A 110,153-nucleotide genomic window follows, 5' to 3' on the forward strand; every position below is an offset into this window, starting at 1 on the left:
TTTTATATATAAATAAATTTTTATTAATTTTAATGGGGTGACATCAATAAATCAGGGTACATATATTCAAAGAAACTTGAGAGTCTTAATGTTTCTGTGTATCCCTTAGACCTGTGATGGCGAACCTTTTTATAAAAACCGCCCACTTTTTAAGTGCTGGTCAACCTGGTCCCTCCTGTCCACTAGTGGGTGTTCCAGCTTTCATGGTGGGCCAATCGCAGCGCCGTTTGGTTGCTCCACTACCACCCATCATGAAAGCTGGAACGCCCACTAGTGGGCGGGAGGGACCAGGTTGACCAGCACTGCAAAAGTGGGTGGTTTTTATAAAAAGGTTCGCCATCCCGGCCCTAGACAACTGTTATAATCTTGTTAATGATTGTGCCATGATGTCATGCTCTCCCCCGCCCATGTGTGATCAAGGGTATATAAACAGCCCCTAAACTATTTTTGGACCTGCACAATTTGGGCCTGCAGATGCCCTGTATCAGCCATATGTGGCCAACATATTTAAAATTTCCTCCTTTATTAAAACTCTTCAAAATTTATCTGGATTGGGTGTCTCTACGTGAACTCGATGAAATGAGGTACAGTGCCTTTCAGAATCTGGGGTACAGTACTTTATAACAGAGCATGGAAGGATTAAACAACTTGCCCAATGAAACCATATGTAAGCAGCACCCCCTCTCCATGCTGACTCATAGAGTTGGAGGGCTCTGTGGGAGCTGGCATGTCCATTTCACAAGGTGACTGTCTCACGAGCCCATACTGGGGACTGGACATTGTGTAGTCCCTCTACACCATTATCCATGTTGGTACCCAGCTAGGTCTCTGAAGGTGCCAGGAGAGGGAGGCACAGCCCCCAGGAGTCCATCCAGGGGCTCCATCCTGGCCATGCTGCTCTCCAGGATAGCTGCCCTGCTGAGCCTCCACCATGCCATGATCGATCCTGCAAGGGACCACACCCTGGTATCTGCCCTGAGCACAGGATCCACACAGGAAGCAACCAGACATCCCATTCACATCTCTGTGTCTCCTTGAGTTCATCATGATTCTGGTTCTGGGCCCAGCATTGCCACAGAGCCAGCCACTGTCTAGCCACCATGGAGCAGTCACAATAGAACCTAGAAGGGATGTGTCTGAAAGCCCACTGGTATACTCAGGGATTCTACCTCTTGATGTCCTGCCTGGACTTATTCAACTTTGAGATTTCTCCCTAGAGAAGGAGGAGAAATCCTAATGGGACCCTAATGAGCCTGAGTTGATCCTAGTAATGCACATGACTTAGGAAGAGAAGGGACATATGAAATGGGGAAGGCCACCAACCACATTTTCTCTCTAATGGTTCTTGTTTCCTTGCACTTGCACGTGGAGTTACAGAAAAATGGTTATCAATTGTTCCTGCTAGTTCAGGAGTGAGCTGCCTGATGATGGGAGTTAATTTCTTTGACTCATAAGACTTCCCCTTCTGTTGGAAGTGCCCACACTTGCTCTGCACTGGAAGCTGCCGACTGAGTTATCTGAGTAAAACTCCATTTCTGGTTTCTGGACTGTTGGGCAGATAAAATAGATTATGCTCTCTTTGTTAAAGATGGTGCTGCCCACGTGAAAGCCTGTCACCCAGGTGATCATATTGGTTGCCCTTTCTGCTTGGGATGGGTGTGATTATATTAATGTGTGTTGGGGGCAGGCTGTGGGAAGGAAGGATCCTTGTAGCCTGGGCCTTGGTTTTGGGACTAAGCCTTTCCCACCCTTTCTGATGTAGGGTGGTGCACTCTCATGAGGAATCCCATTATGCCTCAGATAAGTGACTTTGTATCAGAGACTTCCTTGTTTGTATATTGGATTAAAGGTTTTGGTTTCTGCATTATAAAGTGGGGCAGACTGGGAGCTTACTCTCTCTCTGTTCCTGAGATTAGCATTAGAGGAGAGAGCAGAGAGAGGCCACGTGGAGGAGGAGAGGAGAATCAGCCAAGATGGTGGAGTGTTGAAGGAGAAGCCAGTTTGTGCAGAGTTTGTGCAGAGAGAAGGGGATGGGGAACAGAGGTGAAGAAGGCTAGTGAGCTAGAAACCTTGATTCTAGGAAACTTGGATAAGTCAGTGGCTTTGGGAGCCCTGAATGGAAAGGGAAGTGTTTTCCCATTGTGTTTATTTCTTGCAAATCAATCAATGTGATTCATCACATAAACAAAAAAAAGGAGAAAAACCTACATGATAATTTCAATAGATGCAGAAAATGCATTTGATAAAATCCAGCACCCATTCATGATCAAAACTCTCAGCAAAGTGGGAATACAGGGAACATACTTCAACATGATAAAGGCCATCTATGACAAACCCACAGCCACCATCATACTCAATGGGCAAAAATTAAAAGCAATCCCCTTAAGATCAGGAACAAGACAGGGGTGTCCCCTTTCACCATTCGTATTCAACATAGTTCTGGAAGTCCTAGACACAGCAATCAGACAAGAAAAACAAATAAAAGGCATCCAAATTGGAAAAAGAAGAAGTAAAACTATCATTATTTGCAGATGATATGATATTATATATAGAAAATCCTAAAGTATCAGTCAAAAAACTACTAGACCTGATAAAGGAATTCAGCAAGTTGGCAGGATATAAAATTAATACTCAGAAATCAGAGGCATTTTTATACACTAATAATGAACTGTCAGAAAGAGAAATTAAGGAAGCAATCTCCTTTACCATTGGAACCAAAAAAATAAAGCACCTAGGAATAAATTTAACCAGGGAGATTAAAGACTTGTACTCAGAAAATTATAAAACATTGATAAAAGAAATCAGGGAAGATACAAACAAGTGGAAGCATATGCCGTGATCATGGTTAGGAAGAATAAACATCATTAAAATATCTATATTACCCAAAGCAATTCATAAATTCAATGCAATACCGATTAAAATACCAATGACTGACTTCAAAGATATAGAACACATATTCCAAAAATTTATATGGAACCAAAAGAGAACACGAATAGCCTCAGCAATCTTGAAAAGGAAGAATAAAGTAAGAGGTGTCACACTTCCAGATATCAAGTTATACTACAAGGCCATTGTACTCAAAACAGCCTGGTACTGGCATAAGAACAGGCATATGGGTCAACAGAACAGAACTAAGAACCCAGAAATAAACCCACACTTTTATGGACAACTGATATTTGACAAAGGAGATAAGAGCGTACATTGGAGTAAAGACAGCCTCTTCAACAAATGGTGTTGGGAAAATTGGACATCTACTTGCAAAAAAGTGAAACTAGACCACCACCTTACACCATTCACAAAATAAACTCAAAATGGATAAAAGACTTAAATGTAAGCCGTAAAACCATAAGCATCTTAGAAGAAAACATAGGCTGTAAACTCTCTGACATCTCTCGCAGCAATATATTTACCAATTTATCTCCACGAGCAAGTGAAATAAAAGACAAGATAAACAAATGGGATTATATCAGACTAAAAAGCTTTTGCACAGCTGAAGACAATAAGAACAGAATAAAAAGACAAACTACACAATGGGAGAATATATTTGACAATATGTCTGATAAGGGGTTAATAACCAAAATTTATAAAGAACTTGTAAAACTCAATACCAGGAAGACAAACATTCCAATCAAAAAATGGGCGAAAGACATGAATAGACACTTCTCCAAAGAGGACATTCAGATGGCCAATAGGCATATGAAAAATGCTCAACATCACTAATCATTAGAGAAATGCAATGAGATATCACCTCACACTAGTCAGAATGGCGCTCATCAACAAAACAACACAGAATAAGTGCTGGCAAGGATGTGGAGAAAAGGGAACCTTCCTGCACTGCTGATGGGAATGCAGACTGGTGCAGCCAGTGTGGAAAACAGTATGGAGATTCCTCAAAAAATTAAAAATCGAACTGCCTTTTGATCCAGCTATCCCACTTTTAGGAATATACCCCAAGAACACCATAGCACTGTTGCAAAAGGAGAAATGCACCCCCATGTTTATGGCAGCATTGTTCACAATAGCTAAGATCTGGAAACAGCCCAAGTGTCCGTCAGTGGACGAGTGGATTAAAAAGCTTTGGTACATATATACTATCGAATACTACTCAGCCATAAGAAATGATGACATCGGATCATTTACAACAACATGGATGGACCTTGATAACATTATACTGAGCGAAATATGTAAATCAGAAAAAACTAAGAACTATATCAGGCGTCCCCAAACTACGGCCCCACGGGCCGCATGCAGCCCCCTGAGGCCATTGATCCAGCCCCCGCTGCACTTCTGGAAGGGGCACCTCTTTCATTGGTGGTCAGTGAGAGGAGCACTGTATGTGGCGGCCCTCCAACGGTCTGAGGGACAGTGAACTGGCCCCCTGTGTAAAAAGTTTGGGAACTCCTGATTACTATATGATTCCATACATAGGTGGGACATAAAAATGAGACTCAGAGACTTGGACAAGAGTGTGGGGGTTATGGGGTGGGGGGAGAGTGTGGGGGTTGGGGGAAGGGTGGGGCACAAAGAAAACCAGTTAGAGGTGATAGAAGACAGTTGGACTTTGGGTGATGGAAATGCAGCATAATCAAATGTCAAAATAACCTAGAGATGTTTTCTCTGAATATATGTACCCTGATTTATCAATGTCACCCCATTAAAATTAATTTTAAAAAAAAGAAAAGGAAGAACAGAGAACAAAATGAATAGAACAGAGGTGTTCAGCCATGGTGAAGGTAGTATTTTATCATATATTCAAATAAGTTATATATGTGTTTATATGTGGAAATACATTTTTACCAATTTTTAAATTAACATTTAATTTACAAATACAGTACAGTAGTAAAATTTATCCTATATACTATACAACTCTATAAATTCTGGCAAATGTTACTATGTCAAAAAAAAGAGAGAGAGAAATAACCACTAAAAGCAAGGGTCCACTTAAATAACTGGAGAAATTCATGAAAGATAAGATTCTTTTAAGATCTTTGGAGGCAACGGCAGTTGTCTTACCTAAGAAGATAATTTTATACACCTCAAATTTTAAAGTCAAAACAGAAACTTGCAAGGACCCAGTTGGTTTTCAAAATGTTCTTTTTACAATGACATTTTTATAAACCAAATCTAACATGGAATCCAACAGGTCAAAGTGCAGTTGCTGTGCATAGAGACTAGAAAACATAATTTGAATCTGCCAATGGGGTCTACTCCTCTTTCCCAAAATAGGAAACTGAGGCCAGAAAGGCTGAGCGACCATGTGAGGCTGGGCACTGTCACTGGCAGGGGTGGAGCTCAGAATCAAGCTGCTGGCTGTTGTTAGGTGTTTCCATGCTGCCTCCCCGGCCTTGAGAGAATTACAACCATGTAAGCCCACCAAAGGACTGGGTGCCTTCCTGGAGAAGTTCGGCAGGCTCAAGACGTTCACATGTCAGGTCAGAGGGAAGACTCGATCAGGGACCACCGTGAATGGCAGAAGTGTGTGTCAACCAGAAAGGCCGCAACAGGTTGCTTGGGCAACACAGGTTATTTAGAGACGCTAAATGCTGACTGAGGCCCTGGCTGGTTGGCTCAGTGGTAGAGCGTCGGCCTGGCGTGCAAGGGGTCCCGGGTTCAATTCCCGGCCAGGGCACACAGGAGAAGCACCCATCTGCTTCTCCACCCCTCCCCCTCTCCTTCCTCTCTGTCTCTCTCTTCCCCTCCCGCAGCCAAGGCTCCATTGGAGCAAAGATGGCCCGGGAGCTGGGGATGGCTCCTTGGCCTCTGCCCCAGGCGCTAGAGTGGCTCTGGTAGCGGCAGAGCGACCCCCCGGAGGGGCAGAGCACCCCCCCCCCCGGTGGGCAGAGCGTCGCCCCCTGGTGGGTGTGCCAGGTGGATCCCGGTCGGGCGCATGCAGGAGTCTGTCTGACTGTCTCTCCCCGTTTCCAGCTTCGGAAAAATACAAAAAAAAAAAAAAGAAAGACCGACCAAGAGCTGAGGACCAACCAGGCAGGACATAGACACCTCTTCTTGATGATTCACCCCAGGCTTGTCTGCCTTTCTCTTCCTAAAGGGCTGTGGCTGTGCCCTACCTGTGGGTTGCAAGTGAAATATAGCCCTTGGTGGAGGAAGGAGCTTGTTGTTTCATTGCCTTTCTCACTCGGGACCTCTCTCCCACCTCCTCTCTCCTGGTGTGGGAGTAGGAGTGGGGAAAGGGACGGGGAGGCACGGAGGCAGCTGGGGCTATGGAGAGTGTAACACACCTGTGGTCTGTAAGTTTTGCATCAGAGGCTGTTACTCTCTGTATCTATTCAAGGAACTTACTTCAGTGTTTGGACTTTTAATGCTAAGAACACAAAACACAGCTGTTCTTTATGAGTGTGGGCATCCCTAAGTTAGGTCATGATAGCTAACTCCAGCATAGAGTTTTAAATTCTTGGAATTCTCAAAATACTAGTGTGTACTTGTACACCAGTACAGAGTTCACTTTATAGAATAATATAAAGTGAGTTTTTTTAATTCAATAAAAATAAATTTATTATTAATTTTAATGGGGTGACATTGATAAATCAGGGTATATATGTACAGAGAAAACATCTCCAGGTTATTTAGTCATTTGATTATGTTGCATACCCATCACTCAAAGTCAAATTGTCTTCCATCACCTTCTATATGGTTTTCTTTGTGCCACTCCCCTCCCCCCTTGCCTTTCCCCCTCCAACTACCACCCTCTTGTCCATGTCTTTGAGTCTCATTTTTATGTCCCACCTATGTATGGAATCATACAGTTCTTAGTTTTTTCTGATTTACTTATTTCACTCAGTATAATGTTATTAAGGTCCATCCATGTTGTTGTAAATGATCCGATGTCATCATTTCTTATGGCTGAGTAGTATTCGATAGTATATATGTACCAAAGCTTTTTAATCCACTCGTCCACTGACGGACACTTGGGCTGTTTCCAGATCTTAGCTATTGTGAACAATGCTGCCATAAACATGGGGGTGCATTTCTCCTTTTGCAACAGTGCTATGGTGTTCTTGGGGTATATTCCTAAAAGTGGGATAGCTGGATCAAAAGGCAGTTCGATTTTTAATTTTTTGAGGAATCTCCATACTGTTTTCCACAGTGGCTGCACCAGTCTGCATTCCTACCAGCAGTGCAGGAAGGTTCCCTTTTCTCCACATCCTCGCTAGCACTTATTCTGTGTTGTTTTGTTGATGAGCGCCATTCGGACTGGTGTGAGGTGATATCTCATTGTGGTTTTAATTTGCATTTCTCTAATGATTAGTGATGTTGAGCATTTTTTCATATGCCTATTGGCCATCTGAATGTCCTCTTTGGAGAAGTGTCTATTCATTTGTTTTGCCTAATTTTTGATTGGATTATTTGTCTTCCTGGTATTGAGTTTTACAAGTTCTTTATAAATTTTGGTTAGTAACCGCTTATCAGATGTATTGTCGAATATGTTCTACCATTGTGTAGTTTGTCTTTTTATTCTGTTCTTATTGTCTTTAGCTGTGCAAAAGCTTTTTAGTTTGATATAGTCCCATTTGTTTATCCTGTACTTTATTTCACTTGCCCGTGGAGATAAATTGACAAATATATTGCTGCAATAGATGTCAGAGAGCTTACAGCCTATGTTTTCTTCTAAGATACTTATGGATTCACGCTTGAATTTAAGTCTTTTATCCATTTTGAGTTTATTTTTGTGAATGGTGTAAGTTGGTGGTCTACTTTCATTTTTTTGCAGGTAGATGTCCAATTTACCCAACACCATTTGTTGAAGAGACTGTCTTTACTCCATTGTATGCTTTTACCTTCTTTGTCAAACATCAGTTGTTCATAAAGATGTGGGTTTATTTCTGGGTTCTCTGTTCTGTTCCACAGATCTATATGCCTGTTCTTATGTCAGTACCAGGCTGTTTTGAGTACAGTGGACTTATAGTATAACTTGATATCAGGAAGTGTGATACCTCCCACTTTATTCTTCCTTTTCAAGATTGCTGAGGCTATTTGTGTTCTTTTTTGGTTCCATATAAATTTTTGGAATATGTGTTCTATATCTTTGAAGTATGTCATTGGTATTTTAATTGGTATTGCATGGAATTTATAAATTGCTTTGGGTAATATAGATATTTTAATGATGTTTATTCTTCCTAACCATGAGCACGGTACATGTTTCCACTTGTTTGTATCTTCCCTGATTTCTTTTATCAATGTTTTATAACTTTCTGAGTACAAGTCTGTAATTTCCTTGATTAAATTTACTTCTAGGTACTTTTTTTGTTGTTGCAGTAGTGAAGGGGATTGCTTCCTTAATTTCCCTTTCTGACAGTTCATTGCTGATGTATAAAAATGTCTCTGATTTTTTAGTATTAATTTTATATTCTGCCACCTTGCTGAATTCATTTATCAGGTCCAGTAGTTTTTTTACTGAGATTTTAGAGTTCTCTATATACATTATCATATAATCTGCAAATAATGATAGTTTTACTTCTTCTTTTCCAATTTGGATTCCTTTTATTTCTTCTTCTTGTCTGATTGCTGTGGCTACGACTTCCAGAACTATGTTGAATAAGAGTGGTGAAAAGGGGCACCCCTGCCTTGTTCCTGATCTTAGGGGATTGCTTTCAATTTTTGCCCATTGAGTATGATGTTGGCTGTGGGTTTGTCATAGACGGCCTTTATCATGTTGAGGTATGTTCCTTGTATTCCCACTTTGCTGAGAGTTTTGATCATGAATGGGTGCTGGATTTCATCAAATGCATTTTCTGCATCTATTGAAATTATCCTGTGGTTTTTCTCCTTCCTTTTGTTTATGCAATGAATCACATTGATTGATTTACAAATATTGTACCAGCCTTGCCTCCCCAGAATAAATCGCACTTGATCATGATATATGATTTTTTTCATATATTGCTGGATCTGGTTTGCTAATATGACATTTTGTTGAGGATTTTAGCATTTAATTCATCAGGGATATTGACCTATAATTTTCTTTCTTTGTGTTGTCTTTGCCTGGTTTTAGAATCAGAATTATGCTCGCCTCATAAAAGAAGACTGGAAGTTTTCCTTCCTCTTGAATTTTTTTAAATAGCTTGAGAAGGATAGGAGTTAGTTCTTCTTTGAATATTTGGCAGAATTCACTTGTGAAGCCATCAGGCCCAGGGCTTTTCTTTGTTGAGAGTTTTTTGATAACTGTTTCAATCTCATTTGTTGTATTTGGTCTGTTTAGGTTTTCTGATTTTTCCAGATTAATTTTTGGAAGATTGTATGTTTCAGGGAATCTGTCCATTTCACCTAGGTTGTCTAGTTTTTTGGTGTATAGTTCTTCATAGTATTTTCTTACAATATTTTGTATTTCTGTTGTGTCAGTTGTTATTTCTCCACTCTCATTTCTAATTTTATTTATTTGAGTCCTCTCGCTTTTTTTCTTGGTGAGTCTGGTTAAAGGTTCATGTATCTTCTTTACCTTTTTGAAGAACCAGCTCCTGGTTTTATTGATCCTCTGTATTATTTCTTTAGCCTCTGTGTCATTTATTTCTGCTCTGATCTCTATTATTTCCTGCCTTCTACTACCTCTGGGCTTTACTTGCTGTTCTTTTTTTAGTTCTTTTAGATGCAGGGTCAAGTTGTTTACTTGAGCTTTTTCTAGCTTCTTGAGGTATGCCTGTAATGCTATGAACTTCCCTCTCAGTACTGCTTTTTCTGTGTCCCATAAATTTTGAGTTGATGTATGCTCATTATTTGTTTCTAGAAATTATTTTATTTCTTCTTTGATCCCATTGTTAACCCATTCATTATTTAGTAACATGCTATTTAGTTTCTAAGTGTTTGAGTATTTTTCAGTTTTTCTGTTGTGGTTGATTTCTAGTTTCATGCCATTGTGATCAGAGAAAATGCTTGATATGATTTCAGTCTTCTTAAATTTGTTGAGAGCACTTTTGTGCCCTAACATGTGGTTTATCCTAGAGAATGTACCATGAGCACTTGAAAAGAATGTATATTCTGCTGCTTTAGGGTAAAAGGTTCTGAAGATATCTATTAAATACAGGTGATCTAGTGTGTCCTTTATGTCTGTTGTTTCTTTGTTAATTTTCTTTATGAGGATCTATCTAGTGATGTTAGTAGGGTATTGAAATTTCATACTATTATAATATTGCTGTTGATCTTGCCCTTTATATCCATCAAAGTCTACTTTATATATTTAGGTGCTCCTATATTAGGTGCATAGATATTTATAATGGTTATATCTTCCTGTTTGATTGCTCCCTTTATCATTATATAGTGACCTTCTTTATCTCTTACTATAGTCTTTGTTTTAAAGTCCATTTTGTCTGACATAAGTATTGCTACCCCAGCTTTTTTTTTCATTTCCATTTGCATGAAATATTTTTTTTCCATTCTTTTACCTTCAGTCTATGTGCATCTTTTGTTTTAAGGTGTGTCTCTTGTAGACAGTATATGTATGGGTCCTGTTTTCTTAGCCACACAGCTACCCTATGTCTTTTGATTGGATCATTTAATCCATTTACATTTAAGGTTATTATTGATATGTAGTTGTTTATTGCCATTTTATTCTTTAAAGCTGTATTCCTCTTTTGCTATATTTCTTTCCCCGTTTGATCTGTTTACAGCAGGCCCCTTAGCATTTCTTGCAGTATTGATTTGGTTGTAGTGAATTCCTTGTATTTTTTTTTTTTTTGGTCTGGTAAGTGTTTTATTTCTCCTTCAATTTTAAACGATAGCCTTGCTGGATAAAGTAGTCTTGATTATAGGCTCTTGTTCTGCATTACTTTGAATATTTCTTGCCATTCCCTTCTAGCCTCAAGTGTCTGATGAGGCCAGGCATTTCTGTTGAAAAGTCTGATGTCATCCTTATGGGGGTTCCTTTGTAGGTAATAATCTTTTTTTCTCTAGCAGCTTTTTAATATTTTCTCTTTATCACTTAACTTCAGTATTTTAATTATGATGTGTCTTGGTGTAGATTTCTTTGGGTTTCTCTTTAATGGAGTTCTCTGTGCTCCTTGAACTTGTGAGACATTTTTCTGCATTAATTTAGGGAAGTTTTCAGCTATGATATGGTTGAACAAAATCTCTATCCCTTGTTCTTTCTCTTCTTCTTCAGGAACCTCTATGATATGGATGTTATTTCTCTTCATGTTGTCACAGAACTCTCTTAGAGTTTCCTCAGACTTTATGAGTCTCTTTTCTTTTTTCTGCTCTGCTTCTGTGCCTTAATTTATCTTGTTCTCTAACTCGCTGATTTGATCCTCAGCTTTATCCATCCTGCTTTTAATTCTTTACATTGTGATCTTCATTTTGTTTAATGTATTTGTCATTTCTGACTGATTCTTTTTTATTATTTCAATGTCCTTTTTATATTTGCTATGTCTTTATCTAGGTGTTCATAATGACCATCTATTGTTGTTCTAAATCTTTGAGCATTCTAACAATCATTATTTTAAACTCTGTATCTGGTAATTTGGTTATATCTGACTCATTCAGGTCCTTTTTTGGTGATTTATCTTGATTCATTTGTGTTGAAGTTCTCTGCCTTCACATTTTGTCTGTGTATAAGAAGGCTGTGGCCACTGGAGTCCAATGGGTGTGGCCTCTGTGATCCCTAGGTGTGGTCTGTCTGCAGGACCACCACCCCCTCTACTGCTGCTGCCTAGGGCATTCAGGTATGGGCATTGCTGGTGCCAGCCCGCTGGGGCTGTCACTGTGGTTTCCACCTCTATTCTATGGGGGAGCTCTGATCACATGGCTGGGTCTACAGGTCTCGGCAGCCTCGGCCTTTGCCTCACCCTTGCGGATGGGGTTATGTGCCGTGCCAGAACTGCAAGCCTCAGCACTGCATGCAGGGGTGAGCACCTTTTTAAGTGAGTTTTTAAATATGCACCTCCACTCCTAAAAAGGGTGTGTGTGCACTGAAGAGAATCTGTACTCAGAGAGCCAAGCAGTAGGAACTCCTGGTTTACAAAGGACTGTAAAAAGGTGGTGGGTTTTTTTAGGGGTATGGGGGAAGGGTTAAAACTTTTTGAATGAAACATAAAGGGAGAGAGCACACAGTCTGAGTGAATTGAGTACAGAAAAAAAGAAACATCACTGAGCACTTGAATCAGGGGCGGAAGAGGAGATGACAAGCGGTACCTCTTCTTTGATAAACAGAAGATGACAGACAAGAGGAGGTGATGGCCTTTCAGATAGAGGAGGTGATGGCCTTTCAGATATCAAAAGGTTCTGTGGGTGGGTTGGGGAGGGGGCGGGGAGGAAGGTTTAGGTCACAGTTATTTAATGAGTGAGGATAGGCAGGAATATTTTATAATATTCAATTGTTATCTATTTGATTTGCACATAACATCACTGTAAAGCCAGTAGCCACGGCCACCATCACAGCCGCCTGGCCTATGCAGGTTCGCAATTGATTCGGATAGTCGGTAATGAAACAACAGAGCCAAGAACTGGTGGGCCATTAGCTTTAATCCTAGCTTGCACCTGGCGGGCAATACACACAGTGAGAAAACACTTCTCTTTCCATTCAGGGCTCCCAAAGCCACTGACTTATCTGAGTTTCCTAGGATCAAAGGTTTCTACCTCACCAGCCTTATTCACCTCTGTTCCCCATCTCCTTCTCCCTGCACAAACTCTGCACAAACTGGCTTCTCCCTCAGCATTCCACCATCTTGGCTGCTTCTCCTCTCCTCCATGTGGCCTTTCTCTGCTCTCCTACAGCCTGGGCTCCCGCTAGAACGTAATCACTCTTCCTTTTCTGCTCTCTCCTCTAATGCTAATCTCAGGAACCGAGAGAGAGAGAGAGAGAGAGAGAGAGCGAGCTCCTGGTCTGCCCCACTTTATAGTATAGAAATCAAAACCTTTAATCCAATATACAAACAAGGAAGTCTCTGATACAAAGTCACTTATCTGAGGTATAATTGTGCACCACCCACATCATGCAATCAGTCAAGGGTGTGGGGAAAAACTTAGTCTTAAAACTAAGCCTCAGGCTATAACGACCCAGCCGCTTACAGCCTGTCCCCACACACACACAATGCAAACTATAAGTAAGCAAACAAAAATATCATATTTACAAACTTATTTGACCAACAATTACAAAAATGGAAAGTCAATGCCTTGAAGAGCAAACATATATTTATTGGGTACCCCCATTGTGACCTGCCCAGTAGGATGAGTGTGGACAGCCCAGTTTGAGGTGCTGCGGGTGCATGCTTTGGCAGCACATACACTGAAAATGGAAGTCCCGGGGGAGACCCCGGCTGGGCTAGGTTCTCCAGGATGTGTTTGAGCACGATGAAATCTATTAAAGCCATACTCCAGTGAAAGGAAATTACTTGACATGGATCTCCCTCCTGAACTGGAATAGTTAGGTGGAATATTTGCATTTTACATTTATAACAGCACTCCCCACTTACAACAGGGGATATGTTCTAAGACCCCCAGTGGCTGCCTGATATCACAGATAGTTCTAAATCCTGTGAATACTATCCTTTTTTTATACATACACACACATGATAAAGCTTAATTTCTAAATCAGGCACAATAAGAGATTAACAACAATAACCAGTACTAGAATAGAACAGTTATAACAATACACTGTCCTAGAAGTCATGTGAGTATGGTCTCTCTTGTCTCATTTTGGGATGATGTGGGACAGAATAACACCTACCTGATAAGATGAAGTCAGGTGAATAAATAGGCATTGTTTGTTTCTGGAATTTTCCATTTAATATTTTCAGACCGGTGTCAACTGCCGGTAACAAAACCATAGCAAGCACAGCCTCAGAGGGGGCACGACTGTCTGAGAGAACAACAGCACAGTAGTTATATGTACAGGGCTCTGACTGTCAGACCCTGAGTTCAATCACTGCTCAGCCAACTGCATACTCCATGACCCAGGACATTTTCTTTAACCCCTCTTAAGCTTCAGTTCACCCAGATGAAAAACAAGGTGACAACAATCCGATGGAGCTTTTGTGAGTAAGAAATGAAATGATTAATGTAAAACATTTAATGCAGTACTTGATACATAGTAAGTGCTCAAAACATGGGCCCTGGGAGGCAATACTTATTCTATTTACCATGTATATAATAAATGGTGATTGATGAACTTTGTGAAGCAACACATAAGAATATTATGTTGTAACAAAAGGTCCTCTTTAATATAGGAGATTCTTTTGCTTTAAGCTTATTTTGCTTAATTTTCACAAAGAAAGGGATGACTTAATGACTAACTATAGTGTCATCCATAGGGGTCTTGGGACCAGTTCCCTGTAAGAGGTGCATGGAATGAAGGCTACCACTAGAGGACTCTGCAGAGACCTTCAAAACCCTTTCTGGGATATAACCATAAGAAATAACCCCGAAATCTCTGGATTTGGGGGATGTGGGACTCACCTGCCATTCTGTTTATCACAGCTGTTCAAGAAGGCAAGTGATAACAAGAACCCTACGAAAGAAACTTCTAGGAACCACTTTTGCCAGAGACCTGGGCGTATGCTGCAGACATCACCAGAAACAGCTGGTAGGTGCCAGGCTTAGGAAATCTGGGCAGGCTTTAGCTCAGTAGTTCCTTTGAGTCAAGTTCACTTGCCAAGGAAACCCTGTTGCTCTAATGTCACTCTCCACTCCACCACTCCACTGAGTTACCCTTTTAGAGGACAAGAATAACATCATGCCATAGAATACCGACTTTGAGACAGTGAACTGAGTAGTGGAAGGCTCAAACCTCTGGGTAAGAACTTAACAGTAACTACAAAATCTACCCTGAATTACCAGGGATCCTTCAGATTCCCAATGGAGGTTGGGGCAAAAACAGGTGGTTGGACGTGTGTGACTGACATGCACACAGGTCCTTGGAGTCCTGGGGCTACACAAGCCCTGCATATTCCAGCTGCAGGGACAATGGCAGGGCATCTCTGAGGGTGCACTATTATGGCATAAATGCACCTGGGGACTTATGGTCATTCAGGGATCACCCGGCCAGCGATGCAATAGATATGTCATTGCTTTTTAACCAGCTTAATCGGCAGGTAGTTTATAGCTGGTCTGCAAGCACCCGACCAGGCAGACATGAAGTTTTCTCTGCCCCCTCCCTGGGAAGTGGGGCCTCTCCCTACTGGGGCAGTGAGGCAGGAGCAGAAATCTCCTGGAACCTTTGTTTCTTGTAGCTGCTTTATTTCTGTGGGCTTTGTATCTCTTCCCCCGGAAAGGAGCTGTCCCCAGGGGTTACACAAAATAATGTGCCCCTAGACTTTCATAGAAGTTAATGAAGACGTGGGGAACTTTCCTTTTCTGACTCTTCCTATAAACCAATAATTCAGGATTGAGTGCAGGGAGGAGTCCCCTCTCCATCTAGAGTCAAACACCCCCTATTCTAAACTTGTAGAACCCTGAGGTCTAGTTCTCGGGGTCCCCTCCAGTGCACCGGTTCTATTCAGGGCTGATCCAGGAGCTGGTAGTCTGGCTCAGAGGCTGCAACCATGACCAGGCGCCGAGGGAGGAACAGGCTGCAGGCTGGGCGTCCCGGGCGCGGGCGGGGCAGGTGAGTCGGGCTGGGCGTGGGGAGCGCACTTGGCCGTGACGTTGGAGTTCGCAGCAGGCCAGGCGGGAGGCTGTGCGCGCGTGTGGAGTAGCTGCGCGGCCGGCCGGGAAGATGTGCTCCACCGGGCAGCCGCCGCAGTGAGCTCGGCAACAGGAGCGCGCTGGCAGCGGGGCAGGGCCTGAGCGGCGACCTCGCGCTCCTGCACGGGGAGGCCGCCGGCACTGAGGGCGTTCAGCCTGCCCCAGGATGTAGGCGATCGTGGCTCCTGCAGGCGGACGGCTCACCATGAAGAAACACTCGGCTAGGGTGGCCCCACTCAGCGCCTGCAATAGTCCGGTCCTGACCCTCACCAAAGTGGAAGGTAACGCCTGGGGCGGAGGCGCGGGCTGGTACCCCAGCGGGGTGGTCCTCTTACCGGCTGCCTGGTCACGAATTTGCCAGGTCTGGGGATTGCTGGCTCCCCAGGAAGCGTCCCTGCAGTGCAGCTGCCTGCGGGGGCGGCAGCTCCCTGGCTGCCCTGAGCTGCTGCGGGTCCGCGGGCCACTCCTTCCTGCGCGACTGGTACATCTGGCTGCAGCAGTAGCAGCCGTGGCCTCAGCTCCTGCCTGCCCTGGCCGGTGAGTAGCACTGGCCAGCTGGGTAGAAGGGGCCCGCCAGACACTGGCCTGTGCCCCCCACACTCACACACACTCCCCCCGTTTGAAGCATCCCTCTGCCCCCCCTCCCCCCCCCTCTCAGGCAGATCCAGGTGCTACTCTGCTGGTGGAGGCAGGAGCAGCTGCCACAGCCTTTGACCTCTCCCTGCACCCTGAGCCTTCCAGCCCGCCAGCCAAATGACTGGCCAGCCCCAGCTCAGTGGAAACAAACAGGGCAAGCAGAGGGGAGAAAAGTCACTAGCAATCTGTAAACACATTCTTGCTCCCACTCAGGGGATGTGAGGCAGAAAACCCAAGAAGTAGCCCACCTACCTCCCTGGAGAGTGTGCCTCACTCAGACACCACTGTCATCTGGCTTGAGTGGAGGGACCTTGCTTTCCATGTAGGAGGCAGGGGGGAGTAGAAGGAGAATCATCTCAGCCCTTAACTCCTCCTCCCAGGAGGCGGAATGACGAAGTATCCTAGAGCTGGCCAAGTTGGCCAGGTGAGGGCTGGGGAGGGCCAGTCAGTGAGTGGGAGAGGAAACAGACCCCTTGGTCCTACGCCCTAACCTACCTCAAGCTAACAACCCAAGGCGAGCAGTGCCTGCAGGCTCCTGCATGCCTGGGACTGCAGCCTGGAGCCAGGACCTCTGTGTGATGGCTTGTAAGGACCCTGTTTCCCTGTGTGTGTTCTCACTTGTTAGAGTGAAACTGAGGACCAGTGAGAGCAAGATGGAGGCCAACAGGCCAGGCATATACCCCTCTGTCCACAGGGATGCAACCCTGGCGGCACTATGTCTCTAGCCTACAGACGAGAACTGCAAGGCCCAGAAGGGCTGGTAGACTTGTCTGAGAGCTACAGCTAAGTGGGTAGTGAAGCAGGATTGGAAACCTAGGATGGCTAATCCCAAACCCATGCTTTCCAGAACATCATTTTGCACCAACTTACAACTACTTACCTATTTCTCATCATTTTCTGTCTTCAGGAGATTGATTTCTTTTCCATCTTAAAGCTGTCTCCTCCTCTCCCCCAACCCAATCTTAAGAAAGACTTGGTATCAGTCATCTACATCTGAATTTAGGTCTCCTGGGAGGGGTGCTGCATTTCCAAGGCTTCCCAAGGAGTCTGCCCAGGCATCCCTGTGAGTTGGGGAGGGGAAGGGTAGGCTGTTTATTTCCCTTCAGGAAACTGCAAGTCGCTCATCCCCACTTGAGTAAGGCATGTTGAATCTTCTGTCCAACAACAGGATGTCTCCTCAGGCAACCCCCAGCCCACCTTGAGCAGAACAGGTCCAAGCTGCACCCACCTGGGCAGGGATGGTGAGGCCTCCCAAGCTTCACGCTGTGACCTCAGATGGTTGCAGGAGGCAGTGAGTGACAGGCCAGACACAGGTAGGGGACCCCCTCCCCCGTCCTGGGGCTAATGCCAGGTGAACTTTGAACCTCGTGTTCACACCAACAACTGTAGCAAACTGTGGACTTGGCTTTTTAACCAACTTTGTCACATAAATGTCTGTGTTGATGGAGAATGTATAACTGAGTAAGCCAGGGGTTCTCTTCCCCAAAACAGTTTGACTTGTATAAACACTACGCTTCAGTTTCCTGAGGTAAAGCAGAAGTAACAGCCTTCCTCAACAGACTTCACACTGAGAGAGGGCAGGTGACAGTGCCTAGCATGTGCCTGGTAAGCAGTAAGTGCTTAATAAATGTTGGGCAGTCCTCTAGTCCCAGGATGTCTCACACCTGCAGCACCTCCTTGCTGCTCTCAAAGAGTAGGTGTGTGGGGACATTATCTAGAAGCATCTGCAGGGTTCCATGACACTAGACATCCATCAGGCCCCTTTTTGTATTGGAAACCTATGTGCCCATGAACCAAGTCTGTTGGTCAGGGCCTGAGAAGACCTGCCTCCCCTAAGCCTGGTCTGAGATACAGCTCTGTCTCTCTGCCTGGTTTTTTCCTTGTTTTTGTTTACTTAGGCTTTTGGCTCAATTTTTTGAAACCATTTGCATCTTGTGTTCTTGTTTTGGAAGTGTTATATCATTTTGTTTTGCCTTGGATGTGTAGGGCACGGTGGTCCCCGCACTGTGGCTGTCTCTGTGTGGAAAGGCAGACAAGCACAGTGACAGAACGCAGTCAGCAAGAAATGTTTATTAGCTGTGGAGTGTGTCTTCTAAAGGGAGGCAAGAATCCACCAACATGTGGTACATATAAAACCAAAATAGAAAATGCACAGTTGGACTCAAACGCAGGAGGTTGGGCAGGATGATTTCATTTACCCAACAAATACTTCATCTGACTCTGCCCTGTGTCCTCTGTGTTTAGCAAGGTTCTAGAATTGCAAGAATGGGTAACACCAGGAAGTTTCAATGTAGTGGGAAAGAGCCATATAGATAGGTAAGTTATCTACTACAAGGTAGTGAGTTCTGGTTTAGAACTAAGAACAGAGTGTCACAGAGACAATTGAGTAAGCCTAGGAGGCCTTCCCAATGAGGCAGCCTTCTGAGATAAAGGTATTGTAACTGGAATAAGGAAGCTTGTTGGGCAGAGTGGAGGGCAAGAGGCTATTTCAGGCAGAGGCATGGTGGGTGGGTGTGGCTGGCCAGGAGGCATTTGAAGGAGACTGAGGTTGAGCCTCCAATGGGACTGGAGGCTTGAAAAGTGGTTTCCAGCCCAGGCAATGGCATCTGTCCTGTCTGATGCGAATCTTGTCTTCATATCCTTTTCCTAGCTTTACCATCAAACGCAGACACTGAATATTGGTCTGTAACACATTTTTGTAGAGTAGTATTCACTGGAATCATCCATATTCACGTGGTCAATAAAATTACATTCCATAGGAGTTGGTAGCTGAGAGCAGTGTGATAAATCCTCCCAGAGGCTGGCAGCTGCAGCATACGGGAAGAGTGAGGGTTTGAGGTCAGATGCAGTGCCTGCATCTCATGCCAAAACCAAGTAACTTTGGCTAATGATCAAAGCTCTAGGAATCAGTTCTCTCAGGTAGAAATGGGTGACTATGTGTCCCTCTTAATAATGAGAAAAACAAGAGTTTTTGCTAACGTGCCTATCATGTTTCAGGCAGCTTATTAGAGGAGACTGCTATATTACACCTATTCCTCCCAAAGGAAAGATGAACCTGTTGTCCCACCTTATTGATGGGGAAACTGAGGCTCAGCAGTGTCATTCATGGAAGGCCATGCAGTTGGAAAGCAAGGGTGCCAGCCTTCATACCCATATCTGCCTGACTCCAAACGCTGTACAACCTTTGCACAACTGTTTCATTGGAGCAGCAATGAGAAAGACACTAGCTCCTGACATTTGGTAAATGGTCAGGAAGCATTTGAACCCTAAAGCTCCCACTACAAGTGTCACTTGGAGGTCTGGACAACCACTTGTACTCACAGGGCCACTGCTGTGGGGGACATTCCTAATGCCTCTTCCCCTAGACTCAAGTGTCCTCAGTGTAGATCAGGCTACTTTGTTTCCATCAATGGGCTAAGACTGTCTTCCTGGGAAGTTCATTTATTGTGTATGGATCCCCAGCCCTGTAGGCCCAATCTGAAAGGTGTCCTGAGAAGTAGAGTGCCAAAGGGTTCCCATGCTCAAAAATACTTCCCAGGTTGACTTGCCCTGGGCCTGAAACCTCAGTGATAAAAGTCATTTGTGCATTGATCAAATACGTTACCTAATGTGTGCATGAGAATAAACCAGATGTCCTATGATGTGAAGAGAAGGTAAATATAACCTTGACCCCATAGAGCTTCCAAGCAAGTAAGGGATGTCACAAAGGCACAGAAAGATGATTACATGTTGGAATGTAATTTTGAAAAATTCCATAAAGGAGCATAAAACAAATGATGCATTTCAGCAAATGATGCATTTGGCTGGGACACAGACTGCCATTATGTAGGACTCTGCCACCATTACCCCCTGCTTTGCCAAAATGACATAATTTAACAGAACACTCTTTCCTGCTGAGTATGAATGTGGCCTCAATCCTTCTCATCACCCCACTCAATGGCACACTGCTCGATGATGACACACTGCTTGATGATGACACACTGGCAGGGGTTCTCCTGGGAATATGACCAGGGCACCATACTACAGGATATCTCTCCACCCTCTGCTGTCAGTGGCTGTCAGGACTCAGCGTCTGGCACGGGGAGCACTATTGATAAAGGTGCAGGGTTAGGAAAGGGGTCTATGGGGAGTTCTTCTTTAGGTTCTCTAAAGAAGTGTGGAGGAGGGCCTGACCAGGCAGTGGTGCAGTGGATAGAGCATTAGACTGGGATGCCTAGGACCCAGGTTCAAGACCCTGAGGTTGCCAGCTTCAGCATGGGCTTATCTGGTTTGAGCAAAAGCTCACCAGTTTGGACCCAAGGTCACTGGCTCGAGCAAGGGGTTACTCAGTCTGCTGAAGGCCCGCGGTCAAGGCACATATGAGAAAGCAATCAATGAACAACTAAGGTGTCACAACAAAAAAACTGATGATTGATGCTTCTCACCTCTCTCTGTTCCTGTCTGTCTGTCCCTATTTATCCCTCTCTCTGACTCTGTCTCTCTGTCTCTGTAAAAAAAAAAAAAAAAAAAAAAAAAAGTGTGGGGGAGGGCAGAGCCAAGGTCAAGGCTAACCATGGGCAAATGTTGAGGTTGCAGGATTGAAAGTCAGGAAGTGGGAGCAATAGAAGACCATCACACAGCTGCAGTTCAAACTGGGTCATGAAATAGATTTCATCAAGCATAATGTGGTTTTTTTTAAGTGAGAGGAGGGGAGATAGAGAGACAGACTCCCACATGCGCCCTGACCAGGATCCACCTGGCAACCCCCATCTGGGACTGATGCTTGAATCAACTGAGCTATTTTTAGCACCTAAGGCCGATGTTTAGACTAACCGAGGTACCCCCAGTGCACGGGGCCACTTCTCAAACCAGTTGAGCAACTGGCTGAGGAAAGGGAAGAGGAAGAGAAGGAGAAGAGGGAGGGAGAGAGAAGCAGATGGTCACTTCTCCTGTGTGCCCTGACCAGGAATCAAACCCAGGATGTCTGTATGTCAGGCCAACACTCTATCCACTGAGCCGGCCGGCCAGGGCCTCTCAAGCACAATATTTTTAATAAAGGAAACTAGGATAGAATAAAAAATAGCAAAATGTATCATATGAACTAAGACTTTTATTTCAGAGGTTTTGTGTATGCACACACACATTGAAGGCAAAAGTGAAAAAAAAGGTTGGAAAACTGCAAGGGTGTCCCATGGAGACAGGAAGCCATGTCGGGAGGTGACTGCAGTGCCTGGGCCTAAGCCAATGGTCATAATCATGTGATAACATTTGCTACACACTTGTCATGAGCCCTTGACCTGCATTGCCTGGTTCTGTCCTCAGACACCACTGTGCATTGGTGCTAGTAATACACTCACCTTACAGGTGAGGAGCTAGAGTACAGAGCAATTAGGCAAACCATTTGTAAGTTAACTGCTATGTGCTGTGCCCATATCTTTTTTTTTTTTTTTTTTCATTTTTCTGAAGCTGGAAACAGGGAGAGACAGTCAGACAGACTCCCACATGCGCCCGACCGGGATCCACCCGGCACACCCACCATGGGGCGACGCTCTGCCCACCAGGGGGGCGATGCTCTGCCCATCGTGGGCGTCGCCATGTTGCGACCAGAGCCACTCTAGCACCTGAGGCAGAGGCCACAGAGCCATGCCCAGCGCCCGGGCCATGTTTGTTCCAGTGGAGCCTTGGCTGCGGGAGGGGAAGAGAGAGACAGAGAGGAAAGCGCGGCGGAGGGGTGGAGAAGCAAATGTGCGCTTCTCCTGTGTGCCCTGGCCGGGAATCGAACCCGGGTCCTCCGCACGCTAGGCCGATGCTCTACCGCTGAGCCAACCGGCCAGGTGTGCCCATATCTTAACCACTACACCTCCCATGGCGAGGCCAAGAACAGGAGAGGGGATGGCAGGTTGTGGTGGCAGAGTGTAAGTAGGAGGACTTGAAAGGAGCCATCAAGACACTCTGAAAATCGAGTCTGAATACGGCAGGAATGGGGACCCATTAGTAATGTCAGCAGTGGCTGGAGGGGACATTCTGAGAGACAGATGTGGAAATCAACCTAGGCAAGATGAGTGTGAGGCCTTGGTGGTGTCTTCAGGGGCAGATGTGGAGCAGACACGAAGGTGGAGAAGGAGGTGGTGAAGGCTGGATGTTAGGTTAGGGGGATCAATGGGCGAGCGCTTAATCCTGATGGCCACCTGCACAGGGACACTGAAAGTGGAAGAGAAGTCTGAGGGCTAAAGCAGAGAACCTCCATCATAGGCATCATGGAAGCTGCAGGAAGAGCCCCCAGAGAGAGGCAGTGGGACATGGTAGCGAATACAGCCGGGGGAGGGGGGGCAGGGTGTAGAGACAGTTGTAAGCACGTGCTGGTCCATACGCTGAATTACAAGGGCTGAGTATTTGGTGAGGGAGGAGGAGAGCCATTGCAGGAGCCCAGGTCAGAGAGGTGGGTGGGTGTGCTGACTTTGAGGAAAGGGCCAGGCATTTCTGTAAATAGAGGATGGAGGCAGGTTCCAGGACAGGTCCAAAAGGAGGCTGATTACACATCCATGGCCCAGAGGAGTCAGAGGCACAGGAGGAAGGAGAGGGAAGGTTGGCTTTGCAAAGGAGGGAACCAGTGGTGGGCAGGGACACAGAAGTGTGGAGATGTGGGAGAGAAGCCACAGACCTGAGCCCTGACTGAGGTTTTCTTTGTGAGGGAGAAAGTGGAACCGTTGTGGGGATGACAGATGAGATTGGAGGCCGGCGGAGGGGCAGAGGGTTCAGAAGACCGTTAGTGGAAGAACTAAGAGAGATGCATTTTTTAAAAACCTTTCTGGTGAGTGATTGGTTTTCACCTTTTAAGATGTCCTGTAACTTGGGGGACGTCCTGTAACTTGGGGGAACACATGCAGGGAAAAACGCTGGCTGAGGGTCAGGACACGAGTGTCATTCTCTGCTCCCCACTAGCTAATTAACAATTGAACATGTGACCTCACCTCCAGAGCCCAGTCTTCTCTCCTTGAAAAGGAAAGGGGATCAGAATTGGTCTGGCATTGACTCTGCCAGCAGGAACATGTGATGAGTGTTAAGTCACTTACTCGTTAACAGCAGTTGGTTTCTCTGCAGAGCTCTGAGGGAGGGAAAACTTGGACAAATAAGAAATGGGTGTGTTTGTGCATGTCTTGTACATGTGTATGCATGGGTCTGTGCATGCCTGTGCATGTGAGTATACATGTGTATGTGTGGGCATGTGCATGTGTGAGTGTCTAGCAGAGGCATGCGCTTGCAGGGGTGGTGTTTGGTATTTGCGCGGGAGGGGAAAGCTGGCTGTGTAAGTGCTTGCTTCATGAATCTTCAGCAGCAGGAAGCCGCTGGACCTCAGGTGACAGGGTGATGGAGACAGAGGTACAGAAAGACCCAAAGAGAGCTGTGCTACTTCCAACCTTGCCTGGGGCTGGTCTGGTGTTTTCACAGAGGAGCGTCAGTGATTGGATTTAGCGTCACCAAGTCATCTCAGTGGGTACAGAAGGCTTGGCCCTGGGTCAGCGGAGAACCATGGAGGACAGTTTAACATCTTAAAGAAAGGACCCTTTGGTCCTTGACCAAGCAAGTTTAGTCCTGCCTCAGGTGCACAAGTCTGCTGAGCACTGAAGTATATTCTGGAAAACAGTGCTTTGTTCTTCAAGATAAATTGTGCAATAGCCCATTGCCATCAGTTAAAATATTGCTCTGTTCTCCTGCTCCCCTCCAGGGAGAAGGCTCCCGCTTATTCCCCGTCACCCCTTCAGGGAGAAGGCTTCCGCTTAGCCTCCCCCCCCCCCAGAGCCCAGATTGCAGACTGCATGAGGAGCCAATCCGCACACAATCTGCCTTCCTGTAACACCCCCGACTCCCCTCGAGCACCAACAGCTGAACTCCAGTCCGCATAAAAGTTGAAGGAATCCTCAGACAAGGAAAAACATCAGGCAAGAAGAGCATGCATTCATTTGTCTGTGCTTGTGTGCACCCATCAGCAGCTTCAGGACTCTGTCCACAGTGCGCGCCCAGGTGTGCAATGAATGGTCCAATTCCCCGAGGCTGCACGAGCTCTGACGAGCAGGTCCAGGATCGAAACTGAGCCCTCAAGCGCAAATGTTTTCAGACCAGGTATGGAAACAGAGTCCTTGCTCCAGAGACACCACTCTTTGTCCCCCAGGCACAGACGGCAGTGTTGAAAGCTTACCCATATCCAGGCATTTCTCACAAGTCAGGGTTGCCCAAGGTTGCAAACACCCAGGCTTGCCTTAAATCCACTGCAGACTTGGTGTTATTTGGACATTTGCTGTTGTCTCGGGACCCTGAAGGACATGGGGAGTGGGAGGAAGTGACAACACCAAGTCTTTGTCCTGAGGTGGTGATGATGGCCCAACATAGGCCAGGTCCAGACCTAACTGTTGAGGTCTGGAGATACCGCCCAGCACTTCACCTCATTCCTGGATCGGCAGCCAGTCCTGTGCCCACACCAGGGACACAATTCTGGTTTTTACAAACAACGTTTTGGCAGCCACGTCTCCTATCTCACCACTTACAACAAAGGCTTAAACAGCTCATGGTAGGTAGACAGCTGCAAGGTGGTCTCTAATGATTTTTTTAATTCTTTTTATTTTAATTTATTGTGTTTACATAGATTCTAGTGTCCCCCCGAATATATCCTCCTCTCCCTCGTGTTCCCCAGTACATCCCCCGTGTCCCTCTCCCCGTAACTCCCTCCTACCTTCCCTCCAGGATTTGTTTTTCTGCTCTCATCCCATCCTATCAGCCTATCATCCCCTTTCCCTCTGGTCCCTTTGACCCCGCCTCTGTCTCTATTCTGTTCCTAGTTCACATTGTTCATTGGATTCCTCAAATGAGTGAGGTCATATGATATTTTTATTTCTCTGCCTGGCTTATTTCACTTAACATAATAGTTTCTAGGTCCATCCATGTTGTCGCAAAAAAGTAATACTACCTTCTTTTTCAAGGCCCCATAGTATTCCATTGTGTATATGTACCACTGCTTTTTAATCCACTCGTCCACTGACAGACACTTGGGCTGTTTCAAGATCTTGCTTATTGTAAACAATGCTGCCATAAACATAGGGGTGCATTTCTCCTTTTGAATCATTGATGTGGTGTTCTAGGGTATATTCCTAAAAGTGGGATAGCTGGGTCAAAAGGCAATTCTATTTTAAATTTTTTAAGGAATCTCCGTACTGTTCTTCACAATGGCTGCACCAGTCTGCATTCTCATCAGCAGTATAGGAGGGTTCCCCTTTCTCCACATCCTCGCCAGTGCTTATTCTGTGTTGTTTTGTTGATGACCGCCATTCTGACTGGTGTGCGGTGATATCTCATTGTGGTTTTAATTTGCATTTCTCTAATAATTAGTGATGTTGAGCATTTTTTAATCTGCCTATTGGCCATCTGTATGCCTCTCTGAAGAAGTGTCTATTCATTTCTTTTGCTCATTTTTTGATTGGATTGTTTCTCTTCCTGGTTCTTTATACATTTTGGTTATTAACCCCTTATCAGACGTATTGTTGAATATGTTCTCCCATTGTGCAGTTTGTCTTTTTATTTTGTTCATATTGTCTTTAGCTGTACCAAAGCTTTTTTATTTTTTTTTTTATTTTTTTTTTTTTTTCATCTTTCTGAAGCTGGAAACAGGGAGAGACAGTCAGACAGACTCCCGCATGCGCCCGACCAGGATCCACCCGGCACGCCCACCATGGGGCGACGCTCTGCCCACCAGGGGGCGATGCTCTGCCCATCCTGGGCGTCGCCATGTTGCGACCAGAGCCACTCTAGTGCCTGAGGCAGAGGCCACAGAGCCATCCCCAGCGTCCGGGCCATGTTTGCTCCAATGGAGCCTTGGCTGCGGGAGGGGAAGAGAGAGACAGAGAGGAAAGCGCGGCGGAGGGGTGGAGAAGCAAATGTGCGCTTCTCCTGTGTGCCCTGGCCGGGAATCGAACCCGGGTCCTCCGCACGCTAGGCCGACGCTCTACCGCTGAGCCAACCGGCCAGGGCAAGCTTTTTAGTTTGATATAGTCCCATTTTTTTATCCTGTCTTTTATTTCACTTGCTCGTGGAGATAAATCAGCAAATATATTGCTGCGAGAGATGTTAGAGAGCTTACTGCCTATGTTTTCTTCTAAGATGCTTATCGATTCATGGCTTACATTTAAGTCTTTTATCCATTTTGAGGGTTTTTTTTGTGAATAGTGTAAGTTGGTGGTCTAGTTTCATTTTTTTGCATGTACTGTCCAATTTTCCCAGCACCATTTGTTAAAAAAACCTGTCTTTACTCCATTGTATGCTATGACCACCCTTACAAATATCAATTGTCCATAAAAGTGTGGGTTTATTTCTGGGTTCTCTGTTCTGTTCCATTGATCTATATGCCTGTTCTTATGCCAGTACCAGGCTGTTTTGAATACAGTGGCCTTGTAGTATAACTTGACATCAGGAAGTGTGATACCACCCACTTTATTTTTCTTTTTCAAGATTGCTGAGACTATTCATGTTCTTTTTTGGGGACATATGAATTTTTGGATATTTGTTCTATATCTTTGAAGTATGTCATTGGTATTTTAATAGGAATTGCATGGAATTTATACATTGATTTGGGTAATATGGACATTTTAATGACGATTATTCTTCCTAACCATGAGCACGGTATATGCTTCCACTTGTTTGTATCTTCCTTGATTTCTTTTATCAATATTTTATAATTTTCCGAGTACAAGTCTTTAATATCCTTGGTTAAATTTACTCCTAGGTACTTTATATTTTTGGTGTTGCAATAGTGAAGGGGATTGTTTCCTTAATTTCTCTTTCAGACAGATCATTGTTGGTGTATAAAAATGCCTGATTTCTGAGTATTAATTTTATATCCTGCTACCTTGCTGAATTCATTTATAAGGTCCAGTAATTTTTTGACTAAAACTTTAGGGTTTTCTATGTATAGTATCATATCATCAGCAAATAATGATAGTTTTACTTCTTTTCCAATTTGGATGCCTTTTATTTCTTCTTCTTGTCTGATTGCTGTGGCTAGGTCTTCCAGAACTATGTTGAATAAGAGTGGTGAAAGGGGACACCCCTGCCTTGTTCCTGATATTAAGGGGATTGGTTTTAACTTTTGCTCATTGAGTATGATGTTGGCTGTGGGTTTGTCATAGATGGTCTTTATCATGTTGAGGTATGTTCCCTATTCCCACTTTGCTGAGAGTTTTGATCATAAATGGGTACTGGATCTTATCAAATGCTTTTTCTGCATCTATTGAAGTTATCATGTGGTTTTTATCCTTCTTTTTGTTTATGTGATGAATCACATTGATTGATTTGCAAATATTGCACCAGCCTTGCCTCCCCAGAATAAATCCCACTTGATCATGGTGTATGATTTTTTTTCATGTATTGCTGGATCTGGTTTGCTAATATTTTGTTGAGAATTTTAGCATCTAAATTCATCAGGGATATAACTGTTTTCAGTCTCATTTGTTGTAATTGGTCTATTTAGGGTTTCTGATTCTTCTTCATTGATTTTTGAAAGATTATATTTTTCAAGGAATTTGTCCATTTCACCTAGGTTGTCTAATTTTTGGCATACAGTTCTTCATAGTATTTTCTTAAAATTCTTTGTATTTCTGCTGTGTCTGTTGTTACTTCTTCACTCTCATTTCTAATTTTATTTATTTGAGTCCTCTCTTTTTTTTTCTTTGTGAGTCTGGCTAAGGGTTCATCAATCTTGTTTACCTTCTCAAAGAACCAGCTCTTGGTTTCATTGATCCTCTGTATTGTATTTTAGTCTCTATGTCATTTATTTCCACTCTGATTTTTATTATTTCCTTCCTTCTACTTCCTCTAGGCTTTACTTGCTGTTCGTTTTCTAGTTCTTTTAGATGCAGGGTCAGGTTGTTTATTTGAGCTTTTCTAGCTTCTTAAGGTATGCCTGTAATGCTATAAACTTCCCTCTCAGGACTGCTTTTGCTGTGTCCCACAAATTTTGAGTTGGTGTATGCTCATTTTTATTTGTTTCAAGGAAATTTTTTATTTCCTTCTTGATCTTATTGTTGACCCGACCCATTCATTATTTAATAACATGCTTTTTAGTTTCCTAGTGTTTGAATGTTTTTCAGTTTTTCTATTTTAGTTGATTTTTAGTTTTATGCCATTGTGGTCAGAGAAGATGCTTGATATGATTTCAATCTTCTTAAATTTGTTGAGTTGTTTTATGCCCTGATATGTGGTCTATCCTATAGAATGTACCATGTGTACTTGAAAAGAATGTATATCCTGCTGTTTTAGGGTGAAAGGTTCTGAAGATATGTATTAAATCTAGTTGATCTAGTATGTCCCTTAATTCTGCTGTTTCTTTGTTAATTTTGTTTCTTGAGGATCTACCCAGTGATGTTAGAGGGGTATTGAATCCCCTACTAGTATAGTATTGCTGTTGATCTCACCCTTTATGTCCATCAATGTCTGCTTCATATATTTAGGTGCTCCTATATTAGGTGCATAGATATTTATAGTGGTTATCTCTTCCTGTTGGATTGCTCCCTTTCTCATTATGTAGTGACTTTTTTTTTTCCCTTACTATACTCTTTGTTTTAAAGCCTATTTTGTCAGATATAAGTATTGCTACCCCAGCTTTTTATTCATTTCCATTTGCATGAAATAATTTTTTTCATCCTTTTACTTTCAGTGTATGTGTATCTTTTGTTTTGAGGTGGGTCTCTTGTAGGCAGCATATTTATGTATCCTGTTTTCTTATCCATTCAGCTACCCTATGTCTTTTGATTGGAGCATTTAATCCATTTACATTTAAGGTTATTATTGATATGTAGTTTTTTATTGTCAGTTTTTTCTTTAAATCTACATTCCTCTTTTACTAGATTTTTTCCCCCACTTTGTTCTGTCTACAGCAGGCCCCTTAATATCTCTTGCAGCATTGGTTTGGTTGTGATGAATTCCTTGAGTTTTGGTTGTTGTGTTTTTTTTTTTGGTCTGGGAAGTTTTTTGTTTCTCCTCCAATTTTAATTTTTTTTTTAATTTTATTCATTTTTAGGAAGGAGGGAGAGGGGGAGAGAGAGAGAGAGAGAGAGAGAGAGAGGAGAGAGACAGAGAGAGAAGGAGGGAGGAGCAGGAAGCATCAACTCCCATATGTGCCTTGACCAGGCAAGCCCACGGTTTTGAACCGGCGACCTCGGCATTTCCAGGTCGACGCTTTACCCACTGCACCACCACAGGTCAGGCTCTCCTCCAATTTTAAACGATAGCCTTGCTGGATAAACAAGTCTTGGTTGTAGGTTCTTGTTCTGCATTATTTTGAATATTTCTTGCCATTCCCTTCTGGCCTCAAGTGTTTCTGTTGAAAAGTCAGATGTCATCCTTATGGGGGGTCTTTTGTAGGTGGTTGATTGTTTTTCTTTTACAGCTTTTAGTATTCTTTCTTTATCTCTTAGCTTTGGTATTTTGATTATGATGTATCTTGGTGTGGGTCTCTTTAGGTTCTTTTTTAATGGAGTTCTCTCTGCTTCTTGAACCTGTGTGACTCTTTCTTGCATCAATTTAGGAAATTTTTCAGCTATAATTTCTTCAATCAGGTTCTCTATTCCTTGTTCTTTCTCTTCTCCTTCAGGAACCCTATTATGCGGATATTGCTTCTCTTCATGTTGTCACAGAGCTCTCTTAGAGTTTCCTCAGACTTTTTGATCCTATTTTCTTTTTGCTGTTCTGCTTCTGTGCTTTCGCTTATCTTGTCCTCTAAGTTGCTGATTCAATCCTCTGCTTCAGCCAGCCTGCTTTTAATTCTTCTAGTGTAGTCTTCATTTGTGATATTGTGTTTGTCATTTCTGTCTGGTTCTTCTTTATGATTTCCGTGTCCTTTTTGATGCTTACAGTTTATTTATTGAGGTGTTCATTAAGTCCATCCACTGTAGCTTTGAGATCCTTAAGCATCCTAACAATCATTATTTTATACTCTGCATCCGGTAATTTGATTACTTTGAGGTTTCATCCAGATCTTTTTTTTTTTTTTTTTTTGTATTTTTCTGAAGCTCGAAACGGGGAGAGACAGTCAGACAGACTCCCGCATGCGCCCAACCGGGATCCACCCGGCATGCCCACCAGGGGCGACGCTCTGCCCACCAGGGGGCGATGCTCTGCCCCTCTGGGGCGTTGCTCTGCCGTGACCAGAGCCACTCTAGCACCTGGGGCAGAGGCCAAGGAGCCATCCCCAGCACCCAGGCCATCTTTGCTCCAGTGGAGCCTTAGCTGCGGGAGGGGAAGAGAGAGACAGAGAGGAAGGAGGGGGGTGGAGAAGCAAATGGGTGCTTCTCCTATGTGCCCTGGCCGGGAATCAAACCCAGGTCCCCCGCACGCCAGGCCTACGCTCTACCGCTGAGCCAACCAGCCAGGGCCTCATCCAGATCTTTTTTGAGGATTTGTCTTGCTGATTCATATGACTGAAGTTTCTCTGTCTTTCCATTGTTTCTGTGTGTGGCTTGCAGGCTTGTTCCAGTTATGGTCTCTTTATCTAGTAGAGCCACTTTGAAGTCGTGATTTGTTTTTTTTCAGTTTACTTAACTCATTGGTAGGCTTGTTTGCTGATCTCAGCAGAGGGCTTATTTGAAACAGTATCTAGGAACTGGTGGGTGTGACCTCTGAGAATCTAAAGGCGGGTTCTGCCAGGGGTGGGGTGCGTTCTCAGCTTTAGTAGGGGGAGGTATATCTCAGATCTCTCTGGAGACCTGAGGTACTGCCCCTCCACCCGACTTCCTGCTTTCAGGTGTGTCTTTCATGCTGATTGGAGCTGGAGTGCTTTCTGGAGATGGGTCACCCAGAATCAGTTTAGGCTTGTGCTGTGTGGAGGGAGCAACCCCTCCCCCAGGTATGGCTGCGTCCACACTGGATGAGTTAGCTTCTCAAGTCATCCCAGGCATTCCTCTGCCCATCACCATCTGTCTCGCTCTCCCCACTTTTCTTGTGGAAGATAAGCCAGTCCTCTCAGTCCTCCTAGCTCCTGGGGCCCCAGGCAAATGACTGTGAGCAATATTTTCTGCTCTGACCCTTTAAGTCACCCCAGCCACTTTCCACATACAGAACTTTGCTCTTCTCCCCTCTCAATGCTTTCTGTCCGTCTCCTCCAGTCCCTGGGTTTCTCGGCTGGGTCTCTGGTTCTGAGACTGAGGTCTCCCATCACTCAGGGTCTCTCTCCTTGTAATGAGAGCCCTTCTGGACTCTCAGCCTCAGCCTCCCCTTGCTCCTTGAAGCAGGGGAGCCCCCACTATGCCCCCACACTCCCTACCAGGATCAATGTGGCTTCTTCTTTGCTCCTTGGTTTTTGAGACCTGTTCTGTTAGTCCAAAGTTTGTTTTTCATGATGATTGTTCCTAAATTAATTTGTAATCCACTTTGGTAGTATAAGCTAGGAGTCTGTACGTCTGCCTACTCCACTGCCATCTTCAGTTCCTCCATCCTATAACATGAGAAAAGAGGATGGGATCAGGAAGCCTCTGCAATGCATAGAATTTTAGTTGGCAAATGGACTTTAGTTGGGAAATCTCCGACAGTGATTTCTCATCACCACACCAGAGCATGTGAGGTTTCACCTCTTCTGCTCTAAATGAATCTCTAATGTTTTTTTTTTTTATTTAATGCACTATATATTAAGTTCATCAAGGTTTTGGGTGCATGTCTCTATGATACATGAGCTGTGTATTGCATGGTGCGCCCTAATATTTCTAATCTGAGAATCCAGCACAGGGACTCCTTCTCCTCCAAAGCTTCAGAGCAAACTCTCTGTCATCCTGCAGTTACCACAGGCTGCTGGTGGCAGTCCCGGGACTGTCCCTCACACCTACACAAGTACCACACCTCTCCACGCCACACCCTCAGGTCAGTATCTCAGCCATGGTGACAGAATACCACGGACAGCTGACTTACTTTCTCACAGATCCAACAGCTGCAAGTCCAAGCTCAAGATGCCAGCTCAAGGGGTTTCTGGTGCAGATACTCCTCTCTCCTGTCGATGGTCCCCCTTTACATGTGGGGTCCTCATGTGGCCTGCCTTCCATGTGCTTATGGAGAGCACAAAAGCATGACCTCCTTGCAGCTGTCTATTCCTGTAAGGCTGCCATACCTTTCAGACAGGGCCTCCCCTTGATGACCTCACTGAACCCCAGTTATTTCCTTAGAGGCTCCACCTTCAAGTACAGACACATGAGGATCAGGGACTCCACATATGAATAGGGGGGGGGGGGCAAAAACATTCAGTCCATGACATTGCAAGGTGGCAAGTCCCAGCCAGAGTCTCCACACACTATAGTGGTCCCAGATTTAAAGATGAGTCTGTGCTCTGGGAACCTCAAGTCCCTCTTGAGTGATGGACAGTTCTAACCATGACTCTGATTTACTTCAAAGAGGAGATTAATGATGCTCCCCATTCCTGCTGCTGCTTTGGAGCCAGACGGATGCTGGCAGGTGCCCCTCAGCCACTCGCTCTCTGTGACCTTGAGTGACACCTCCTCAGGCCTCTCTTATCCAGCCTGAAAAACAAGAACAGTCACACTGTGCGCCAGCATTGTGACAAGTGAAAAAAAGATACCTAAAGCCTCAAGGCAGAAAGCACAACATAGACTGTGTGTATAACTGCCACTTGTCTTTTACCTTGCTTACTCAGGGTCAGCATACAACCCATGTGGATTATCTGTGGGTTTCATTCTTTCCCTGGGGCCAGTGCTGAGCATGACTGGGGCCTCAGCCATCTGTGCATAGTGGGTGTATTTTCTGACCCAAAGTCCAGGAATCCCAACGGATGGCCCTGGCAGGTGCAGGTGGGGACATGGGTCAGGACATGTGGAATGAGGATTGCCATGTGACAGTCAGGACCTGTATTGGCCTTTTACATGTGACAGCCTTTTTTCCCCCCATCCTCTAAACCACTGCTTAAAAGAAATCATACCTAATTCATTGAGCAAAAATTTATTGAGTAAATGAGTTAAACAAAACCTGAACTGCATTTTGGGGAGATGAATTACATTTGCAAATGGCCATAGACAAAAGCTTTCTTCCAAGCTCCTCATTTTACAGAAACTAGTTGGGTGGCCAAGTCCAGCACTGGTATATGCATCAGTGAGTAATAAATGGGAAATTGTTTATCTGGACCTCTTCCCCTGGGCAGCCCTGGAATAAAAGGGCAGGGGCTCTCATTCTCAGACCAGCTCTCAGCAGTGTCCTGTTTGGTGCAATTAGAGGCACAAAGACCCTGACACTTGGACTGAGCAAGCCCTACTATGGGAGGCTGTGTCTGCCGTGTGTCCCACAGGAGGGTGCCAAGAAATGTTTGTTGGATGAGTGGCCTAAAAATTTAACCACTCTACCCAAGAGAAATGAAAACATGCAAGTCATGCGAAGACTTAAATGTGACTGTTCATAGCAGCATTATTTACAGCAGCCAAAATCTGGAAAATATACATGTCCATCAGCTGAAGAGCAGGTGAACTCAATGTAGACTATCCCTAGTGGAGTACGATGCAGCCGTAAAGAGAAGCAAGTGGCCTGTGGGCACCTGCTGTGACATGGATGGGCTGCAAAGACTTGTGACAAATGGAAGAAGTCAGATGCCAGGTCTACGTGTTTTGTGAAATAACAAGACAGCCAAATCAGTAGCGAGAAAAAGATTTGTGGTGGCCAGAGGTTGGGGAAATAATCAGCCAAGATTACAGATCGGCACAAAGACTCACTATGAAGTGATAGGAATGTTCACAGGTGGTGTTGGCTTCACAGTTCTGTAAATTAACTAAAAATCATGAATGGTACTCCTTAAACAGGTGAATTTTATGGTTATGAAAATTATGGCCTGACCTGTGGTGGCGCAGTGGATAAAGCGTCGACCTGGAAATGCTGAGGTCGCCAGTTCGAAACCCTGGGCTTGCCTGGTCAAGGCACATATGGGAGTTGATGCTTCCAGCTCCTCCCCCCCTTCTCTCTCTCTGTCTCTCCTCTCTCTCTCTCTCTCTCTGTTTCTCCCTCTCCTCTCTAAAATGAATAAATAAATAAATAAAATAAAAAAGAAAATTATGCCTTGAAAAAAGCTATAACAATAACTATACAGATCTTATTGATTGGAAGGTATCTTCTAATCAATGGAAGGTGATGTCATTGGAAGGTATCTCTCTGTTATCTGTGCAATGATAATCTCCTTTGCTCTCGGGAGGGTGGGACCATGCCAGCCCATGGGTAGTCTTTGATTTTAGCTCCGGTCCCCTACCTCTAAGACATGAGTTAGGCACTTTCTAAATGCAAACTTCCCAGACACTATTTCACAGAGTCAACATAGGTCCACTTATTCTCTGGCAACCTCAAAAAAACAAAATATATGTGTTCTCTTGAAAGTTGGAAAGAGTTGTTTTATGAGAACTTTAAGTTGAGAGTAAACGATTTACCAATTTTTTTTGCTTTCTGATTTAAATGACTTTAAATAAATAAACATAAAAGCAGAGGCAAATTTAACGATGGGCACACTGGGCAGGTGCCCAGGGCCCCGACTTCTGAAGGGCCTCACAAAACCCCAACTTTACAATTTTTTTAATGTAAGGGGCCCAATATTTTCTGCGCCCAGGGCCTCAGCTGACCTTAATCCATGTCTGCATAAAAGGCACCCAATTCATCATCTTCTCAGGGGAAAGCAGTGGACAGCTCATGGGACAGAACTTACCTTGGTCCCAGATTGAATTGGCTCCTAAACCAAAGCTTCAGCTCACCCATCATGACCTAGAGCAGGGGTCTCAAACTCGCGGCCCGTGGGCCGCATGCGGCCCGCCAAACAATTTTGTGCGGCCTGCAGACTAATCCACGAAGTTCAAAATATTTTGGATAAAATTAAGTAAGCCTAGGGGCCTACTTGTATTTTTCATTTCTCTAGCATCCTAGCTAGATAATAGCTTAGTTAACAGCAGTTGTGATGCGAACTACAGTTTCTGGTCGTTTTGTGACACTGAGTAAACTGCATGTACGATTGTGCTTGTTGTACTGATTTTTTTTTGTTTTCAACTGCAGTGAGAAAAGTGTTGCGTAACAGTTGCCTTTTGTAGACCTAGTGCGGCCCGCCGAACGGCTGTGATCTTGCTCTGTGGCCCACATGCTGAGTTGAGTTTGAGACCCCTGACCTAGAGTTTCCTTCTCCTGTGCAGATGTGACCTGCAGGTACTGCTTATGTCTGAGCATCAGTCTGAAGGCTTTCTAACTCCCTGGCAGGAGACAGGCATCGTGTGTGGTTTTGCAGGAGGTGGGACTGATACATGGTTTTAGGAAATTGCCTGACACAGAGTTCAGGATGAACATTCGTGCACAGGTGTGGTTACATCTCACTGAGCCACGGAGTATGCTCTGTGTAGAAGAGGATGCTTTTCCTTCACATGCACTTGTGTGCGCGTGTACACGTGCATGCGCGCACACACACATGCACACACACACACCTATCTCAATGATGCTCAGTGAGAGCAACTGAGCCAACAGAGCTGGAAAGAGCCCACCTGTACCCTAGTGCTTCTGAGTGACTATGTGACATAAACAGAGGGAGATGATGGACTCCACAGCTACAGTACCTGTCAGCACAACCGTTGATCCATGTTTAATCTGCTTTGCATTGCTCCCAGAACTGTTGGTTGGAGTGCCAGGTTAGAATGGAAGGTACAAGGTCATAAATAGAGGGGCTATGAGCGGGGAGGGGTACTGGGAGTGAGGGTGACACATGGCATTTCTGGTCATGCAGTAGTGGTCAGAGGGGCTGGGGCAGGTAGCCGACTGAGGCTGTCTGCAGCCATAAAGGGTGACATCAACAGAGGAATCATGGAACCTGCAATGTAGGAGGGGAGGGAAGATAAACAAAGTTTCTTGCACTTGGAGATTTGACAGGCTTTCAAGAAGAGTCACTGCCTGTTCAAAATTTGTTCTCTCTAAAATCTAAGCACAAATTGGACATCTCATCACAAATGACCCTGAGAACAGTACTGCATTTCATCCAGTGAGAGGAGGGAAGGCATAGACAGACTCCCACATACCCAGACCGGATCCACTCGGCAAGCCCACTAAGGGGCGATGCTCTGCCCATCTCAGGCATCATTCTGTTGCTCAGCAACTGAGCTTCTCTTTAGTGCCTGATGGCTGCCCATCATCAGCCATCCTCAGTGCATGATGTCAACTTGCTCCAATTGAGCTATAACTTCAGGAGGGGAAGAGAGAGAGAGAAGCTAGAGGGGGAAGGGTGGAGAAGCAGATGGGCGCTCTCCTATGTGCCCTGACTGGGAATAGAACCCAGGACATCCACATGCCAGGATGACATTCTACCACTGAGCCAACTGGCTAGGACCAATGCTGCATTTCAAATAGTAGAGAATAAATGCACCTGCTAACTGCATTTACTATGTCACTCTACCTGTATTCTTTGATTTTATCTTTTTGTTACAGACAGGGGCGTATGCTTTAGGCTTGACATCAGAATTTGCTCTAGTCCCTTCAGCCAGCCTAGCTGAGCATCCAACCTGCTTCATATTTGAGCAGAGCAAGATGGTGGGTCACAGTGGGGCAAGGGGTCTCTGTCTTCCTCACAGTCCCTGAGCAGACCATGTGTCTCCCTGACCCTGACCTTTGCTTCTCTTCTCATTCAGAACCATCTGTCCTTCCTGGCCAGGCCAGCTCCTACCTTTGCTGTGCTTTTCACTGTCCTCACAGCCCACATGATTGCACTATCTCCAGAATCCCCATCACAGATCTCTCCATCATTGTTCTGTATTCTTTCTGCTTTGTGGCTCCCAGATAGACTGTGTTCTGAAGAATGGAAGTCATGTTTTATATTTATTTATTGACTGCCCAACTCCTGATACAGGGCACAGACTTCCTAGACGATTGAAATGCCCAAGGGTGCAGTTCCCTGTTCGTAGGGTTACAGAATCGCTGCTGTTCTGCAGTAGGATACATGAACGTGGGGTGAAACTAGGATGTGATCCCTATGTGTTTGCATGCATATGCATGTGTGTGTGTGCAGTTTCTGGGGAAAATGCAGCAGAAGGTCAACAGCACTATCTCTGGGTACAAAGATTACTATAGGTTGTTTTTTAGTTATGCTATTTAATATTTTGGGAAGTATTTGTAAAGAATATTTTTTACTTAATGAGGTTGATCTCTAGTTTAACAGAATTATTAGGAATGAGTAGAGTAATGAAATTGATAAGTGATTGTTATTATTAAAGGCTCAGTACAGTGAAATAGAAAGTTTGCCATGAATTAGGTTTGGGTGTTTATGATTCTTTATGGGTCTATTTCAGCATTTCCCAAAGTGTGTTCCAAGGGACACCAGCCCTACCACAGGTGTTACATTTAAGTAATAGGGGAAGCACCCACTTTATCGTTGCTTATTTGAAAATTCACAAGGTCCATTAACCCTGAGTATTCCTGCAGCAAAGGACCCTGTCTCTGATATACCTCACATTTTCCAAACTTTTCTGATCTTGGAATTCTTTTTTTACATAATGCCTATTAATTGCATGTTGTGCAAACAAGTGTGTTAGGCTTGCTCACTTGTTCTTTGCCTGACTGGTGCATGAACACAGGCAGCACCACATGTGTACAGTCTATGTAAGGCTGCAGGTGCTTGCCCTCAGGGGCAGCAGATTGTAGATTGTGGATTGCCTGCTGCCATTGGGAGAGGTCATTTTTTGTTACTGTTTGCTGGAGAAGAGGTTTGTTCCCCCAGCCTATTTGCTTGTCAGCCCTGAGAGAGGTAAGAGTTTTCCCTGCCTGCTTGTTCGTCTGCCTACCATCACAAAACTCTAGTAAATGGAGTAGCCCACCATTTTCTGGCTCCACGATTCCTCTACCATCTGCCTGAATCCAATGTGGACCTGCCTGGCCACAGCCACTGGCCTTACATCTGGCACAGCTGGCAGGATTCGGATCAGATTAGGATGGAGCTGCCAACACCCTTGAAGGGTGGAAAAGAGGAGTGGCTGTTTCTGGTAGCTCTCCTGTTGGGGACCATGGGCTGGCTGTTTTTTATAACCTTGTGAGAGGAAACCAAGAGCTCTGTGTGAGAAGCTGCCTACGGTCAAAAGCTCTAGGATGAGATGCAGACTGAGTGGCAACAAATGCTTGAACTAAAGCCAGTGCTGGAGAAGGAGGTCGACCATTCTCAAAAGCTGCAGTGTGAGATGTAAGCTGAACACCAATGACGCCTGGAACTGGACTGGTCTCTGGAGAAGGAGTTACGGGTTTGTGAGCTCCAGTTTGCCCTGGAAGTGGAATGCTGTCGCTGATAGTTGATGAAGAAACAACTGCAGGTTCAATAGCTGGAATCTCAGCTTCAGGCTGAGAGCTGGCAGCCACAGGAGCCAAAGCAGGCACTGAAGACAGAGCTGCATTCAAGCCAGCAGAGTGGCCAGCAGGAGCAGATGTTTCTGACTCTTCACAGGAAGAGGAGGTTCAGGCTGAAGCTGCTGTCTTCAGACTGAGATCCTGGCCAGTGGTTGCCCCAAAGGTAAAAACCCAGCAGCCAAGAGTCTTTCAGGGACAGGCACAGCCCCCTCCACAGGTGATGGAGCACTCTGTGATCCAGCCCTACACCCGGGCAGAGCTGATGGAGTTGGGGAGGCAATTCAGGCAGAAACCCACTGAGCCACTGGCAGCCTGGTTGCTGCAGCTGTGGAACACAGGGATGGATGGCATCATGCTCTCTGGAACAGAGATAGAGAAATTGGCCACCATTACCACACACTCCTCCTTGAGGCAGTGTCTTCAGAACTGCCATGACAACCCAGGAAACCATATTCTATTAGAATGGGTGATGGCTGGTATTTGTACAGTCTGGCAGAATGCTGGAGACTTGCTGTGGGCACTGAGGTCTGTTAATAAAGAGCTGTATGCCTAGTTGCCTGTAATGGACCTTTACCTTGGTGATTTGCACAGGCAGCTGGGCTATTGTAAATTGATCATGAGTGGTGTAGTGGACTCTTGGACTACAACCAGAGGGGGGCACCAGCTCCTTTGTTGGATGGACATGCCACTTTTGGACAGTATGAGATACCCTGATTGGGGGGGGGGAGCTCTGGTGGAGACCCTCTTGTATCAGGAAGCTGCTCTCATCCAGTTGCATAAACACATCAAGGACACTTTATGGTTTCCATGGACGCAGCCCTGGACTATACAGACCCTCTCACCTATCATGAGGTAGGGGGCTAGAGATGGGCCTCAGTTCCTTGGGCAGAATGCTCAGGGAGACATTGTGAAGGGCACCTTTGTAATTATTGTAACCATATAACTTGTGCTGTTGCTGTAGTCTGTTTATGTAATGTACCTCACTCCTCATACAGGGACCATCCCAGAAGTTACTATCATGTAGATTGTGAAGTGAGCAAACCTAAAGGGGTGGAATGTTGAGCAAACAAGTGTGTTAGGTTTGCTTGCTTGTACTTTGCCTGACTTGTGCATGAGCACGGGCAGAGCCATGTGTGTAAAGCCCATGTAAGGTTTCAGGTACTTGCCCTCAGGGTGGCAAATTGTAGATTGCAGACTGCCTGCTGCCATTGGGAGGAGCCATTTTTTCCTATTGTTTGCTGAAAAAGGGGTTTTTCCCCCAGCCTTTTTGCTTGTCAGCCCTGAGGAGAGAAGCGTTATCCCTGCCTGCTTGCTCGTTGGCTGTTTCAAGACTCTAATTGACGGAATGGCCCACCATCTTCTGGCTCCACAGTTCTCTGCCTGAATCCAGTGTGAACCTGCATGGCCACAGCCATTGGCCTTACACTGTGTTACACTTGGGAAATGTTCTATCTTATTTTTAATAATGGTGTACATTTTAGTTTTGAACGTCTTCATGTTACTTAGGTATTATTAGTAGTCCCTTGGTTAAGTCATCCAGAGAGAGTAGAGAATTAGAGAATAACTTCTTTAACCCAAATGGATAGGAGCCTTTCGACAAGATAATGCCACACAATTTGGTGCTTTTCTCTTTCATCGTAACAGCTACAAATCAACAGTCATCACTTATTCTTTAATTTTAAAACATTATTTGCCAATATGAAAAACCAAGTGAGAAAACATGCCATGGGCCAGAATTTACTCAACCTTCTCTGGAGTCCATTCTTAAGTGGGACGTTAGTTCTGTGAAACTGCATTTTATTTCTACATGGACTTTTTCTTCATCTCCATAATTATCTTTTCAGCATGAGCTTTTGACGGGGATATGATAGTCATCGTCGAGAAATCTTCCTAACCCTTCCAAGCTCCAGAGTGGTGCAGCCAGAGGCTGTCCCGGGCTGTGGTTAAGCACCACTCCAAAGTGGGCTGGAAGCCAGTTAGAGCAAAGAAAGAGATAGGAGGGAAAGATCAACTTTTGCCATGGACACAAAATAGGAGGAGAACGTTGGCATCCATGTCTTTAAATGACAGACAGGGAGGGGCTTCTGGCCTGGACCTGGGAGCTTTCAGAGGTCAAGGCCTGTGGCCAACACTGCTGGAAAATTATCTCTATAATGAAGGGCTACCGAGACTAACCCAAAATGTCAGGTCATTGGTGTATAAACTGAAAGTGAATTTGAGTCAGGGGGATTCTGTGAACAAAGTTAAGACGTCCTGGGGCAGAGCATAGGCAGGTGGGACTCTGCCTGCTTTGTCCTCCTGGTTTCCCCTGCACCGTTGCCCACATCACAGACAGACACTGGGTTGGAAGCCCAGAGGGTGGTTAAGTTTTTGGTTTGCCAAGGGCTTTCTAACTAGGATCTACATACACATGAAAAACAACACAGAAAAAGGAGGTTAACTATTAACAAAGGTAATAAAGTACAGTAGAGATGGTGCCCATCAGGACCTGGGCCAGTAAACATGATTCTTCTTGTTAGCCAAGTCAGGCTTGTGATTAACCTTAGCTAAAACAGAGGCAGCCAGGACTGGTGATTACTGATAAGATTCTATAACACCTGTACAGTAGATAATCTTCAGGCAAGATTTTGCCTCATAGAATTACATATTATGTTCCAGAAAGCATGATATGTGAAACTTGGTTTAAAGTTGTTAAAGCTAAAAAATATATATATAAATAAATAAAATAAATAAAGTTGTTAAAGCTACTTCAAATATTACTAACTTTAAACAAAATATATGTAGTATATCTGAGCCCAGTATGTTCTGTGCTTCCTGCCCTGCACCCTGCAGTGGAGGCGGCCTCAGCACCGGGTGCCCCACGCTGGGTGCCATGCCGGATGTGAGAGGCCGACAAGCTGTCTCCTGGGAATTCACATCTGTCCATGGTTCCACCCTCCACAAGTTACAGCTCTGTTTAAGTTTCCTACTGACTAACACACACACACAGCCATGAATGAAAACCAAACAGGGAAAAGTAATGCCTTTTCCATCTCCTTGGGGTCTTGGGGCTGCAGACTGCTTTCCCGAAGTCCCAGGCTCCAGAGTGGTGCAGCCAGAGGCTGTCCCGGGCTGTGGTTAAGCACCACTCCAAAGTGGGCTGGAAGCCAGTTAGAGCAAAGAAAGAGATAGGAGGGAAAGATCAACTTTTGCCATGGACACAAAATAGGAGGAGAACGTTGGCATCCATGTCTTTAAATGACAGACAGGGAGGGGCTTCTGGCCTGGACCTGGGAGCTTTCAGAGGTCAAGGCCTGTGGCCAACTCAGGTAGGAATTGGCCCCTAGCACTGTACCAGGGCCCAGGAGGATGGTAGCGCACGGAGCTGGCACAGACTACATGACCGTGCGTCCTGGAGGAGTGCACACACAGGTCACCTGCTGAAATGCTGAGTCTGATCCCGAGGTCCTGGGATGGGGCCCAAGGTTGTGAATTTCCAACAAACTGGGGGGGTAAGGGCTGCTGCTGCTGCCAGTGGCGGGCCACACTTTGGGGCTTTGGAGGATAAAAAAATAAACAAAGAAAATGTCTTCTATTTAGGTTTTCTTTCAGGAATCTTCAAAAGTCCCATCCCATCCCCATCCCCTCCCTGTCAGTGGGGTGGGTGCCTGGTCTGTTTTGTTTCATGGAGCTGCCCCCCCCACACCCTCCTCCCTAGGTTACCTGGCCTTGGACATGGCAGTGGCTATGGGGTGGGTGCCCCTTGGCGGGGAAGGTGAGGAGCCCTCTAACCTGAGCGCCTTCTCTCTGCAGGGGAGGAGCGCCTCCGGGATGGCCCGGGCCCCGCAGAGGCCCCGGTAGTGGGGACCGGGGCGGAGGCCGGGCGCAGGAGCCGCCGCTGCTGCAGGTGCTCGGGGCCACAGCTGCGCAAGCTGAGCTGGGGCCTGGCGGTGGTGCTGTGCGTGTGCGCCTCGTGGGCCAGCTCCACGCAGCTCGCCAAGCTCACCTTCCACACGTTTGACGCACCTTTCACCCTGACCTGGTTTGCCACCGCCTGGAACTGCTTGTTCTTCCCTCTGTACTATGTGGGCCACATCTGCAAGGCGGCGGAGAGGCAGTCGGTGCTGCAGCGGTACAGGTAGGCCTCCCGCAGGCACCCCCACCCCGTCCCTATGGTGCTGCTCCCCCAGGGCTGGTGGTCCCTCCCGGTTTCAGTCGCTGGGACAGGCCAGGGGCAGAGCTGACAAGTCACAGGGTCATCTGATGTCTGAGTGCGTTAGGATCTGAATTTTCCCTCCCCAGAGTGGAGAACACCTATTCCACTGCCTGGAGCTTAGGCCCTAGGAGCTCCTTCATGAGATAGGAGAAGGTGGCATCTCCTACGATAGCCTGGGGTGAGTCCCCAGAGCTCTGGGTGGCTGTCACCCTCCTCAGGCTGGGGAGGGGTGGAGCCAGGTGACTCACTGCTTCCTCGGGCTCAGCTTCCCTCAGGAACTTCTCTGCTTGCGGACCTGATTTCTTGTTCCCCATCTAACCCAGGACGCCTCTCCTTTGGTTACCTGACTGCACAGGTCTGAACACCTGGCAGTGTTGCTGTCAAAACCAAAGCAGCTGCTGGATTTCACTGAATTTATTTTCTCATGTGAAGCCCAATGGTTTGATGTCCCTTTCAAAAAGAGGCTGGAAAGTTGGCCCCAACCTTTCACCTCCCCCAGCTCTCCTCCAGAGTCACACTGTCGGTGCTGACCCTGCTCTTCACCTGTGCTGGTGGCTGGAGCTCACAGTGGACCAAAGCAGAGGCTCCCAGGGGCTGTGTCAGCCCTGCTGGCCCAAATGATTGACTCAGAAAACAAAACCAACAGGAAAGAATGCTGGCCAAGGTAGGGCCTGGACACTTATCTTCTGTCATTCCCAGAGGTGGAAGAAAATGGAAAAGTTGAAGGCTCTCTACCTCCTCCCCACTTTACCAACAAACAGGGCCCCCTAAAATTGCCTTGTCCCCTCAACTTTCTGCTTCAAATGTCAACCCCGTTCTGAAGTTGCCTTTAGAAATCACAGGATAACTGGGAACATCACTGGGTCCAAGGAGCAAAGAAGTCTGGGAACAGAGTCCTCCAAAAGCCACCATCTTGTCACTGTTCATTACAGTGGGAGGTGTGAGTGCCGAACTTGTTTAATGTCAAGAGGCTGTCTGGACTGGCTCCTTTGAAAGACTGAGTTGTGAGTCAGAGCACCACTCCTAGAGGAAGGGCTTTGAGGGAGCTCAGTTGAGCACAGGTCAGCCTCACATGTCCCCTCAGTGAAAAGGATTTGGAGTGACTTTTGGAGACAAGGCATGCAGGGGCCCAGGACCGGAACCAGAACCCAGGCCTGGGCAGTCTCAATGTTGACTTAGTCAGAAATTGCTAAAGAGACACTTAATGTACCTCCTCTGAACAGCAGCCAAACACAGACTCAAACTGATAGGTTTAGAAACTTTGATAGGGCCCAAGATTGTCTTAAAGGCAAGAGAAAAACAGTGGCCTGCTCTTAGTCACAGAGAAGAGCAAATGTGAAGTAACTGGGGTATCTAACAGTTGAGCAGCCCTAAGCAAATTTGATATGTAAGTAGGAGTTTTGTCTTTCTCTAATCTGATGCTGCTTCCTCTAACAAGGGCAAACAGTGAGCTTATGTGCCCTTTCTGGACAGAAATTTACTGGGAAAGAAGGTGAAATATTCTTTCTTTGCCCCTGCAACCATGCTGGCTGCAAGAAGGCCTCCCCAAGGGGCAGTGCCATGACTGTCCCAAACATGTCTCCTAAACATGACCATCATTTACTTTAGGACAAGACAGCCCTGCTGGCCACTCAGGGCTGGCCCAGAGCACTGTGCTGAAAATAATGCAGAAGAAATCTATCTTGGTGTTTAAGGTCAAGGAAGGGAAAAAATGAAAAGTCCCTGAAGTGGATGAGTTAAACATAGGAAGACATCAACATCTGACTTCAGCACATGGTCTTCCTGTAAAAATTATCTGAACCAGGAAAACTCGAGAAAGGATTATAGGGATGGCTGAAGGACAGTGGAGGGGAGGGTCGTAATCATAACTTGACTAGGGAAGCCAGCTGAGACCTTGCCCAGTTTCTATGGTAAAGCCTAGCTTCGCCTCCTAAACAAATCCTTGTGACAGGAAGCTGTGTTAGGCTGAGCAGAGCAGCGGATGTGCCAGCTATTTGATGGATACGTAAGTTAAGTCCTGAGCACCTTTGGAGTGGAAAGAGAAATTCCTACCAAAAAAGAGAGAGAACAACTTTCACATCACAGATTCGGTAAGTCATGACTCTGTCAATGATCAAATTGAGAGTTCTTTAAATAGACGTTAGGAGTCTCAGAAACCAAGGAAACCTGAAATCACATCTTCCATTTTTGAGCTTTGTCAAAATTAATGCCAGAGAGGAGACAATCAAGAGTCAGCTGAGGAGATGTGTCTCTGGCTAAAAGTGTTCCAGCAGGGAGCCAGGTGGTGGAGCAGAGGAGAAAGGTGGATACCTTCTCAGAGATGGAGGCTGGGCAGATGCACCAGTGTTCTTTGTGGTCCTCAGGAAGCAATCGGACAGACATTTCTTTTCTCCGCACCTTCTCCCCCAGGTGACTTTTTCAGGGAAAGCTAGAAAAAGCCAAAGTGGAGAGGAAGGTTTATAGTGCCTAGCACCCAGCTCTTCACACTGCATGCGCTTCTGTACCTGGAGCTTGTTGAAGGGCTGATACTGATTCAGTAGGTCTGAGTGGACCTGAGATTCTGCTTTTTAAATGAGCATCTGAGGGTGCTGCTGTTCCCTGCCACCCCACCCCACCCGCGCTGCTCTTGGCTACAAGTTTTTAAAAATGCTGCCAATCTGACCAAATGTAGGAAGCCCCACTCACGGTACCAGGTACCAGGTGGAAGTGACAAGTGACTTGCTGGGGTTGTTTGAGCCCTAGTCCTCTGCCCCTTGTGAGGTGGGGGCAGGGCTCTGTGGGCGATTCATTTAAGCTCTGGGTGCCTCTGGCACTCATTTGTAAATGGAAGGCAATGGCCATGCACCGCTTGGCACCACCTGGTTGTGTGAGCGAATGAGACACCATGTGTGCAGTGCCCTAGAAAGAGAGGTGGATTAAGGTCAGTTGAGGCCCTGGGCACAGAAGAAAAATATTGGGCCCCTTAAAAAAAAAGAGAGAGACAGGAAAAATAAAAATACATGTTAACTATATCTTTTAAAGTATTTTTTTAAGTCTTTATTTGTTTTTTTAGAGAGGAGAGAGAGAGAGAGAAGGGGGGAGGAGCAGGAAGCATAAACTCCCATATGTGCCTTGACCAGGCAAGCCCAGCGTTTTGAACTGGCAACCTCAGCGTTCCAGGTTGTCTCTTTATCCACTGTGCCACCACAGGTCAGGCCATGTTAACCGTATTTTTAAATAAATAAAAAATATTATGTACTATTAATGTTAAAATTGCACATATGAAACCAAACTTGGTATCATTAGAAAAAGTTATAAAGTTGGGGTTTTGTGGGACCTTTCAAAAGTTGGGTCCTAGAGCGCATGCCTGGTGTACCCACTGTTAAATCTGCCTCTGCCTATAAACTGAAATGCTGGAAAAATGGAGGGAGCCACCCCTGCACTGTGATGTTCTCTGTGGGTGATATCAAAGAATGTCCCCATGCCTAGGTCACTGGCTGCCTTATTGTGGCCTTTGTAAACTACAGGATGGATCTTAAGAGAATGCTAACCACCAACCACAGCTTCAGGCAGGTTGCTTTGCCTTGGGAATGTCAACATGTGACCCTGCTGGCTGCATGGGGCATTCTAGCACTGCCTTCTCATGACTGGGCGCTGCTGTTGGGAATCAGTATGAATGTGAAAACCTCCAGCCCAGCTGTCCTGGGTTTTCAGCCTCACACCTGTAGTTACCCCACTGAGCACCCAAAAACATCCTAGAGGAAAGCGAGCCTTTTCCTTTCCCCAGATGATGGCCACTCCACCCTCATCTTCCTTGTTCTTGGCTCTGGACACAAAGATGCATGTGGGCACTGCAGACACTACAGGTATGACCTGAAGGGGCTCAGCTTCGGAAGTCTTCACAGCTGGGTGCTTGGGGGAGGTGCAGGGAAGAGGCTGTGTCAGGTCCATGGCTCTGGAGAGGATGTCAAGGGCAGGCATAACAACACACAGACTCTCAGTCCCTCTGACCCCAGGACAGAAAGACAGCACTCAGATCCCAGAAATCAGCCCCAGCAGATCTGGGGCACCTGCATTTGTCTGGAAGCCTTCCAGGCATTTCTACCCTAGTGACCTCTTTTCATAAGCAAATCACGCGGCTGCCAAAAAAAATGAACAGAACACTGATGACAGGTGTTCTCTGCCTTTTGTAACAGTTTCAGGCTCCCATAAGCTAGCCAATTAATCCTGTTTCAGAAACCCTGAGAAGCATCTAAGCCCAGAAGGGAAGAGAGCAGTCTTGATGCCTTTCACCAACTGTCCCAAGGGCCGCGCGTGTGTGCGTGCATGTGTGTGTGTGTGTGTGTGTGTGTGTGTGTGTGTGTGTGTGTGTGTTTGCCCGCGTGTGCACAGACTTGCTTGGAACCATAGGATTTCTCACAGCTGTAATGTTCAAAGTGTAAGGTGCAGAGTGGGTGACTGCAGTCTGGTGATTTGTTCTTTCTGGAAATGTTATGGTGCCTCTTTCCTGGGTGGGGCACTAGGGACACAATTATAAGTGTCCCCCAGCCCATTCAGAAGCCTGCAGCCCAGTAAGGGAATCAAAAAGCCAAACAAGGTCAGGGCCAGTGGTGGGACTCAGCCAGTTTGCACCCATTTGGCGGAACCGATACCTAATTTTTTGTTAAGTTCAGCAAGTGTTTGCTTTACAGCAACTTAATTTCTGGGATAAATAACCCTTTGGAACACATTTTCTGATGAAGGTTTCTCCTGGGCTGGACTATGGAGCCATACGTTAGCAAGAAAAGGACAGGGCCTGGAGTGTGTCATCTAACAACCAGCAGCCGGGCTGGATGGAGCGAGCAGTATGCCCACTGTCTGAGTTTGGGGGAGAAAGATGTAAGTTGTTTTGAAAGAATTTGCATTGGCTACAGATAAAGGGGTGGAAAAGGTGAAGCACAGAAAGTTCTGAGAAGCACAGTGGTGCGCGCGCGCGCGCGTGTGTGTGTGTGTGTGTGTGTGTGTGTGACCAGAGGCACATTTCTTCCTTTATGTATGATTCTTAATCATAGAATTAAAACTAGTTTGCCAACTCACAAGAATATTGAAAGTAAAAAATCTCACCACATTTAGGAAAAAGATCACATTTGCATAAAGATCTCAGAAGATGAAAAAGGGCCTTTGGAGATTTCTCTTAACGAAATTATCCATATTATTGAAAAGGCCAAAGATGCTTACAGAAGGGACATGTGACCCTTTGTTCTCTTCAGTCCCAGACCTCTGCATAATCGCTACCAGGAGAGGAGGGCCATCACTCCTCCTTCATCTCATCAAGCATGGAGGCAGTGCCTGGGCAGGATGGACTGACAGGGAACAAGAATGCTAATAGCCTATGCATAGAAACTGTGATAAAATGATGGGAAAGCAGGCTGGCCATTAGACAGCTTAGGTCTGAAACCCACCTTTGCTTTTATTTGACTAGATGGTCATAGGTTAGTCACCAAAACCTTTAAGCCTCAGTCCTTATCTGTTAAATGGAGACCCTAAAATCTACTTCTGAGGGCCGCAGTCAGGATTGCTCTTCTTCAAGACTCAAAACTACTGCATAGATCTTGTTTTTGAACAGAACAGAGTTAAAGTTTAAATAAAGTTAAACAGTATATATAAGAACCTAAACTGCACTTCATCCAGAGGTTTCCTACCCATCTTTGCTTGATTCCAAATGTGAATCCCCAAACTAACATAAACCCTGGTTCTTGCTCTCTGCAGATAAGATGATAATGATGGTGATTATGGTGATGTTGATAATGTTAATGGTAATGATGATGGTGGTGATGATGGTGGTGATGGTGTTATGGTGATGGTGATATGATGGTAATGTTGATGATGATGGTGGTGGTGGTGGTGCTGATGGTGATGATGATGATGATGGTGATGATGGTGGTAATGGTGTTGGTGATGATGATGAACATTTTAGCCACACATAACTGAGTCTTTCTCCTCATGAAGATTCAGATAAGTCATGTTGCCAGTGTGGAGTTCACAGCAGAGAGGACAGAATCATGCCCTGTCATCATTTTGGGCTGTTGGGGAGGGGCATTTCTCGGTGAGCTTTGAATAAATATGACAGGAAAAAGAAGATAACTCATGTTGTATATGCCATTGTCATGTCATTCTGGAACATGTGCTGAAGCAAGGCAGAAATGCAATGTGATTCATTTGATAGAAAGCAATGTCCTGTCAAGCTCTTGATACTATTTTCAGGGTTTTTTTGAAAGCTAATAAAATGAGGGTCAGGGTGAATGCAGATACTGTTCAGATGCTAAAGCAGAGGTGCCCTTGTCATGTCACTTTTATTGTGCTGGCACTGTGTTTGCCTTAATCATATAAAACTCTTAGCTAGATTGTAATGGCTGACCCTGTCCATAGGAATGGATGTTATAATGTCTTCCAAAGCACTGGCCCGTTCCTGCCCTGTAGTGAGTACATGTTAGTGCTGTACCTATACCAGGCCGAGGGATATGGAGAAGAACAAGGCTATGTCGCAGAGGGAAGAGGGCTGGTTCGAGTTTTCACATCCACCACTTACAAACTGTATGACTTTGGGTAACTTATTTATAAATGCTCCTTTGCTTCAGTGTTCCCATATTTAACACTGGGGCCAATCATGCATATTTCCTCAGACCAGCTGCAAGGTGTGGGTTACTCTATGCAAGTCACCTTGCCTGGGACTTTGCCATTGCTCAGTGCTTCATTAGTGGTGGTCACTGCTCCCCTGCTGCTGGAGTGATGATGGTCATGGTCGTGGTGCCTAAGTGGCACTCTCTGTCTTAACAGCCTCACTATACCTGCCAGGTTTCTTTAAGCTGTTTCATTTCTAATGGAGCACAGAGAAAAGGGACTTCATGGCATTTGCGTTTTTCTCCCACATTCTTTCATTATAATACAGTCCTCATAGGCTTTCTTCAACTAAGGAATTGGCAGCCTCCGGATAATCACTAGAAATTGTTATGCCTGGTTTTCAAAGCAAAATCAAACCAAATCCTCTTATGTAGACAGTGCCTATGATGGGTGATTCACAGGGTGACCAAAACACAGTTTACTTCAAGCCTGAGCCAGAACAGACTGGGCCCCATGCCCAGGAACCCTCGGACCAATCCTCCCTGCCACCCTCCATCCAAACCCCTGCAGGTTCCGGCTAAGCAGGATGGGGATCTGAAGCTGAGGGTCCTGGGAAATTCCAGGTGGGTTTTCTAGCCTAGGTCACCACATCCCAAGAGAGACCCCAGCTATTTGTGTTCCCTACTCTTAGAACCAGTGGACCTGGTCCTGGGAAGCTCTCAGCCATTAAAAGTGCATGTTAGTTTGATGCCACACCCTATTTCATCTCGATGACTTTGTCACAAAGGACAAAAATCAGACTGACCAGAGTAAGCTGCCCTTTCTGATATTTGTGCAAATCCTATTCTTGTGCTCCCTGACCTTTTTAAATAAAATTATGGTAATTACATTTACCTCCTTGGCTGCTTTCTGCTTCAAGTAGAGCAAAAACAAATGATTTATGTACTTAATGCAACACTGAGTACATTGGGATCCTCTCTTGCTTTTCCACTTTTCTTGTCTGAGTGCCTCATTTTATGACACTCAATTTAATGAGTTGTTCTCAGTCTACATAAATTATTAATTTATAACAAAATAAATTAAAAGCACTGGAAACTACAACTCCCTCACTGCAGGAACACATCATTAGAACCATTTTATGCCATTATTTTGCAACATGCTTCGCTTGGGTTGGGAAGAATGAATGTGTTGTTGTTTTTTTAATTTTTAATTTATTGATTTCAGAGAGACATAAAGGACAGAGAGAGAAACACCAGTTTGTTGTTCCACTTGTTTATGCATTCTTTGATTGACTCTTGTGTGTGCCCTGGCCATGGGTCAAACTGGCAACCTTTAGTGCATTGGGATGACGCTCTAACCAGCTGAGCTATCGGCCAGGATTAGATGGGAACTTTTTTAAAAGAAAGGCTTGAAGTTCTCCACTAACAGAATGGGGACAAGCTTGTTAATATTTTATTATGATTTAGTGTTGGGGGATTGGGTTTTGTAAATGTGTTTTGGTTATTTTTAAGCATCTGGTTTTATGAAAGTTGGTGTGTTGCACCCAGTTCAGAGAGGGCCCTTGTTTCCTGGTAAAGACGTTTTCTCTCATGTAAGGAGCAGTGGACTGAGGAAAGTGACTACATATGCATTTTGTGCAATGCTTTTTGGGGGCACTTGAGGTTAAACAGATCTTCCTTAGAAGGAGGGTCGGAGCCATGCAATATTGCTGTCCACACCCCCGTCCTAAGCCAACCCCTGGCTTTCAGTAGCTTTGAAACCGTCCTGCAGCAGAAGTAGGGGCTAAGAGACCCCAGCTTCTCTTGCCACAGTGTGGGCTTGTAAGAAGATCAGACATATCTCCCAGCCTCCCTTTTAAGTTGAGCCAGGTAACTTCTCTATAAAGTGATATGTGTCAATCAAGGCAGATAAGGAGCAGGTGGGCATTCCTACCTGCCTCTTCCCTGCTGTACTAGATGCAGGCACAGGAACCCCAGGACCCGAGGGAAAGAGCCTCAAACAACATGGCTCAGAACTGAACGTCTGTTGGGCCAGCCTCTGAACTGGAGGTATGACACAGCACTGGCGTTATGCTAATCAATACAGTCCCCATCCTCCCACTGAAGCCTGCAGAAGTGGAGTCTACCCGAAAACCTGTGGCCTTGGCTATGCTCGCTACTCAAAGCTTCCATATGATTTTATGTTTCTTCCACATAAGAAAAATGTTAAAAGTATATCTGGACAAAAAATAGCAGCCTCTGCACACAAGGACAGGGATCGTGTCTGTCTCACTCACCTGCAGGTCCCCAGCACCGACCTCAGTGCCTGGCACAGAGTGCACACATGGTCGATGCAGGAAGGAGAATGTCATGCAGGCACCATCAGTGCTGTTGTCAGAGCAGACTCGCTGAGAGTGGCTCTCAGAAGGCAACCTCCATAGCAACAGCCCTGGAAGAGACTCTCATCCTTACATCAAGCCATTCCCCTCCCATCCAGAACATAAACAGATCCAATTCTGAAAGACAGCTTTAGTTATAAAGCAGTTTGAGAAAGAGAAGGGTGAGATCAAACATATTTTCAGAAACTAGTCAGGTCTGAAATGAGGAGATTCCCACTCAGGGGGATGCCCCTTCTGCTGATTGAAGCTTGAGTAAAAACCCATCTCATGAAGGTTCAATGTGGCGTTCAGACTGGCTAGAATTTCACATTCCCTTAACACTGCACTCTCACTGCATCCCAGAGAAAGGAATTTAGGAGATTTTTGCATTTAAGGTTGTAAGTTAGAGTCTTTCGAACATTTAACCTACTATGAGACTTGAGAATTTATATCTGTTCTGGTTACTTTCACTGTTGAAAAAGCTCCCAAACTTAATGGCACAAACAGCCCTTTTGTCATATTCTGGGACTCTGTGGCTCAGGAATTCCAACCAGGCATCAAGGATGGCTTTTCTCTGCTATGTGGTATCAGGTGCTTCCTCTAGGGAGATTTGTCAGGGGGAGTAATATGACAGCTGGGGGCTGCAGTCACCTGGCACCTTCCCTCAATGTCTGGCTGTCACCTGCTGCCTCAGCTGGGGCTGCCAACCTGAGCACCTGCACAGGCCCTCTTGGTGGCTGGGCTTCATCACAGCCTAGTGACCCACGGTAGTCAGACTGCTGTCCTGAAGGCACAGAGACCCAGTGCAAGTATCTCAGTAGACAAGAGGCCTGGTTCCTTTTGGTACTTAGCCTTATAAGTCACCAGTAACGTATCTACTGCACTCTTTCTGTCAAATCTGCCCAGTTTCAAAGGGTTCATAGATCTACCCCTCAATGGGATATGGAAAATAGGATCTGCCACAACACCTAGAGCAAATACAGGTGGGAGAGTGGCTGACTCGAATGATCAGAGAGAGGAAGTGTCCCAGGTTATGTGAAGTGGCCGACCGGAGGCTTGGGATCTGAGAGGCAGGAGGTTGAGCGGCTCTGGAGGAAGATTCTACTGGGAAAGTAGCTGATCCTCAAGGACATTCTCTGCACTGACCTGGGGCAGAGGCTGGAACCCTGATCTTTCTTGGTGCTGGGGATGTGGGCCTGGCTCACCTGCAAGCCCACCTGGACACCAGGGTCTCCATGCTCCAGCTATACCCCAGACCTCTACTGCTACCTCGGCCGTGTCCTTCCTCTGTTCTCAGAGGACTTTTATCAGGAAAGCAGAAAATAATGTTAGCCTGGACAGAGAGGGCTGGTGGAGTGACAATAAGTGACTCTGAGAGGGGCTTTGCTTGGGGCCCGCCAGGGAATGAGAGCAGAGACATGGGTGTACACTGCCCAGCGTCTCCTCAATTTTTCCCTTCTAAATATATGGGTTTTATGCAAATTACACTGAAAGACCACAGTGTCACAGGCCACTGACAATACAGTACATCCTTTCATGTAATGAATGGCCAGGAGACCTTGCATTAACAAACCACATGCAGGACGAACAGGCCCTCACGTAGCTCAGGTGTGATAAGGGCACCACTCCAGAGGCAGCAGGACAGTGGAGCCGCGGGGGTGCCAGGGCTCTGGGCTGAGCGCTGGGAGAATGGGGCCTCTGAGCTGTGAGTCTTCGGTCAGGCGTGTGGGTGAGGATTAAGGCCGTATGGTAGTGCTGTTGTAGGAGCCAGGGCAGGTGGCAAACATAGCAGCATGTGACGGGCTCAAAGGGGCAAAAACTGCAGTGGAGTCTCGGGGCTGAAAACCAAGGTGTAAAAGCAAACAGGGTGCAGGGCTGGCTCTGCCATGGCTTCCAGCACTTTGAGGCTCCATGCCTGGGCATACGGGCACCAGCGTTGGAGCAGAAGAGAGGGAGGGAAGAGGGAGAGATGTAGCAATAGTTTTAACTTTGTCGTTTGATAGGTTAGTTAGTTGGTTGATCAGTTGATTGATTTGGGGTTGGTTGGCTAGTTTTTGGTTTGGGGGTGTTTGACATAGAAAAGCTCTGGTTTTGTTCAGAAGGTGCTGTTCTTCCTCCCAATATTTCTGTTCCTCTTGGTTGTGGTGAACACATTGTCATCCCATATCCCTGCCCTTCCAGAGTCATGGACCCCACTCAGAGTGGAGGCCAGGTGGAAGGATCACCTGTGTGACTGCAGTGTGGACTCTCAGATACATGTGAGGTGTAGTCTGGTTCCTTCTGATGGACTAGTATCAGGAGGAGGGCGAAGTGGCTAGTGCTGTGGGTGAGACCTAGGGACATGCTGGGAAACAAGCAGTCCCCTTGGTCAGATTGCTGAGTCCTGCAGGGAATTACTGATGGCCATGACTCACTGTGTTCTTTGGGGAGTGGCAGGGCCAGGCCAGGGTGTGCAAGGTCTCCAGAACCTGTCAACTCTGCCCGCTATTCTTCTAAGAAGCTCGCTGCCTGCCCTGGCTGGTTTGCTCAGTGGTAGAGTGTCGGCCCAGTGTGTGGAAGTCTTGGGTTCAATTCCTGGCCAAGGCACACAGGAGAAATGCCCATCTGCTTCTCCACCCCTCCCCCTCTCCTTTCTCTCTATCTTTCTCTTCCCCTCCCGCAGCCAAGGCTCCACTGGAGCAAAGTTGGCCCAGGTGCTGAGGATGGCTCTATGGCCTCTGCCTCAAGTGCTAGAATGGCTCCAGTTGCAATGGAGCAATGTCCCAGATGGGTAGAGCATCACCCCCTAGTGGGCATACCGGGTGGATCCCAATCGGGCGCATGCAGGAGTCTGTATCTCTGCCTCCCCACTTTTCACTTCAGAAAAATTCCAAAAAAAAAAAAAAAAGAAGAAGGAAAGAAAGAAGAAGCTCACTGGCCATGGCAGAGTATCCCCACACCCAGCACAGCCCAAGCACAGAGGCTCCATCCTACATTTGGCTTCCCTCTGCCTCTATATATTCCCACCTTCTTTCCTAGTTAACACCTCCTGTGGAACAGCTTACCTCCCCCTCATGAGACAGAGGAACTTCTCATATCCTTTCCTTCTCCTGAAGGTGAGAGGCCAGCCACACGTGCCCCTCATATCACTGGGGACCATTCGGGCAGGAGAGATGCCTCCCCTGGCCTTGTGGGTCTTAGCAGATTCCTGTAGTTCTCACTTCCTATGGTACATTTGGCAGCCATTTCATTGGGGGCCTCATGCCCACCCCCATGCAGGTGCCAAGTACATCCTGGCCCAGAGTGGAGGTTGCAATCTTTTGGGGTCACCCTACCCATCAGCCATGGTTGAAGCACCTAGTCTGTGGGAAGAGGAGGCTCACCACCCTACTTCTAGCCAGGGCCCTGTATTGGTCACATCATTTTATGAAATGCATGGTTTTTCTGCTACAGAACTCATTTTCCAAGCATTAATATGCATAGGACCAGACAGTTGGCACAGAGCGTGGAGCGCCTCTCAGCAGAGCTCATCATGGAGCTTTTTCCCACCCAGTATAACATGTGGACTCATATCTGAGCACTAAGAAGCACATTTTTGAAAATAATATTTCACTGATTATTTCAAATAAAATACGAAGATTTGTACTATGGCATCTGGCAGCCAGTGGTGGGAACAGTGAAGTGTTTGGTTGGGAAAGGAGAGGTCAGGGGATAGGTGGAGTTGGGCCAGACCCCCAGCGGAGGATACATTACCAGTAAACTCCAGAGGGAGTTCGGAAGGACAGGGCAATGTTCCCACCTCTGGCCACTGCTGGAACCTCACTCACTAAACTGTGGTCCTCTGGTAAACCTCTGGCCTTCTTTAGAATAATTTCATTATTCTACAGGTAAAGGAGTGATGCTACTTGACCAATACGGAAAACAGCTTCGTGAATGAGGGTTACAGGAATACAAGACAGAGCAGCAGTGTCATTCTGAAGTTTATGGAAAAGACATACGTTTAGGGGGCGTGGAGACTTTAAGAGAGTGTTTGAGTTTAGGCTAATACGGTGTGTCCGTAAAGTCATGGTGCACTTTTGACCTTTCACAGGAAAGCAACAAAAGAGATAGAAATGTGAAATTTGCACCAAATAAAAGGAAAACCCTCCCAGTTTCTGTAGGATGATGTGGCAGCATGTGCGCATGCGCAGATGATGACGTAACACCGTGTATACAGCGGAGCAGCCCACGGCCATGCCAGTCGAGATGTGGATGGTACAGAGGAAAAAGTTCAGTGTGTTCTGTGGCTCGCTAAATTCGAATCTGTGACCAAAGTGCAATGTGAATATCGGCGCATTTATAACAAAGCACCACCACATAAGAATAACATTACTCGGTGGGATAAGTAGTTGAAGGAAACCGGCAGTTTGGTGGAGAAACCCCGTTCTGGTAGGCCATCAGTCAGTGACGAGTCTGTAGAGGCTATACGGGATAGCTACCTAAGGAGCCCTAAAAAATCTGTGTGTGAGCCCACATCGAACTGCACTGAATAGGTATGAAACTGGGAGAGTTTTCCTTTTATTTGGTGCAGATTTCACATTTCTCTCGTCTTTTGTGGCTTCCCTGTGACCGGTCAAAAGTGCACCATGACTTTACGGACACACTGTAGTGGAAGTACTACATAGAAACCATATGACAGAAAGGACTCCATTTACAATCTCAACCAAGACAATTTTTAAAGCCCTTGTAATAAACATAAAATTTTATAGGACTGCTATGCAGAGAACATTAAACTCTCCTTGGACTCAACAACATAAAAGTGTCAAGCCTGGATGTGGTCATTTCTGAATTTAATGCTGTCCCAATTGAAACACCAAAAGGTTTGTTTTAGGAAGAAAACCCTGGAAAAAAAAGAGTAGTACAGGAAACTAGCTGTTCCAGAGGTTAAACTACGCCAGGAAGCCTCCGAGGTTCAAGCGATGCAGAGCTGACCGTGTTAGAAACGTGTATCACTGGCACAAAGTCCGAGCATGATGCACGTAGAATCCCACATAGTGGAGTGAGGATGAGCTGCTTAGTACATAACATTGAAACAACTGGGAAGCCATTAAGGAGAAAAATTAATTTACTCATACCTCCTACTCTAAGCCTAGATAAATACAAATGGAATTTTAGTGTAAAACCTAAAATGTTATGAGTACTGGATAAAAACACGAGCTAATCCTTTTTCTGGCTTCCTCTATTACCTTTCTCGTTGTGATACAAAGTCTAAAAATAAAAATATTAATAAATTATAAATTAAACTACATTTTTAAAAACTGTTGAAAGACCATTGTTGACAAAAAAGTAATAATAAAATAAAATCACCATAAGCAAAGGGAAACAAACAAACTGACAAACTGGGAAAAACACTGACAATTCATGCAACAGACAGAGTCCAGCTCTCTCCTAAAGAGCCAACAGATCAGCACAGAGATGACCAAGAGCTTAGTAGGAAATATGCAGACAATATAATGGTAGTTCACAGGAGAGAAAATGGAAATGGCTCATAAATGTATGGAAAATGCTCAATCTCACTCATTAGAGAGGTGTGAGTTAAATCTGATTTTTTTTACATGTCATATTGACAAAAATCAAATGAAAAGAAGATTTGATAATAACTACACTGTGCTGGCAAAGCTGTGAGGAAACAGTACATTATTACATTGCTGGTGGGGTGTCAGTTAACCTGATATAGGGCACCTTGTAGAGAAGCACCTATCAGTCACAGATGCACACCTGCTTTGACCCACTGCTTCACTTCCAGAGATTTACATTAGAGGGTATACAAGTAAGCATGGGTGATGGAGGATAAATGAGGCAACATTTGTCATTAGCTAAAGATTAGAAACAACCTAAAATACTCATCAATGGGGGCCTGGCTAAGGAGATTATGGTACAAGGGACAGTGGAATGCTCTTTAGTTCTAAGGAGAGAACAGGTGCTTCCCACTTATGTCAGCTAGCACCACTTTCCATTCCCCTTTTGACCTATCTCCCACCTCTCTGACCTCAGTTCCCATCTAAAGAACCGTCACCAATGACTGCCACTTATGAAAACATTTTCACAGACATGAGCTCTCCTTCTCTGTATGCCAACATGGTGAGAACAGCTGTATGGTTTGTTTTATGATCCCTGTGTAAGTGAAAGCACGCCAAACTTGGCACTCGGACACCTTGTGGTGGGGGATACATTGGTGTGGTAATTTTGGAGGACAATTTGACAGTGTCTGTTAAATCTTAAGTGGTGGTTAACCAATCAATTCCACTACTAGAAATGTATGCTGTCAATACCCACGTGTGTAAGGAAGTTCACTGCATCTTTACAGCTTGGCTCCAGGGTTTTGGGTCAATGTTGAGTGTCAGTAAGAAAGCAGGTCTTAATACCTGCTTCTGTTGGGGGGCTTGTCTCTTTACCCTCAATGCAAGCTCATCTGTATAGCTAACTTTAGCATTAGATGACTGGTGTCACAGCAGTAGAAGAACCATTAATTACTGATTGGTCAGTGAAAAAGAATAGCCCTACAGATGGAAACCAGAGCCAGTGACCCTGAGTTCAGTCATGTCATCTATCTCTCAGGCTATAGAACACTATTTTCCCAGTGATGATGTGTTACCCAGGATGTTAAACTCATCTCAAGAATAAAGCCAAGAGATGATCTAATTAACTGAAGAAATTTACTCAAGATAAATTAACTGAAGTAAAAGAAAAAAAAGAAATTAGTTTTTTATTTTAAAGAACTGAAATAAAAAGCAAAAGGGTAGGAGGGAGAGAATCATGGGGTGCATTATTGTCTTAAAATATATCCCCAAATTTTTTATATTCTTCCACTCAGACAGTGGAGCTTAATTTTCCTCCTTTAAGTAGGGACTGGACTTAGTGACTCTTCTAATGACTGAAATATGGTGGGAGTGATATGGGAAATATGTCATCACTTCCCTTGCTTTCTCTTGGATCCTTGGTTCACAGAGAAGCCTGCCCTGTTGCTAAGATACCTGGGAGCCTGTGGAGAAGACCTTGAGTGAGGAGTCAAGGGCTCCTGCCAGCCCCTGCTGACCTCTTCACAGCAACTATGTGAGAGACTCAGCCAGAAACACCCACCACACCACTTCCAAGTTCCTGACTCTCAGAAATTATACAACAAGAAATTCATTTTCCTTCAAGCTTCAGAGTTTGGGGGGAATATGTTAAGCAGCAATTGCTGTTCAATGCAAAGAGAAAAAAAGCATTTGAGGCTAATCAAGAAGAAGCTTTGCTGATGAATGGTCCCACATCCCTTGCTCTGGTGATGATGTTATCAAGCCCCATTACCAAGGCTTGTGTCATGATGGCTGCATTGCACTGAGAAATACCATCACTGTGGGTGATGGAGTTGGATATTAGCTTATGGTGTATTGCTTGGTATAACAGAATAATTTGAAGAAAATTCAGTTACAAAGATCTTCCAATGTTTTTTTAGAGAACATTTGTTTTCCATATGTTTTACCTTAAATTTTTATTTCTCATATCCATCACCAAAAAAGATGTGATTGTTGATATTTTGTATACAATTTCCTAGTGAATCCACATCAATTTAAATAGAACACCCAAAGCTTTGACAGATTAGATTATGGATAGATGATAGATAGATGATAGATAGATAGATAGATAGATAGATAGATAGATAGATAGATGATAGATAGATAGATAGATAGACAGATAGATGATAGATAGATGACAGATAGATGATAGATGATAGATAGATGATAGATAGAGCAAATGCAATAACAAGGAAATATCTCCAATAAAATATTGTTTAATGAAAAGGCATAGTATGCTACTGATTGTATTTAAAAAAGAAAAAAAGAAAAAAAATAGATATTTGTATTGCTTTGAATTAAAAAACCCTAAAAGGATAAGCAAGAAACTAAAAAACAATGGTCACCTGTTAGTGGGATTGGAACAGAGCAAATAGTTGATTGGTATTAGTCAAAAAAGAACACATAATTTGTAAAAAAAAAAAAATGGTATTTTCTAGTCAAAAGGAATGCATAATTTGTAAAAGTAGACAGGGAGAGAGAGAGCACAGAGAACCTCAATGTGACCATCCAGGATGCTGTCTGCTGAGCTCAGCATTTTTTCAGAGTGTACAGAAAATAGCAGGAGAAGTGCACCCCAAGGCTGAGGACACGTAAGGCCATGGACACTGCAGGGTGAGCTAAGCCTATGAAAGACACAGGACTTTTTAGGTTGTTCTGAGTGAGAACTTAGCAAAGAAGGTTAACACCACACTTGCTGGGTAAAGATGGCAGGATGCTGGTTGGTGACAGAAAGTAGACCTGTTCCTGTCATGACCCTGCTGCTGCTCATGGAAGAGGAACCTGGATGCCCTGCCTGTGCCTGGGCCTCTGAGCTCCTCCTGTTTCCAAAGTGATGCAGAGGCTGTCTGTGTATTGAGCAGTGCCAACAGGTCTGCAGGCACCCAAGTTATTCTCTCTCATGTGGCTCTCTGGGTCCACTGACTCATGTGAAGGCTCTCTGGGTCCACTGACTCATGTCTTATTTCATTTTGTTTCTTTATATTTTATTTTAATGACCTGGAAGTGCTGCCCTGGGCTTGACCATGATTCTGTGAGCTGGTTGTCTCCTTTATGTGTTTGGCACTTCTGAAGCCACAGTGTGCACTTCCTGTGTCCTTGTATAGTGTTCACACTCTTTCCTGTCCTCTAAACTCATTCTGGAGTCCTTTCAGCCTCCAGCCAGCTTCACCAAATGGCTAGTACACCAGGAACGCCTCTGTGGGCCAGGTCTTCCTTCCATAAGCCACCAGGGGTGCAGGTGTGAGTTTCAGTCCTTAGGCACCTAACCATCTTCTCTGGTCCCAGAAGGATGATCTCCCAATGGAGTGATGAAAATGAAGAACAGACTTTACTAAAAAGGAGTTAGAATCGGAGGAAGGGGGCCAGATTGAAGAATTTTACTCAGGCCCTCGGAATGTCTTCAAGTCTAAGTTAATTCTATCCCAGCGTAATAAAAAGTTTGCACATGTGACTGGGGTGATACTGCTGTCACAGAAAGGCCACTGAAAGATCATGTCTGTTTTCCAGATTGTGGGCACTAAGACTCCACCAAATGGGTGCAACAGTAAGTCACAGTAAAACTCATTGATGGATTATTAAATGTTTTGTGAGCACTTAGTGAAGACAGGCATAACTAGAAACCAGGGTGGTCTGTTTATAAAAACATGCCCAATTAGTGTGACATCTCTGTCAACGTGTTCTAGTTCATCATTACCACCCTGGAGGGAGACACCCAATGTCAGCACCTTCATGCTCCTGTCAGTAATGGATGGACAGAGGGGGTAGAGGTCTTATCATCCCATGATAATTTCTTTTACATACTGTATTTGAAAATATCATGGTTAATTTTAAATTTCTGTTTCATGAAAGTCACTGTAAGGAGAATGAAAAGATATGTCACAGACTGGGAGAAAATATTTGCAAAACAGCTGATAAAGAACTGATATCTAAAATGTAAAAAGAACTTTTATAACTCAACAATAGGACCACTTCACACCCATTAGGGTGACTACCATCAATAACAGAAAGAAAACAAGAAATGACAAGTATTGATGAGGATGTAGAGACATTGGAACCTTTGTGCATTGTTATTGGGAATGTAAAATGGTTCAGCCTCTATGGAAAACATTATGAAGGTCCTTAATAATAGACTTACCATGTGATCCAACAATTCTGCTTCTGGATATACACCCAAAAGAAAGCAGGATCTCAAAGAGATACTTGTACACCTGTGTTTATAGCAGCACTATTCACAACAGCCAAAGGATGGTAGCCACCCCAAAACCCATCGATGGGCAATGGATACGCAGAATGTGGCCTATACACACAACAGAATATTATTCAGCCTTAAAAATTAGGAAAATTTTAATGTGCTACAACATAAATTAACCTTGAGAACATTATGCTGAGTGAAATTTGGCCATCACAAAAAGAAAAGTACTGTATGATTCCACTGTTATGAGGTACTTAGAATAATCAAATACACAGAAACAGAATGCAGAATGGTGGTTGTCAAGTGTTGGGGAAAGTAAGAAATGGAGAGTTATTATTTAATGGTTACGGAGTTTCAGTTTTATAAGGTGGAGGAGCTATAGAGATGGAGATGGTGATGATTGCACAACATTATGAGTGTATTTAATACCACTGAATTGTACACTTAAAAATGGGTAAAATTATACATTTTCTGTATATTTTACTACAATGAAAAACAAATAGAAAAAATAAGAAAATACAGTTTAAAATAGGCAAACTATATGAACAGACACCTCACCCAAGAAGATGTACATTGGCAAATAAGTAAATGAAAAGATGCTTAACATCATATGTCATCAGGGAATTACAAAATAAAACAACAAGGTACCATGACATGTGTATTAGAATGGCTAAAATTCAAAACACTGACAACACCAAATGCTGACAAGGATGTGAAGCAACAGGAACTCTCACTCATTGTTGATGAGAATGCAAAATGGTGCAACCACTTTGGAAAGCAGTTGGCAGTTTCTTACAAAACCAAACATACTTTTACCATGTGCTCCAGCAATTGCACTCTTTGGTGTTTACTCATAAGATGAACATATATGTCCACACAGCCTTCACAGGGATGTTGACAGCAGTTTCATTCCTAATTACCAAAGCAACCAAGAGGTTCTTGGTGGACATGAAGGAAACTTAAATGCATGCTGCTAAGTCAAAGAAGTCCATCTGAAAAGACGATGTCCCATGATTCTAGGTACAGACATTCTGGAGAGGACAAAACTATAGGTGCAGTAAAAAGATTAGTGCTGAGGGACAGGGGATACCAATGAAGTGGTAAAGGGGCAAATACTAGAAGCACAGGGGAGTTTAGGGCAGTGAAACTATTTTGTATGATACTGTAATGGTGGGTACATGACACTATGCATTTGTAAAGACAAAAAGAACCATAACTGTACAACACAAAGAGTGAACCTTAATTTAAACTTTAGACTTTAGTTAATAATAATGTATAAATAATGGTTCATTGATTCTGACAAGTATACCAACAATGCAAGCTGTTAATATGAGACTGTGTATATGGAAACTGAACTTTCTGTTCAATTTTTCTGTAAACCTAAAACTGCTCTGAAAAATAAAATCTATCCATTTATTTATTTCTTTTTAAATTTTATTGATTGATTGATTTTAGAGAGAGGTGAAGGGCGAGAGGGAGAGAAAGAGAGAAACATCAATTTGTTGTTCCATTTATTTGTATTTATTGATTGTCTCTTATTTGTGCCCTGATTGGGGATTGAACCTACAATCTTGGCATATCAGAACAATACTCTAACCAACTGAGCTACAAGGCCAGGGCTTAAGTCTATCCAATTTTTTAAATGTCAAAGTTAAAAGTAGAAATATATTTGATTGGGGCCCTGGCCGGTTGGCTCAGTGGTAGAGTGTTGGCCTGGCGTGCAGGAGTCCTGGGTTCGATTCCCAGCCAGGGCACACAGGAGAAGCACCCATCTGCTTCTCCACCCCTCCCCCTCTCCTTCCTCTCTGTCTCTCTCTTCACCTCCCACAGCCAAGGCTCCATTGGAGCAAGGTTGGCCCAGGTGCTGAGGATGGCTCTGTGGCCTCTGCCTCAGGCACTAGAATGGCTCTGGTTGCAACAGAGCAACGCCCCAGATGGGCAGAGCATCGCCTCCTGGTGGGCATGCCGGGTGGATCCCGGTCAGGCGCATGCAGGAGTCTGTCTGACTGCCTCCCTGTTTCCAACTTCAGAAAAATACAAAAATATATATATATATATATTTTATATATAAAAAATATATATATATAAATATATATATATTTGATTAGGAACTTCTCTCAAAATAAAACTAAAATATGAAAATAAGCCATTTTAAAATTTAGTTTATAAATAGAACAATGAAGTCTTAGAATGAATAAAAAGTGAATCAAGTAACTTTTGGGGGTGATGGAATGTTCTCTATCTTCATTGTGGTAGTCATTTCATGGTTGTATAAATTTACCAAAACTCATGGATATTTACAACTTAAAATACATTCATCATATTATATGTAAATTACACTTTAAAGGAATTAATATTTTAAGTGAGGTGAGTGATTTGTAGGGTATATGATTTTATGCTTGATTTATACTGAACTAGCCTTATGAGAATTATGTTTACTAGAGCTTTATCAGTTTTTCTGAAGTCTCCTCTGAATACTTGAAATTGAGATATTTTCATTGAAATGTCTTTGAAGTCATCCTCTTGTTAAACATCTCTAGTTGTGTATCTTCTCAGTTCATTGACCCTCATTGATCGGCTCTGTGTATGACATGATCTGTTCTTCTGCATCCCTGCCGTGGGGTTACTGTTGTTTGTTTGGTAAGATTTGCCATTCACTGTGCACCTGATTGCCTTGTATCAGCAGTCAGTGAAAGAAGATGGACTAAGGTGCTCATGTTCCGTGGCAAATTATTTGAAGGAAGAGTACTTTTATGTTGCATTAGAGTTGGTTCACTAGGGAATAATGTCATGTTAGCATTCATATACAGCTGTATAACAGCAGAGACAACAATCATAATGTGTGAAGATGCCTTGGTGAACCAGGATGCATTTTAAAAATCAAACACATGGATGAAACTCAGCTGAACGAATGGCTAGAACAGTGGATGCCCCTGTTGGGATTGAAAAAGATACAGACAAAATGGAAAGGGTCAGCCTACACCAGCAGGAGCAATGTAATAAACGTGATCTGTAATAGTTACCTGTATGAGTTTAAGGGCTCATTTCAAGTGCTGAGGCCGAATAGCACCTGCAACTTGTTGCACCTGTGCTCACAGGACAAGTGTTGGTTTTATTTCATTTTCAGATCCAGAAAAGCCCCCAGCACCGTGCTGCTCCACACAAGGAGGGGAAGTCAGCTGTCCTTACTGTGGATAGGAGAGCAGTGCTGCTCTCTGCCCCAGTGGGACCATGAAGCATTGTGTGTTCTGTTCTGAGCTCCACTCTTAGGAAAGTTTTGATAAACTCTGTGTTCAGAGAAAGGTGTGTGGGATCACTGAGTAGCAGGGGAACTAAAAGCCATTTCATATGCAGAACAAGAACGTACACCGAAAGCCCTGACTGTTTGACTCAGTGGTAGAGCGTCAGCCTGGCATGCAGAAGTCTCGGGTTCAATTCCCAGCCAGGGCACACAGGAGAAGCACCCATCTGCTTCTCCACCCCTCCCCCTCTCCTTCCTCTCTGTCTCTCTCTTCCCCTCCTGCAGCCAAGGCTCCATTGGAGCAAAGTTGGCCCTGGTGCGGGGGATGGCTCTATGGCAGGGGTCTCAAACTCAACTCAGCATGTGGGCCGCAGAGCAAGATCACAGCCGTTCGGCGGGCCGCACTAGGTCTACAAAAGGCAACTGTTACGCAACACTTTTCTCACTGCAGTTGAAAACAAAAAAAAATCAGTACAACAAGCACAATCGTACATGCAGTTTACTCAGTGTCACAAAACGACCAGAAACTGTAGTTCGCATCACAACTGCTGTTAACTAAGCTAATATCTAGTTAGGATGCTAGAGAAATGAAAAATACAAGTAGGCCCCTAGGCTTACTTAATTTTATCCAAAATATTTTGAACTTTGTGGATTAGTCTGTGGGCCGCACAAAATTGTTTGGTGGGCCGCGAGTTTGAGACCCCTGTTCTATGGCCTCTGCCCCAGGTGCTAGAACGGCTCTGATTGCAACAGAGCAATGCCCCAGATGGGCAGAGTATCGCCCCCTGGTGGGCATGCTGGGTGGATCCCAGTCGGGCGCAAGCAAGAGTCTTTCTGACTGCCTCTCCATTTCCAACTTCAGAAAACTACAAAAAATAAAAAAATAATAAAAAATTAAAAATTAAAAAAAATTTAAAAAAAGAATGTACAACCAAGACTACTTTATCCAGCAAAGCTATCATTTAAAATTGAAGGAGAAATATAAAGCTTCCCAGACAAAAAAAAAACTCAAGGAATTTATTACAACCAAACCAATGCTGCAGGAAATGTTAAGGGGCCTGTTGTAAAAAGATCAAAGTGGGAAAAGAATATAGCAAAAGAGGAATACAGCTTTAAAGAATAAAATGGAAACACTGCTTTTGGGTGAAGCAGCAGCGTGTCGTGTTGTTTTGCTTCAATCAGTGGTGTGACAGGGAGAAAAAAAAAGAATAAAATGGCAATAAGCAACTACATATCAATAATAACCTTAAATGTAAATGGATTAAATAATCCAATCAAAAGACATAAGGTAGCTGCGTGAATAAGAAAACAGGACCCATACATATGCTGTCTACAAGAGACACACCTTAAAACAAAAGATGTACATAGACTGAAGATAAAAGGATGGAAAAAAACATTTCATACAAATGGAAATGAAAAAAACTGGGGTAGAAATACTTATATCAGACAAAATGGACTTTAAAACAAAGGATATAGTAAGAGATAAAGAAGGCCACTACATAATGATAAAGGGAGCAATTCAACAGGAAGATATAACTATTATAAATATCTATGCACCTGCTATAGGACCACCTAAATATATAAAGCAGACTTTGATGGATTTAAAGGGCGAGATCAACAGCAATAGTATAATAGTAGGGGATTTCAATACTCCACTAACATCACTAGATAGATCCTCAAGAAAAAAATTAACAAAGAAACAGCAGACTTAAAGGACACACTAGATCAACTTGATTTAACAGATATCTTCAGAACCTTTCACCCTAAAGCAGCAGAATATACATTCTTTTCAAGTGCTCATGGTACATTCTCTAGGATAGACCACATGTTAGGGCACAAAAGCAGTCTCAACAAATTTAAGAAGATTGAAATCATATCAAGCACTTTTTCTGATCACAATGGCATGAAACTAGAAATCAACCACAACAGAAAACCTCAAAAACTCTCAAACACTTGAAAACTAAATAGCATGTTATTAAATAATGAATGGGTTAACAATGAGATCAAAAAGAAATAAAAAAATTCCTACAAATGAACGATAACGAGCATACATCAACTCAAAATCTATGGGACACAGCAAAAGCAGTCCTGAGAGGGAAGTTCATAGCATTACAGGCATACCTTAAGAAGCTAGAAAAAGCTCAAATAAACAACTTGGCCCTGCATCTAAAAGAACTAGAAAAAGAACAGCAAGTAAATCCCAGAGGTAGTAGAAGGAAGGAAATAATAAAGATCAGAGCAGAAATAAATGACATAGAGGCTAAAGAAACAATACAGAGGATCAATGAAACCAGGAGCTGGTTCTTTTAAAAGGTAAAGAAGATCGATGAACCTTTAACTAGACTCACCAAGAAAAAGAGAGGACTCAAATAAATAAAATTAGAAACGAGAGTGGAGAAATAACAACTGACACAACAGAAATACAAAATATTGTAAGAAAATACTATGAAGAACTGTACACCAAAAAACTAGACAACCTAGATGAAATGGACAAATTCCTTGAAACATATAATCTTCCAAAAAATCAATCTGGAAGAATCAGAAACCTAAACAGACCAAATACAACAAATGAGATTGAAACAGTTATCAAAAAACTCCCAACAAAGAAAAGTCCTGGGCCTGATGGCTTCACAAGTGAATTCTACCAAATATTCAAAGAACTAACTCCTATCCTTCTCAAGCTATTTCAAAAAATTCAAGAGGAAGGAAGACTTCCAAGCTCCTTTTATGAGTTGAGTATAATTCTCATTTCGAAACCAGGCAAAGACAACACAAAGAAAGAAAATTATAGGTCAATATCCCTGATGAATTTAGATGCTAAAATCATCAACAAAATATTAGCAAACCGGATCCAACAATACATGAAAAAAATCATACACCATGATCAAGTGGGATTTATTCTTGGGAGGCAAGGCTGGTACAATATTCATAAATCAATCAATGTGATTCATCACATAAACAAAGGAAAGGAGAAAAACCACATGATAATTTCAATAGATGCAGAAAATGCATTTGATAAAATCCAGCACCCATTCATGATCAAAACTCTCAGCAATGTGGGAATACAGAGAACATACCTCAACATGATAAAGGCCATATATGACAAACCCACAGCCAACATCATACTCAATGGGCAAAAATTAAAAGCAATCCCTTTAAGATCAGGAACAAGGCAGTGGGTGCCCCCTTTCACCACTCTTATTCAACATAGTTCTGGAAGTCCTAGCCACAGCAATTAGACAAGAAAAAGAAATAAAAATCATCCAAATTGGAAAAGAAGAAGTAAAACTATCATTATTTGCAGATGATATGATATTGTATATAGAAAATCCTAAAGTCTCAGTCAAAAAACTATTGGACCTGATAAATAAATTCAGCTAGGTGGAAGGATATAAAATTAATACTCTGAAATCAGAGGCATTTTTATACACTAACAATGAACTGTCGGAAAGAGAAATTAAGGAGGCAATCCCCTTTACCATTGCAACCTAAAAAATAACGTACCTAGGAATAAATTTAACCAGGGAGATTAAAGACTTGTACTCAGAAAATTATAAAACATTGATAAAAGAAATCAGGAAAGATACAAACAAGTGGAAGCATATACCGTGCTCATGGTTAGGAAGAATAAACATCATTAAAATGTCTATATTACCCAAGGCAATTTATAAATTCAATGCAATGCCGATTAAAATACCAATGACTTACTTCAAAGATATAGAACACATATTCCAAAAATTTATATGGAACCAAAAGAGAACACGAATAGCCTCAGCAATCTTGAAAAGGAAGAATAAAGTGGGAGATGTCACACTTCCAGATATCAAGTTATACTTCAAGGCCACTGTATTCAAAACAGCCTGGTACTGGCATAAGAACAGGCATATGGGTCAACAGAACAGAACAGAGAACCCAGAAATAAACCCACACTCTTATGGACAACTGATATTCACAAAGGAGGTAAGAGCAAAAATTGAAGTAAAGACAGCCTCTTCAACAAATGGTGTTGGGAAAATTGGACAGCTACCTGCAAAGAAATGAAACTAGACCACCACCTTACACCATTCACAAAATAAACTCAAAATGGATAAAAGACTTAAATGTAAGCCGTAAAACCATAAGCATTTTAGAAGAAGGCATAGGCAGTAAGCTCTCTGACATTTCTCGCAGTAATATATTTGTTGATTTATCTCCACAAGCAAGTGAAATAAAAGACAGGATAAACAAATGGGACTATATCAAACTAAAAAGCTTTTGCACAGCTAAAGACAATAAGAACTGAATAAAAAGACAAACTACACAATGGAAGAACATATTTGACAATACGTCTGATAAGGGGTTAATAACCAAAATTTATAAAGAACTTGTAAAACTCAATACCAGGAAGACAAACAATGCAATCAAAAATGGGTGAAAGAAATGAATAGACACTTCTCCAAAGAGGACATTCAGATGGCCAATAGGCATATGAAAAATGCTCAACATCACTAATCATTAGAGAAATGCAATGAGATATCACCTCACACCAGTCAGAATGGCGCTCATTAACAAAACAACACAGAATAAGTGCTGGCGAGGATGTAGAGAAAAAGGAACCCTCCTGCACTGCTGATGGGAATGAGACTGGTGCAGCCACTGTGGAAAACAGTATGGAGATTCCTCAAAAAATTAAAAATCAAATTGCCTTTTGACCCAGCTATGCCACTTTTAGGAATATACCCCAAGAACACCATAGCACTGTTTGAAAAGAAGAAATGCACCCCCATATTTATGGCAGCATTGTTGATAATAGCTAAGATCTGGAAACAGCCCAAGTGTCCGTCAGTGGACGAGTGGATTAAAAAGCTTTGGTACATATATATTGATACTATGGAATACTACTCAGCCATAAGAAATGATGACATCGGATCATTTACAACAACATGGATGGGCCTTGATAACATTATACTGAGCGAAATAAGTAAATCAGAAAAAACTATGAACTATAGGATTCCATACATTGGTGGGACATAAAAGTGAGATTCAGAGACATGGACAAGAGTGTGGGGGTTACGGGGTGGGAGGGAGGAGAAGGAGGGTGTTTGGTGAGGGGAGGGGCACAAAGAAAACCAGTTAAAAGGTGATGGAAGACAGTTGGACTTTGGGTGATGGGAATGCAGCATAATCAAATGTCAAAATAACCTAGAGATGTTTTCTCTGAACATATGTACCCTGATTTATCAATGTCACCCCCTTAAAATTTATTTTTTGAAAAAAGAATATACCCAGAGATCACCATAGAACTCTTCTAAAAGGAGAAATGCACCCCCATGTTTATGGCAGCATTGTTCACAATAGCGAAGATCTGGAAACAGCCCAAGTGTCTGTCAGTGGACGAGTGGATTAAAAAGCTTTGGTACATATATACTATGGAATACTACTCAGCCATAAGAATTGATCACATCAGATCATTTACAATAACATGGATGGGCCTTGATAACATTATACTGTGTGAAATTAAGTAAATCAGAAAAAACTAAGAATTATATGAATCCATACCTAGATGGGACATAAAAATGAGTCTCAGAGAAATGGACAAGAATGTGATGGTAACAAGGGTGGGGGAGAGGGGACGAGGAAGGAGAAAGAGGGAGTGGGGGGAGGGGAGGGGCACAAAGAAAACCAGATAAAAGGTGACAGAAGACAATTTTGACTTTGGGTGAGGGGTATGCAACATAATCAGATGTCAAAATAATCTGGAGATGTTTTCTCTGAAAAAGAAAAAAAGGCCATTTTATACAATGAATGGTTGACAGAACTGAGAATGTTGATCCAGGACAAAGCAAGACTTTAGGACAGCTGATTGCTGCCTTCAGACTGTCAGACTGAAAAAGGAGAACTCAAGCATTCTGCTGTATGTGGTGACCTCTAAGAGTCCTTCCCCCCTACAAGTTTCTGATTCCCACTGTAGTATTAACTCTTCACTCTAAAAGACGTTATCTGATACATTCTAATTCTTTCTCCAACACACTAGTAAGCCGTATTTTAAGACGCATCACTGCAGTTTTGAAGCAAGCTAATTGCTTCCCACCTCACATTAGCTAATTGAAACCAAGGATAGTAAGAGAGGTCGAAGAAGGGTTTTTATTCCATCTGAGCCGCTGCGAGGTTGCCCACTGTCTCCAAGCACAGGCTGGGTGCAGCCATGTCCTCGTTTACGCTGACACTGTCGTCTAGGCAGAGTGGGGCTATTTTTATTCTCCAGTGGTTGTTTCTCTATTAGTCAAACTGCTATATTCAGTAGCAACTTTGTTCTAATGCTGATTTTCTTACCCAGTGAAATCACAGCTCCCATACAGAGAAATCAAGTTAATTCAGGCCCCTTCCGTTGAAAGTTAATTCTGACAGAGGCTGAACTGCAGTACTTCGAGCTCTTCCTGAAGACAATGTTTGCTCAGAAAGTGGGTAGTGTAGGTAAGTGGAGCAGGCATCAGTGTTCAGCCTCGATGGAAGAAATTAGCAGTTCCCTGCATCCTTTGGAAGCCCGTCTAGCTGAAGGTGGCTGGTGGGGTATTCTGTTCTGTAGAGCAAGCTGTCTGGTGCTGGTGACCACATCTCAGCAGGCCCCAGAGTCTAGTGCAGTGGTTCTCAAAGTGTGTGCCAGGGCACACTGGTGAACCCTAGAAGATTTCCAGGTGCGCCCTATAGTATTCCAGAGAAATATGTGCCTGTTGGAGACCAAAAAACCAACAGGGTTTTTGGAGTTTAGATTTTTGGGGGACAGAGGTATAGGGAATTGGCTATAAACTGACAGTCTGCCCAACCCCCCACCTCACTTGCCTGATTAGGTTGCAAAAGGCTGTTAAGCTGTGGTGCTGGATTGTCTACACTACCCCCCATGTTCCCCAGAAAGACTGGAGGCAAGTTTCTTCTATCCTTTGTTTGGTGTCAAGTTAAGATGATATGTATGGTGGGGGTTTTAGATTGATGATTAAACATAAAGAATTGTCTCTTGAAACCTTTTGGATTTCTATAAAAGAAGAATATGTGGCAATATCTAAAAAACTTTGAACATTTTACTACAATTTTCAGCATCCTATTTATGTGAATTAGGATTTTCCACCCTCAACACAATTAAGAGTAAAAAGAGAGGAATTCTTCAATGTATTAATAAGGAAATGAGAGCTTACCTTTCAAATATATGCCCAAACATTGGCATATCGCTAGGACACATCAGGCTCATGTTTCTCATAAACACAAGAATGAAAAAACTTAACACATTCGTGCCGGGACCTGCCGAATTTACTAAATCCTACTAAGAATGTATCTATCTATATAAAAAGATAACTTTTTTGGGTTTTTTTTATTAACCCCTCTTTTTTACGAATTCTTAAAAACATAACTCAAAAAATGTAGCATAAAAATGTTTTCTAATGTCAGAATAAATTTTAATTTTGTCGTATTTATTTTGTTTACCATAAAAGCACGCTTGGACTTGATATTTTTTTCTTTAATATTTGACTTAATTATTATAACATATTTATCAGAAATGTGTATATAGTGCGCCTACAATTATTTGTAGGATTTTAAATGCTCCCTGACTTCAAAAAGTTTGAGAACCACTGGTCTAGTGTGGTTCACCCAGAGAGCTGGTGAAAGTGAGGATCCAGCATTCTGTGTCTAGACTCGGATGCCTTCTGCCTGGGTTGCACCCTGGACTCTGAATTTATAACCAGCACCCTAGGTGATCCCACACTTTTGTGAAATGCTGCTGTGTGGACTCAAAAGCAAAATCTAATCTGTTCTTTAGTGTGTTCTCACGGTGGGGGGGGAGAACTCTACCAGTTTAGACCAAAGAGTGAAATTTTCCTTTGTAATTCAGATATGAATTCAGTGATAACCATCTGGAACTAAGAGAGAGGTGGTTAACACAATGCCAACCAGGGCTTGGGGCTGGGACCATCCAGGCTGCCCCCACAGCCTTCTCTGGGCAGGAGAAAGGGGTGTGGTAGTCCTGGAATCCCCTTGGTGACCCTGCTGGTAGGAATGTGGTGTCATTGTGTTGGGACACTATTGCAACCCTCCTGGAGGATGTGCCTGGATAAGGAAACTGAGACAATTGAAAGAGTTAACTAATGTCATATAATTGGCAGGGTTGGAGATTCCAATTGGGTCTGCAGGCAAGAAATCTATGCCCTTGTGTCCTCACAAGATGGATGTCTCTCCAGCCTCTGAGGCTCCTGCAGGACTATCACCTGGCTAGGTAAAGAGGAGGCTCTTTGTGTCCAACAGGTATTTACTTAGCACTTACTATGTGCAAAGCTCTGTGCTACATACTGGATGGTAAAGTGATGACTAAGCTATAACTTCAACTCCGCAGGCATTCTGTAAGGGGCTGGCATCCAGCAGACCCCCTGTGGCACTGGCTTGGTGTCTGTCTGGGCACCATATTTTTTCTTCCGAGCCTTGATTTTCCTTGCCCGTGAGATGGGCTGAATGAGACTGGCCTTCCAGGGTCATTAGCCACAATTATAAGAAATAACTTTAGCCTAACCAGATGGTGGCGCAGTGGATAGAGTGTCAGACTGGGACACAGAGAACCCAGGTTCGAAACCCTGAGGTTGCCGGCTTGAGCACAGGCTTATCCAGCTTAAGCGGGGGCTCACCAGCTTGAGTGCAAAATTGCTGGCTTGAGCGTGGGATCATAGACATGACCCCATGGTTGCTGGCTTGAGCCCAAGGTCACTGGCTTGAGCGAGGGGTCACTTGCTCTGCTGTAGCCCCTGGTCAAAGCACATATGAGAAAGCAATCAATGAACAACTAAGGAGCTGCAACAAAGAGTTGATACTTCTCATCTCCCTCCCTTTCAGCCTGTCTGTCCCTATCAGCCCCTCTCTCTGTCTCTGTCAAAAAAGTAAAAAAGAAAAGAAAAAGAAGTAACTTTAGAATAAATGCATTAATAAAGAATGCATATAACAGCCCTCACCCTGTGCCTGCTGTGAGGTGGCGTGCAGAAATGGTGATGATGGTGGCTGTGGGGTGATTGTGGGGTGGTTGTGGTGGCAACTTTAGGGCCTGGCTCTTCTTGCAGGAGAAGAAAACAACTCCACTTCCTCCATTGTTATTATCTCCTCATTGCTCCTCACCTTGGTCCTCAGGAGGTTTTTGGGCAGACTCGGAACCCGAGTGTGCCTCTCTGTGTCCATCCCACCAGCCCGTTCCCTGCAGGTGAGCTGTGACACAGAGCAGCTTCAGGTATGGTTCTAGAACACGGTTCTGGGCAGGAAGGAAGACCCTTGGCATGGCTTTAGTCCCTACTTTCTCCTTCTCATTGCCATTCAGGTGGGGGCTACGAGACTCAGTCTACCATAGGGAAACAGGACTGTTTGCATTCGAGCATTAATTAGTGACATAGAGCTGAGCTATTATCAGACGAGTGGCTGTTTGACTAATGGGTTTGGCCATGGAGCAAGAGCAAGCTGCTGACATTTCCAGGTTGTCATAGTTTTGGATTACAGCACATATTTGGAGCAGGTGTGCCTTTGGTCATGGGGCTTTGCATTTGGTTACTTTGCTGATCAAACACACCCACACACACAAGCTTGGTGGTGAAAGGGAAGAGTGGCTATATACAGTAACTCAAGTGTTTGATCCTGCTCACCATACAGTTTGCTCACCGCACCGGGAAAGGCTGTCTCCGCGCATGCCCTGAAGTGGGAGACCCAAAGCGGCCCCGACCTGAACTCCAGGAGCTGGAGGCTGGTAGTTAGGGAAGATCCCAGTTCTACTGAGAGAGAGGCGCACAAGTGCTTAGAAGAGAGAAGAAGAAATTTAAAAGAATGTTAAGAAGAGCTGGAAGAATTTTAAAGGAGAGTGGAAATTTCTAGTGAGAATTTAAATTCTGATTAAGATTATTATTCAGTATGCAAAATAAACCCGTCCCACCTTCCTTGTAAAACCTTAAGTTAAAAAAATTTTTTTTAATTTTTTATTCAGTTAGAGGAGAGGAGGCAGAGACAGATTCCTGCATGCACCCGGACAGGGATCCACCCAGAAAGCCCACTAGGGGGCAATGTTCTGCCCATCTGGGGCTTTGCTCTGTTGCTCAGCAACCAAGCTCTTCTTAGTACCTAAGGCAGAGGCCATAGAGCCATCCTCATCACCCGTGGCCAACTCCTCCAACTGAGCCATGCCTGCAGCAGGGGAAGAGAGAAAGAAAGAGAAAGAAAAGTGGGGTGGAGAAACAGATGGGCACTTCTCCTGTGTGCTCTGACTGGGAATAGAATCTGGGACATCCACATGCCAGGCTGACACTCTACCACTGAGCCAACTGGGCAGAGCTGAGTAAAATTTATCTTGCTAATTTCTATATTGTGGGCTGTTTGCTCGGGAAGTGGGCAACAGAGCCCTGAGCCTTGCTTAACGGTTGAGTGGTTCTCAAAGTGGGTTCTGGGGCTAGCAGCCTCTCCCCCTCAGGAATTTGTTAGAAATATATATCCTTCTGTGTGACATTTTAGACTTGCTTCAAATTTAAGATTTTTCTCTTCAGCAAAGTATAAGGGAAAAATTATGATTGCATAATTCAAACACTATCCATATCACTTTGATGTGTTTCTTTATACATCTTAATTTGCATATGTTAATATAGCTGAGATGATAAGGACATACAATCTTGTATCATGATATTTTCATTGACCAATGTATTTTTAGTCTTTGTAACTGTTATTTTAATGATAGCAGGATGTTAGTATATGATTTCTAAAGAGTGTATCCTAATGGTTTGAAAGCCAGCTTCTGTCACCATGTGCAAAATGGTGGTGCACTTCGTCAATCTAGTGATTGGTGGGTCCCTTGGATCCCACCAGTTGTCACCAGGAGTGCCTTGATCATGCCATAGCCTTCAGCACCTGAGCTCATTTAATATATCTTCCCACTTTAGTCTACATGAATTATTTAAATATAAGTTCACTTTTTAAATTGAATGTATAGGGTGACATTGGTTAATAAAATTATACATTTTTGGGGGTACAATTCTATAATACATCAACTGTTTATTATATTATGTGTTCACCACCCAAGTCAAATCTTCCATCACCATTTATTCCCCTCTACCCTCTCTTACCTCCTCCACCTCTCTCCCTCTGGTAGTCGCCATGCTGGAGGGTGGGGTGAGGGTGTGGTGTGAGCATTGGGCAATCCCAGCAACACCAGTGTTCACAGAAACTCCGATCTAAGGTATCACACACAGGATCTGAGTTCAATGTTTAGAACTAAATATGTGATTCCTGATAAAAGCCCAGACCTAGAAGGGTATGCTCATTGTGTCTAACATAGCCATATTGGTCTGTTGCTGTCACTCAGTGGGAGTGGGCCACCGTTCGTGTGTCATTGATACCAGTGTGTCTGGAACAAGAGTCCTAAACAGTTGCTTAAATTTCTGCACCAGAGTGACAAGGTTTATGGTATGGGCTGAAGACTGTCTCCCACCCGAGAGTGTACACAGAGGAGGAAGGCAACGAAGAATTAATGACCCTAGAGCAGTGCTATCCAGTTGAGCATCCAGCTATCACCAGAATCTCTAGGCGAACAATGGGCCTGTCGGCCCGGACACATGGGCCACCTCACTCAGCCTTCCCTCGAAGCCATAGTTACACCAGTCCTGAGTAGGGAAGAGTCCCCACGCTATGGCCCTTCACTGTAATCCTCTTCTATATTACCAGCTTGGAAGTGGCTTGTGTTCTAGCCTGAAATGCCAGTTTTAGTTTCCTAAGGAATAAGCATGACAAAGGTGCCCCATTTCAGCCCACCTTCCATCACCTTCTCTATGGGTCCTCTGGGTGTCTCGTCATAACCAAGAGAACAGGGCATGCCTAAAATGCACACCAGTGGATGGTGGCTAGCAGTTAGGACAATAAAGATGTACAGTTTAATACTGGCTTCCTGGAAGACAAAAGGCACTATAAAGTGAGTGGAAATGGGTGAGAAAGAAGGTGTTACCTCTAAGAGGAGGGTACCTCCATCATTTTGGAGAAAGACTAAAGCTGGAACGTTGAGGGTTGCAGAGAAACTTGCCTCTACCCTTCAAGGTTTTCTTGGCTGGTCTAAATATTAAATCTACATGATACAGGTTATCAAGAGAAACAACATACACTTTGAGTTGTACACTTGAAACCTGTATGGTTTTGCAAACCAATGTCATCCTAATAAATTCAATTTTAAAAAAAAACAGAGACACGTGGGAATCCCACATACATGAGAGGTTCACAGACAAAGGGAAGTGTAATATAGATCAGTGGTTTTCAACTTTTTTACACTTTGGGACTGGTGAAAATAGAATTATTTTGGGGACCACCAAGGCACACATGGAATATGTGTCTGCAAACAAAGTGGGCAGCTCAGTTTTTTCCTTGAATTGGAAAGGGGTCTGTGGTAAGTGGTAAAATAACCCACAGCACCAAGGTGACCTTCAGAATGGCTCAGCCTTTCACTGGAAACTGGGCACCCTGCATTGTCAGATCCTGTGAGTCTGTCCTGTCAAGCTGATGAGCATACTTGTGTGTGCTTTGTCTGGGATTACCATGCATTGTGGGGGCCCAGCCAAGCACTTGCTCATCTGTTAGTCATCAATTCAAATGACTGTCAGAGTTGATCCCAGGCCTGGGGGCAAGGAGCACACTTGGTGAAGAAGATGGGCCTGAGCTTAAGCTCTCAGTTCTTTCCCAAAGCATCCATTTCCCTGTCCATGGAGAGGAGCATCCTGCCTCATGGCTCTGTGGAAGGAGCTACTGGGCATTGTGGTGCCCAGACACACACAGGCCCCTCTAATTCACTCTCCCCAGGACAGGAGGACCCCAGACATCATCGTAAGAGAATTAATGGAAGTAAATGTGAAGTGTCCACACATCCACAAACAGGCTTGGGGCAGGGTACTGAGGCAGTCCGACAGCCAAACAGGCGAGAGGAGCTGGGTTGATTGTAACCTTAACATGAGCTATTTGCATGAGGAAACCATCACTAGTTTTGATTTAATCTAGGTTACATAACAAAGTACAATAATTTGAACTAAGGAATGAACATTCTGTCGTCTTCTGTGATGATCAGATTGTACTGGGAAGGGAGACAGGGATGAGTAGCAGTGAAGGTGGCAACAAGAACCAAAACCAACTCCCACAGGGTACAGTGGGAATCCGGGAAATTAGGCTGGAGAAAAGAAACCTCCAAATGTCTTATCATCTATCTCACTCAGAAATATCTGAGGCTGGTTTTAAGAAGGAGAATGAGAAGCAGTATATAGTGGTTATGTGGAGCGAGACCACAGGTCAGGATGGAAGGAGTGCAGCCGCAGAGCCCACCTCAGAGCCCTGGGCTCCCTCGGAACTAGTGAGTTCTACATTAATAGAAAAAAGGAACATTTATGAAGCACATACTGGAAATAAGGAAACAGATTCACGAGGTTAAATGACACATATCACATAGCGAATAATAGAAGAGTGGAATTTCAGCTCCAGGTCTGCCCAACACCTGATCCAAGCTCTAATGGGACAAATTGCCTAGTGAGCCTTCTTAAGGAGGGTTTTATGTATTCCTCCAAGTCCATAATAATAATAATAATAATAATAATAATAATAGCTGATAATAACAGCTAACATTTGTTGAATGTCAGGTACGTACCAGGCACTCATCTAAACACTTTATACAAAGCAATTCACTTAGCAACCATATGAGGTGGATACTACTGTAATTATTCCCATAATAATGGGATGTTGAGATTGAGGGAGGTGGGGTAACTGGCCCAAGTTAGTCCTAACCTAGGGTTTGGGCCCAGGAGTCTGACTGGGGAGCCTGTGTCATCAGCCACAAGTCTCAGGCCATCTCTGCATCAGCACCAGAGGGGCTGCAGGTGCGACCCTTCACGATCAGATTGGGATCACCCACTTGGGCTCTAGACTCAAACTCCAATGCCTTCGTTTGTATTGACTTTTGGTTGTGAGACAGTGGCCTTCATGTTGAATTGGCGTAGGGCAGGTTTCTATGTAACCAAGTGTGCAAGTGCAGGGACTGTGCCACAGCGGAGACCCTCCCCCAGGCCAGAGCACCGCACCCATGACAACGGAGATGGTGCTGGAGCTCACAGCATAGAAAATGGAGATGACGAGTAAAATCTAGAACTTGGTGGAACTTTAAAAGCTCAAGATATAAATCATTATACAGTTAGTACTTTTCTTTTTTTTTTTTTTTAGATTTTATTCATTTTAGAGAGAGGAGACAGAGAGAGAGGGAGAAAGGGGGAGGAGCAGGAAGCATCAACTCCCACATGTGCCTTGACCAGGCAAGCCCGGGGTTTTGAACCAGCAACCTCAGCATTCCAGATTGATGCTTTTACCCTCTGCGCCACCACAGGTCAGACCAGTTAGTACTTTTCAAAAACCTCTCGTTACTCTTGCTTGCAGTTTAGTGACTATTAATAAAAGACTAATGAAATAAAGTCAGACTAATCGCTGTGTCCATTGTGATTTGGTGCAAAATGCTAAGTACATTCTTAGTCTGTGTCTGTTGGCAGCACGGATGATTAGACTCAAACCTCAATGTATGATATGTTCCTTAATTGGAGTGTGTCCTTTAGAAAGGGAGAAAATAAGGGTGGGGAGGATAATATACGAGGAGTTTCCATTGTGTCAGCCATTTTTGTGATTGCTTAACTTGTATCATCTTCCTTTTTTTTTTTTTTTTTTTTTTTTTTTTTTTAGTGAGAGGAGGGGTTACAAAGACAGACTCCCACATGCACCCTGAGCGGGATCCACCTGCCATGCCCACTAGGGGGCGATGCTCTGCCCATCTGGGGCCCTTGCTCCGTTGCAACCGGAGCTGTTTTTTAGCACCTGAGGCAGAGGCCATTGAGCCATCCTCAGCACCTGGGCCAACTTGCTCTAATTGAGCCATGGCTGCAGGAGGGGGAAAGAGAGAGAAGCAAGGAGAGGAGGGATAGAGAAGCAGATGTGCACTTCTCCTGTGTGCCCTGGTCTGGAATCGAATCAGGGACATCCACACACCGGGCTGATGCTCTACCACTGAGCCAATCGCCAAGGCCTCATATCTGTCTCCTTTAACTACCATCATGTCCTCTGAAGTTACAGTGAAAATGCTCATTTTCCTAACAAGGAAATTAAGGGTCCCAAAGATTCCAGAAGGTGCTCATGGCCCCCCAGTGACAAGTAGTGAAGCAGAGTTTAATCTTTGTCTCTTTAGCTTCAAACAGTGTTGTGTTTTATACACTAACAACACTGCCTCCCGATCATTGGACGCACAGAAAGGAACCACACATAGGAATTGTGGCAAGATGGGAACTAGGAAGCCCCGTTGGACCCCAGAGTGAGAGGAGCCTGAGAATTGCAGCCCTGTGTTTGCAGGTCTGCGCCAAGGGTAGGAGGAGGCAAGAGCAGGAACTCAGCGAGCCTTGCCACTTCTCTGGGCAACAGAAACACCTACAGGAAGGACCACTTTCAGCCAGTTTTAAACCCTTGAATCTCAGGTCCTCAATCGTGACTTCATCGAGGGCAAGCAGTATATCCTCCAGTTCATGATCCAGGGCTGGGAAGCATGTGTTTAGAGTATCCCTGGGGTTCAATCTAATTTACTTTATAGAGGAGCCATTGGTGTGTGCCATAGGAAGCCCCCCAATTCTGAAGACATCATGCTATTCATTTGCATGGAGGCATTTCTCATGATGTGCAAGGGCAGGAGAGAGGAGGAGACGGACTGACAGACAGGAAACCTGCCTTCCAGATCTGTGTGCGCACACCCGCTGCCCAACCTCCTGGTACCAACCTGGAAAAGCTCTCAGTTAATATATCTGGTTAATACAAAATGGCACACTGTGGAGTCCACCCCATCTGTAAGCATTTCTGTCCTTGAGATTCAACAAAATATCTCATTTCGACTTCTGTAACCACGTTCTTCTTAGTAACAACTCTGATTTTCAACCTGTGTTGAGTTGGTGGCCTCTTTGTTCAACTGCAAATGTGAGATCAGGAAGGCATAGCCTGTTCACCTAGTGCTATGTTGCTTGTATCTTTACACCTCTGGTTTGATGGAAGCCTGTTTTGTAAAGCAGAAATCTGTTGATAAAGTCAGAGGGAGAGCCGTTAGGATAACTGCTCTGACTTGGTCTCTTCAAAGATAAAATTATGCCTGTGATTTTAAGTAGTTTTGACACCGCCCCTGAAAATAGTCAAAAGCATTCATTACCCATACGTTTGCAGAATCAGCAGCAGGAAATTTACCCCAAATCAAATGCCCATCCCTGCAAAATGCAGGGAGGCAGAGTCCCTGACTCTCAGCTCCCCACAGGCCCCCGACGACACCGACACCGAGCCACCGCATCGGCTCCGCTTCATTCTTGCCCTGTCCCAGCCAGCAGAGGCAGTGAGCAGCTACTCTCTCCATGGGGAAGATACTCCTCTGCACCTGGCATGCCAGCCACCACCTGGGTTTCACTAAAATAAATGTGGAGAGTGGAGAAATGAATCAGAGCCCTGGTTTCGATCTGAGCCCTGCTACTAACTAGTCTACCACTTCATACAGAGCTTGTCACCTCTATATCAGAGCTGCATGTGAAGTGAGGAAGTTGAGTCTCTAGTCCCTGCCAGCACAGATAGGCCACAGTCCCTCTGAGAAAGACCGAGGACAGCAGATCATATTAATATGAGTGACAAAGAGACTGAAGTCAGGCTAACTACCTTTTGGAATCCCCTAAGCGTAATCTAACCACCCTGTTAGATTAATCCTGGATACCTGGGGGTGGATCTGTGAACTGGCTGGATGACGTATGTCTCCTCATACACTGCAGTAGTCCCTGCAGAGCTTGGGCTTTGGATACTGCTATTCTGGCCACTGACGTGTACCCAAGTGCCACTGCCTTTCACTGCAACAGAAGCAGAGTACACCATTCATCAGCCCAGGCCTGTCTCGGACTTTCATTGCAAGGATGGAGACAGGCTGGGCCAGAGAGAGAGGGGCTTCGCTCCCAAGACCTTCAAGAAGTTTGGTCAGATTTCGGGAATTTCTGCCAGTCATCTTTGCATACCGGTAGACTCCCAGATTCCTGAAAGATGGTGTTGGGAGACAAGAGTGAGCCCAGTGTTGGAGCCCAGGGTTCTCGTATTGAACAATTTTTAGAAAGTTCTTCACAGTGTGTTAACTGTTCTGTCTATGCTAGGAAGCCCCAAATGACCACCCACTGGGGAGAAAGTGGCCTGACCAGCAGATAACTGCTGTGTCTGCAACAATAGTGGGGTCAGTCCTTGGACTCTGGGCACTTTGGATGCCACATCACCTGCCACCCTTAGGCAGCAAGGGAGGGTGTGCAGGGTGCCCCATGCTTCTCCACCACTGGGATGAGGATGCTGTTGGGTTGTGTGTTGGAAGCCTGTGTTGCTGGCCACACACTTGCCAGCTGGGCGGGGAAAGCACAGCGTCCTTGCTGACACAGTTAGTGAGAAGGCAGTGGCATGGAGGAAGGCCTCACCACAGCTGTTCTCTGGTCCTCGCTGACCAGGGCCATCGCCTCCATGGGCCCTCTGCTTACAGCTGGGTTTCCTCAGAGGCGGCACTTCCTGAGCCCCTGGTTCTGTTTCTGCACTGACAACCCTGGACCCTCATTAGAGCCTGCTTATCCCCTCTCTGCAGAGGAGAGAAACCTCATCCTGCGACAGACAGCCCTCTGATGTCTCCACTGCTGAAAGCCTCGTTTCCAGTGTCGCAGATGGAGTGGGCTCACAAGCAAAGGTCTTCAGAGCAGCTCTGTCCATGTGGCAGATGTTTGCGTGAGCTCTCTAGCACAGGCAGAACAGTCTGTATGGAGAAGCTCTTTCAGGTTCAGAGGAAGGGCACAGCAATTCCGAGGGCCCCTTCCAAAGTGGCTGAACAAAGTTTAGTTGACTCTTCACTTTGGGTGTGTAAATAGGAGCTATCGGCTGTCCTATCTTTGTTTCCTCCACCCTCCTCTGTGACGTGAAATGCAGAATGCCTAGAACCCCTGGACAAAACCTTGCCTGAGGAGTAGGCACTCTGCACTTTCCAGAGACTCCTGTGGTGTGAGTGTGTGTGCATGACAGCCAGCAGAACCCCAAGTAGAGAACGGATTCCTGTGGAGGAGGCTGTGACATTCCTTGTTAGTGGGACATGTGTGCAGTGTGCTTCCTAAATGTTCTTTCGCCAACATGGTGAAGGTTGGATCATTTAGGGAAAAATCTCAGGAAACAAAATTCTCTGTGATGTGAGTGCCTCCTTTCTTCTTGGGTCCCTTTCTGCAAAGGACAGCAGCACAAACATCAGGGCAGAACCAGGTCTCGGGCACGTGTTTTCAGAATTGGTCAATAACTAGATGGATGATAGATAGATAGATACACAGATAGATACACAGATAGATAGACAGGTACAGTTTCAATCAGACACAACTGCTGGACTCACTGCTAACAAAAACTCTATTAGTTGCTTAGAAAACATGATATAGGAATCGAGCTAATGAAATGATTCATTTTTTTCTAGTTATGCTATAAAATTTCATCCTTGTTATTTTATTTTGGGGCAAGTTTTTATAACTCGGTCCTAGTACACAAGGACACTTTGGCTCAGCCTGCGTCTGCTATCAAAGGAAGAAGTGTAACGAACATTGACCATTCTGGTGGGAAATGCAAGGTGTCACTTTCTCAGGAGCAGTAGTGGCTTACATGGAAAAACCATTCCACTTAACACTTCCTAAAAGATGTCTGAATGTTTTCAAAATAAAAGCCTAATTCATAACTTTGGTGACTGTCATCTCAAAGCTCTAAATAAATGCAAATGCAAAAAAAGGATATAAACACTTAACCTCGTATTTCACTCCTTGTCGCTAGATGCCATTGTGACTTTGGCCTGTTGGAAAGGTCTTATTTTCTAATCTCAGAGTCTCCTTTTTTTTAGAGTACGTAGGTTTCAGGTGAACCTCTTGATAGCATTTGAACTGTTGATTACATTGTGTACCCATCACCCAAAGTAAAATCATTTTCTGTCACTGAATATTTGTCCTTTAACCTGGGAATCTCAAATTTGGAAAACATTCAAGTTTGTAGAGTCCAGCCCTCCTGCTGGAGCTGGAGTTAGCGTTGTTACCACCTGCAGTCTTCTGCGGATACTCTGAATGAAGACACTAGGTGGCGCAGCTACCTCCCCCTGCTGTGCTTCCAGGCCATTCTTCGTCTGCCTGCCACTAACCCCTTCCCTGTGAGCTGAGCCCGAGCATGTCCCTGGCATGCAAAATGAGCATCCCCGGGCCCCTAGGGCTGGACCCTGTTTCTTTATGTACAGTTCACTGTGCAGATATGCCCTGAGTTTATCAGTGGTAGGTTTATAAACCACATTTGAGTCATCTGTAACCCCCAACATTCTGTTATGAATGCAGTTGTTCTCTAGGGGAAAATTCTAAAGTTTTTAGGAAATTATAGACATGAATATATTTGTCATCTTTTTATTAGGATAAGAAAATTTAAGAGTAATATAGTGTCCAATTATATCTAACTTTTTGGTAACAGGTACTTTATTTCTAGCTTATGATAACTATTCTGAAAAAAAAAAAGCGAATGAAATAAGTACCTGACCAATATCAAATCATTTATAAACACTATTTCACATTTAGCTATTGCAAAATTACTGAAATCATTGTTGCATAATATACAGGATTGGGCAAATGTAGATTTACAGTCGTTCATATAAAAATAGTACAATAATTAATAAATAATAATACAAGCATAAGCTGTGTTTTGCATATTCACAACTGTAAACCTACTTTTTCCCCAGCCTGTATTTATATTGTTCTGTTCCAAAAATAAATCTTCATTATCTAGAAAACAACATAATAAAAGAAAAAAGAAAGTTTTATTTGGAATGCTAAGTATTTTCCCATGTAACGTGGATTTTCCAGGGCTCAGAGGTGGATTAAGGTTGAGGCCCTGGGCGCAGAAGAAGATATTGGGCCCCTTAAAAAAAAGAGAGAGACAGGGAAAATAAAAATACATATTAACCATATTTTTAAATAAAAACTACTATGTACTATTAATGTTAAAATTGCACATATGAAACCAAACTTGGTGTCATTAGAAAAAGTGTAAAGTTGGGGTTTTGTGGGGCCCTTCAGAAGTCAGAGCCCAGGGGCATTGCCCGGTGTGCCTGCTGTTAAATCCACCTCTGAGGGCAATGATAATTTATTATAATTTTATTCTAAAAACTAAAGATGATTCCTGTTTAAATATACTTTGATTTTTATGTATTTGTACCAATTTTTGCACCTATATAAGTTACCAAATTAGAAAAAAATATATATATCTTTTGCTAGGTCAAAATTCAGATTGTTTAAATTTGGAGTTGAGGAAAACCACAGTATATCTACCAGCCCAAATTCTATATGGAATTTTATGCATGTATATATCTTTGCAGAACATCTTAGCCCCAGGTCTTCATAGACAAAAATTAAAAAAGAAAGAAAGTCCACGGAAATGTGTGAGCTGATACCCACTGGATGGAAAGAAACCAACCAAAGAAAGAAGGAAAAAGGAAGTGATCAAGAAACAGGAGTGGAGAATCCACCAAGACCTAGAGCAGAGGATTCATAGAATTGAAATGAGTTCAAAGGACTGAGAGTCAGAGTGGGAGTGGAGAAGTGGAGACAGACAAAGCTAAAGGACAGGCCATGATCACAAGGCGGACAGTAAGGTGACCAACTTTTTTACCCTGAAAAGGAGGACAAAAATAAATTAAAGAAAACAATATCATAAATAAAAGAAACATTTTATTCATTGCAAAATAATACACTATAATATGATAAATGCATAATAAAAACATTTGTAATATTTTATATTGTAATTATGCTTACATGCCTATTAATTTTTAATAATAATTGTAAGAAAAAAGTACTCATTTAGATACAAATACATCACATCGCATGCAATGGATTGACTCTGCATCGATCGAATATAGACATTTACAGATCAGTCTTCCAATATCAAAAAGGAGGACATGTAGGAGGACACTTTTCGAGGGAGGACGGAACTTACAAAAGAAGGACTGTCCTCCCTAAAGGAGGACAATTGGTCACCTTCTGAACAGTGATGAGAACAATCTGACTGCGGTGTGGAGTGCGGAATGGACTGAGCTGGAGAAGAGACAGCAGTGGAGAGAGGAGTGCAGGTTCTAGTAGCAGGGTCCCAGGTGAAAGGGGCAGAGGATGGGCTCAGGTAATGGCTGTGGGAATAAGATATTTGGCAGAAACCATCTGCAAGCCTTGGTGGTGAATTAGCTGTGAAGAGGAAAGAGGGGAAGTTGAGGATGATTCCCTACCATCCAGCCTGGGAGGAATGTGAATTGTGGCACCGTTCCAAGGATTTTGGTGAAAGATGCCATCTTTACTTGGGAAGGGTGAACTTGAGGTGTCTGGGATGTCCAAGATGCAGATGATATGAAACAGGAGAGTGTCCTGACCAGAGAGTCATCAGGTGATGACACATGATGGGAGATGAGATTGCTCAGGGACCATTTACAGAGTGAAAAGGAGGATGAACCAGAAGAGCATCCTGGGGAAATACTGAGGAAGCTTGGTGGAGGAAGCCCCAGGAGAGTGCAGAGAGGCAGGAGGAAACTGATGGGAGTGGGCGGAGCCGGAGCCAGGAAGGGTGTTTCAGGAGAAACAGCAATGTCAGAGGCTTCTCAGAATCAGATGAACACTGGACACTGCCCATTGGATTTAGAAGCTCACGGTCACGAGTAATCATTCTAGGGGTTTGGGGTTTGGTGAGTGGTGGGAGCGGACCCTGAATTAGAGGTGAAGAGAGGGGCAGTCTGGGGAAATGTGAGTGCAGATGGTTATCCTGATAAAGTTTGGCTGTGGAAGAGAGGGAGAGAGGGGAAAGGGGCTGTTGAGATGCTTGCTTTTGCTTTAGGGGGTATTTTACCAAGCTTAGACATAGTTCAGTGATAATGGAAAGGGTCCTAAAGAGAGAGGCATCTTTGGGAGTGTCCACTGAGGAGTGACACGGGCTGCAGGCTCCACCACTGTCTGAACTTGAGGGAGTCCTTCAACCTGCCTGGGCTGCAGCCTCCTTAACTGTAACTTAGGGGTTTCAAACTGCTCCACTCAAAGCTGTCTCAGAGCACTCACGTTTCAGCTTCAACCACAGAGACTTGACCTCTCTTTTATGTGCTTTTAAATAACTTTCATTTTAACCATTTAATACATACTTTGGGAAAGCAAAATAATAATAAAAATAAAATTATTATAAAAAAAGCAACTCCTGCTCCACACCTGCTCACTCTCAGCTACTGCTAATTCTTGTTCATCTGGTATTTATACTGATTCACCTGAATTAAATTCTACCTCCATGTTTCTTAAATGGAGACATCCCCTGATTTCTGTTCCACCTCACTCCCCTTCCCTGATCCTTTTTCCTTCAAGTGATAGTGCTATACAGATTCTTGGTTAATAGTGTTTTTCTTACCACATGCATGCAAATGTGGCTCACTGACTCTGTCTTCTTTTATGAAAAGCCTGTCCTTGGTCCTGTCTGTAATATTTGCCTCTTTTGTTTTATTTACCTTGATTTCCATTATTCATCGCTGTTTCTTTCTAAATGTTCTACCACCTCAAAAACCAATTAGGGTTTTCCCTGTGCTTCCTAATTACAGACTGTCCAGGGGATTCCCCTCCCATGACCCCTCTCACTGCTCTATGCTGGCACCCCGCCTCCTGCTGCCCTGACTTCTTCCTTAGCTGACACCTTGTTTGGTGCAGCCTGTCTTCCAGTGGCCGGTGAGGGGGATGGGGGAAACAGTGTTGGTGGCACAACTGAAAATATCTATATTCTACTCTCACATCTGATTGACGGTCAGCTGATTATAGAATTCTGGCTTGAACAATATTAAGGCTATTATTGTCTAGCTTCTTTTTTGTTGAAATGTCTGATCCATGATTTCCTGTCTGTTGACCTATTTTTGTTTTATTTCCCTTGGCAACCTATAAGTCTCATCCTTAAGCCTTTATGTCATAAGTGTGCCTTGTTGTAGTTCCTTATTCTTTTTGCTTGGTAATTGGTAGCCCCCTTGTTATGAAGACTTGTGTCCTATACTTCTAAGAAACTTTCTTGAGCCCTGGCCGGTTGGCTCAGTGGTAGAGCATCGGCCTGGCGTGCGGGGGACCCGGGTTCGATTCCCGGCCAGGGCACATAGGAGAAGTGCCCATTTGCTTCTCCACCCCCCCCCTTCTTCTCTGTCTCTCTCTTCCCCTCCCGCAGCCAAGCCTCCATTGGAGCAAAGATGGCCCGGGCACTGGGGATGACTCCTTGGCCTCTGCCCCAGGCGGCAGAGCGACGGCCCGGAGGGGCAGAGCATCGCCCCCTGGTGGGCAGAGCGTGGCCCCTGGTGGGCGTGCGGGGTGGATCCCGGTCGGGCGCACGCGGGAGTCTGTCTGACTGTCTCTCCCCGTTTCCAGCTTCAGAAAAATACAAAAAAAAAAAAAAAGAAGAAACTTTCTTGAATTACTTCTTTTTTAATTTCTTCCACTGTATTTTTTTTTTCATTTTCTATTTCTAGAGTTTCTTTTAACTCAATATTAGACCTTCTGGCTTGACATTCTAATTTCTTCTCCTTCTCCTTATCTTTCTCTTTCTCTTTCTCCTTCTCCTCCTCTTTTTTTTTTTTTTTTTTTTTTTTTTTTTTTTTTTTTTTTTTTTTTTTTACAGAGACAGAGCGAGTCAGAGAGAGGGATGGACAGGAACAGACAGACAGGAACAGAGAGATGAGAAGCATCAGTCATTAGTTTTTCATTGCACATTGCGACACCTTAGTTGTTCATTGATTGCTTTCTCATATGTGCCTTGACCGCGGGCCTTCAGCAGACCGAGTGACCCCTTGCTTGAGCCAGCGACCTTGGGTCCAAGCTGGTGAGCCTTGCTCAAACCAGATAAGCCTGCACTCAAGCTGGCAACCTCAGGGTCTCGAACCTGGGTCCTTGGCATCCCAGTCCGACGCTCTATCCACTATGCCACCGCCTGGTCAGGCTTCTTCTTCCTCTTCTCCTTCTCCTTCTCCTTCTTCTCCTTCTTCATCTCCCTCCTCTTTCACCTCTTTCTCTTCCTCCTCCTTCTTCTCCTCTCTTTCTTTCACCTTGATCTATATTCCAACTATTCTATTTAATTTTCTAAATTTGGCCATATATGTAAATATATAGATAAATAAATATATATAAAGATTATTTCTTTTTAATAGCTATCTGTTCTTATTTCATGGATAAAATTGCTTCTCTTATCTCTCCAAGGATATTATCTCTCCCAAGATGTTATCTCTCCCCAAATACCCAACTGTATAAATTCTACCTAGGCTTCAAGGTTTAGCTTAAAATCCATACCTTTTATAAGGCCTTCTCCAATCATTCCACCTCTCTCCATTAGACAGAAGAGTTCTATAGCACTACTATACTCCATACCATCTAACATGTGATTATATATATTTAAACTTGCATTGCTTTTTATTGAGGAATCAGTCTTATCTCCCCAATTGTATCATAATCTTCTCAAGAATAGGGACTATTTACTTGTTCTGTATCAGCCACAGTGTCTTGTCCAGAGTTGTGAATGTAACAAGTGGTAAACAAGGGCTTGTTGATTCAAATTAAATGACAAGAATAGGATTTTTGTTAAATAATATGAGTGTAGAATTTACAGACTGTTATAATTTTTCTTATCTTTATAATGTTTCATTCTTTCTAATTCAGTAACAGTATTTTAATGACTTGCTTTTATTGAGTCTTCTTTGAAGCCCTCATCTTAGATTCTTATAAGAAAAACACAACTTTCTCACTCATATTTCATTGGTTTAGGACCATGATGGTGAACCTTTTTATAAAAACAACCCACTTTTGCAGTGCTGATCAACCTGGTCCCTCCCACCCACTAGTGGGCATTCCAACTTTCATGGGGAACCAATCAAGGCACCCGTTTGGTTGCTCTGCTACTGCCCACCATGAAAGCTGGAACACCCGCTAGTGGGCAGGAGAGACCAGGTTGACCAGCACTGCAAAAGTGGGCAGTTTTTATTAAAAGGTTCGCCATCATGGGTTTAGGAGATTAATTGAATTATGCAATTGAAATAACCAAGATAATTAGCATAACAGGATTGGATTCAAACACATCTAAATTTTGGCCAGTATTCAACTCTGCCATTTGGAACCAGAGGCTTAGATGTGCCGGAGAGCCACCTGCTATATTGGGCTACTAGCCTGTCTGGGACTGAGGTGAATCTGACTGTCGGGTTAGTTAGGTGGAGATCCATCAGAAAGCATTCACCATACTCTCTTCTTTATATAAAAGAAAAGGTATCCAGCGGGTGGATTTATGCTCATCCTCTCTCTTAGGTTCCCTTGCAATCAAGGGTTTGTGTGGGCAAGCCAGCTGACATGAATTAGGGTACAATCTTTGGTCTTAAAAAAGCACAAGGTTCATTAGCCCAGGGGCCAATCATCTTGGTCTCATCAGCTAAGGTCCACTTAACTGAGCTGTAATCCCCTGGTCATGAGAGCTCAAAGGGCCAACAGAGCTCTACTGAGCCCAGGAATCTTGCCTGTTCCATCTCCAGGGTGGATCCTTGCTCCCCATCAGCAACTTGGGCCATCAGTACTCAGCCATGTCTGTACCGCGCCATTTTCTCCACCAACCACTTCTACAGCCATCACACTTTCGAGGAATCAAATGTGGCTAACAGAAATATCAACCCATTGTTTAGACAAGAGTTTCATTTATATAAAGCCAAAATGGAATTGATTCAGTTGAATTTATTTCAAGGTAAATTCAGTGATTTGAATGTTTCATTTGGTGCTGGACTCTGAGTCCAGTGAAAGGTGGTAAGTTTTCTGTTTCTTCTATGGATTAATGGTAAGAACAAACAAAATTAAATTAAAAATCACACCACATCTCTTCTAACTCTTTATTTTTTTTATTTTTATTTTTTTTTGCATTTTTCTGAAGCTGGAAACGGGGAGGCAGTCAGACAGACTCCCGCATGCGCCCGACCGGGATCCACCCGGCGTGCCCACCAGGGGGCGATGCTCTGCCCATCCGGGGCGTCGCTCTGTCACGACCAGAGCCACTCTAGCGCCTGGGGCAGAGGCCAAGGAGCCATCCCCAGCGCCTGGGCCATCTTTTGCTCCAATGGAGCCTCAGCTGCGGGAGGGGAAGAGAGAGACAGAGAGGAGGGAGAGGGGGAGGGGTGGAGAAGCAGATGGGCGCCTCTCCTGTGTGCCCTGGCCGGGAATGGAACCCGGGACTTCTGCACGCCAGGCCGATGCTCTACCACTGAGCCAACCGGCCAACCCCTCTTCTAACTCTTTAAAAAAATTTCCTCCTTTACTGCGCATTTGAATATTAAATGATACAGGCCCTGGCTGCTTGGCTCAGTGGTAGACTGGCAACCCTGCATGTGGATGTTCTGAGTTTGATTCCTGGTCAGAGCACACAGGAGAAGCACCTGCTTCTCTACCCCTCACCCTCTCACTTCTGTCTCTCTCTTCCTCTCCTGCAGCCATGGCTCGATTGGAGCAAGTTAGCTCTGGGCACTGAGGATGGCTCCATGGCCTCCTCCACGGCACTAATAAAAGCTCAGTTGCTGAACAATGGTGCAAAGCCCCAGATAGGCAGAGCATTGCCCCATAGTGGACTTGCCAGGTGGATCCAAGTCAGGGCTCATGAGGGAGTCTTTCTCTTCCTCCCCTCCTCTCACTGAATAAACAAACAAAAAGTTAAGTGACATAGACCACAGCTACCCCCCCCCTAAGTTTACTGGGCTTATTCTAGTTAGTTTGTCTTCTTTCACCGGCTCCCTTCCTGACTCACCGGGACATCTGCTGCATGGTCCCTGTCTGTGGAACTGGATGCTGATGGCTGTAGAGGGAGTGATGGCTAATATGGAGGTGATGGCCAGAAGGTTGGTGATGGCTGCAGGGGTGGTATGTCCTTGCTTGTCCATCTCCTTGCCTGACTCATCAGGCCAGCAGAGCAATCATCTTCGCCTGCTGACAGGCAGGGCAGTGGGAAGCTCTCTGTGGACCAAGCTGCTCTCAGGGTTCTCTTCACACTACCTGTGGCCTCCTCTACTGTCTTCTCTGTGTGGAGAGTTGGCTTTATTTTTCTTAAATGATTTTCAAGTATTAGTGGTCCTGCCCCTAGACTCTAGACTTCATTGAAGCACTTTCCTCCACAGGTGCTTCCTCATCTTTCTCTCAAGATGCCTAGCTCTCATATTGGATCTGCACTCCCCGCCATCAGTCTTGAGTGGTGTGGACCCTGAACTCCCACACAGCAGAATAATAAACTCTGCAAACAACCTCATGGAGAAAATGTAGAGATAGTTAACATTATTTGTATTGTAGCCAGATGAATTAGATGGACCCAAGGAATGACTATCCTTGTCTGATCACACAGTTCCAGTTTGGGGAAAATTTTCATAAAACATGTTTTGATGAGTTCTCTTCAAGTAGCCCCCCCCTAAAAAACTGTTTAGTGACTAGTAATTTCTTTTCCTAAGCAAGTGACAGAATCCCTCAGCCAATCCCCATGGAACTGGGTCTTTTTCAGCTCAGACAACCCAACATCACCTTCTGTCTTAAACCATCAGTGGCAAACCTAACATGACAAGAGATCATTGCATGATGTTTCCTTCAACAGACTGAAGCCATAGGGTAAAGAGCTTTCATTGAGAGGTATTTGTAAATAATAATGACAAATAAAAAGAGCTCACCCCTTCCTATATTTGCTTAGAAAGAAGACTGGGTGCAGGAAAATACACAAATATAATAACACTGCCTTCTTTCCTGTTTTAGGGAATGCTGTCGATTTTTTGGAGACAATGGCTTGACTTTGAAGGTGTTTTTTACCAAGGCAGCCCCCTTTGGTGTTCTCTGGACACTTACAAACTACCTGTACTTACACGCAATAAAGAAAATAAACACTACGGACGCCTCCGTGCTCTTCTGCTGCAACAAAGCTTTTGTGTTCTTGCTCTCATGGATTGTTCTCAGGGACAGGTTCATGGGAGTGAGGGTAAGTGCTGTCGTCCATCTCCCTCCCTCACTCTGCCAACCCAGCCCTGCCCATTGGCTTGCTTAGCTCCATGCGCTGGACCATGAGCCTTAGCTGTTGACCACTTTCCTGATTTGCAGCAGAAAAGGAGCCTGGCAGAGGGCCCGGTTCTTGGTATGCCTTGCAAACCTTCTTGCTTGCAAACCATACTAGACAAGCATTCATTAAAGCACCTTTCATTTCAAGCATCTCAACAAGCATTCCCTAAAGTATGTGCCAGTCAAGGACCCCATCTGGGGATGGTGGTGAGCCCCCCATCTATGTGCCCTGCAGCCCAGAACTCTACTAACAGGGTCACTCTCCATGCAGGATGGATTCTCCTACGTGCACGTGCTATCCCCTTTGACTGGACCATGTGCACAAAGACGATGTGGGCCCAACATACTTGTGCTAAATCCAAACTGTGGAAGGACAGTTTCACTTCCTTTGTGTGAAATGAATTACCTCTTGTTGTTACAACCGAGACTTAGTAAATTCCATTAAAATTGAATCAAATTTATCTGATACAATTCTATCACAGTTGTATGAAATATGATACACAGACCAGATATCAGCTGAAATACAGAAAGAGTCACCCTAAGTGAAAGGACAAGGTGTCCTTTAGCCTTAAGATATCCGGGAGGCTTCTGCTTGTCTTTCTTTGGTGGTAAGGAGCTGCTATTGCCCTGTCATCACCTTGTCACAAACAAGGACAAAAAGAGGATTAAGCCAAATAGTTCTTTTGTAGTCAGAGAACTCCTTTCTGCCCCTGAGACCACACAGGCTGGACACGAAGAGTCCTTTGCATGGGAGTCCCATTGGAGCGGACCCTGCTGGCTCTCAGCAAGGTACCCACTCCAGGCCCTCAGCTGTGTCCTTTGCTCATTATCCTGGGAGTAATAACATCACCCTAACAGGGAATTCACACCCACCTACTTACTCAAAAAGCAGTGGGGTTGTGAGATCCTGACATGAGCAGTATTTCTAGCTTACAGGAAGGGAAAATTTTGTTTTGAGATTGACTGTTGATGTTAGAATAAAAATTCACTGTGCTACCACCCAAAACAGCTTTCAGCAAATAGATGATCTGATCTCTCTCCTCAGAGGGGGGGGTGTCTCCAGCAGTAATCCAGGCAGCCTTCTTATCTGGACACTGAAGACATGGACGTCTAGGGTTCATTGCCACCACCTTGTGCCCTTTGTGATGTTGTTTTGATGCAAAGAGCCAAAGGACTTCATGGAACTTTCTGGTGGGATTCTGATGCTCAAAGCAGATTCCAAATGAGACGCTGGAAAGAGATGCTTCAAGGTTAATTGTGCACGTAAGCACAAGAAGCAGAAATGTTTTGAGGTTAAGAGGAGGAAGTGTGAAATACCTAATACTGTCCAAGACGCAGAGAGAACCATGTGGCATGCCAGATCTTTCCTTTACTGCTATAAGTGGCTAACACATTTCCCCAACATCCCTGAGCTGATACAATCCAGCCATCCTGGCTACGTGGTCAGTCTGGTTTGCTGATCCCTGAACCCTAAATAGAGTGGTGATAAAGCCATGGCTCCTTATCCAAGGAGCTGGCGTTGGTGCCAGAACTTTGATCTCTCTGGTAACCATCACTCCTCTCAGAAGGATGAGTCATCTAAGTTGTGGGTTTCCCTCTTCTCACCTTCAGGAACTCAGAGACCTAGCAAAGTCTGAGAGATGCCAGCAGCTGGCCAGAGTGAGTGAAAGTTCCCTCTTCATAAACAGATGAAGATTTTCACCCCAGATAATATCTACCTGGTCCATGGGCTCTCTTAGACTCCTCACAGATGCTGGGTTAACCAGCACCTTCCACTGGGTCTTCCCAAGGACTGTCCGTGTCCTGGAGGGTTGAGCATGCAGCCTGCATCACCTCATCGGGTTTGTGGAAGAGATTGCAGACAGGACTCCTGTTATTAAGATAGTTACTCACTGCAGGGACTGCGGTTCCCGGAAAACATCAACAGGTCCAGACCAGAACGAAGTGAGTGTGTCTTCTGCTAGGCGAGGCCAGTCACATACAGCCTCGGAAGTGACTGCTGAAAGGAACCTGGGCTGGCCCACATGTCATGCTGTGACTTTGGGCTTACATATGCTTTTCATAGTTTCCCTGCTCTTCAGACTCAGGGATTTTAACAAAACAGGGCTGCTCTAGTGCAGAGTCAAGTTTGCATCATGGTTCTTCTCTTAGATGCTGTTGGACCTGGAGCAAGTTACTTAACATCTTTGCACCCGAGTACCCTCATTTCAAAGTAGAATATTAGTGTCCATCTTCTGAAACAGCTGTGAGATAAGGTGATGCTTGCCAGGCCCAACAAACTCAATAAATGTTATCTGTCCTGATGAGGGGGTCAGCTGGGCAGCCAGCCCTTTGGTTGGCAGAAGCCTGTCAGTCTCTCAGGGGGCAATTTTGTGTGGTGAGAGCAGCCATAGAGTGAAGAGCAGTCATGAGACAGCCCCTGCTGAAGCTGGAGCCCACCCAGCTATGGTCAGTAGCGAATGGAGCCCACCCACTGCACATCTCAGGGGAAATGGAGTAAGGGGTCTTGTGGACTTAACCACCTGGTAATCTTTGCGCTTCCAAACCAGGAGGGACTGGCAGAGGAGTAAGGAAACCAGCCACAGTCATCCATGTGGGTGGAGGTCCTGGGCTTTTCCATGACCAGTTTGATCTCAGATTCCAGCTGATGCACAGTGTCTTACCGGGGACCTTCTGCAACAGCTCCTGAACCTGACTCTCTTCGGTTACAAAGGCTGTCCCCTGTCACCTTCACATTGCACAAGGAGGGCACAGAGCCTGCGGACCCTTTTCTGTCTCCTATGTAATCGCATGAACTAGAGCAGGGGTCCCCAAACTACGGCCCGGCCCGTGGGCCACATGCGGCCCCCTGAGGCCATTTATCCGGCCCCCGCCGCACTTCTGGAAGGGTACCTCTTTCATTGGTGGTCAGTGAGAGGAGCATAGTTCCCATTGAAATATTGGTCAGTTTGTTGATTTAAATTTACTTGTTCTTTATTTTAAATATTGTATTTGTTTCCGTTTTGTTTTTTTACTTTAAAATAAGATATGTGTAGTGTGCATAGGAATTTGTTCATAGTTTTTTTTTATAGTCCGACCCTCCAACAGTCTGAGGGACAGTGAACTGGCCCCCTGTGTAAAAAGTTTGGGGACCCCTGAACTAGAGGATCTCCAAAGTCCCTTCAAACTCTAATGTTTGAGTCTATAAGGATGGTCCAGGCATTGGGAAAGTGGGGGGGGAGTGTGCTTAAAACTTAGTCTGCTCTTTCCCTTTTTCACTTTCCAAAACTATACAGATCTAAAATGTCTCACAAAGGCTGGCTCTGTTTGTGCATCCTGTCACAGGCTTAGCAGGAGTGTGGGGAGGGGCTGGTCAGAGGTAACAGGACTTCTCCCAGCGCTGACCCCCTCCTCATTCCTCCTTGACTCTCAGGGCTCAGGCGTGGCTCCCCCTCTGGGAAGCATGGCCCTGGGGGTAGAGTGAATCCTTGAATTGGGCAGAGTGTGACAGCAGAGCCCCACCCAGGCAAGGTCACCCTTTGGAGGCTCCATGGCAACATGCTGGCTCCAGTGTCTCTACACTTCAGCTTCTTCCCCTTCTCTGGCTAACTTCCCAGCTGAGTAGGATGGTGGCTTCACCCTCTTGGTCTGCAACCTGTCTGTCCCCCACAGTCCAGATCTCTGTGCCGTTGTTTTAGGACAGGCCAGTGGGTTACAGGGGAGGCAGGGGCAACAGGATAGTGCGAGAGGAAGAACATGGATAAGGCACATTCAGTTACCTTCTTCATCCTCAGACTCAGGGTTGCCAGCTCTAGAAGGTGAGGGGCACGGGGACTGCAAGGCGAATGTGGTGGGCCCTCCTGGAGTTCCTGTCAGCATGGGCACCCAGACATATGCCAGAGAGAGTGGGTAATATGCACGTGTTGTTTGAGGACATGCTGGAATGTTCGAAGGAGACTCGAAGGTCTTTTTCAGCACTACTCTGCTGTGAGGGGCATTGGGAGCGAGGTGGGCCCCAGCTCCCATCAGAGAGTGGGGGCCCAGTGGGATGCTGATGCCCACCAGAGAGTGGGTGCCCCACAACCACAGTGCTCAATCTTGTGACTGTGCTGGCATCCCCCTAGAGGCTTGAATGGGGAGACCACTGTCTCCTGATGCCCCCTATCAGTATGAGCTCACGGGGACTGGGCCCTCACATAGTGACCTGAATGCTGATGGATACACGTTCTGTATCCTACCCCTTCCCTTGGCTCTGACACAGCTCAGCTCAGGCGAAGCTTTTAGCTGTTTGTTATTTAATCATCTGAGGGAGGAAGAGGTTGAAAGTCCACCTCACAGACTCCAGGAGAAAGCAATCCCTTGTCCTGCAGTTTCTCAAACTTCAGCTCTAAATTGGAAAGACTCAGGTACCTTTGGAGATGCACCAAGTCACCTGATACTTACCTACTTTCTTCCCTCCCTCTCTCCCTTTCTCCCCTTTTCCTACTTCCTTTCTCTCTGTGACCCCTGAGCTGCATCTCCACATGGCCTGGTCCTCTGCAGCAGAGGCCACCCTATGCCCACCTGCTTTCACTTGCCCTTTCTTGTTCTGGGGAAATCTCTATTGACTTACCTGTTTCTTTCTCTACTGAAGAGCTATACATAGTACACATGGTGTTTGAACGTGAACTTGATGCGCTGGGTGAGGCAGAAGGATGCTGTGAGCTAAAGCTGCCAAGCCAGGAGAGCAGCAGACAGACAGGGTGTCTCCAGCACAGGGGATCCCCTCTCCAGGGAGCCCCAGTGCTGTGGACGAATGTGTCATTACATGAGAATGTGCCAGGGACACACTAGAATAAGTATATAATTCAGGCACATCTGAGCTCAACTATATTACCTTCACTCACCCAACAATTTCACATTTAAACCACAAAGGAAACTTCCATTCAAATCTCAGAAGACAGTCAGCAATGGATTACTGTGTGGACATACTTTCCTATTTATAGACATGGACTTTGCGATCAGACAGACCTGGAATCTCTCCCTGCCCTACCACACATCTGCTGTATGACTTTGGACAAGCTCCTTAACCTCTCTGAACCTGTTTTCATGTCTATAATATGAAAATAATGAAACTGTCTACCTGTTTTGAGGATTAAGTGACAAAATGCATAGAAAACACTTATCCCAGGACCACTCAGTAAATGTCAGCTATTTGATAGTTAGAGATAGCTGAGGTCAATTTCAAGTGATTTGTGCAGGGATAAAATGCTCCACAAACCCAGGACTTGAAGCTGGTACTGCACACATTTGTTCTACACTCCCTGTGCCATCCCCACGGCCCCCAGTGACACTGATGGGGCTCCTGGCCCTCAGTTAGAACTTGGGCTTATGTTCAAGCTAACCTATTTCTCCTTTGGGAAACATTATTCCTAGTCCTTCATCTCCCATGCACTCCAACAATCTTTCATACATGAGAAAGAGACAGACAGACAGGCACAGACAGATGGGAAGGGAGAAAGACGAGAAGCATCAACTCATAGTTGCGGCACTTTAGGTGTCATTGATTGCTTCTCATATGTGCCTTAACCCAGGGGCTTCAGCTCAGCCAGCAACCCCTTGCTCAAGCCAGCTACCTTGGGCTTCAAGCCAGCGACCATAGGGTAATGTCTATGATCCCACACTCAAGTCAGTGACATTGTACTCAAGCTGGTGAGCTCATACTCAAGCTGGCAACCCTGGGGTTTCAAGCCTGAGTCCTCAGCATCCAGATTAATGCTCTATCCACTGTGCCACCATCTGGTCAGGTCCCAACAATCTCACTTTGCAGAACAGGAATGTGTGCATCTTCGTGACACTCGCATTCACTCTGGGAGGTCTGTATCTGGAAGAACAGGGTTGAGGGGAGCCAGCGGGGAGGGGCCTGCAGCAGTTTAGAAAGAAACAGCACCTCTAGGTTAGGACAATTCTCTTGCCCTAACAGACGTGATGCATGCTGGGTCAGAGACCCTATTGCTGGCATGTGACATGCGGGCAAGATCTGTGGTCCTCACTGTATGTGGCTGTTGAGATATGAAACACATGAAGGCAAAAACCACATGCGGGGATTGCAGAGGGCTGTGAGAGATGGAGGGGGACTGCCAGGTGCTGTCCGTCAGCCAGGCCTGTCCTGAGCAAGTAACAGTCACTACAATTACAGCCACCTCCTTCTCAAGCTTCCAAGACTCAGGGCGACTGGTCGCCAGGTGATGCCAACCATGCCACCCTCCTTGCTGCCAAGTGTTCCAGGTTCTTCAGCTGTGCCAGGCTTTGCCCCTGTGTTAGCAGGAGCTAAAATTTAGACAGGGGCTGCCTTTGCTTGCAGTTCTCTAAAGAGAACTGAAAAGGAGACCCCACTGTCCCCTCAGTTACTGAACTCTCACGAATATTTCTAAACTTTGTTGGCACTTAGGTGGCCCATCCGATGCCCCACCACTACCTGACCACCATTTCCTTTCTCCTTCCAGATTGTGGCCGCCATTCTTGCCATTGCCGGGATCGTAATGATGACCTATGCGGATGGCTTCCATAGCCACTCCGTCATCGGCATAGCGCTGGTTGTGGGCTCCGCATCCATGTCTGCCCTCTACAAGGTGAGCCCAGTGCAGCTCAGCACCTCCGCAGGAGATACACAGGTCTGCACAGTGGCCTGTCACCCTGGGAAAAGTGACAGTGTCTGTGCTCCAAGAGGACCAGCTCTGCTCTCTGTGCACTGGGCAAGCTGACACGCTGCAGAGACTCACCACTGCCCTTGGCATTGGCTCTCCAGACCTTTCCATCAGTGACCAAACATTTGCAGCATGTGGGATAAAGGGGGTGTGACAGTGCTTCTTCAGGGTGAGATTACTGAGGACAATGGGACTGGAGAGGGTTGGGTACCCTGAGTGGCCAGCTCAGTGTTTAGTAAGGTGACTTCCCATCAGCTTGGACCTGGTTTCAGTATCTGGGGCAGCTTTGTCATTTAAGTCTTTTATCTGATGGCATTGCGGCCTTGGCCTGGTGTGAACCCACGTGCATTTCAGCAGCTTGTGGCACAAAACTGCTTCACGGGGATCACAGAACGTCCCTGACAGAGTGTCAGAACCATTGGAAACCATGTCCCAAGCACAGGTCTAGATGAAGGGACTCTGCCTGTAGTCTGAGTCCTCACTCTGTTTCTCTGGCCCGCTCCTCCCTGCCTCCCCATTCTCATTAGAGCCACAGGCAAGAAAGTAAACATTTTCACATTCCAACCTGGAGGACTTAGTGAGAAATGAGACTTTTGGCTTTGAGATTTATTGGCCCTTTGTGGATCCAGAGAAATTTAAGGACAAAGTTACCAGAAAAGGCATTCTCCCCAGCTCTGTGAGTAGCACCTCTCATGGTTTAGGGAAGTGGAGTAACTGCACTGTCTCGGCCTCCACAAGCCCCAGCCCTCACTGCCCACAGAGAGAGGCACATGTCGCTACCTCTTCCGAAGCCTGTCTCACCCAGAGCATGGGGAGGTCTGTGCCCTTCTGGGAGTCCAGAGCCACCATCCGAAAACAGGAAGTCTGAAAAGACCATAGTGTGCAGCCCCGGCCTGCCACGTGCTTATGGGAAGCAGGGAGCACAGGGAATGTGATCCACAGTGAGCACAGATACTCCAACTGAGACTCTTGTCTCCATCTCTGCCTTTGGTCTTGTCCAGAGGGGCAGGGGTGGAGGGCGGGAAGCAGTTTGTTTCCTTTTCCATAATTCCTGCAGGTAGACCTGGAGATACCTGAGAGAGCCATGAAAAGGCTGAAAAAAGAAGAAGCAGGGAGAGGAGGGACAAAAAAGCAAAGACTCAGATTAGATGACCCCCCTCACTGTTGGTAGTTCACTAAACACAGGGCTGGACTAATTCAGCTTCTCCCAACTGAGTTATATTGTCCCTTGCCTTCTGGTCTTTCTTGTGGGTCAAATGTACAGGTGCAAGAAATCAACGTTAACTGGCCGGGTAGCTCAGTTAGTTAGAGCGTCATCCCAATGTACCAAGGTTGCGAGTTTGATTCCCGGTCAGGACACATAGAAGAATCAACCAATGAATGCATAAATAAGTAGAACAAATTGATGTTTCTCTCTCTCTCTCTCTCTCTCTCTCTCTCTCTCTCTCTCCCCCCTCCCTCCTCTCTCTCTATAAAGTCAATACATTTTTAAAAAGAAATCAAGGTTGGGTGCCTTCTACTAAAACCCATGCCACGTCTGGGAGGGATGGGGGACGGAGCAGATGATGAGTAATATTCACTCCACCTTCTACTTACAGACAGTGTCTTCACAGCCAGAGCCCTTTATCTTGGGAGCAGTGGTTTCCAAACTGTGCTGTAGAAAGTCTGAGGTCAATCTGTAGGGTCCCTGAGAGGAGTGTGTAATCATGGCTGGTATTTCTCTTTTGTGTGGCTGCCTCATCTTCAGATACTCTGAGCTGGGGTGTGGTGTTGTGAATCCAACACGGACAAGTGAGCCCATAGTCCCTGAAGGGCTCCCTCTATGCACCTGGAGGGTAACTCCCCACTGTGATGTCTCTGAGGTTGTCTGCACACAGCGAGCACAGCTCAGACCTCGCCCTTCCCTGAGGCCTGGTAGGTAGCATTTACCTGTCAGATGGCTCTTAGTCCTGGAGTTCAGCCCAGGCTTATCAAGAGCACTCGCTCCACCTGTGGCCAAGTGGCGTCCCTGGCGAGCCCTAACCCTCCTCCTCTGCTTCCTCTGCAGGTTCTGTTCAAGCTCCTCCTGGGCAGCGCAAAGTTTGGAGAAGCTGCCTTATTTTTGTCTGTTCTGGGTGTGTTCAACATCCTCTTTGTCACCTGCATCCCTGTCATCCTCTACTTCACCAAAGTGGAGTACTGGAGCCCTTTTAGTGACATTCCCTGGGGAAACCTTTGCGGATTTTCAGTCCTTCTATTGAGTAAGTGGCCCACCTACCAGAATTCCCAACAGCAGTAGCCAAGGGGCAGGAGCCACGCAGCTGAAGGCGAACCTTTGGCAACCTGTGCCCTGAAGGAAGACAGTGGCTTCCTGCTCCCTTAACTCTCCCTGTGCTTCCCAAGATCCTTGAGTGTCACAAAGTAAAGCCTTTGTGACCATGACCCTGGATTCTAATTCCAGAACCACAGAGTTCACCACTGCTCTGAGTAGTGAATAACCGAGCAGGCTGCTCGGTACCTACTGGTAACAGCACACTCTCCTCGTGGAGGTACCAGAACAAGCCCATTGCCACTGAGTCACGGAACCAGGGTGCGAGTGGTATAAAAAGTGAATTTTATTCAGATTGCAGCAACCTGAGAAAACAAGTGACTCATGTCCAAAAGAACTGCCTCCCTAGTCTCCTGGTGCTGACTGTTTTTATAGGGTTCAGGGGCTATTAGTAATGGTACGAGGGGCAAAGTCCACTCAGTCACACAGCAGTGTGCGGGAGGCAGGAGTCCGATTGCTGCCTTTCCAGAATGTCCTCCTGACACTGGCACAGGTCTATCTGGTGTCCTTGACATTGCTCCAGGATGTCCAAGATCTGGTACCCCTGGGAACATCTGCAAGAGAACCCCTGTATTTTGTAGGCAACAAAATAAAGATTAAGGTTTGTGAAATAAGCTTCTAGTTATCCACAGTGCCTTAACTTCTTACAGAAAAGTCTGTAAGTCAGCCCTTACAAGAAGTTATTGTAATTTAATCCCTGACAGTGGGCCAGTAAGGAGCTGGTAAATGATACATGCTATGCTCTCAAACACTACAATAGAATATCAGCTCTAGACCTGATAACATTAAATGCCAGCATTTAATAAATATTATCAGTTTTCATCATTATTAATGTCATCATTATCATCACTTGGTAAAAGGCTGGTGCTAGGCAGAAGTGCAACTGAGAGGTGCCTCATAGCTCCATCTAAAAATGCATATCCCAGAACTTGGGATGATCATGGTCAGCCCAGAGTCCTCAGCAGCCACAGCGCAGAGGAAAAAAGAGAAGTAGGCCTCATCCTCTTTCCAGCACCTTCTCACTGGTGACCTTTTCTAAATTTGCTTTCCCTTCTTCAAAGCTCAGGGAAGAGAAGAGAGTTGAGCAATCAAGATGTTTGTCCTTAATCCCCAAGCCCCAGCACCCTTGCAGGGACCCGAGTTCAATGAGTCAGAGCAAAGGGCAGTGGTCGGAGGAGCTGGGGTCAGGACAGACCACAGAGGAAAGCCAGGGCCCATCATGAGTAACATCCATCTTTTATTCTTTATTTCAGCATTCAATGTTGTATTAAATTTTGGAATTGCTGTTACATATCCCACTCTGATGTCTCTCGGAATTGTCCTCAGTGTACCTGTGAATGCAGGTAAGACTCCGTGGCTTCCTATAGCTGCTTGTAAACAGACATTACACACACAATCATGAACACACATATGCATGTGTGTTCACATATACTCCTGTGTGCAGTGCAGGTTTAACCATCTATATAAAAAAAACCCACAGAGGTGAAATGTTGACATTTGTTATATATGCAGTGTTTTCTCCATAATGGACTGATTTTTACTACACAAGATATAGAAAGTCTAAAGCCATCTCAATTCTAAATGGTACAAGGACCAGAGATGAGTATTATTAATACATATTATTAATATGTGTAGAAAAAAATTTTGTGACAGAAAAATGTTAATGTCAGTAAGTGACTTGCCAGGGGAGAAAATTTGCTCAGGGTATGACAGGTAAGACGGCAGAGACCTGTTTACAAACTGGAGAGCGTGAGCATCACTGTCCACCTCCCAGGAGAGAGGCCGTTTCCTAAGCTGCTCAGGGCCTGTGTTTTCCACGGGGACTTGTCACACGCCCACTTGGCAGCTCTTACAAAGATTTGTCCTCACCCGCTGCTCACCTCCTTCATTTTCCTGGCTCATTCTTGAGTGAATTTAGGATTTATCTTCCCAAATCCCCCTACCTCACACTTTGACCTCTCTGCATAGCCTGGGCTCAGCCAGGGAAGAGCAGGTGAATTGCTTCTCCCCCAAAGTGCTCACACCCAGGGCCCTGACATACCTCCTTCTGAAGCCATTTCTAGAACCCCACCCCACATGCAGGCCATTAGAGGTCAATGTCCCAGAGAGTAGCAACACCTGTTAAATATGCTGTTAATATACCTGCAGGCACATTCAGACAGTTCTTGGTTTCTAAGTCTTTTCCTGTGATTCAGTTCCTCCCCGCTTCTGTCCCACACTTCTGTATACATCTCACCTGGACCCAGACTCTCCAGGATGCCCCAGGGCACCTGCCCACCTGGAGGACTGATGTCCCAGCTCATCACCTCTCTGAGTCACAGCCTGTGTCCCCTACAAGGGCACCCAGTGAGGTAACCCGGGAGGCAGCACTGCAGACATGGGAAGCCCAAGTTCCTGGAGGGCTGGTGCAGGTCACCAGCCTACAAGTCAGCAGATTCCACAGGCTTTTAAAAACAGCCTGTGAACCCACCATCCTATGTCTACTATAAATAGAATACCTACTTTAAACATTAATTCATCTGTCTGCTGAGTGTTCTCCCAAAAATTAAACATATTTCTCAATAATAGCAGGATAAAAGAGGCACTTTAATTTCACAAAGCTTTTTTTTTTTTCAGGTTTAACTTTTATTCCACTCTTTTTTTTTTCAGCTTGCATCTAGCAAAGGTGAGGGGGGGGCAGGAAGTAGAGGAACACAGTGGGGTGGGGGGTGACAGCCAGGCCTCAAGCTGGACAGCAGCAGAGCCAGCGCCCACATGGAGACCTGGTGGACAGCTGTCCAGCCAGTCAGTTTTCAGAATCTGCACACTCCAAAGAAAGCTAACCAACTCAAATCATATAGGAGAAAAGCAGTCTGATGTTAGAAAGCAGGCTCCAAATTTGCTTTGTCTGGTTTAGTTAAGAAGGAAAGAAGGAAGGTCAGAAAGGAGGGAGGGAGGGAGGGAGTTTAGTCTTCGAAACATATAGATGTGCATATGTGGTAAAGTAATACTCTTAAATTATAAAGTATGTCATTGTAGAAAATGTGAAAAGTACCAAAAACAAACAAACAAACAAACCACATTTGCATTATCCTGCCTCCCAGAGGTGACCACAATCGGGTTTTGGTATATGCAGAGGAGGAGGTCAGGTTTACAGTTGTGAGTACATCAAACTCAGAGTTTATTCTTGAATTATTTATTAATTATTATAAACCTACTTTTGCACCACCATGATACATGCTTAGCACATCACTGTCTGATCCAAGGTTGATCTGGGGAAGTGGGACAAGTTCAGGCCTCCTGCCAGAGGAGTGAAGGGTGGAGTGCTGGAGGAGGCCCCTGCCCTGGAACAGAACCAGGGTGAGGAGGGTTCTATGGCTGTGAGAAAACAGGTTCTGCCCAAGGCCTTGTCGCCCTGTGAGGACCCACATCTTGTCCCCACAGGCCTTGTTCCTGCTGAGCAGCTGTGCTCTGTCTTTGCAGCGGTTGATCACTACACTAGCAAGATTGTCTTCAACGGGGTCCGGGTCATTGCCATCATCATCATTGGCCTGGGCTTCCTCCTGCTGCTGTTGCCCGAGGAGTGGGATGTCTGGTTGATCAAGCTGCTCACCCACCTCAAGGTGAGGAAGAAGGAGGAGACGGTGGAGGGCGGTGGGGACCTGGGCGCTGGACCTCAGAACAAGAGAAGAGCCCGCCCCTCCTTTGCCCGCTGACAACAGTCTTTGGAACACTTGGGGACACTCATGTTCAGGATCTGGAGGTCTATTCCTGACGACCCTCAGTTGGTAAGGTGTACATACCTGTACAGTTTTGGTAACCTTGGTAAGTTATCTGGTATTTATTCGCATGTCCAGTTGCTTGCTCTTGCTCACATCAGACCTTCCACTTAAGGTACCAACTCAACGTGAAAGAGGAAGAACCTCAGCTTTTTCTAAATGAATGTAAGCAAGTGATAGCTGTCCTTGCCCAGTTGTCCAGGTGGCAGGCGTTCTTGACTAGGCAGGGTGAATGTTTTAAATCTTAGCAACTGAAAATTACACCACAATTGCACACTGTGATTACTTTTCAGCTATGGTAGGTCATATTTTGTTTTATACCAGAGCTGTACTCTTAATTTCAAGGGATCTCATTGAACCAAAAAGATAACTGTAAGTTAGTTTGGATGGATAGATCGATGTGAAGAGGCGACACACAGAAAAGGAGAATGGCCATCAAAAATCATTTCTAGGACAGTCAGGGGCAGATGTTGGAGGAAGACAGGTCTGAGCCAGGTAACACTGGGGGCGGGGTAAGGGGAGACAATCCAAGCCCACCAGTGGGCACTCACTTGTCTGTGTAAGGTCTGACAGAGAAATCACAGTGCCTTCTACAGAATTTGTCTGTACCTACATTAAGCAAGGTGACATTATAAGTCACTGCCACCGTCTTATAATTTAGATGTAGAAATCTTTAAAAACAAAACTGTATCTTATGTCCGTATGTGTATAAAAATGACAAAGCTGATGACCAGTGCGATGGTATGTGGTTCTCCATGCACAATGTGCGCACCAGGCAGACTACGAGGGAGGGGCCGCTGGGTCACTGCGATTCCATGACCAAGACTGAAAAATCACTTACGGAATCTTTACATCTTTTTATGAAACTTTTAAGCACCAGGCTGTTTAATTACACAATTTAGCTCTGCTAGAAAATTCTATCTGTGATAGATCTGTAAAGAGGGACAAGGGGATTAGAGTTTACTATAAAATATTTTTGAAGTTTACATTGTTACATATGAAATGGAAACCTTACTTTGAAATGTTGTCATACCCAAAGGTGTACTCTGTAACCATGGAGTCTTTCATTTCACAGTGGCAAGGGGCATTCATGACCTGAACTTTTTAGCACAGTATTATTCTGTTTCCATTACCTGTTTGGCCAAACAGATTAATAAACTATTTAAAAAGAAGCATTTAGTGCTATCTTGATGGCTTGGGTATGCTCCCACGACACCAGCCCTGACTCCTGGTTTGCCTTACATTCTCTCCCAGAAGGTCCCACCTCCTTCACCTGCAAGGCATCCAAATCCACCCAACCACCTCAAGGGAAGAACATTCTTATTGTAAAGACAAATTTGATGTTCCCAGGTGTAAAATGTAGGATAGTTACTCAGGCCTTACAGAAAATATATCTTGAGGCTTACTCCCCCCCCCATGTTTGTGGCAGCATTGTTCACAATAGCGAAGATCTGTTAACAGCCCAAGTGTCCATCATTGGATGAGTGGATTAAAAAGCTTTGGTACATATATACTATGGAATACTACTCAGCCATAAGAAATGATGACATCGGATCATTTACAATAACATGGATGGACCTTGATAACATTATACGGAGTGAAATAAGTAAATCAGAAAAAACTAAGAACTATATGAATCCATACATAGATGGGACATAAAAACGAGACTGAGACATGAACAAGAATGTGATGGCAATGGGGATAGGGGGATGGGGTGAGGAAGGATAGAGGGGGTGGGGGAGGGGAGGGGCACAAAGAAAACCAGATAGAAGCTGACAGAAGACAATTTGACTTTGGGGGAGGGGTATACAGCACAATCAAATGTCAAAATAATCTGGAGATGTTTTCCCTCAACATATGTACCCTGATTTATCAATGTCACTGCATTAAATTTAATAATAAAAAAAGAAAGAATATGAAAATATCTTTAAAAGATGTTAAAAATATAAAACATTCTCATGTATTATAATCCATTCATTTCCTATCACTCATGTTCATGGTTGCGGGTGGCTGAAGTCAATCACAGCTGTCCTCCAGGACAACAGCAAATTTTTATTGGATAATGCCTAACATACACGGGTCATTGTATGGCTCTCACGGAATTACATTTTAAAATATGTGGCGTTCATGGCTCTCTCAGCCAAAAAGGTTTCCGACCCCTATTTTAGGACACCTTGTCCTACCACCCCACCTAGAGCGTCTACACATCATGCAACACTTGCTGCAATGGTGTCAGAACAAGGAAAGTCTAGCTGTTCAGAGCAGAGCATTCCCTGCTCTAGGAGTCCAGTGTGTGCTGGAGGTGGGGTGGGACAGTAGGATCCTAGACTGGTCACCTCCACGACTTTGTCTGAACTCCAACCTACACACACACCCCCCCCAGTTACCCTAAAGAGCCAAGCAAAGATTTCCTGTGTGCCATAACATGGAAAATTGGGAAACCCTACATGCAAGCAAATTTACCTCATTTTCCCACTGGGCATAAAAGTTTATGAAGACCCCAAAGAATTAAAAGCAGGGACTCAGATAGATACCTATACACCAATTATCACAGCAGCATTATTCATAGTTGCCAACAGGTGGAGCCCACCAAAGTGTATACCAAGAGATGAACGGATAAACAGCATGTGGTGTATCCATGCAATATCAGCATCACGTACAAAAATAAATAGCCAGAAGTTGAGAATTGATGACATGCAAGATGTCTTTTATATACATAGGTAAATATGTAGTTTCTTTTATTGAATTGCACTTTTCTATATTATTTATTAAAGGAGCTTATTTTTTCCAGTTTTATTGAGATATAATTGATCTATGTTGTATTAGTTTAAAGTATAAACATAATTTTGATATTTTGTGTTGCAAAATGATAACCAAAATTAGTTAACAACTGTCACCTCACAGTTACAATTTTTTGTGATAACTTTTCCTATCAATTCTCTTAGCAACATTCAAATACACAATATTGTTGACTTTAGTCACCATGTTGTACATTACATCCCCATGACTTATTTACCTTATAACTAGAAGTTGGTGCCTTCACCCATTTCCCATCCCCCACTCACATTCCTTGTTTATCTATGAATTTGACTTTAGATTTCACAAGTAGATCTTGTGATCTACAGTATTTGTCTTTCTGTCGTGCTTATTTCACTTAGCATAATGGCCCTCTAAGTCCATCCACGCTGTTGCCAATGGTAGGATTTTGTTTTCTTATGGCTGAATAATATTCCATTATGTATGTACCACATGTTTTGATAAAGAACATTCATCTGTCGAAACTGACGTTGCTTCCAGGTCTTGGATACTGTAAATAATGCTGCAGTGAACATGGGGGTGCAGACATCTCTTCAAGATAATGATTTTGTTTCCTTCAGACACAGACCCAGAAATAGATTTGCTGGATCATGATAGTTCTAGTTTTAATTTTTAAGGAAATTGCATACTGTTTTCCATCCTGGCTACACAATTTACATTCCCTTCATTTTAGACATTTGAGCCATTTCTAAATTGGGAGATTTCACATAAAAATAACGATTTCTAATGTCTCTTGAAAGAAGCTTCCAAGAAATTAGGCCTGCATTTCATAGCAAAAACTAGCTGATCCCTCGCTGTGGCAGTGGCCTTCACCCTCACCATTCACACATTATATGCTGGTGTGTTTGCACCGGTCCGGGCTCATTTTCGTTACTTACCTGGGATTTGACAGGTAAGTACATTAGACAGACAGGCAGACACAGATGGAGGCATATATAAACATAAATACATGGTGTTTATGCACCATGGTATGTTCATCCTATGACAGGAGATAAGGCTGGACAGATAGGTAGGGCCCGAATCATGAATTATCCTTTCAAATGCCCACATTTTTCTAGTACATAAGCTGACCACAACTAAAAGGTGTGCATGGCAAACAGCCCCCTGGGAAGTGTCCCTTTTCACTCAGCACCACGATGGAGCCCCAGGTGGGTGCAGCAGTGGTCACCTATCTAAGTGCTTTCTGAAGAGCAGAACTGGAAGCTTGCAGTCAGGCAAGAGGAGCAGGCTGGTCCTAGAACCCCACCTGAGCCCTCACATGGGTGCCATGCTCAGGCAATTAGCTAATGGAATTGAGAACCAGCTGCTTTCAAAACAGAACTGTGATAGGGTCAGTCCAGCAAGCAACAACACAGACAGCAAAGAATCAACTTTGGTAATGTTGTTTGTTTTAAAAAGATGTGATTCTGGTTGTTTTTCTGTGTATATTCATTGAGTCAAGTTTGTAATTTCTGTTATTCAAATTTTCTGTATCTCTAGAATCTTTTGCTTAACAACCAAGAAAAGTTTGTTAAAATCAACCAATACGATCATACATTTTTTTGAAATTCTGCCAAGTTTCACTTTAAGTATTTATCATTAAATACATATACACTTAATTTTTAACTTAAAATATATTTTTTCAATGCAGAAATCATCCAAAACTTTAGTTTCATCTATCTTATCAGTCACACGTAAAAGGTTCTGTCTT

General features: G+C 44.7%; 1 protein-coding gene across 2 annotated transcripts; it reads left to right on the forward strand.

Annotated features, from left to right (window-relative positions):
• The first annotated feature begins 15,570 nt into the window (after nt 1-15,570).
• Nucleotides 15,571-107,312, forward strand: SLC35F3 (solute carrier family 35 member F3). 2 transcript variants are annotated; one of them, XM_066235291.1, is made up of 7 exons: nt 15,571-15,905; nt 42,400-42,724; nt 92,619-92,838; nt 99,380-99,505; nt 101,628-101,820; nt 103,142-103,231; nt 105,312-107,312. In XM_066235291.1, the coding sequence occupies exons 1-7, from the start codon at nt 15,830-15,832 to the stop codon at nt 105,581-105,583; spliced, it is 1,302 nt and encodes a 433-aa protein (XP_066091388.1). In that variant the 5' UTR covers nt 15,571-15,829; the 3' UTR covers nt 105,584-107,312. The 2 variants fall into 2 exon arrangements, with proteins under 2 accessions (XP_066091388.1, XP_066091395.1); XM_066235298.1 differs by having other exon boundaries at nt 105,351-107,312.
• The last annotated feature ends 2,841 nt before the right edge of the window (nt 107,313-110,153 follow it).

This window comes from Saccopteryx bilineata, chromosome 1, assembly GCF_036850765.1.
Source record: "Saccopteryx bilineata isolate mSacBil1 chromosome 1, mSacBil1_pri_phased_curated, whole genome shotgun sequence".
NCBI classification, from domain to species: Eukaryota; Metazoa; Chordata; class Mammalia; order Chiroptera; family Emballonuridae; genus Saccopteryx; species Saccopteryx bilineata.

Excerpts from the sequence above, each read along its gene's own strand:
- SLC35F3 (XM_066235291.1), top strand. The coding sequence starts at position 15,830 with ATGAAGAAACACTCGGCTAGGGTGGCCCCACTCAGCGCCTGCAATAGT. Across the intron at positions 92,839-99,379 it reads ACAGGTTCATGGGAGTGAGG|ATTGTGGCCGCCATTCTTGC; the intron begins GTAAGTGCTGTC and ends TTCTCCTTCCAG. Across the intron at positions 99,506-101,627 it reads CCATGTCTGCCCTCTACAAG|GTTCTGTTCAAGCTCCTCCT; the intron begins GTGAGCCCAGTG and ends CTTCCTCTGCAG.